The 104576-nt window shown below is 53.9% G+C and overlaps 28 protein-coding genes across 28 annotated transcripts; 10 read left to right on the forward strand and 18 right to left on the reverse strand.

Annotated features, from left to right (window-relative positions):
* Window positions 1-7243: 7243 nt before the first annotated feature.
* KRP23_413 (uncharacterized protein) lies at window positions 7244-7516 on the reverse strand (the record flags this gene model as incomplete). The annotated part of the gene is made up of 1 exon (XM_067896015.1): window positions 7244-7516. The coding sequence occupies one exon, from the start codon at window positions 7514-7516 to the stop codon at window positions 7244-7246; it is 273 nt and encodes a 90-aa protein (XP_067750972.1).
* An 11333-nt stretch (window positions 7517-18849) lies between these two features.
* Window positions 18850-19122, forward strand: KRP23_414 (uncharacterized protein; the record flags this gene model as incomplete). The annotated part of the gene is made up of 1 exon (XM_067896016.1): window positions 18850-19122. One exon carries the CDS (start codon window positions 18850-18852, stop codon window positions 19120-19122), a length of 273 nt encoding a protein of 90 aa, XP_067750973.1.
* Window positions 19123-20157: 1035 nt separating this feature from the next.
* KRP23_415 (uncharacterized protein) lies at window positions 20158-20430 on the forward strand (the record flags this gene model as incomplete). Its single annotated transcript, XM_067896017.1, has 1 exon — window positions 20158-20430. The coding sequence occupies one exon, from the start codon at window positions 20158-20160 to the stop codon at window positions 20428-20430; it is 273 nt and encodes a 90-aa protein (XP_067750974.1).
* Window positions 20431-29313: 8883 nt separating this feature from the next.
* On the reverse strand, window positions 29314-30192 carry KRP23_416 (uncharacterized protein; the record flags this gene model as incomplete). Its single annotated transcript, XM_067888853.1, has 1 exon — window positions 29314-30192. The coding sequence occupies one exon, from the start codon at window positions 30190-30192 to the stop codon at window positions 29314-29316; it is 879 nt and encodes a 292-aa protein (XP_067750975.1).
* Window positions 30193-30580: 388 nt separating this feature from the next.
* On the reverse strand, window positions 30581-31855 carry KRP23_417 (uncharacterized protein; the record flags this gene model as incomplete). The annotated part of the gene is made up of 1 exon (XM_067888864.1): window positions 30581-31855. The coding sequence occupies one exon, from the start codon at window positions 31853-31855 to the stop codon at window positions 30581-30583; it is 1275 nt and encodes a 424-aa protein (XP_067750976.1).
* A 13458-nt stretch (window positions 31856-45313) lies between these two features.
* KRP23_418 (uncharacterized protein) lies at window positions 45314-46235 on the reverse strand (the record flags this gene model as incomplete). Its single annotated transcript, XM_067888875.1, has 2 exons — window positions 45314-45515; window positions 45655-46235. The coding sequence occupies 2 exons, from the start codon at window positions 46233-46235 to the stop codon at window positions 45314-45316; spliced, it is 783 nt and encodes a 260-aa protein (XP_067750977.1).
* A 413-nt stretch (window positions 46236-46648) lies between these two features.
* KRP23_419 (uncharacterized protein) lies at window positions 46649-47896 on the reverse strand (the record flags this gene model as incomplete). The annotated part of the gene is made up of 1 exon (XM_067888886.1): window positions 46649-47896. The coding sequence occupies one exon, from the start codon at window positions 47894-47896 to the stop codon at window positions 46649-46651; it is 1248 nt and encodes a 415-aa protein (XP_067750978.1).
* A 1037-nt stretch (window positions 47897-48933) lies between these two features.
* On the forward strand, window positions 48934-49371 carry KRP23_420 (Ubiquitin-60S ribosomal protein L40; the record flags this gene model as incomplete). The annotated part of the gene is made up of 4 exons (XM_067888898.1): window positions 48934-48951; window positions 49025-49072; window positions 49139-49221; window positions 49287-49371. The coding sequence occupies 4 exons, from the start codon at window positions 48934-48936 to the stop codon at window positions 49369-49371; spliced, it is 234 nt and encodes a 77-aa protein (XP_067750979.1).
* Window positions 49372-49570: 199 nt separating this feature from the next.
* KRP23_421 (Ubiquitin carboxyl-terminal hydrolase 2) lies at window positions 49571-50583 on the reverse strand (the record flags this gene model as incomplete). The annotated part of the gene is made up of 2 exons (XM_067888909.1): window positions 49571-50493; window positions 50553-50583. 2 exons carry the CDS (start codon window positions 50581-50583, stop codon window positions 49571-49573), a joined length of 954 nt encoding a protein of 317 aa, XP_067750980.1.
* A 451-nt stretch (window positions 50584-51034) lies between these two features.
* KRP23_422 (uncharacterized protein) lies at window positions 51035-52399 on the reverse strand (the record flags this gene model as incomplete). The annotated part of the gene is made up of 1 exon (XM_067888920.1): window positions 51035-52399. The coding sequence occupies one exon, from the start codon at window positions 52397-52399 to the stop codon at window positions 51035-51037; it is 1365 nt and encodes a 454-aa protein (XP_067750981.1).
* A 5189-nt stretch (window positions 52400-57588) lies between these two features.
* Window positions 57589-57909, reverse strand: KRP23_423 (uncharacterized protein; the record flags this gene model as incomplete). Its single annotated transcript, XM_067888931.1, has 1 exon — window positions 57589-57909. The coding sequence occupies one exon, from the start codon at window positions 57907-57909 to the stop codon at window positions 57589-57591; it is 321 nt and encodes a 106-aa protein (XP_067750982.1).
* A 1925-nt stretch (window positions 57910-59834) lies between these two features.
* KRP23_424 (uncharacterized protein) lies at window positions 59835-60617 on the forward strand (the record flags this gene model as incomplete). The annotated part of the gene is made up of 1 exon (XM_067888942.1): window positions 59835-60617. The coding sequence occupies one exon, from the start codon at window positions 59835-59837 to the stop codon at window positions 60615-60617; it is 783 nt and encodes a 260-aa protein (XP_067750983.1).
* A 557-nt stretch (window positions 60618-61174) lies between these two features.
* On the forward strand, window positions 61175-61626 carry KRP23_425 (viral Ubiquitin; the record flags this gene model as incomplete). The annotated part of the gene is made up of 2 exons (XM_067888953.1): window positions 61175-61195; window positions 61276-61626. The coding sequence occupies 2 exons, from the start codon at window positions 61175-61177 to the stop codon at window positions 61624-61626; spliced, it is 372 nt and encodes a 123-aa protein (XP_067750984.1).
* A 134-nt stretch (window positions 61627-61760) lies between these two features.
* On the reverse strand, window positions 61761-62111 carry KRP23_426 (Small nuclear ribonucleoprotein Sm D3; the record flags this gene model as incomplete). The annotated part of the gene is made up of 1 exon (XM_067888964.1): window positions 61761-62111. The coding sequence occupies one exon, from the start codon at window positions 62109-62111 to the stop codon at window positions 61761-61763; it is 351 nt and encodes a 116-aa protein (XP_067750985.1).
* A 1568-nt stretch (window positions 62112-63679) lies between these two features.
* KRP23_427 (uncharacterized protein) lies at window positions 63680-65245 on the reverse strand (the record flags this gene model as incomplete). The annotated part of the gene is made up of 1 exon (XM_067888975.1): window positions 63680-65245. The coding sequence occupies one exon, from the start codon at window positions 65243-65245 to the stop codon at window positions 63680-63682; it is 1566 nt and encodes a 521-aa protein (XP_067750986.1).
* Window positions 65246-65899: 654 nt separating this feature from the next.
* KRP23_428 (uncharacterized protein) lies at window positions 65900-67402 on the forward strand (the record flags this gene model as incomplete). Its single annotated transcript, XM_067888986.1, has 1 exon — window positions 65900-67402. The coding sequence occupies one exon, from the start codon at window positions 65900-65902 to the stop codon at window positions 67400-67402; it is 1503 nt and encodes a 500-aa protein (XP_067750987.1).
* A 109-nt stretch (window positions 67403-67511) lies between these two features.
* Window positions 67512-68450, reverse strand: KRP23_429 (Deoxyhypusine hydroxylase; the record flags this gene model as incomplete). The annotated part of the gene is made up of 1 exon (XM_067888996.1): window positions 67512-68450. One exon carries the CDS (start codon window positions 68448-68450, stop codon window positions 67512-67514), a length of 939 nt encoding a protein of 312 aa, XP_067750988.1.
* A 2031-nt stretch (window positions 68451-70481) lies between these two features.
* On the reverse strand, window positions 70482-70835 carry KRP23_430 (uncharacterized protein; the record flags this gene model as incomplete). The annotated part of the gene is made up of 1 exon (XM_067889009.1): window positions 70482-70835. One exon carries the CDS (start codon window positions 70833-70835, stop codon window positions 70482-70484), a length of 354 nt encoding a protein of 117 aa, XP_067750989.1.
* A 346-nt stretch (window positions 70836-71181) lies between these two features.
* On the reverse strand, window positions 71182-72468 carry KRP23_431 (uncharacterized protein; the record flags this gene model as incomplete). The annotated part of the gene is made up of 1 exon (XM_067889020.1): window positions 71182-72468. The coding sequence occupies one exon, from the start codon at window positions 72466-72468 to the stop codon at window positions 71182-71184; it is 1287 nt and encodes a 428-aa protein (XP_067750990.1).
* A 1443-nt stretch (window positions 72469-73911) lies between these two features.
* Window positions 73912-79413, forward strand: KRP23_432 (ABC transporter A family member 5; the record flags this gene model as incomplete). Its single annotated transcript, XM_067889031.1, has 1 exon — window positions 73912-79413. One exon carries the CDS (start codon window positions 73912-73914, stop codon window positions 79411-79413), a length of 5502 nt encoding a protein of 1833 aa, XP_067750991.1.
* Window positions 79414-85088: 5675 nt separating this feature from the next.
* KRP23_433 (Protein BUD31-like protein) lies at window positions 85089-85784 on the forward strand (the record flags this gene model as incomplete). The annotated part of the gene is made up of 1 exon (XM_067889042.1): window positions 85089-85784. The coding sequence occupies one exon, from the start codon at window positions 85089-85091 to the stop codon at window positions 85782-85784; it is 696 nt and encodes a 231-aa protein (XP_067750992.1).
* Window positions 85785-85887: 103 nt separating this feature from the next.
* On the reverse strand, window positions 85888-86833 carry KRP23_434 (Polyprenol reductase 1; the record flags this gene model as incomplete). The annotated part of the gene is made up of 2 exons (XM_067889053.1): window positions 85888-86333; window positions 86398-86833. 2 exons carry the CDS (start codon window positions 86831-86833, stop codon window positions 85888-85890), a joined length of 882 nt encoding a protein of 293 aa, XP_067750993.1.
* A 272-nt stretch (window positions 86834-87105) lies between these two features.
* On the forward strand, window positions 87106-87807 carry KRP23_435 (uncharacterized protein; the record flags this gene model as incomplete). Its single annotated transcript, XM_067889064.1, has 2 exons — window positions 87106-87394; window positions 87491-87807. 2 exons carry the CDS (start codon window positions 87106-87108, stop codon window positions 87805-87807), a joined length of 606 nt encoding a protein of 201 aa, XP_067750994.1.
* Window positions 87808-87960: 153 nt separating this feature from the next.
* Window positions 87961-88568, reverse strand: KRP23_436 (NADH dehydrogenase [ubiquinone] 1 beta subcomplex subunit 9; the record flags this gene model as incomplete). Its single annotated transcript, XM_067889075.1, has 2 exons — window positions 87961-88219; window positions 88339-88568. The coding sequence occupies 2 exons, from the start codon at window positions 88566-88568 to the stop codon at window positions 87961-87963; spliced, it is 489 nt and encodes a 162-aa protein (XP_067750995.1).
* Window positions 88569-88804: 236 nt separating this feature from the next.
* On the forward strand, window positions 88805-89866 carry KRP23_437 (GA-binding protein subunit beta-2; the record flags this gene model as incomplete). Its single annotated transcript, XM_067889086.1, has 2 exons — window positions 88805-89002; window positions 89072-89866. The coding sequence occupies 2 exons, from the start codon at window positions 88805-88807 to the stop codon at window positions 89864-89866; spliced, it is 993 nt and encodes a 330-aa protein (XP_067750996.1).
* Window positions 89867-90707: 841 nt separating this feature from the next.
* On the reverse strand, window positions 90708-91822 carry KRP23_438 (putative arabinan endo-1,5-alpha-L-arabinosidase A; the record flags this gene model as incomplete). The annotated part of the gene is made up of 3 exons (XM_067889097.1): window positions 90708-90793; window positions 90878-91490; window positions 91553-91822. The coding sequence occupies 3 exons, from the start codon at window positions 91820-91822 to the stop codon at window positions 90708-90710; spliced, it is 969 nt and encodes a 322-aa protein (XP_067750997.1).
* A 1051-nt stretch (window positions 91823-92873) lies between these two features.
* Window positions 92874-93994, reverse strand: KRP23_439 (putative arabinan endo-1,5-alpha-L-arabinosidase A; the record flags this gene model as incomplete). The annotated part of the gene is made up of 3 exons (XM_067889108.1): window positions 92874-92959; window positions 93046-93658; window positions 93725-93994. The coding sequence occupies 3 exons, from the start codon at window positions 93992-93994 to the stop codon at window positions 92874-92876; spliced, it is 969 nt and encodes a 322-aa protein (XP_067750998.1).
* An 885-nt stretch (window positions 93995-94879) lies between these two features.
* KRP23_440 (putative arabinan endo-1,5-alpha-L-arabinosidase A) lies at window positions 94880-95978 on the reverse strand (the record flags this gene model as incomplete). Its single annotated transcript, XM_067889120.1, has 3 exons — window positions 94880-94965; window positions 95034-95646; window positions 95712-95978. The coding sequence occupies 3 exons, from the start codon at window positions 95976-95978 to the stop codon at window positions 94880-94882; spliced, it is 966 nt and encodes a 321-aa protein (XP_067750999.1).
* Between the last annotated feature and the right edge of the window lie 8598 nt (window positions 95979-104576).

Here is a 104576-nt window from a genome sequence, read left to right on the forward strand (position 1 = left end):
GGTTACGCTCTTCCGGTGTTCTCTTGAAGGACGTCAAGGGTGTGACCAAGGCGGAACTTGTTGGAGCTGGACTGCTCCTTCCGGGGAATGGGGGGATGACGGCCACGCGGGTATTCTTCACGCGGTCGTCGGTTGTTGGTGATCGGGTCTTGGGGTAAGTCGATCACGTGGGGGGTGTCCTTTGGGTGTGCTGTTATAGCCCTTTCCGTTGCTTGCCGCCTCCTCTGGCGGGGTCTTGAGTTGAGATGAGATTGTACGATTGTAGCGGGGCTACACATTCGGTTCACCTCCTACCTTAGTGCAACATGCACTAAGGGATACATTCAGGTGACCACCACAGGGTGGTTCACATTCACAGCAAAAGGCATATGACTGGTAGAAAGTAACACCTTCCTACCAATGAGAGTCATTCAATAGATAGGGGTTCTGCCAGCCATCCAATGGCAGAACCTCTCATTAGAAATATCAGTTTTAGGAGGAAACCCCATTTACAATCAATACAGTTCTCATTTGGCACCAAAGCTATCGTTCGGTTCCTTTATCTAGGTTTCAGTATACTTGTGGATACAAGTATACTGAACTTAAGTAAACTACTCCTACGCTTCCTCCTACACGTGCGCACACGTGTAAGCTTAAGTAGTGGGTCTAAGCAGACCCATTACACCTGGTAGCACTTCGTAGTCCGTCCAACGACCGACTAACACGTTCGTATGGAATACGAACGCGGGGCTGAGAACCTGCCCTCGGACAGTAACATGTCCGTGGGTAGCCCAAACACGTCTGCAACGCATGTAGCGCGTGCAGACTGCCCCCACCTGTCGGAACCAGAGTGGGAGGCCCTCCAACGACTGTCAACAGTCATTGGGGAAGCGGCGGTAGCAACGATGTTGCGAACGCTATCACCGACGGAGCAACACGGTGTTGCTCTGGGTTTCATCGTGAAGGAACAGCGTGAAACCGCTGCTCGAACTTCGGTGTCGCCATCGGCCACACCGCGCGTGGAGTCATTAAAACTCCACGTAAGCAGCTACGTTGGAAGAGAGGGCGAACCTCTCCTCCGTTGGCTTGTCGAGGTCGACACTGCCATTACGGCTCGACGTATCGTCGACCCGTTGTCGAAGGTTGCGTTCGCCATGTCATGTCTTGGCGGACGAGCGAAGAGTTGGGCGTACGGACGCCGACTCACAGATCCTACGTGCTTTAGCACGTACGAAGAGTTCAAGGAGGAGCTCAAACTAGCGTTTGAGCCCCCGCAAAACGAGTTCCGATCGAGGGCGGAGTTCCTCGATCTGCAACAGGGCAAGCATGACGTGCATGCTTACGCCCAAAGAGCACGGTACTTGGTCTCGAACATCGTGACCAATCCGATCGACGAGGCGACAAAGGTCGTCACGTTCATGAAGAGCCTTAGAGATGGGCCTGTGAAGACCTATCTCTTCCGAGAGTATCCAAATACTCTCGAGGCTGCAATTGCGCTTGCAATGCAAGAAGAGTTTAGTCTGCGGCAGGCTAAACTGCATGTGAGCGTCCCGCGGCTGATGCCACGACCGGTGGTAAGGCCGTCGGGAGGTCCCGAACCAATGGACCTCTCGAGTGCGACCGCTGCTGGGAACCAGCAGCGTCGTGGATCAACGAATGTGCGTTGTTTCCGCTGCGGAAACATCGGTCACTACGCTCGCGAGTGCACAGCACCTGTGCACGCGGCGAGGAGCCGTCGTGGCGATACTGGGTATCGTCACGGGCAATAAAAAAACTAAAGGGACCAGCAGGCGCGGAGCGCCCTGCTGGTGATGCGATCGAGCGTGTCGACATCGGACACGCTGCAATGAAGATCGCTGCCCCCAGTGAGAGTCAATCTCACTGCAAGAAGCAAGATGACAAGCCGAACCTTGTCATCCTGAAGGTAAGCTCGAAGAGAGAGAAGTCTCTTCGTGCTCTAGTGGACTGTGGTGCGTCGAACAACTTTGTTCGACTGCAGAGCCTTCCAAGGCTTGACTTCGAGGAGGTAGAAACACCTCGAAGTCTATTGGAAGTGAGACTAGCAACGGGTGTCGTTGTTAGAACCGAGAAGCGTATCGTACGCGTACGCTTCTCTTATCAAGAGAAGGAGTTCGTCGACGAGCTTATCGTCCTGGAACTGGACGATAAGTTCGATATGGTGTTGGGCATGCCGTGGCTTGCACGGCATGATCCGGTGATCGACTGGATGAAGCGCACGATCGTGCGCTTCGGGAGCAGCAACAGCGCGACAGAGAGCGATGGCCCTGTCGGCGCAGCACATGCACCATGTGGTGCATGCGGCCCTCCATCAGAGACAGCGCGGAATGCGGCTGTCTCCGGTCACCCCAAGCGAACGCCAACGACTGCGAGAGTCGTTGGGAGAAGATGTGGATCGAATCAGCAGGGCCTGGTTCAATCCGATTCGAGAGGGTCTCGAAGCGTCCGGAGCGACGCGGTAGTGTCGACAGGTAATGTCGACACACAATTGGTCGAAAGACACTCCGCCGTTAGGCGTAGAGGTAAAGAAGACGCGTCGGCTCCCAGAGCCGACGCTGCAAGCAGTACGGGCGGTTGCAAACGTCCCGCACCGGAAATGCTTGCGAGCTCGCGTGCAGCCGGGCTGCACGACGAAGCGGTGCGCGATCAAGCCGGGCTTGAACGCGTGCGCCCGCGGGTAGAACCCGCCGGCGAATACAAGGAACAACTGTCCACGGCCGGGCCTGGACAAGAAGAAACTCGCGGAGCCGGGCTCCGCACGAGAAGTGAACGGCGCAAGCGAGAAAAGCTGCGCAAGTCTCGGTCAGGGACTGAGACGCTACAAGCAGTGTCTGCCGAACAGACACAGGAGTTGGAGACAAGCGTCGAGACCCTGAGTGTCTTGACGCGTATGAGTATTGGTCTCCAATACAAGAAGATGAGGCTGGATAATCCTCCGACGTTAGCGTCGGAGTCGATGTCGCTCCCAGCCACAAGCTGGAAGCGTTTCGCTCGCGACCTGCACGATGGACGCATTGAGCAGATCTGCATCTTCTCGGACGTCGAGAGGATGACGTGTGCAGCGGAAGAGCTGAAGCAGCTCATCACTGAGGGCGCGGACGCCCTCAGCGCGAAGTCGAAGAAGGAACGGTTCGACGAGCAAGGCTGGGACTCGCTCAAGGCGAGCCCCTTTTACAAGGTCTTGCGTGAGTACAAGGATGTACTCCCGGACGACATTCCTGCGGAGTTACCGCAGGATAAGGGTGTTCAGCACGAGATTGATCTCGTGCCGGGAACGAAGTACTGCGTCACGCGACAGTGGCCACTGCCGCGTGAGCAAGTCAAGGCAATCGACGACTTCTTTGAAAGTCGTCGCAATGCAGGACAAGTGCGGGAATCGAAGTCCCCGCACAGCGCGCCTACGTTCTGTGTGAAGAAACCACAGGGCGGGTGGCGCATCGTTCATGCGTACAACAAGCTGAACGATACGACGGTACCGGCACAGACGCCGATACCTCGAAAAGATGTGATCATCGATTCGATGACCTCGAGTACTATCTTCAGTACTCTGGATCTGAGAGACGGGTTCTATCAGATCCTCATGCGTGAGAGTGATATCCCTCTCACGGCGGTAAGCACTCCGAGCGGCATGCTCTGGGAGTGGCTCGTGATGCCGCAGGGGCTGAAGAACGCCCCAGCGACGTTCAACAGGTGCGTCACGCACTTGTTGCGCTCGGTGCGCGACTTCGCACCGAGCTATTTCGACGACGTGTTCATTCACAGCCAGGCTGTGAATGGGAAATCGGATGTGGAGATGCATACAGAACATCTCCGCAAGTTGCTTGAGCTCATGCGAAAGCACAAGCTCTACGCGAACCTGAAGAAGTGTATCTTCGGGGCAACCGAGATACCCGTACTTGGGTGTCTCGTGGGGAAGAACGGCGTACGCCCTGACCCAGGAAAGGTCAGAGTGATCAATGAATGGCCTACGCCTTCAAACGTAAAGGAACTGCGGCAGTTCCTTGGACTCGCCACGTACTTGTGCAAGTACGTGAGCAACTACGCGGGCAAGATTCGCCCGCTGTCGCAGCTCTTAAAGAAAGAGGCTGCATGGGAATGGACTGCTGATTGTCAGCAGGCCTTCGAAGCAGTCAAGCAGGGCTTGACTGAGGCGCCGATCTTGGCGGTGGCCGACCAAGATCGCCCATTCCACGTGGTGTGCGATGCATCCGATTTCGCGATCGGATGCGCACTGATGCAACTCGATCACGAAGGTCGTGATCGTGTGGTTTACTACCAATCGCGTCAGCTGAAGCCAGCTGAGCGCAATTACCCGGTACATGACAAGGAACTCCTTGCCATGAAGTATGCACTCGCAAAGTTTCGAGTGTATCTACTTGGGAGTAGACCATTCGTGGTCTACACCGACCACGCATCGTTGCGTACGGCGATCAAGTCGCCGCACATATCACAAAGAATGGCACGGTGGCTGTCATTCTTTGCTGAATACAACTTCCAGGTTGAGTACAAACCTGGAAGGTTGAATGTCGTGGCCGACGCGCTTTCGCGTCGACCAGATTATGCGGTGCACGAGGCCGACGCCAACGCAGTTGGCGTCGTCAGGACGACTACACCCTCGTCGTCCTTGTTGGATGACGTGAAGGCCGCATACGCACATGATGCGGATGCGAAGCAGTTGTTGGAGTACTTCTCCACACCTTCTGACAAGTCTCGTCAGAAACTGGCCAAACACCTTCGTGCCCGTGTACACCGTTATCGTGTACACAATGGTCTGCTGCTTTACAGCGCAGTCGACGACAACGCAGATCGCATTGTCGTGCCGGATGATCATGAGCTGAAGCTCAAGATCACGTACGAGTACCACGATGCCCCGACATCGGGACATCCTGGCCGTGAGAAGACATACTTGCTTCTCACGCGTGACTTCTACTGGAGTCATCAGTACAAATGGGTACGCAAGTACGTTCGTGCTTGCGAGGTATGCCAGCGTGTGAAGCCTGCGCCCAACTCGCAGGCTCCGCTTCAATCACTACCGACTCCGTCGGAGTGCTGGCAGTCCATTTCAATGGACTTTGTTTTTGGTCTTCCGCAAGACAACAAGCGGAGGACTGGTATAGTGGTCTTTGTTGACCGCTTCAGCAAGATGGTGCATCTTGCTGCAGTACCAGCCGAGGTGACAGCCAAACAGACGGCATGTCTGTTTGTCGACATGGTGTTTAGACACCATGGGATGCCACTCGACATCGTGTCGGATCGGGATCCGCGCTTTACAGCGCGATTCTGGCAAGAAGTGTTTACACTTCTTGGGACGCAGTTGTCCATGTCGACTGCGGATCACCCGCAGACCGACGGACAAACAGAGCGTGTGAACCGCGTGTTGGTTGACACCATGAAGAGCTACGCGCACTCGTTCCATCAATGGAGCGACTGCTTGCCGATGGCGGAGTTCGCCATCAACAACTCGGTGCATGTCTCGACAGGACACACACCGTTCTACGTGAATGCCATGAGGCACCCACGCGTACCGAGCGTACTCGGTGCGGTAGCTCCTTCCTTAAGTGGGGGAGGGTATCCGGTTAATTCAAAACAACCGGATAAGCACGCTGATACAAGCAATGTATCAGCTGTGACGACTCGCGCACGTACTGCGCGCAGTCATGGCGTCGACAACGCAGTGTCTACGACGGACGTAGACACTTTAAACCACAACGGACGTCACGCGCAGGCCGGGCCTGCTGCGAACAAGGAGCACGAACTGAACCAGGGGTTCAGCTCGGATGCAATGGACTTTGTCCAGCGTCGACAACCCGTAATTCGGTTTGTCCAAGATGCAATAGCAGCTTCTGTCGATCGACAGAAGCTGAATGCCGATAACATCGGCAGGGGAAACACAAATGAATTCAAAGTTGGTTCATTAGTTCTGTTAGCTACTCAGAACCTAGCTAAACATGCAGTTTCCGATTTCGGAGCAAGCTTGCTTGCTCCGCGCTTCATTGGGCCATTCACCGTGCTGGCGAAGCATGGCAACGCGTACACACTGGACATACCGTCCAGCATGCGCCTGCACCCAACGTTTTACGTTGGGCGACTGAAGCCGTACGTTCAGCACGAGTCACCTACGTCTGGTGACTCGCCAAAGCGCTCTCGAGCGCGGCGACGCGCTTCGAGACGCCAGAGAGTCTCGTCCCGACCTCGACCTTTACGTTCGAGGTCGTCTGCGCAACCTCCGCGAGCTGAGCCTTCAACAAGCTCAGCTCCTGACGCAGAGCAGCGAACTGCGACGCTTGGAGACGCTCAACAGCCTCCAAGCGAGACTCAAGGTTTGGTTGACCAAACCCGGGGCGTCTTCCCGCCCCCCCCCCACCCCCGTTGCGAGACGCACGCGGGGCAACTCGCTGGATCGTCCAGCGAATTGTTGGTCATCGGAACCAGACCCAAGGTCCGGTTCATTTTCGTATTCGTTGGAGAGGATTTCCTCCCCAACACGATACGTGGGAATCACGGAATGTCCTGATGGAGGACATTCCGGAAATGGTGACGGCGTACGAAGGCCGCCACCGCCACCTCCGCCGAAGGGCGTAAAACTTGGGCGAGCGCTGTAGTCGCCTACAGCACTCGGATAAGTGCTGCGATTATCCGCAGCACTAGAAGACGCCTGCGCCTGAAAACTGGCGCGCAGGGCCTTGAGGTCGTCAGGTACACACATGGACGTGTACTCGTTGACGTCCCGCTCGGTGATGCGTACTGCTCCAGGGTAGCAGTACTCACAAGCAGTACTGCGCAAGGAAGTCCAATACCGACTGCACCATGGTGCAGTCGTTCAAGTTTACCACGCTTCGAGAACTTCTCGTAGCGCTCCCGCGCCTGGTAATCCGGTCGCGATAGCCAGCGGGGTTCTTGTTGAAGTTTTCAACAAAGGCACTCCAACTTTGACAAAGTGCCTGCCACTCGGGCACTTTGCTTCTGCGAGAAGTCTTCTTGCTCGCAAACCATCGGAGCTCATGGAAGAGCCCGATGTAGTAGTCGCGCCTTTGATTCGTTAACGGATCAAAGTGTAATCGCTTCGCGACGTCATCGTCAATGATGGCGTTGCACGAGTACAGCGCGTACAGATTCGGTGGCGCGGTCGCACCGAATCGGCTGCCGATCTCAGACTGAGACGGCATCCACGGCTCGCGCACTGGCTCAGTGTGCGAGGCCGCAACAACAGCGGATGGAGCAAAGTCATCTCCATCCCGCGGAGTCGTCAAGGCTCCGGTGGCAGCGAGCGGTGTTCCACTGCCGCTGCGCGAACGCTTCGAGCTCGAAGCGTTCGAGTCGTCCTCACGTGGACGACGTAGACCCACATTGGGGTCAGTGTGGCCCGGAGACAAGATGTCCTTGTCTCCTTCGAGTTCCCCCTCCTCGACTTCACTTCCGTAGTCGAGGGGAACTCCCTCTCCACCCGGAGAGTAGATGCCCACTCCGGTTTCGACAGCAATGATCTTGCCTGTCTTGTTTCGGATGGCATGTTTCTCATGCCATATCGAGTGGTATCCAGCAACAGAGAGGCGACTCTCTGTTGCCGCGCTTGTCGACATCGCCGTCGAGGCGATGCCAGTAGCGGTCGTGGCTGAGGCAGCGGCCGTCGTCGCCTTGGAGGCGACGACAGCACTTGCTCTTGCCGAAGCGGCCGGCGTCTTGGACGAAGACGTCGTTGGCGTGCTCATTGGGAATGAGCACGTGTTCTCCCGAAGAAAATACGGATTGACGTGTCGAGACCGGCACGTCAAATCCTAACGGGGGGATGGTGTAGCGGGGCTACACATTCGGTTCACCTCCTACCTTAGTGCAACATGCACTAAGGCATACATTCAGGTGACCACCACAGGGTGGTCCACATTCATAGCAAAAGGCATATGACTGGTAGAAAGTAACACCTTTCTACCAATGAGAGTCATTCAATAGATAGGGGTTCTGCCAGCCATCCAATGGCAGAACCTCTCATTAGAAATATCAGTTTTAGGAGGAAACCCCATTTACAATCAATACAGTTCTCATTTACCACCAAAGCTTCCGTTTGGTTCATTTATCTAGGTTTAAGTATACTTGTGGATACAAGTATACTGAACTTAAGTAAACTACTCCTACGCTTCCTCCTACACGTGCGCACACGTGTAAGCTTAAGTAGTGGGTCTAAGCAGACCCATTACAACGATCGCCCCCTGGCCAAGCTATCCAGATGTGCGACGTGTCCTTGGTTGACTAGGTGAGCCCTTCTTCGGGTAGGCCAATGTAGTTCCTTCCCCGGGATGTGTGGACGCCACTTGTGTCTTGCAAGGCAAATCAGAATCTATTTAAGCAAAGGTAAAAGTCCTAAAGATCTCTCTCCCTATCCCCATCCCGCTTGCGTGCCCACCGACTGCACATCACACTTGAACTTCCATCTGTATATCTTGACCTCGTATCGGAATGACAGTAACATTGTACCTAGCATCCATCCGATCCAACTGTACCACTGTGGCGGTACCATGTCGATCTGATCAGGTGAGTCCAGATGATCGCGTATGCCCAGATGATCGCAGATGTCTGGTTGATCGCAAGCGTCCGGATGATCGACTGTACCGAAAGGGTGGTACCAGGCAGATAAAATTACCTGTACCATCATTGTGGTACCAAGTCAGGTGCTGGGCTATCCGGACATATCCGGCACCAACCCCAACCCTTCTGGTCCAATCAGTCCAGACGCGATCTCTTCCCATCATCGGCAATTTGACCCAGGTCGCTTCACCTCACTTCCTCAAGCGCAAGGTGCTGTGTGACTCCCGTCACACTTGGTAGCACTTGTAGTCAATCCTCGCCTACGCGGGTAGGATTGGACTACCTGAATCCTCTGTGGTCTCAAGCATTGAGCCACCATGGATCGCAGTGAGTTTCCTCACTTGAACGACTCGCAGTTCGAGTCCGTTCGGAAGATGGCGGGCATCGTCGGGATGGATACCCTCCAGAGCTTGGCGGCAGCAACACCTGCCGAACGGCTCGAGCGCGTAAGCGCTTTCGACACGTACGAGCAAGGGCTAATCGCCCATGTACGTGGGAGCCTACAGGCCCCTGTGGCTGAACGGAAACCAGTTCAGCCTAAGCCTTTGAGGCTGAAGGTTAACCTCTACGAAGGAAAAGAAGGGGGAAATCTTCACTTCTGGGTCCGAGAGATCGAGCTCGCTGTGGACACGGCTCTCGTCTCGGACGAGCGACTCCGCGTCGCTTTTGCTCTCTCCCACCTAAGTGGTCGAGCAAAGTGCTGGGCGTATACGCGCGAAGCGACAACGCCTGGATGCTTTGCATCCTGGGCTCAGCTGTGTGAGCAGCTTCGAGCCGCCTTCCTCCCGGCGAACTATGAGTACCGCCAGCGCTCACACTTCCTTGCGTGCAAGCAAGGGAGACGTGAGCTGTATGAGTACATCCAGAAGATGCGGGAGCTTACCGCATCTCTGGTGGGAAACCCATTCCATAAACACGGTGTTCATGGACGGCCTACGAGTAGGCCCAGCGCGCACGCAGCTGTTTCGGGTGCAAGCAAGCACCCTGGAAGAAGCGATTCAAATTGCTCTTCAGGAGGAGTACAGCCATCGACAGGCTCGCACTCCTGCCACTGCGTGGCTTGGGGGCTCCACTCAGGGCGGGCCCCAAAGTAGGGGCCCCTTCAACGGTCCTGTGCCGATGGACCTGAGCCTTGCCGAACAGCACGACATGCGCTGTTTCGGCTGTGGCAAACTGGAGCACATGAAACGTGCGTGTTCCGCGGGAGGAACAACCCGGCGATTTCCTTCCAAGCCCTTCGGTCCTAGGGGTCGCTGGCAAAAGCCACGACCCCGTGGCCAGGGGAACGCAGGGAACCAGTAGGGGCGGGGAGCCCTACTGGGGAAGATCTAAGTCTTCATGAGTGGTGCGCGGGTGGTGCGCACCATGAGGGCTTAGCCCCTGAGAGTCTCTGTACTCTCGAAGCGGAGAAGGGCAGAGGAGGGCTGCTTGTAGTACATGCAAATGTACGGGGATACGATCATCCCATGAGAATCTTGATCGATTCTGGGGCGTCAAAGAACTTTGCACGCCGCCGGACGGTCGCTCGCAAGAGCGACCAGTTCACCGATGCTTTACGAGAAAGCAAAGGGAACGGGCATGTCCTAGTCAGACTGGCTGACGGGACTGTAGTGGAGGTGCCCAAGGTCTTTATGGACCTGTCCGTCAAGTTTGAGGACTTAATTCCACTGAACGATTCCTCGTTCTTGATATGGACAAGTACGACTTGATCCTGGGCATGCCATGGCTTGAGAAGCATGAGCCCTGGATAGACTGGCGCGGCAAAGCCATCGGGGCTAGCCGGCCTGTTGCTACTGACAGAGCATTGGTGAGTCATGTTCCCACCTCTGTCAGCAGCCGGGCCTACCACCGGAGCCGAGTCAGAAACGACTCCGAAGAATTAGTTGCGGCAGGAGCCGCAACAGGTGTCATGACACCGTCCACGGCGGGCAATGGGCCGCCACAGGCAATGCCGGTGGACAGGACTTCGAGTCCAGCGAGGGGAACTGCAATGCCAGCAGTACCCACCGCTCCTGACTATGGCACCGTACGGCCTTCGGCCTTGTCGACGCCGGGGGAAGTCAACTCCCCAAGGGAAACGAGCCCACGTGAGACCAAGGAGGTCGAGACCGTGGCCAGGGTCGAGGTTGCTGGGAGCACCTCTAGTGTGGGTAACAATGTGCCACACGGAGTCGATGGAACTCCCGACTCCACCCTTGAGTCACCACCGGGTGTGGGTAACAAAGGACCACGCTGTGGTGGGCATTGACGACGTCATCGCCGCCGTAAGCCGGTCTGTTGGGACAGACTGGAGTCGCTACAAGCGACTCGGAGAGAGAGAACTCTCCTCAGGCACGGCCGGACGAAGAATTCTATCACTTCTTCGACGGCGAGACCGGGTGTACGGTCAAGGCGGACTCCACAACATTGGCAGCTCTGAGGTGTCCGAGCTACTGAGCCTCGAGGAAATGTCGATGGACGATTTCCTGGCACAATTGAAAGCCGGGGCAATCGCGGAGATGGTGCTCCTGAAGCCGGAGGCCTCTCCAGAAGAGCTGAGCTCCTCTTCCGTTATGGACAAGGATGTCCTGGGCGAGCTTGGCAAGAAGCGCGCAACGCGTACGGGCTCTGCGATCCTCGAGAACCCCAAGGATCCAGTGTATCCTTTGGTGAAGGAGTTCTCGGACGTGGTGTCCAAGGACCCGCCGTCCCAACTCCCACCTGACTGAGGAGTTAGGCACGAGGTTGATCTCGTGCCAGGCACAAAGTACTGTGTGACCAGGCAATGGCCACTGCCTCGCGAACAGTGCGAGGTCATTGATGCCTTCTTCGCCGCGAAGGCAAAGGCAGGCATGGTGCATGAGTCGAAGTCTCCGCACACGACGCCCACCTTCTGCGTTCGCAAGCCGAACGGGAAGTGGCGTCTGGTTCATGCTTATAACAAGCTGAACAGCGCAACGGTGCCCGCCCAGACACCCATCCCTCGCAAGGATGTGTTGCTGAACAACATGGCGGGCTGTGAGCTTTTTAGCGCGCTGGATCTGGTGGATGGATACTACCAGATCCTGATGCGCGAGCGCGACATCCCGCTCACGGCGATGAGCACCCCGAGCGGCATGCTCTGGGAGTGGCTAGTGATGACACAGGGTCTATCAAATGCCCCAGCGACTTTCAATCGCTTGGTCACACAGTTGTTTAGACCCTTGCGTGCGTTCACGCAGACGTACTTTGACGATAACTTCGTCCATAGCCGTGCCGAGGAAGGCAAGACGGCTATCGAGGTGCATCTCGAGCACCTCCGTCGAGTGTTCATGGTCATGAGAGCAAACAAGCTCTATGCCAACATCGACAAGTGCGTCTTTGCGGCACAAGAGATCAAAGTTATCGGCTGCTTCGTCAGCAGCGTCGACGTTCGAGCCGACCCTGAGAAGGTCAAGGCCATTGCGGCCTGGCCCACACCACGATCCCAAAAGGATTTTCGCAAGTGGTTGGGCCTCGCCAACTACTTGCACAAGTATAGTGCGGGGTATGCCGGGCTGGCACGACCCCTGTCGGATCTCCTTAAGAAGGATGCCGACTGGCGCTGGGAGAACCGTCATCAGGATGCATTCAACAGCATCAAGGCGAGCTTGCAGTGCGCGCCGGTCCTGGCCTTGCCGGACGAGACAAAGCCATTCAGCGTTGTCTGCGACGCCTCCGACTATGCCATCGGTTGCGCGCTGCTGCAACACGACGCGGACGGGCACGAGCGAGTCATCTCGTTCCAGTCCAGGCAGCTTAAAGCTGCCGAGAGGAACTACCCTGTCCATGACAAGGAGCTCCTCGCAATGAAGTATGCCCTTGTCAAGTTCCGGGTACTCCTCCTGGGCTCTGAGCCCTTTGTGATCTATACAGACCACGAGTCCTTGCGGACGGCCACCAACTCTCCGCATCTGTCTCAGAGGATGGCCCGCTGGCTGTCATTCTTCGCGGAATATAACTTCCGCGTCGAATACAAGCCGGGCAAGCTGAACGTGCTTGCCGACGCGTTATCACGTCGACCCGACTATGAGCTCGCGCACATTAGTCGGGTTACGACAGATCTGTACGATCGGATACGCCTGGCATATCGAGATGATGATAATCTCTCTCCCATCGTGCGGTTCCTCACCGCTGGCAAGGAGGTCAAGCCTGCATGGCTAACGCCCCGCCAACGTGCCCGACTCCGTCGCTATGCGTGGGTCGATGGCCTCCTCCACTACCGCGTGGACCCGGCCAATCCTCCGCGGATAGTCGTCCCCAACGAAGAGGATCTGAAGTATGACATCCTTCAGGAGGCGCACGATGTGCCTTCAAGCGGCCACCTTGGCCGCGAAAAGACCTTCTTGTCGGTCTCCCAGGTCTTCTGGTGGGCCCACATGTACAAGTGGGTCGTCACGTATGTGAAGGCCTGCGAGACATGCCAGCGTGTGAAACCTGCTGGTCATGCCTCGGCTCCTTTGCAGAGCCTGCCAGTCCCAGAAGACTGCTGGAAGTCGATGAGTCTCGACTTCGTCTTCGGACTGCCGGCTGATGCCCAGGGCAACACCGGCGTCCTGGTGTTTGTCTGCCGCTTGAGCAAGATGGTACACCTTGCTCCGGTGGCTGACTCCGTCACCGGGGAACAGACTGCAAGGCTGTTCCTGGATGGCGTCTTCCGCTATCATGGCCTCCCTGAGACTATTATCTCTGACCGTGACCCAAGGTTCACGTCTGCGTTTTGGAAAACGCTGTTCCACTTGCTTGGAACACACTGCTCATGTCCACGGCCGCCCGCCCGCAAACGGACGGCCAGACGGAGCGCGTCAATCGCGTCCTCGAAGACACTCTACGCAGTGGCTGTGCCGAATCTCCCGGCACATGGTCGGCCAGTTTGCCGATGGTTGAGTTTGCACTCAACAACGGGGTACACGCGTCCACGGGGTTCTCCCCGTTCTACCTCAACGGGCTCCAGAACTCCCTGGTACCACTCACTCTCCGTGGTGACACCGTGGCTTCGGTCGTAAGTGGGGGAGAGGCTCGGAAAGCTCTATCCTCCCAGGTGTCAGAAGTGACACCGGCTTCCCTAAAGAAGCAGTTGTCGACTTTTGTCGACAACAGGCTTAATGTGATAAGCCGGGTGCGCGACACAATGGCCGCCGCCCAAGATAAACAAAAGGAGTACTCTGACCGACATGGAAGAGGAACTTAAACGTGTTCAAAGTGGACGAGTTAGTACTAGGAACCTACCACTAAACTCGGTCAGTTCCGTGCTCAGCAATAAGCTGAAGCACAGGTTTATCGGACCCTTTGAGGTTCTGAGCAGGCATGGCTCCGCCTACACGATCGACTTGCCTAAGTCGATGACAACCCACCCGACGTTTTATGTGGGTCGTCTGAAGCGCTACCACGACACTCAGGCTTCTGATCCCCCGCAGGAAGCGAAAGAGGATTATGAGGTGGCGAGATCACCACCTCGAACCGAGCGCTCGCCTCCCGCTGTGGCGACCGCCACGCGGAAGCCGGCACAGGGGACTGGTCGTAGGCGTAAGCCTGCGGCCTCGAAGACGCCCCGCCGTACGGGTAGGAGCCGTAGTACGGCTGGGAGTACGCATAGGACTGCGTCTCCCGATAGCCCGGATAGCTCGGCCGGTTCTGGAGCTCAGAACGGAGGTGAGCCAAGACAGTCGACGTCGTACGACGACACACGACGATCGACCCGGGAGTGGAGATCCCCACACTTCTGACTCAGTCGGTCCACGTCCCCACGAAGGAGGGAAAGAGACCCCGGCTTGCCCGACTGAGCGGCAGCCTGCCCACCAGGGCCGAGACCCAACGCGATCTCCAGAGTGTACACTCGATCACGGAGATCGTGGATCTCCTGCTGCTGAAGCAGCACGGACTGATCGGGAGATCGCGCCGACGATCTCGGAGCCTCACGCCGTGGCGGAGCCTCGTACGCATAGTCGAGCAAGGCCTCCACCGGCCCTCCTCGATCGTAATGGGGAAACCCACTACCACGTGGAGCGCGTGCTCCGTGAGCGGCGCCGCCAAAGGAAGCGCCAGCTCTTGGTGAAGTGGCGAGGGTATCCCTCGTCACAGAACTCATGGGAGCCGATCGAGCGGCTCCAGGCTGACTGCCCGAAGGCTGTCGCGATCTGGGAACAGAAGCAGCGACAGCTTCGTAAGTAGTCTGCGGCTTCTTAGCCGACGGACGGGGTACGGTGGCAGACGCATGAACACCGTACCCGCGCTCATTTCGAGCGCCGGACTGAGCTCTACGCTTAAGTCCTTCCATCTTGGAGTACAGCATCCGCTTACTCACGAGGTGGGCAAACCGAATCCGGAGGTCGCGCTGATCGAGGATTCGATGCAGCAAGCGATCCTCCTTGAGCTCATCGAGCTCCTGCGCGGAATGCCCACGCAGGCCAACCCACCGCCAGAACAGGTCCTCTTGGGCCACGGTGTAAGTGTTCTCGGGTTGGACCCAAGGGTAACCCCACACCGGGTGGAGACCACCCCTGTTCTCACCCTTCTTGCGAATGATGGTGAACTTCTTGAGCGGCATCCGATGCGGAGCCAGGAGAACGCACCAAGCGGCCTCAATATCCTCGGTGAACAAGTTCACCTTTTGAATCAAGTCGCGCTCGTACGCGCCTCGGGAGGTGGGGCCTCCAATGAGGCCACGAGGGGCGACGAGCCTCTCAAGGAACAACGGAGAACCCGTGTTCTCATCGGGCGGGAAGTAGCCCTGGTGTGCTTGGGCTCCCTCTCTCCCGAAGCACCCCCGCCAGGAGTTGGCTGCGGCGCAGGAGGCGGGAGGCACTGGCGCGTCCGGGCCTCCTGGAGGCGTTCCTGCTGCTCGTCGAGCGCATTAGCGACCTCCTCCGGGACATGTACCTGTCCCTCTTCATCCTCCGAGTTTGACTCCGAGGAGTCAAACAGGGACTTGATAACATCAAGCCCTCTAGTCCGGCCCTTGGGAGGGGACCGAGAAGCGATTCGCTTCTTCGACCCGGCCTCTTTGACCTTGGCGTCACGGGCTCGCTGGAGACCCTCGCCGAGCGTCAAGCGCTTGGCTGGCGACGCTGCCTTAGCGTCGCTGTCCTTCTGGCCACCCGCGGTGCTGTCATTCGTGGGCACAGTGTCCGCAGGAGACTTGGAAACGTTGTCCCCATCCCCATTCAGGTCCCCATGGACCGAGGACACGTCCTCAGACTCGCCTTTGTGACTTGGCGCGTCACCTTCGTCGTGTGAGACTGCTCCAGGAGAGGAGCAGTGCTCAAGGTCGCTCGGCGACCCAGGACTTCGGTCCCGATGTACAAACCGAGGGTTTGGACGGTCGTCCGGTGGTACATCGGGCGAACCACGGCGTCACGAGCGCGTGTTCGCAGACGCGGATACGGATGCGTCGCCAGGCGAATTAATCGCCTGGGAAGCCGCATCAACGGCTTCCCCCAACGCGGAGGCCTTGCCGCGAGGCTTGGCCGATTTAGACTTCAGGGCTTAGTCCTGGACGCTTTCGCGTCGCGAGGTGTCTTCCTCTGAGGCATCGTGCCAGGCCGACGTGGAGGCCAGGGAGCACGTTTGGGAATGCCCCAGTGCTCCGGGAGAGCGGAGAGCGCGAGCGGAAACGCTCGGCCTCTTGTCGATGGTTATCGACCGAGCGAGGAAGTAAGAGAAACTTCCCGCTCGCCCCGATTGGTCGATAAGTTCGAGTCTAAGTGGGGGAGGATGTTACGGGGTTACCTGAAGAGTGTCCGTCACTCTTCCGAGTTGGGTACATGGTGTACCCAACATCACTGACACGTGGTGGTGGCTCACAGCCACCCATACATAAAACATATAGGATAAACTATAGTTGACTTAGGAATTGTATTGCAAGACGATCGCTAGGTAACTAACTATAAATATATCAGTCTATAAACTACGTTGTCTAAGTCAACCGTTCCCCAAGACCGGGAACTAGTGAACCGCCGTTCACTTGGAGTTTGTATACTCCTAACACTTCCTCAAGCGCAAGGTGCTGTGTGACTCCCGTCACATATAAAGACAACCCCAATATAGAACAACTCGGTCCTGATACAAGATCCGAAATTATAAAGTCGATTTCACGAAAATAATATAACCTCGAGTTTATATATAGGCAATATATTAGCGTACGTACCAGAAAGATTAAAGAGATTGAATATTCAAGCTACCAAGTGGGATAGCAGCTACCGCGTCAAAGTGATGGTAAGATGGTTATATGTTAGTAATATGTCACGCCCAATCAATCAAAGACTGGTTGCGAAGGAGTACAATGTCCATTGATACTCTTAAGAAGTATATGTCGCCAGACTACATTTGCGAAGTAGGAGGACAACCGAAGACGAGGCACTTGCTTGCAAGAGAGTAAAACTCAAAGTGATTCATTCAAAGCTCATGCCTGCAATGCATGCCTTCAATACGTGCCGTGCACAAGGAGGAAAGCATCAGCCTAAAAACCCTTTTGAAGGCTGACCCAAGTACCATTTTTACAATGGTAATCATATGGAATCTCACCTATATGAGGGAATTGAGCCATCTGTTTTCTATGGCAAGCTAGAGAACGTTCTTTCTACTCAAGTGAGTTCGTTCAAGGTAAATATTGCTCTCGGATACGAACTTGAAAGTAATGTCGATGTAGCTATTGTTAAGGTCATTGGATATCCAGTTTTATATGGACGAGTATTGGAGGACCTGCCTATTCCACGACAATTTATATCACAAGCACTGAAACTGTTCATCAGCACGCCAAGTCCTTGTGCGCACACGCCAAGATGACGATGGACACTACAATCGACGCACCGCCACCACCAATCTGCAGGTAATACTGCACAGCAGACAGCCGCACTTTTGCTAAATTCGAGCCAATCACAACACGCATATATCATATTTTCAACCAATCAGAGTTTCATATCAACTACGGTGCCTTGTCAGAATCGAATCAACCAACAATTTCGCATCACATCCTCCCCACCCGCTGCCGTGCTTTCGCCACCATGCCCTGCCTCGTTTGGAAAACGCTCACCAACGCACTCCCCCGCTCCGACGCCGACATTCTCCTCGAGACGCTCAAGAAGTTTACTGTGGCAAAGAGCGACGTCGGCAACTGCTGCATCTGCAGCGATGCCACGCCGCACTCCATGCGCCCGCAGCTCCTGCGCTGTGACTGCACCGCATGCGCGACTGCCTCGCCCGCACTCAGATGCCCCTGGCGCGGTCGTGTTCGAGCATGCCAACTTCTGGATGTTGTGGCTATAGACGAGCTCAACACGCACGTGACGGATGCGCGCGGGACCGTTCCACCCCGCCTGACGTTTCTGATGAAGGATGTTGCTCGCGACTGGGCCAAGCAAGGGCTACGCCCAGCTCGGATTTGGCACTCGCTCATCCAGCGCTTCGGGCTGGACGATTCAACGGCGCCTCCGCTCAGCGTGGTGCAACGCTTCCTGCACCATTATGTTGCCACCCAACTCGGCGGCAGCGACGTCATGGCGGCTATCCGAATGAAAGTTAGCAACTTTGGCTTTACTGGGCATGAAGAGGAGACAACACCCTTCACGTTTACGTGGCGAACCGACTCCGAAGGTAGACCCATTGTAATGGGTCTGCTTAGATCCACTACTTAAGCTTACACGTGTGCGCACGTGTATGAGGAAGCGTAGGAGTAATTTACTTAAGTTTAGTATCCTTGTATCCGCAAGTATACTGAAACCTAGATAAAGGAACCGAACGATAGCTTTGGTGCCAAATGAGAACTGTATTGATTGTAAATGGGGTTTCCTCCTAAAACTGATATTTCTAATGAGAGGTTCTGCCATTGGATGGCTGACAGAACCCCTATCTATTGAATGACTCTCATTGGTAGAAAGGTGTTACTTTCTACCAGTCATATGCCTTTTGCTGTGAATGTGAACCACCCTGTGGTGGTCACCTGAATGTATCCCTTAGTGCATGTTGCACTAAGGTAGGAGGTGAACCGAATGTGTAGCCCCGCTACACCATCCCCCCGTTAGGATTTGACGTGCCGGTCTCGACACGTCAATCCGTATTTTCTTCGGGAGAACACGTGCTCATTCCCAATGAGCACGCCAACGACGTCTTCGTCCAAGACGCCGGCCGCTTCGGCAAGAGCAAGTGCTGTCGTCGCCTCCAAGGCGACGACGGCCGCTGCCTCAGCCACGACCGCTACTGGCATCGCCTCGACGGCGATGTCGACAAGCGTGGCAACAGAGAGTCGCCTCTCTGTTGCTGGATACCACTCGATATGGCATGAGAAACATGCCATCCGAAACAAGACAGGCAAGATCATTGCTGTCGAAACCGGAGTGGGCATCTACTCTCCGGGTGGAGAGGGAGTTCCCCTCGACTACGGAAGTGAAGTCGAGGAGGGGGAACTCGAAGGAGACAAGGACACCTTGTCTCCGGGCCACACTGACCCCAATGTGGGTCTACGTCGTCCACGCGAGGACGACTCGAACGCTTCGGGCTCGAAGCGTTCGCGCAGCGGCAGTGGAACACCGCTCGCTGCCACCGGAGCCTTGACGACTCCGCGGGATGGAGATGACTTTGCTCCATCCGCTGTTGTTGCGGCTTCGCACACTGAGCCAGTGCGCGAGCCGTGGATGCCGTCTCAGTCTGAGATCGGCAGCCGATTCGGTGCGACCGCGCCACCGAATCTGTACGCGCTGTACTCGTGCAACGCCATCATTGACGATGACGTCGCGAAGCGATTACACTTTGATCCGTTAACGAATCAAAGGCGCGACTACTACATCGGGCTCTTCCATGAGCTCCGATGGTTTGCGAGCAAGAAGACTTCTCGCAGAAGCAAAGTGCCCGAGTGGCAGGCACTTTGTCAAAGTTGGAGTGCCTTTGTTGAAAACTTCAACAAGAACCCCGCTGGCTATCGCGACCGGATTACCAGGCGCGGGAGCGCTACGAGAAGTTCTCGAAGCGTGGTAAACTTGAACGACTGCACCATGGTGCAGTCGGTATTGGACTTCCTTGCGCAGTACTGCTTGTGAGTACTGCTACCGAACGATAGCTTTGGTGCCAAATGAGAACTGTATTGATTGTAAATGGGGTTTCCTCCTAAAACTGATATTTCTAATGAGAGGTTCTGCCATTGGATGGCTGACAGAACCCCTATCTATTGAATGACTCTCATTGGTAGAAAGGTGTTACTTTCTACCAGTCATATGCCTTTTGCTGTGAATGTGAACCACCCTGTGGTGGTCACCTGAATGTATCCCTTAGTGCATGTTGCACTAAGGTAGGAGGTGAACCGAATGTGTAGCCCCGCTACACCATCCCCCCGTTAGGATTTGACGTGCCGGTCTCGACACGTCAATCCGTATTTTCTTCGGGAGAACACGTGCTCATTCCCAATGAGCACGCCAACGACGTCTTCGTCCAAGACGCCGGCCGCTTCGGCAAGAGCAAGTGCTGTCGTCGCCTCCAAGGCGACGACGGCCGCTGCCTCAGCCACGACCGCTACTGGCATCGCCTCGACGGCGATGTCGACAAGCGTGGCAACAGAGAGTCGCCTCTCTGTTGCTGGATACCACTCGATATGGCATGAGAAACATGCCATCCGAAACAAGACAGGCAAGATCATTGCTGTCGAAACCGGAGTGGGCATCTACTCTCCGGGTGGAGAGGGAGTTCCCCTCGACTACGGAAGTGAAGTCGAGGAGGGGGAACTCGAAGGAGACAAGGACACCTTGTCTCCGGGCCACACTGACCCCAATGTGGGTCTACGTCGTCCACGCGAGGACGACTCGAACGCTTCGGGCTCGAAGCGTTCGCGCAGCGGCAGTGGAACACCGCTCGCTGCCACCGGAGCCTTGACGACTCCGCGGGATGGAGATGACTTTGCTCCATCCGCTGTTGTTGCGGCCTCGCACACTGAGCCAGTGCGCGAGCCGTGGATGCCGTCTCAGTCTGAGATCGGCAGCCGATTCGGTGCGACCGCGCCACCGAATCTGTACGCGCTGTACTCGTGCAACGCCATCATTGACGATGACGTCGCGAAGCGATTACACTTTGATCCGTTAACGAATCAAAGGCGCGACTACTACATCGGGCTCTTCCATGAGCTCCGATGGTTTGCGAGCAAGAAGACTTCTCGCAGAAGCAAAGTGCCCGAGTGGCAGGCACTTTGTCAAAGTTGGAGTGCCTTTGTTGAAAACTTCAACAAGAACCCCGCTGGCTATCGCGACCGGATTACCAGGCGCGGGAGCGCTACGAGAAGTTCTCGAAGCGTGGTAAACTTGAACGACTGCACCATGGTGCAGTCGGTATTGGACTTCCTTGCGCAGTACTGCTTGTGAGTACTGCTACCCTGGAGCAGTACGCATCACCGAGCGGGACGTCAACGGGTACACGTCCATGTGTGTACCTGACGACCTCAAGACCCTGCGCGCCAGTTTTCAGGCGCAGGCGTCTTCTAGTGCTGCGGATAATCGCAGCACTTATCCGAGTGCTGTAGGCGACTACAGCGCTCGCCCAAGTTTTACGCCCTTCGGCGGAGGTGGCGGTGGCGGCCTTCGTACGCCGTCACCATTTCCGGAATGTCCTCCATCAGGACATTCCGTGATTCCCACGTATCGTGTTGGGGAGGAAATCCTCTCCAACGAATACGAAAATGAACCGGACCTTGGGTCTGGTTCCGATGACCAACAATTCGCTGGACGATCCAGCGAGTTGCCCCGCGTGCGTCTCGCAACGGGGGTGGGGGGGGGCGGGAAGACGCCCCGGGTTTGGTCAACCAAACCTTGAGTCTCGCTTGGAGGCTGTTGAGCGTCTCCAAGCGTCGCAGTTCGCTGCTCTGCGTCAGGAGCTGAGCTTGTTGAAGGCTCAGCTCGCGGAGGTTGCGCAGACGACCTCGAACGTAAAGGTCGAGGTCGGGACGAGACTCTCTGGCGTCTCGAAGCGCGTCGCCGCGCTCGAGAGCGCTTTGGCGAGTCACCAGACGTAGGTGACTCGTGCTGAACGTACGGCTTCAGTCGCCCAACGTAAAACGTTGGGTGCAGGCGCATGCTGGACGGTATGTCCAGTGTGTACGCGTTGCCATGCTTCGCCAGCACGGTGAATGGCCCAATGAAGCGCGGAGCAAGCAAGCTTGCTCCGAAATCGGAAACTGCATGTTTAGCTAGGTTCTGAGTAGCTAACAGAACTAATGAGCCAACTTTGAATTCATTTGTGTTTCCCCTGCCGATGTTATCGGCATTCAGCTTCTGTCGATCGACAGAAGCTGCTATTGCATCTTGGACAAACCGAATTACGGCGTGTCGACGCTGGACAAAGTCCATTGCATCCGAGCTGAACCCCTGGTTCAGTTCGTGCTCCTTGTTCGCAGCAGGCCCGGCCTGCGCGTGACGTCCGTTGTGGTTTAAAGTGTCTACGCCCGTCGTAGACACTGCGTTGTCGTCGCCATGACTGCGCGCAGTACGTGCGCGAGTCGTCACAGCTGATACATTGCTTGTATCAGCGTGCTTATCCGGTTGTTTTGAATTAACCGGATACCCTCCCCCACTTAAGGAAGGAGCTACCGCACCAAGTACGCTCGGTACGCGTGGGTGCCTCATGGCATTCACGTAGAACGGTGTGTGTCCTGTCGAGACATGCACCGAGTTGTTGATGGCGAACTCCGCCATCGGCAAGCAGTCGCTCCATTGATGGAACGAGTGCGCGTAGCTCTTCATGGTGTCAACCAACACGCGGTTCACACGCTCTGTTTGTCCGTCGGTCTGCGGGTGATCCGCAGTCGACATGGACAACTGCGTCCCAAGAAGTGTAAACACTTCTTGCCAGAATCGCGCTGTAAAGCGCGGATCCCGATCCGACACGATGTCGAGTGGCATCCCATGGTGTCTAAACACCATGTCGACAAACAGACATGCCGTCTGTTTGGCTGTCACCTCGGCTGGTACTGCAGCAAGATGCACCATCTTGCTGAAGCGGTCAACAAAGACCACTATACCAGTCCTCCGCTTGTTGTCTTGCGGAAGACCAAAAACAAAGTCCATTGAAATGGACTGCCAGCACTCCGACGGAGTCGGTAGTGATTGAAGCGGAGCCTGCGAGTTGGGCGCAGGCTTCACACGCTGGCATACCTCGCAAGCACGAACGTACTTGCGTACCCATTTGTACTGATGACTCCAGTAGAAGTCACGCGTGAGAAGCAAGTATGTCTTCTCACGGCCAGGATGTCCCGATGTCGGGGCATCGTGGTACTCGTACGTGATCTTGAGCTTCAGCTCATGATCATCCGGCACGACAATGCGATCTGCGTTGTCGTCGACTGCGCTGTAAAGCAGCAGACCATTGTGTACACGATAACGGTGTACACGGGCACGAAGGTGTTTGGCCAGTTTCTGACGAGACTTGTCAGAAGGTGTGGAGAAGTACTCCAACAACTGCTTCGCATCCGCATCATGTGCGTATGCGGCCTTCACGTCATCCAACAAGGACGACGAGGGTGTAGTCGTCCTGACGACGCCAACTGCGTTGGCGTCGGCCTCGTGCACCGCATAATCTGGTCGACGCGAAAGCGCGTCGGCCACGACATTCAACCTTCCAGGTTTGTACTCAACCTGGAAGTTGTATTCAGCAAAGAATGACAGCCACCGTGCCATTCTTTGTGATATGTGCGGCGACTTGATCGCCGTACGCAACGATGCGTGGTCGGTGTAGACCACGAATGGTCTACTCCCAAGTAGATACACTCGAAACTTTGCGAGTGCATACTTCATGGCAAGGAGTTCCTTGTCATGTACCGGGTAATTGCGCTCAGCTGGCTTCAGCTGACGCGATTGGTAGTAAACCACACGATCACGACCTTCGTGATCGAGTTGCATCAGTGCGCATCCGATCGCGAAATCGGATGCATCGCACACCACGTGGAATGGGCGATCTTGGTCGGCCACCGCCAAGATCGGCGCCTCAGTCAAGCCCTGCTTGACTGCTTCGAAGGCCTGCTGACAATCAGCAGTCCATTCCCATGCAGCCTCTTTCTTTAAGAGCTGCGACAGCGGGCGAATCTTGCCCGCGTAGTTGCTCACGTACTTGCACAAGTACGTGGCGAGTCCAAGGAACTGCCGCAGTTCCTTTACGTTTGAAGGCGTAGGCCATTCATTGATCACTCTGACCTTTCCTGGGTCAGGGCGTACGCCGTTCTTCCCCACGAGACACCAAAGTACGGGTATCTCGGTCGCCCCGAAGATACACTTCTTCAGGTTCGCATAGAGCTTGTGCTTTCGCATGAGCTCAAGCAACTTGCGGAGATGCTCTGTATGCATCTCCACATCCGACCTCCCATTCGCAGCCCGGCTGTGAATGAACACGTCATCGAAATAGCTCGGTGCGAAGTCGCGCACCGAGCGCAACAAGTGCGTGACGCACCTGTTGAACGTCGCTGGGGCGTTCTTCAGCCCCTGCGGCATCACGAGCCACTCCCAGAGCATGCCGCTCGGAGTGCTTACCGCCGTGAGAGGGATATCACTCTCACGCATGAGGATCTGATAGAACCCGTCTCTCAGATCCAGAGTACTGAAGATAGTACTCGAGGTCATCGAATCGATGATCACATCTTTTCGAGGTATCGGCGTCTGTGCCGGTACCGTCGCATCGTTCAGCTTGTTGTACGCATGAACGATGCGCCACCCGCCCTGTGGTTTCTTCACACAGAACGTAGGCGCGCTGTGCGGGGACTTCGATTCCCGCACTTGTTCTGCATTGCGACGACTTTCAAAGAAGTCGTCGATTGCCTTGACTTGCTCACGCGGTAGTGGCCACTGTCGCGTGACGCAGTACTTCGTTCCCGGCACGAGATCAATCTCGTGCTGAACACCCTTATCCTGCGGTAACTCCGCAGGAATGTCGTCCGGGAGTACATCCTTGTACTCACGCAAGACCTTGTAAAAGGGGCTCGCCTTGAGCGAGTCCCAGCCTTGCTCGTCGAACCGTTCCTTCTTCGACTTCGCGCTGAGGGCGTCCGCGCCCTCAGTGATGAGCTGCTTCAGCTCTTCCGCTGCACACGTCATCCTCTCGACGTCCGAGAAGATGCAGATCTGCTCAATGCGTCCATCGTGCAGGTCGCGAGCGAAACGCTTCCAGCTTGTGGCTGGGAGCGACATCGACTCCGACGCTAACGTCGGAGGATTATCCAGCCTCATCTTCTTGTATTGGAGACCAATACTCATACGCGTCAAGACACTCAGGGTCTCGACGCTTGTCTCCAACTCCTGTGTCTGTTCGGCAGACACTGCTTGTAGCGTCTCAGTCCCTGACCGAGACTTGCGCAGCTTTTCTCGCTTGCGCCGTTCACTTCTCGTGCGGAGCCCGGCTCCGCGAGTTTCTTCTTGTCCAGGCCCGGCCGTGGACAGTTGTTCCTTGTATTCGCCGGCGGGTTCTACCCGCGGGCGCACGCGTTCAAGCCCGGCTTGATCGCGCACCGCTTCGTCGTGCAGCCCGGCTGCACGCGAGCTCGCAAGCATTTCCGGTGCGGGACGTTTGCAACCGCCCGCACTGCTTGCAGCGTCGGCTCTGGGAGCCGACGCGTCTTCTTTACCTCTACGCCTAACGGCGGAGTGTCTTTCGACCAATTGTGTGTCGACATTACCTGTCGACACTACCGCGTCGCTCCGGACGCTTCGAGACCCTCTCGAATCGGATTGAACCAGGCCCTGCTGATTCGATCCACATCTTCTCCCAACGACTCTCGCAGTCGTTGGCGTTCGCTTGGGGTGACCGGAGACAGCCGCATTCCGCGCTGTCTCTGATGGAGGGCCGCATGCACCACATGGTGCATGTGCTGCGCCGACAGGGCCATCGCTCTCTGTCGCGCTGTTGCTGCTCCCGAAGCGCACGATCGTGCGCTTCGTCCAGTCGATCACCGGATCATGCCGTGCAAGCCACGGCATGCCCATACACCATATCGAACTTATCGTCCAGTTCCAGGACGGTAAGCTCGTCGACGAACTCCTTCTCTTGATACGAGAAGCGTACGCGTACGATACGCTTCTCGGTTCTAACAACGACACCCGTTGATAGCCTCACTTCCAATAGACTTCGAGGTGTTTCCACCTCCTCGAAGTCAAGCCTTGGAAGGCTCTGCAGTCGAACAAAGTTGTTCGACGCTCCACAGTCCACTAGAGCACGAAGAGACTTCTCTCTCTTCGAGCTTACCTTCAGGATGACAAGGTTCGGCTTGTCATCTTGCTTCTTGCAGTGAGATTGACTCTCACTGGGGGCAGCGATCTTCATTGCAGCGTGTCCGATGTCGACACGCTCGATCGCATCACCAGCAGGGCGCCCCGCGCCTGCTGGTCCCTTTAGTTTTTTTATTGCCCGTGACGATACCCAGTATCGCCACGACGGCTCCTCGCCGCGTGCACAGGTGCTGTGCACTCGCGAGCGTAGTGACCGATGTTTCCACAGCGGAAACAACGCACATTCGTTGATCCACGACGCTGCTGGTTCCCAGCAGCGGTCGCACTCGAGAGGTCCATTGGCTCGGGACCTCCCGACGGCCTTACCACCGGTCGTGGCATCAGCCGCGGGACGCTCACATGCAGTTTAGCCTGCCGCAGACTAAACTCTTCTTGCATTGCAAGCGCAATTGCAGCCTCGAGAGTATTTGGATACTCTCGGAAGAGATAGGTCTTCACAGGCCCATCTCTAAGGCTCTTCATGAACGTGACGACCTTTGTCGCCTCGTCGATCGGATTGGTCACGATGTTCGAGACCAAGTACCGTGCTCTTTGGGCGTAAGCATGCACGTCATGCTTGCCCTGTTGCAGATCGAGGAACTCCGCCCTCGATCGGAACTCGTTCTGCGGGGGATCAAACGCTAGTTTAAGCTCCTCCTTGAAATCCTCGTACGTGCTGAAGCACGTAGGGTCCGTGAGTCGGCGTCCGTCCGCCCAACGCCTTGCTCGTCCGCCAAGACATGACATGGCGAACGCAACCTTCGACAACGGGTCGACGATACGTCAAGCCGTAATGGCAGTGTCGATCTCGACAAGCCAACGGAGGAGAGGTTCGCCCTCTCTTCCAACGTAGCTGCTTACGTGGAGTTTCAATGACTCCACGCGCGGTGTGGCCGATGGCGACACCGAAGTTCGAGCAGCGGTTTCACGCTGTTCCTTCACGATGAAACCCAGAGCAACACCGTGTTGCTCCGTCGGTGATAGCGTTCGCAACATCGTTGCTACCGCCGCTTCCCCAATGACTGTTGACAGTCGTTGGAGGGCCTCCCACTCTGGTTCCGACAGGTGGGGGCAGTCTGCACGCGCAACATGCGTTGCAGACGTGTTTGGGCTACCCACGGACATGTTACTGTCCGAGGGCAGGTTCTCAGCCCCGCGTTCGTATTCCATACGAACGTGTTAGTCGGTCGTTGGACGGACTACAAAGTGCTACCAGGTGTAATGGGTCTGCTTAGACCCACTACTTAAGCTTACACGTGTGCGCACGTGTATGAGGAAGCGTAGGAGTAATTTACTTAAGTTTAGTATCCTTGTATCCGCAAGTATACTGAAACCTAGATAAAGGAACCGAACGATAGCTTTGGTGCCAAATGAGAACTGTATTGATTGTAAATGGGGTTTCCTCCTAAAACTGATATTTCTAATGAGAGGTTCTGCCATTGGATGGCTGGCAGAACCCCTATCTATTGAATGACTCTCATTGGTAGGAAGGTGTTACTTTCTACCAGTCATATGCCTTTTGCTGTGAATGTGGACCACCCTGTGGTGGTCACCTGAATGTATCCCTTAGTGCATGTTGCACTAAGGTAGGAGGTGAACCGAATGTGTAGCCCCGCTACACCCGTCGTCGGAAATGGCAGCGAAGCCAAGCCATTCGTCGTGGGCATCAGCACGAAAAAGCTCCTGCGGCAAGCGGACCGCGATCCTAGCAGTTTCGTGCTCCATATTGACGCCACCTACAAGCTGACCCAGGTCGGCTACCCGGTCGTCGTTGTGGGCGTGTCCGATCGCGCGCGCCGCTTCCACCTTCTCGCTATTTTTATAGTGTCGCAACAGAAGGAGCCCCAGTTCACTGAGGTGCTGTCTTTGCTCGCTCAGATCTTCCTCACTGTGACTGGGAAGCCACTGCGCGTGCGGTGGGCAATGGGCGACGCTGATGCTGCGCAATGGAACGCGCTGCAGGACGTTTGTGGTGGGGACGACACGTTCCGCTTCCTGGTGTTTTTTTTTCACGTGGCGAAGAAGATCTACGAGAAGACGCGCGTCCTAGACGCTGGTGTTGCATCAATGGTACTACGTCACCTGCATGAACTGCATTTTGCTCGAAGTGAAGCTGAGTTTCGACAGCAACTCGAAGAGGTTCAGGAGGAGTGGCTCAAATTACCTGAACTAACGAGCTTCGTCAGCTACTTCAACACCGTGTGGCTGAACGAGATGATGTGGAGGTGGCAGTGCTACCACACGCCGAGTGGCTTCGCTGCCACAAACAACCCTGTCGAGACGTACAACGCCTCGATCAAGCGTGACGTCACGCTACGCCGGAAACTGAAGGTTGGCGCTCTTCTTGATCGACTCTTGATGCTAGAGCAGCTCAACGCACCAATGCCGGTAATATTGCTACTCGAATCAAGCACTAGAGCTTTAGAGGGAGCAGCGGTGCCTGACGTAATGCTTAGGACATACGATGGTGAGGCCGATACGGATGATCCATTCACAGTCAGCTCAACGCACCAGTGCCACTAATATCACCGGCAGCTCCTGGAATAAGGGCAACACCGGGTGTCGCTGCCCCTTGGGTAATTCCAGTGATGTATGTGAGTCGATAATCGTTTTTATCGAGATATAGAGTTTGTGCGTAATCGTAGGTGAGGAAACCGCTTGCATCCAGCGTGAGATAGAATGCAGGGTTTAGATCGGTGGGGGATAGCTAAAAATCCGTGTATGTTTGTTTTGTCTCAAGCTATATAGATAAAGCTATTTTCAATCATGAGTACGATTCCAGATTTCGGAGCTTCACTCCCGAAAAAGTTCAAATCAGCATCCATGGGTGATATCCCTGCGCTTGATATCAAATCGCTATTTAGAATGGTTGTGTTGGGTCCATCGTTCATATATATATACTTCCTCAATAGGCTTGTTCTTGTATTTTCCAAAAGTAAGTTCGAACGACATGGTCTGTTAGTGGTATCTATATACATACCCCTTTAATTTTTTTGAGAAAAAAATAATAAATGTAAAACTATCGGCATAATGTTCTACTTCAAGTATTTTTTTATTATTCTTGTGACATCCAAGGTATCAAAAAACGTTGCGTCTACTAACGTGAAAAACTTCACTTGAATTAATGAGGGGGGGGGGTAATGAGGTCCTCTATTCGTGTTTAACTAGAAACTATAGAGCCCTGAAAGTCGCTGGGGGCGTCGAAGCCCAATATCTCTGTGGGATTTTAACCCAATGTTGATGTATCGAGGCCGAGGTGAACGGCAGATGAACTTTACGGAAGCAGGAGGGTCACCAAGGTCTCCCGCCACGGTGGATCACGATAATCGTGCAACACGAAGGCTCCACCAAGTCCTCCGCGTTTTGGTGGGCAGACTTGAACACTTGAGGGTCACCACGTCCTCAGTGGTTTGGTGCTGGATCAGAATCGCTACGGGGCACCAGGTCCGTCGCGATGTGGTGGGAAATCTTGATCACGGGAGGGGTCACCATGCCCTCCGTGCCTTGGTACTTACTTGAATTAATGATTCGCACGGTTTGCTCTACGTCGAGCTCTAGCTCTTTCAGCACGGTGCCATTCGGCATGAGCAACATGTTCACCAGCACTTCGGAGTAGTCTTGTGCACGCTGGATAAGGACACACGAGATCAACTTCTTCTTCCGATGACGATCCGGATTCCTGGTCCAACACAGCGTCCAAATCTTCACAATTAACAGTGAAGCCAGGAAGAACGGTACCACCATCAAGATCTCTCCACGCGCTATTGCCAACGCGTCGAACAAGACAATTTCCTCGGGCGCATCGCTTGTATTCGCACATGATTTTGTTCTTTGGATCAATGAGCCATCCTAATTGCACACCGTGAGGGAAGTACTCGTGCCGCATCTTGTGATCGAGAGCACCAAGCTTGGAATGTGAACCAGTGAGAGTGTCGATTTCCACCACGAACGTCGGAGCAAAAGGTTCTCCACCACGAGTCCATCGTTGAGCTTCGGTCAGCTGCCTTGCATCATCTCGAGGCACATACGCCACATCGGGGACCCGAAGCGTTGTGCCATCCAGCACGTATTCATCTAGCGCATTTGTCACTCTTCCACCATGGCCACTCCACGCAGCCCAATTCAGCAGCGCCTTGCAGATGCATGGTCCGATTACGCTGCGCCCAAACACCACCATCCGAAATGGAATAAATCGGCCTTCGTCGACGAAGAAACCAGGCTGCTCGCCAAGTATTGGATGGACCAACGGACCGAACTTCTTCACGTGCTGGTTTAGCTGCTCGAGGGACACACCAGCGTAGTCCTTGACACGGCACAGAGTCTTCTTCGACTCTAGGTCACGCACCAGTCGCGCAAGCACGTCTTCGTGGTCTTTCTTCTTGCCGTTTGCTGCGGTCATGGTTGCCGATGTTGTTCTTCCTCGCACTGGCAGAAGCAAACAAGAAAGACCTTGCCCAGTGTGGTCCACGCTACGAATGAATTGACTTCAAATTGAATTGGTACTTCCACTAAAAAAATGATCAATTCAAATTTGATTCATCAGTGACGGTTCCGAGAACTAGTTCCATACCCAGGAACCGATAGGTAACCGCGGCATAATCCGACGCATAATCATGTCGGCAGACCTCCGATCCTCCACGTTGCTGTTTAAATGGCCCGGAAAGTCGGAAAGTGGGCAATTCGCGCTCCACTGGAGGCCAAGTTGCCCGACATTTGACTTTCCGAGCCAAACAAACAGCAGCCAAAATAATATTTGGGCAGTGTCACGATGCACTCATCACCTAGCCCTAATGGATATTCGCGCGCTCTTTCTTATCGTGCTCTCGCTTCTCCCCATCCGTGAGACCCGAACTAGCGTATTGTAGTTCCAGCTCCAGGTCCTCATATTCACATCGTAGCTCACGTTTTCCCGATTCGAGCGCGCCATTTAGACGCAGCAGTTCCGATACACGAGCTTGAATTGTCTCCAGCTGGCGCAGTAGGTCTTCATTAAGCGTTTTCGCTTCACGAAGTTCTGTTTGCAGCCGGGTTTCCTTCTCCCTGGGCCCTGACGCCTTTGTCGCCGCCTCAAGCTGACCCATGAGTAAGCGCTCACGAGTTTCCAGCGCGTCTACCCGGCTCTTTAGCCGGCCAACCTCGCTTTGATTGCCACGTTGCTGCTTAAGCTCAAGTAGCGGTAGTTGAGTCTGCTTGTCTTCCAAATCTTTCTCCAGTTGCTTTCGGCGCTGCTGTTCGACCAATATCTCGTCTTCCAATGAATCTAAACGCTTCCGGAAAGCCTCCCACTTCGTGTTTCGCGCGGTCCAGTCACGCTCTTTCACTTGCCCGATCGCATTCTCGAGAATTTGGACTTTATCGCTTGACTTTTCACGAACTGTAGATAGCTCCTGGGCCTTTTTCTCCATCTCTAGCTCAAGTCGCTGATTTTTCAGGAGTATTTGTTGTTGCGTCTCCGTTACTAGGTCGTACTGCACAAGGAATTGCTGGTAGGTCGTCTTGATCTGCATCAATTGATGCTGGAGCTCGCCTACAATTGCGTGATCTTCTGAGGAAGCCATCAAATCACGAAGTCGTTCCTCCTGCTGCTCTAGCTGCCCCACCTCGTTAATTCTCTCGTACAACAGCGCGTTCTCATTTCGAAGCTCATTGTCATCTCCAGAACGTCCTCTGAGCGGTGGCAACTGCACTAACTCGTCAGAATCGACTACAGCCTTTCGATCAGCTACTTCAAGCGTCTTCACGCGCTCCGTTTGCGCCTGTAGCTCGTTCTCAAGTTGATCTATCCGGTCGTGGGGGATATCTGAATCGCAACCGGTTTCCCCACTTGTATTTCCTGCACCACTTCTTGCACTCTTTTCGGCTTGAAGAACCATGAGACTATGCTGTGTCTTGGTTAATCGTGCTGGTAGTTCATACATCGCTAAGTACTTGGCATGCATTTCTGCGTAACTTTCACCCAGTGCGTTGTACTTCTTCAGCACGCCAGTCATTGCACGTTGTTGCTGATCAGCAAATTCACGAAGCACGCTCTTCTCCAGAGTTTTTTCCATGCGGTCAATCATCTCGTCGGCACCCTGCTTCCACGTCTCTAGGTACAAGACTCGATACTTATGAATCTGTTCCGAGTCGTGCAACTCGCCCAGACTGGATATTGGCTGGGTTCCAGCTCGTGGGTGGGGTTTCCTTACGCAGTGAGTGATCGCTCCCTAACAGCCATTCATAGCCAAAGAATGATGCACGATTTTATCATTGCTGTTCCAGCATTCCACCGCCGTCTCAACATTGTACATTCATTTAATGAATGCATTTGTGTTGGAGAATGCAATCCAACAAGGACCAATGCAATTGTTGCACCATGCATAATTAATTATGCGCTGTGAGGACGCTGAAACCACAGGCTCGAATGGCTATACCTGCTCTAAGAGTTCACACTGACCCAAGTTCCGCAATTGAAATGCCCCGCTTCGACGACAGGTTACCATTCGTTCCCGGGGGTGGACTGGTAGTCTGTCGACCGCTACATAGTGATTCGCACTCGCTATTGTAATGAAACACGATCATTTACATACCCTAGATTCGCGTTCGAGAAGACTGCAAGGCGGAGAAAGAAGATGTTTTGAAGCAGACAGCGATCACCAGTACTTTCAGCGGATTTTAGTGTCAAATTCACCAATGCCCGAGGGTACGACAAGTCTGAAATCCAGAGGCGATACGTGAATGTCGGCTATTGTTTGATGAACTTTCGTGTTCACAAAGTGTAGGAAAGTGTAATGCACTTGCGAGGGGGTGCTGCTCAGTCCATACATTGGTAAGGTCTGTCCGTGCAGCTCTCTCAAGTCTAACTGCACGCGTTGTCCTGCAGCCTGCACGCACTTCAACATTGTTCTCATGAACGCAGCATCCGCAGAGGTGACAAGATGCCCTTCGGGGAATAATGGGTTAAGTGTCAAATTTTACTATCAGATGAAATATAAGTGGGCCAATTATCACCAATTGTTTTTACTTTCACGAATTTCCCAATTCGAATTTCCGCGAAGAACTTTGCGGAACCACAGCCACTTTTGCCTCGAAACACTCAGCCGCCAAGTTAGAAGCCAAGATGCAGATCCAGATCAAGGTACCCACGCCCCCACGCCGCGATCACAGGGGCTGGAAGGGTACTAATAAGTGTGTTTATTGCGCTGGTGTAGACGCTCACTGGCCGGAAGCAGACGTTCAACTTTGAGCCGGACAACACGGTACGATGCGATATTCTGGCGCTTCGGACGGTGTGATACTGACGTTGTTTCTCCTTCCGTGAACAGATCCTGCATGTGAAGCAGGCCCTGCAGGAGAAAGAAGGTATCCAGGTGGACCAGATTCGTCTCATCTACAGTGGCAAGCAGCTGTACGTGGAGTTAGTCTTGAAACGATGAGCTAGACACGGATGTTGATGGCCTTGCTGCTCTACAGAGCCGATGACAAAAATAAAAATACTAAGTATATATAACAATTACTACTAGTAATAGGAATGTGCAACTACGTTTTGGATAGTGGATTAAAGTGTAAGGCAAAGCCATCGCAAGAGCGTTGTGGTAAGCATCCATTTTCAAAGTTTCCTTCCATTGAAATTTTCTCGCCAGAGGTCAGTGAAGATATGATGAAAAAGATAATTTCAGCTCCGATGGATGAAAGAATCACTTGCTTGTGTGGATCATCGATGGAGAGATGGAATTTCGCAAAGCACTGCAATAAAGAAAAACATTCGAAGTGGATTAAATCAATGCCATATCCGCAAGATCTTGGGTGGTGGGGCCCAGACTATAGCAAATGGTAAGCCAGCTATCCAAGTATTATATTTTTATTTTTGATAAATATAAAGTTAGTAATATAGTAAGATGGCGTACTCGTCCGAGCAATACGAACTTAATAAAGAGCGCATCAAGGCGCTACTATCTAAAGACAAGGGAAACGCGACTGGCGAAGCAGCGAGAATATGATGAGAAGCATCGAACGGAAATTCGTGCTCGTAAGAAAAAAATATTCAAGCAAGTCGGAACTTAAGCAAATTAACGAAAGCGAACTTAGCTAATTAATTAAAAAAAAATCTCGGATATAATGTAACGGGGTTACCTGAAGAGTGCCCGTCACTCTTCCGAGTTGGGTACATGGTGTACCCAACATCACTGACACGTTGTGGTGGCTCACAGCCACCCATACATAAAACATATAGGATAAACTATAGTTGAATTAGGAATTGTATTGCAAGACAATCTCTAGGTAACTAACTATAAATATATCAGTCTATAAACTACGTTGTCTAAGTCAACCGTTCCCCAAGACCGGGAACTAGTGAACCGCCGTTCACTTGGAGTTTGTATACTCCTAACACTTCCTCAAGCGCAAGGTGCTGTGTGATTCCCGTCACACTTGGTAGCACTTGTAGTCAATCCTCGCCTACGCGGGTAGGATTGGACTACCTGAATCCTCTGTGGTCTCAAGCATTGAGCCACCATGGATCGCAGTGAGTTTCCTCACTTGAACGACTCGCAGTTCGAGTCCGTTCGGAAGATGGCGGGCATCTTCGGGATGGATACCCTCCAGAGCTTGGCGGCAGCAACACCTGCCGAGCGGCTCGAGCGCGTAAGCGCTTTCGACACGTACGAGCAAGGGTTAATCGCCCATGTACGTGGGAGCCTACAGGCCCCTGTGGCTGAACGGAAACCAGTTCAGCCCAAGTCTTTGAGGCTGAAGGTTAACCTCTACGAAGGAAAAGAAGGGGGAAACCTTCACTTCTGGGTTCGAGAGGTCGAGCTCGCTATGGACACGGCTCTCGTCTCGGACGAGCGACTCCGCGTCGCTTTTGCTCTCTCCCACCTAAGTGGTCGAGCAAAGTGCTGGGCGTAAGACAATCTCTAGGTAACTAACTATAAATATATCAGTCTATAAACTACGTTGTCTAAGTCAACCGTTCCCCAAGACCGGGAACTAGTGAACCGCCGTTCACTTGGAGTTTGTATACTCCTAACACTTCCTCAAGCGCAAGGTGCTGTGTGATTCCCGTCACACTTGGTAGCACTTGTAGTCAATCCTCGCCTACGCGGGTAGGATTGGACTACCTGAATCCTCTGTGGTCTCAAGCATTGAGCCACCATGGATCGCAGTGAGTTTCCTCACTTGAACGACTCGCAGTTCGAGTCCGTTCGGAAGATGGCGGGCATCTTCGGGATGGATACCCTCCAGAGCTTGGCGGCAGCAACACCTGCCGAGCGGCTCGAGCGCGTAAGCGCTTTCGACACGTACGAGCAAGGGTTAATCGCCCATGTACGTGGGAGCCTACAGGCCCCTGTGGCTGAACGGAAACCAGTTCAGCCCAAGTCTTTGAGGCTGAAGGTTAACCTCTACGAAGGAAAAGAAGGGGGAAACCTTCACTTCTGGGTTCGAGAGGTCGAGCTCGCTATGGACACGGCTCTCGTCTCGGACGAGCGACTCCGCGTCGCTTTTGCTCTCTCCCACCTAAGTGGTCGAGCAAAGTGCTGGGCGTATACGCGCGAAGCGACAACGCCTGGATGCTTTGCATCCTGGGCTCAGCTGTGTGAGCAGCTTCGAGCCGCCTTCCTCCCGGCGAACTATGAGTACCGCCAGCGCTCACGCTTCCTTGCGTGCAAGCAAGGGAGACGTGAGCTGTATGAGTACATCCAGAAGATGCGGGAGCTTACCGCATCTCTGGTGGGAAACCCACTCCATAAACACGGTGTTCATGGACGGCCTACGAGTAGGCCCAGCGCGCACGCAGCTGTTTCGGGTGCAAGCAAGCACCCTGGAAGAAGCGATTCAAATTGCTCTTCAGGAGGAGTACAGCCATCGACAGGCTCGCACTCCTGCCACTGCGTGGCTTGGGGGCTCCACTCAGGGCGGGCCCCAAAGTAGGGGCCCCTTCAACGGTCCTGTGCCGATGGACCTGAGCCTTGCCGAACAGCACGACATGCGCTGTTTCGGCTGTGGCAAACTGGAGCACATGAAACGTGCGTGTTCCGCGGGAGGAACAACCCGGCGGTTTCCTTCCAAGCCCTTCGGTCCTAGGGGTCGCTGGCAAAAGCCACGACCCCGTGGCCAGGGGAACGCAGGGAACCAGTAGGGGCGGGGAGCCCTACTGGGAAAGATCTAAGTCTTCATGAGTGGTGCGCACCATGAAGGCTTAGCCCCTGAGAGTCTCTGTACTCTCGAAGCGGAGAAGGGCAGAGGAGGGCTGCTTGTAGTACATGCAAATGTACGGGGATACGATCATCCCATGAGAATCTTGATCGATTCTGGGGCGTCAAAGAACTTTGCACGCCGCCGGACGGTCGCTCGCAAGAGCGACCAGTTCACCGATGCTTTACGAGAAAGCAAAGGGAACGGGCATGTCCTAGTCAGACTGGCTGACGGGACTGTAGTGGAGGTGCCCAAGGTCTTTATGAACCTGTCCGTCAAGTTTGAGGACTTAATTCCACTGAACGATTCCTCGTTCTTGATATGGACAAGTACGACTTGATCCTGGGCATGCCATGGCTTGAGAAGCATGAGCCCTGGATAGACTGGCGCGGCAAAGCCATCGGGGCTAGCCGGCCTGTTGCTACTGACAGAGCATTGGTGAGTCATGTTCCCACCTCTGTCAGCAGCCGGGCCTACCACCGGAGCCGAGTCAGAAACGACTCCGAAGAATTAGTTGCGGCAGGAGCCGCAACAGGTGTCATGACACCGTCCACGGCGGGCAATGGGCCGCCACAGGCAATGCCGGTGGACAGGACTTCGAGTCCAGCGAGGGGAACTGCAATGCCAGCAGTACCCACCGCTCCTGACTATGGCACCGTACGGCCTTCGGCCTTGTCGACGCCGGGGGAAGTCAACTCCCCAAGGGAAACGAGCCCACGTGAGACCAAGGAGGTCGAGATCGTGGCCAGGGTCGAGGTTGCTGGGAGCACCTCTAGTGTGGGTAACAATGTACCACACGGAGTCGATGGAACTCCCGACTCCACCCTTGAGTCACCACCGGCTGTGGGTAACAAAGGACCACGCCGTGGTGGGCATCGACGACGTCATCGCCGCCGTAAGCCGAGTCTGTTGAGACAGACTGGAGTCGCTACACGCGACTCGGAGAGAGAGAACTCTCCTCAGGCACGGCCGGACGAAGAATTCTATCACTTCTTCGACGGCGAGACCGGGTGTACGGTCAAGGCGGACTCCACAACATTGGCAGCTCTGCCTGAGGTGTCCGAGCTACTGAACCTCGAGGAAATGTCGATGGACGATTTCCTGGCACAATTGAAAGCCGGGGCAATCGCGGAGATGGTGCTCCTGAAGCCGGAGGCCTCTCCAGAAGAGCTGAGCTCCTCTTCCGTTATGGACAAGGATGTCCTGGGCGAGCTTGGCAAGAAGCGCGCAACGCGTACGGGCTCTGCGATCCTCGAGAACCCCAAGGATCCAGTGTATCCTTTGGTGAAGGAGTTCTCGGACGTGGTGTCCAAGGACCCGCCATCCCAACTCCCACCTGACTGAGGAGTTAGGCACGAGGTTGATCTCGTGCCAGGCACAAAGTACTGTGTGACCAGGCAATGGCCACTGCCTCGCGAACAGTGCGAGGTCATTGATGCCTTCTTCGCCGCGAAGGCAAAGGCAGGCATGGTGCATGAGTCGAAGTCTCCGCACACGACGCCCACCTTCTGCGTTCGCAAGCCGAACGGGAAGTGGCGTCTGGTTCATGCTTATAACAAGCTGAACAGCGCAACGGTGCCCGCCCAGACACCCATCCCTCGCAAGGATGTGTTGCTGAACAACATGGCGGGCTGTGAGCTTTTAAGCGCGCTGGATCTGGTGGATGGATACTACCAGATCCTGATGCGCGAGCGCGACATCCCGCTCACGGCGGTGAGCACCCCGAACGGCATGCTCTGGGAGTGGCTAGTGATGACACAGGGTCTATCAAATGCCCCAGCGACTTTCAATCGCTTGGTCACACAGTTGTTTAGACCCTTGCGTGCGTTCACGCAGACGTACTTTGACGATAACTTCGTCCATAGCCGTGCCGAGGAAGGCAAGACGGCTATCGAGGTGCATCTCGAGCACCTCCGTCGAGTGTTCATGGTCATGAGAGCAAACAAGCTCTATGCCAACATCGACAAGTGCGTCTTTGCGGCACAAGAGATCAAAGTTATCGGCTGCTTCGTCAGCAGCGTCGACGTTCGAGCCGACCCTGAGAAGGTCAAGGCCATTGCGGCCTGGCCCACACCACGATCCCAAAAGGATCTTCGCAAGTGGTTGGGCCTCGCCAACTACTTGCACAAGTATAGTGCGGGGTATGCCGGGCTGGCACGACCCCTGTCGGATCTCCTTAAGAAGGATGCCGACTGGCGCTGGGAGAACCGTCATCAGGATGCATTCAACAGCATCAAGGCGAGCTTGCAGTGCGCGCCGGTCCTGGCCTTGCCGGACGAGACAAAGCCATTCAGCGTTGTCTGCGACGCCTCCGACTATGCCATCGGTTGCGCGCTGCTGCAACACGACGCGGACGGGCACGAGCGAGTCATCTCGTTCCAGTCCAGGCAGCTTAAAGCTGCCGAGAGGAACTACCCTGTCCATGACAAGGAGCTCCTCGCAATGAAGTATGCCCTTGTCAAGTTCCGGGTACTCCTCCTGGGCTCTGAGCCCTTTGTGATCTATACAGACCACGAGTCCTTGCGGACGGCCACCAACTCTCCGCATCTGTCTCAGAGGATGGCCCGCTGGCTGTCATTCTTCGCGGAATATAACTTCCGCGTCGAATACAAGCCGGGCAAGCTGAACGTGCTTGCCGACGCGTTATCACGTCGACCCGACTATGAGCTCGCGCACATTAGTCGGGTTACGACAGATCTGTACGATCGGATACGCCTGGCATATCGAGATGATGATAATCTCTCTCCCATCGTGCGGTTCCTCACCGCTGGCAAGGAGGTCAAGCCTGCATGGCTAACGCCCCGCCAACGTGCCCGACTTCGTCGCTATGCGTGGGTCGATGGCCTCCTCCACTACCGCGTGGACCCGGCCAATCCTCCGCGGATAGTCGTCCCCAACGAAGAGGATCTGAAGTATGACATCCTTCAGGAGGCGCACGATGTGCCTTCAAGCGGCCACCTTGGCCGCGAAAAGACCTTCTTGTCGGTCTCCCAGGTCTTCTGGTGGGCCCACATGTACAAGTGGGTCGTCACGTATGTGAAGGCCTGCGAGACATGCCAGCGTGTGAAACCTGCTGGTCATGCCTCGGCTCCTTTGCAGAGCCTGCCAGTCCCAGAAGACTGCTGGAAGTCGATGAGTCTCGACTTCGTCTTCGGACTGCCGGCTGATGCCCAGGGCAACACCGGCGTCCTGGTGTTTGTCTGCCGCTTGAGCAAGATGGTACACCTTGCTCCGGTGGCTGACTCCGTCACCGGGGAACAGACTGCAAGGCTGTTCCTGGATGGCGTCTTCCGCTATCATGGCCTCCCTGAGACTATTATCTCTGACCGTGACCCAAGGTTCACGTCTGCGTTTTGGAAAACGCTGTTCCACTTGCTTGGAACACACTGCTCATGTCCACGGCCGCCCGCCCGCAAACGGACGGCCAGACGGAGCGCGTCAATCGCGTCCTCGAAGACACTCTACGCAGTGGCTGTGCCGAATCTCCCGGCACATGGTCGGCCAGTTTGCCGATGGTTGAGTTTGCACTCAACAACGCGGTACACGCGTCCACGGGGTTCTCCCCGTTCTACCTCAACGGGCTCTGGAACCCCCTGGTGCCACTCACTCTCCGTGGTGACACCGTGGCTTCGGTCGTAAGTGGGGGAGAGGCGCGGAAAGCTCTTTCCTCCCAGGTGTCAGAAGTGACACCGGCTTCCCTAAAGAAGCAGTTGTCGACTTTTGTCGACAACAGGCTTAATGTGATAAGCCGGGTGCGCGACACAATGGCCGCCGCCCAAGATAAACAAAAGGAGTACTCTGACCGACATGGAAGAGGAAACTTAAACGTGTTCAAAGTGGGCGAGTTAGTCCTACTCGACACTAGGAACCTACCACTAAACTCGGTCAGTTCCGTGCTCAGCAATAAGCTGAAGCACAGGTTTATCGGACCCTTTGAGGTCCTGTGCAGGCATGGCTCCGCCTACACGATCGACTTGCCTAAGTCGATGACAACCCACCCGACGTTTTATGTGGGTCGCCTGAAGCGCTACCACGACACTCAGGCTTCTGATCCCCCGCAGGAAGCGAAAGGGGATTATGAGGTGGCGAGATCACCACCTCGAACCGAGCGCTCGCCTCCCGCTGTGGCGACCGCCACGCGGAAGCCGGCACAGGGGACTGGTCGTAGGCGTAAGCCTGCGGCCTCGAAGACGCCCCGCCGTACGGGTAGGAGCCGTAGTACGGCTGGGAGTACGCATAGGACTGCGTCTCCCGATAGCCCGGATAGCTCGGCCGGTTCTGGAGCTCAGAACGGAGGTGAGCCACCTCGTCGCGAAGACAGTCGACGTCGTACGACGACACACGACGATCGACCCGGGAGTGGAGATCCCCACACTCCTGACTCAGTCGGTCCACGTCCCCACGAAGGAGGGAAAGAGACCCCGGCTTGCCCGACTGAGCGGCAGCCTGCCCACCAGGGCCGAGACCCAACGCGATCTCCAGAGTGTACACTTGATCACGGAGATCGTGGATCTCCTGCTGCTGAAGCAGCACGGACTGATCGGGAGATCGCGCCGACGATCTCGGAGCCTCACGCCGTGGCGGAGCCTCGTACGCATAGTCGAGCAAGGCCTCCACCGGCCCTCCTCGATCGTAATGGGGAAACCCACTACCACGTGGAGCGCGTGCTCCGTGAGCGGCGCCGCCAAAGGAAGCGCCAGCTCTTGGTGAAGTGGCGAGGGTATCCCTCGTCACAGAACTCATGGGAGCCGATCGAGCGGCTCCAGGCTGACTGCCCGAAGGCTGTCGCGATCTGGGAACAGAAGCAGCGACAGCTTCGTAAGTAGTCTGCGGCTTCTTAGCCGACGGACGGGGTACGGTGGCAGACGCATGAACACCGTACCCGCGCTCATTTCGAGCGCCGGACTGAGCTCTACGCTTAAGTCCTTCCATCTTGGAGTACAGCATCCGCTTACTCACGAGGTGGGCAAACCGAATCCGGAGGTCGCGCTGATCGAGGATTCGATGCAGCAAGCGATCCTCCTTGAGCTCATCGAGCTCCTGCGCGGAATGCCCACGCAGGCCAACCCACCGCCAGAACAGGTCCTCTTGGGCCACGGTGTAAGTGTTCTCGGGTTGGACCCAAGGGTAACCCCACACCGGGTGGAGACCACCCCTGTTCTCACCCTTCTTGCGAATGATGGTGAACTTCTTGAGCGGCATCCGATGCGGAGCCAGGAGAACGCACCAAGCGGCCTCAATATCCTCGGTGAACAAGTTCACCTTTTGAATCAAGTCGCGCTCGTACGCGCCTCGGGAGGTGGGGCCTCCAATGAGGCCACGAGGGGCGACGAGCCTCTCAAGGAACAACGGAGAACCCGTGTTCTCATCGGGCGGGAAGTAGCCCTGGTGTGCTTGGGCTCCCTCTCTCCCGAAGCACCCCCGCCAGGAGTTGGCTGCGGCGCAGGAGGCGGGAGGCACTGGCGCGTTCGGTCCTCCTGGAGGCGTTCCTGCTGCTCGTCGAGCGCATTAGCGACCTCCTCCGGGACATGTACCTGTCCCTCTTCATCCTCCGAGTTTGACTCCGAGGAGTCAAACAGGGACTTGATAACATCAAGCCCTCTAGTCCGGCCCTTGGGAGGGGACCGAGAAGCGATTCGCTTCTTCGACCCGGCCTCTTTGGCCTTGGCGTCACGGGCTCGCTGGAGACCCTCGCCGAGCGTCAAGCGCTTGGCTGGCGACGCTGCCTTAGCGTCGCCGTCCTTCTGGCCACCCGCGGTGCTGTCATTCGTGGACACAGTGTCCGCAGGAGACTTGGAAACGTTGTCCCCATCTCCATTCAGGTCCCCATGGACCGAGGACACGTCCTCAGACTCGCCTTTGTGACTTGGCGCGTCACCTTCGTCGTGTGAGACTGCTCCAGGAGAGGAGCAGTGCTCAAGGTCGCTCGGCGACCCAGGACTGCGGTCCCGATGTACAAACCGAGGGTTTGGACGGTCGTCCGGTGGTACATCGGGCGAACCACGGCGTCACGAGCGCGTGTTCGCAGACGCGGATACGGACGCGTCGCCAGGCGAATTAATCGCCTGGGAAGCCGCATCAACGGCTTCCCCCAACGCGGAGGCCTTGCCGCGAGGCTTGGCCGATTTAGACTTCAGGGCTTAGTCCTGGACGCTTTCGCGTCGCGAGGTGTCTTCCTCTGAGGCATCGTGCCAGGCCGACGTGGAGGCCAGGGAGCACGTTTGGGAATGCCCCAGTGCTCCGGGAGAGCGGAGAGCGCGAGCGGAAACGCTCGGCCTCTTGTCGATGGTTATCGACCGAGCGAGGAAGTAAGAGAAACTTCCCGCTCGCCCCGATTGGTCGATAAGTTCGAGTCTAAGTGGGGGAGGATGTTACGGGGTTACCTGAAGAGTGTCCGTCACTCTTCCGAGTTGGGTACATGGTGTACCCAACATCACTGACACGTGGTGGTGGCTCACAGCCACCCATACATAAAACATATAGGATAAACTATAGTTGACTTAGGAATTGTATTGCAAGACGATCTCTAGGTAACTAACTATAAATATATCAGTCTATAAACTACGTTGTCTAAGTCAACCGTTCCCCAAGACCGGGAACTAGTGAACCGCCGTTCACTTGGAGTTTGTATACTCCTAACACTTCCTCAAGCGCAAGGTGCTGTGTGACTCCCGTCACATATAAAGACAACCCCAATATAGAACAACTCGGTCCTGATACAAGATCCGAAATTATAAAGTCGATTTCACGAAAATAATATAACCTCGAGTTTATATATAGGCAATATATTAGCGTACGTACCAGAAAGATTAAAGAGATTGAATATTCAAGCTACCAAGTGGGGTAGCAGCTACCGCGTCAAAGTGATGGTAAGATGGTTATATGTTAGTAATATGTCACGCCCAATCAATCAAAGACTGGTTGCGAAGGAGTACAATGTCCATTGATACTCTTAAGAAGTATATGTCGCCAGACTACATTTGCGAAGTAGGAGGACAACCGAAGACGAGGCACTTGCTTGCAAGAGAGTAAAACTCAAAGTGATTCATTCAAAGCTCATGCCTGCAATGCATGCCTTCAATACGTGCCGTGCACAAGGAGGAAAGCATCAGCCTAAAAACCCTTTTGAAGGCTGACCCAAGTACCGTTTTTACAATGGTAATCATATGGAATCTCACCTATATGAGGGAGTTGGGCCATCTGTTTTCTATGGCAAGCTAGAGAACGTTCTTTCTACTCAAGTGAGTTCGTTCAAGGTAAATATTGCTCTCGGATACGAACTTGAAAGTAATGTCGATGTAGCTATTGTTAAGGTCATTGGATATCCAGTTTTATATGGACGAGTATTGCTGAAATCGAGCATATGTTTAACAGTTTGCGAGTTCCACACTGATACCGAGGATTGTTTCCAATCGATTTGAAAGAGAGCTTGTGATAATGACGATGCACTATTTAGAGAAATGCTCTGGGCATTTTCCGAATATACGAGACTGAGCAATGGATAACAGATATTGGAACTGATTGTACTGCAAGTACTTGCTAATACTAAACCAGCACTATCTGACTATCTGAGGCTCTGTAACTGCGTGTTCAGGGTCGATCCCCACCACTGGACGTTGCTGCTCGTTGATGACTGACTTCCTGGCGAGCCAAGTCCCATCGTGAGCCCATTAGCGACTAGATTTGAATTAATCTTAGATGAAGCTCCAAAGTAAGCGCCTCCCAAACATTGAATCGCCCCAGTACTTGAACTAGTTGATGCAGCTGTACCCAAATGGAGAGAGTACCGGAGATATTTACACTACCACTTACATCCAATTCACTCGCTGGTGTGGTTGTTTTCACACCAACGAAGCCATTACCGCCGACTACAAGCCTATTCAAGCCGTTCGTGCCAAGTGATAGATAGCTATTATTAGAGTTAGATGAATCCCACATATAGTTGATGCGGCCATTAGTTGCAGTTGAACGCCCAAGCAGCAAATGACATATGCTGCCAGTTGATAGTGAAGGCATTGCGAGTAGTGCTATCCGTCCATTGGTTCCACTAGCTGAAACATTTAATGACGTCATAGATAGAATATTAATACCACTGAGATTGGATAACCTATCAAGCACTAGAGCTTTAGAGGCGGCTGCTATGCCTGCTGCAATCCCTGAGAGAGACTGAACTAGACTGATATCGTACGTGGTTCCTGATTGGCGGTATTGGGTAGCATCGACATATGCAGAGGCACCCGTGATGCTCAATACTGATGATGCACCGCTCAATGACAGTGAGCCAGCGAACCGGCCTCCGCCATTTACATCTAATTTTGTCTCCGGGGCGTTAGTGCCGATCCCAATATTGCTATTATTGCAAATGACTAGCTGATAATCATTCAAATTTGTGGCAATGCAGAGATACTGGCTAGACGGCGTGGCGCTATTGTTATACGCGATATATGATCCATCATGAATAGATGCAGATCGACCGATTCTAATAACGATATTACCATTCGATGCCAAGTTTGGCTGGACTACATTGAGGAGATTGACGGAAGCGGTTCCGGAATTAGAGATATTCAGCGATTGAAGAGTACCTATGCTTGTTATATTCGGCTGAGCTGCTGTCTGTAGAGTACCTGTAAGGCTGGTTGCTGACAGAGAGCCGATACCAGAGATATTGCTCGAGCTATCAAGCACTAGAGCTTTAGAGGGAGCAGCGGTGCCTGGCGTAATGCTTAGGACATACGATGGTGAGGCCGATACGGATGATCCATTCACAGTCAGCTCAACGCACCAATGCCACTAATATCACCGGCAGCTCCTGGAATAAGGGCAACACCAGGTGTCGCTGCCCCTTGGATAATTCCAGTGATGTATGTGAGTCGATAATCGTTTTTATCGAGATATAGAGTTTGTGCGTAATCGTAGGTGAGGAAACCGCTTGCATCCAGCGTGAGATAGAATGCAGGGTTTAGATCGGTGGGGGATAGCTAAAAATCCGTGTATGTTTGTTTTGTCTCAAGCTATATAGATAAAGCTATTTTCAATCTTTTGAGTACGATTCCAGATTTCGGAGCTTCACTCCCGAAAAAGTTCAAATCAGCATCCATGGGTGATATCCCTGCGCTTGATATCAAATCGCTATTTAGAATGGTTGTGTTGGGTCCATCGTTCATATATATACTTCCTCAATAGGCTTGTTCTTGTATTTTCCAAAAGTAAGTTCGAACGACATGGTCTGTTAGTGGTATCTATATACATACCCCTTTAATTTTTTTGAGAAAAAAATAATAAATGTAAAACTATCGGCATAATGTTCTACTTCAAGTATTTTTTTTATTCTTATGACATCCAAGGTATCAAAAAGCGTTGCGTCTACTAACGTGAAAAACTTCACTTGAATTATTGGTTCGCACGGTTTGCTCTACGTCGAGCTCTAGCTCTTTCAGCACGGTGCCATTCGGCATGAGCAGCATGTTCACCATACGTTCGCAATCGTACACCACAAGCTGGAACACAACACACGAGATCAACTTCTTCTTCCGATGACGATCCGGATTCCTGGTCCAACACAGCGTCCAAATCTTCACAATTAACAGTGAAGCCAGGAAGAATGGTACCACCATCAAGATCTCTCCACGCGCTATTGCCAACGCGTCGAACAAGACAATTTCCTCGGGCGCATCGCTTGTATTCGCACATGATTTTGTTCTTTGGATCAATGAGCCATCCTAATTGCACACCGTGAGGGAAGTACTCGTGCCGCATCTTGTGATCGAGAGCACCAAGCTTGGAATGTGAACCAGTGAGAGTGTCGATTTCCACCACGAACGTCGGAGCAAAAGGTTCTCCACCACGAGTCCATCGTTGAGCTTCGGTCAGCTGCCTTGCATCATCTCGAGGCACATACGCCACATCGGGGACCCGAAGCGTTGTGCCATCCAGCACGTATTCATCTAGCGCATTTGTCACTCTTCCACCATGGCCACTCCACGCAGCCCAATTCAGCAGCGCCTTGCAGAGGTATGGTCCGATTACGCTGCGCCCAAACACCACCATCCGAAATGGAATAAATCGGCCTTCATCGACGAAGAAACCAGGCTGCTCGCCAAGTATTGGATGGACCAACGGACCGAACTTCTTCACGTGCTGGTTTAACTGCTCGAGGGACACACCAGCGTAGTCCTTGACACGGCACAGAGTCTTCTTCGACTCTAGGTCACGCACCAGTCGCGCAAGCACGTCTTCGTGGTCTTTCTTCTTGCCGTTTGCTGCGGTCATGGTTGCCGATGCTGTTCTTTCTCGCACTGGCAGAAGCAAACAAGAAAGACCTTGCCCAGTGTGGTCCACGCTACGAATGAATTGACTTCAAATTGAATTGGTACTTCCACTAAAAAAATGATCAATTCAAATTTGATTCATCAGTGACGGTTCCGAGAACTAGTTCCATACCCAGGAACCGATAGGTAACCGCGGCATAATCCGACGCATAATCATGTCGGCAGACCTCCGATCCTCCACGTTGCTGTTTAAATGGCCCGGAAAGTCGGAAAGTGGGCAATTCGCGCTCCACTGGAGGCCAAGTTGCCCGACATTTGACTTTCCGAGCCAAACAAACAGCAGCCAAAATAATATTTGGGCAGTACCACGATGCACTCATCACCTAGCCCTAATGGATATTCGCGCGCTCTTTCTTATCGTGCTCTCGCCTCTCCATCCGTGAGACCCGAACGAACGTATTGTAGTTCCAGCTCCAGGTCCTCATATTCACATCGTAGCTCACGTTTTCCCGATTCGAGCGCGCCATTTAGACGCAGCAGTTCCGATACACGAGCTTGAATTGTCTCCAGCTGGCGCAGTAGGTCTTCATTAAGCGTTTTCGCTTCACGAAGTTCTGTTTGCAGCCGGGTTTCCTTCTCCCTGGGCCCTGACGCCTTTGTCGCCGCCTCAAGCTGACCCATGAGTAAGCGCTCACGAGTTTCCAGCGCGTCTACCCGGCTCTTTAGCCGGCCAACCTCGCTTTGATTGCCACGTTGCTGCTTAAGCTCAAGTAGCGGTAGTTGAGTCTGCTTGTCTTCCAAATCTTTCTCCAGTTGCTTTCGGCGCTGCTGTTCGACCAATATCTCGTCTTCCAATGAATCTAAACGCTTCCGGAAAGCCTCCCACTTCGTGTTTCGCGCGGTCCAGTCACGCTCTTTCACTTGCCCGATCGCATTCTCGAGAATTTGGACTTTATCGCTTGACTTTTCACGAACTGTAGATAGCTCCTGGGCCTTTTTCTCCATCTCCAGCTCAAGTCGCTGATTTTTCAGGAGTGTTTGTTGTTGCGTCTCCGTTACTAGGTCGTACTGCACAAGGAATTGCTGGTAGGTCGTCTTGATCTGCATCAACTGATGCTGGAGCTCGCCTACAATTGCGTGATCTTCTGAGGAAGCCATCAAATCACGAAGTCGTTCCTCCTGCTGCTCTAGCTGCCCCACCTCGTTAATTCTCTCGTACAACAGCGCGTTCTCATTTCGAAGCTCATTGTCATCTCCAGAACGTCCTCTGAGCGGTGGCAACTGCACTAACTCGTCAGAATCGACTACAGCCTTTCGATCAGCTACTTCAAGCGTCTTCACGCGCTCCGTTTGCGCCTGTAGCTCGTTCTCAAGTTGATCTATCCGGTCGTGGGGGATATCTGAATCGCAACCGGTTTCCCCACTTGTATTTCCTGCACCACTTCTTGCACTCTTTTCGGCTTGAAGAACCATGAGACTATGCTGTGTCTTGGTTAATCGTGCTGGTAGTTCATACATCGCTAAGTACTTGGCATGCATTTCTGCGTAACTTTCACCCAGTGCGTTGTACTTCTTCAGCACGCCAGTCATTGCACGTTGTTGCTGATCAGCAAATTCACGAAGCACGCTCTTCTCCAGAGTTTTTTCCATGCGGTCAATCATCTCGTCGGCACCCTGCTTCCACGTCTCTAGGTACAAGACTCGATACTTATGAATCTGTTCCGAGTCGTGCAACTCGCCCAGACTGGATATTGGCTGGGTTCCAGCTCGTGGGTGGGGTTTCCTTACGCAGTGAGTGATCGCTCCCTAACAGCCATTCATAGCCAAAGAATGATGCACGATTTTATCATTGCTGTTCCAGCATTCCACCGCCGTCTCAACATTGTACATTCATTTAATGAATGCATTTGTGTTGGAGAATGCAATCCAACAAGGACCAATGCAATTGTTGCACCATGCATAATTAATTATGCGCTGTGAGGACGCTGAAACCACAGGCTCGAATGGCTATACCTGCTCTAAGAGTTCACACTGACCCAAGTTCCGCAATTGAAATGCCCCGCTTCGACGACAGGTTACCATTCGTTCCCGGGGGTGGACTGGTAGTCTGTCGACCGCTACATAGTGATTCGCACTCGCTATTGTAATGAAACACGATCATTTACATACCCTAGATTCGCGTTCGAGAAGACTGCAAGGCGGAGAAAGAAGATGTTTTGAAGCAGACAGCGATCACCAGTACTTTCAGCGGATTTTAGTGTCAAATTCACCAATGCCCGAGAGTACGACAAGTCTGAAATCCAGAGGCGATACGTGAATGTCGGCTATTGTTTGATGAACTTTCGTGTTCACAAAGTGTAGGAAAGTGTAATGCACTTGCGAGGGGGTGCTGCTCAGTCCATACATTGGTAAGGTCTGTCCGTGCAGCTCTCTCAAGTCTAACTGCACGCGTTGTCCTGCAGCCTGCACGCACTTCAACATTGTTCTCATGAACGCAGCATCCGCAGAGGTGACAAGATGCCCTTCGGGGAATAATGGGTTAAGTGTCAAATTTTACTATCAGATGAAATATAAGTGGGCCAATTATCACCAATTGTTTTTACTTTCACGAATTTCCCAATTCGAATTTCCGCGAAGAACTTTGCGGAACCACAGCCACTTTTGCCTCGAAACACTCAGCCGCCAAGTTAGAAGCCAAGATGCAGATCCAGATCAAGGTACCCACGCCCCCACGCCGCGATCACAGGGGCTGGAAGGGTACTAATAAGTGTGTTTATTGCGCTGGTGTAGACGCTCACTGGCCGGAAGCAGACGTTCAACTTTGAGCCGGACAACACGGTACGATGCGATATTCTGGCGCTTCGGACGGTGTGATACTGACGTTGTTTCTCCTTCCGTGAACAGATCCTGCATGTGAAGCAGGCCCTGCAGGAGAAAGAAGGTATCCAGGTGGACCAGATTCGTCTCATCTACAGTGGCAAGCAGCTGTACGTGGAGTTAGTCTTGAAACGATGAGCTAGACACGGATGTTGATGGCCTTGCTGCTCTACAGAGCCGATGACAAAACGTTGCAGGACTACAACGTGGCTGCGGGCGGCACCATCCATATGGTGCTGCAGCTGCGTGGCGGGTGCTAGACGAGATCGAGCGGTTTGAGGAGTCGGCAGGAGGAGGTCAAGATGCAGTTAGAGTAACACGCCCAAGATCTCTCCCGGTCGCGCTGATTCGGGTAATAGGCAGCATTATAAGCTGCTGATAAACACGCCAAACTCCCATGCATCTCCATCGATGGATGTCTGTCCGTTGATTTTGTCTGTCTTGTCTCTTTTCTCTTCCTTACTGCGCGTTCGTAGGCTTCTTGGTATTCGCAGCAGCGGCTTTGCGGGCGTCGAGCTGCTGCTTGGTCAGCGGTTCCAACTGCTTCTTCTCCGCCAGCGTCTTGAGCAGCTGAACAATGAACGGGATGTAGTTGTGCTTGCGACGCCTGTTCTCCAGCGCCCAGTCATTTCGCTTCTGCTGCTCTGCGGCCAGGTCCGCCTGGATCTGCGCGGCCAGCTCTTCACTACCACCAGCTTCAATGAGTGCTCCAAGCTGCTCTTCGAACGCTTGTATCCGGTTGCGTACGAGCGCCAGAAGATTGAAGCGGATCTCCGAGGCCGCGTACTTCTCGATCCTCTTCTGGATAACGGGGCACGCCACCTGCAGCCACGCTTCACGGTTGTCTCCTTCTGGAACGCCCCCCAGACAGATCGGTCCATCTCGCAGGCCATCCAGCTCGTAGACCTTGCCGTTCACAGGCACGTAGGCCACGAAATGGTACACGTCATCGTCTTCCGTGGCTGCTTTTCTCTCCTCCACGACGAACGGCTCGGCCCTGGCGAAAGAATTGTGGGCGAGGCGGATTTTGTCGCTGTTGGAGATAGCGAGGCCCTTGAACTCGGACGGGAAGTCGCTCGTGAAGGCCTTGAACTCGGTCAGCGTCTCGCCCAGCTCGAGGCCCTGGCAGTTAAGCAGGATGGACAGGATGGCCTGCGTAGCGCAGGCGTTGCTGATCACCTGCTTGGCAAAGAACAGTCCGTCCTCCTCTGAGGCGAAGACCGGGGGATCGGCCTCCTCCCCGTGTTTGGCCTCGTACTTGAAGAGAAACACGAGGCCGTAGACTGGCGACAGGGCGGCGAACTGCTGCTCGTCCAGCGAGTAGAGCTCCTCCACCTGGACGCCCTGGACGCCGATGTCCTCGATGAGAGCGGTGAACACACCTACAGTGGAGGATGGGGTTAGCGTGGCCGGTGGATTGGGGGGGCAACAAGAGACGCACCGGGGTCGGACTCGATGGTACACCACGACATTTTTGTGTTTCCGGTCAAAAAGATCACTGAAGCAGGTTCGTAACGGTGGATTCGAACAATAACTGAAATATTGACGTTGAAGTCATGATATTCTTTGTGGTGCAGTTTTCCCGACCAACACCGTTGTTATTGAGTCTGGGGTTTGACGTTTAACGCTGTTGCGTCTCATTTGCGCCATTCAGATTGAGATTGCGGCTGTGCTGCCTATTCTCGAGATATGGCCCTGGTCACGAAAAACGTCACTCAATCTATCCAGGGATAACGAATGTAGCCTTCGACCGACAAACGTTTCGCTAAACCGCATGTTGAAAACACAGGACAAATGCTTGCTGAATAGAAATCGATTATAATGTTTTTCCTCAAGTCAGTCTAGACTGCGAAGTTCAGATGCATTGGACTGCTGAAGCTTGTTCGAATCCTAATTACCGTTCGATGGCGAGACTGCGGGTCTCTATTCCTCGACGAGCTCGGTCACCTTTTCACACTTCATTGATGCCTTCATCTGCGCTTCCTTGTTTTCGAGGTGTGCGTCCCGGCCGAATCTGTCGTCAACCACGTTCATTATCGAGCCTCCCAAACCATTCCCGTCGGTGCCAGTACCTCCGCTGCCTGTCGGCAGTCCATTTTCGAGAATGTCCAAGGCATCCATTGGAGATTCAGCGAGTTCAGTCACCGTGCCGACAATGAGGTCGATCACATCGCCAATTTCATCGAATTCGAATCTAAGGACCACTTTGGCCAGCCGGAAGGCGACAAGCACCAACAAAACTGTCCAGCTCCAGCAAATACGTGCTACTCGCCTGGCGTACGATTCGGTGACAATTGCCTGCGCAATGTACTGCTTGATGTAAGGTGCTGCAGTGTGAATTTCGTCGAACAACTTGTTGTCATGTTTTTTGTTGTCGACCACAAACTCGTTCCAATCCGGTGGGTTATCGGATCGATTCACAGTCCGCTCCAGGTCACTCATTTTCGCGTCGTTCGAGGAGAAACGACCTTCGTTCGCAATCGTGTTGATGCAGCGCAAGATTGCGTTGACTCGCAAGTTGACTTTGGAGGCAACCCGTTGTTGCCAGTCTGCTTTTTTGCGAGCGTCTTCACCTCGACTGCACATTCGCCCGTTCTTGGCAATCGCGTCGCCTAGTCTGTAAGCGTCTTCGGCCCCCCAGCTGAAGATCGCGCCTGTGTACCGTTTCCGGAGTTCCTGAAACTTGCTTTCATGTGCCTTGTCAATTGCCTCCTTGGACTGTTGAAGTATGCCGACCACCAACTTTTGCTTTTCGATCGACTGCAACTTGAATAGCTTCTCCACATCCCGCACATCAGTCAGTGTGCGTGCAAGTGTGTGCATCGTCATGCCGTTGGTCGCTTCCTTCACCTTCTTCATCTCCTCATTGGTAAACCCTTTCCGACCCAGCCAGTAATGAAATTCATCGAGGGTGAGTACTGGCGGCGCTTTGCCGTACCGCCACGCATTCTTGACAGCAGTGACTGGCATCCAGAGCACCGACAAAATACCGGCAACGATCGCGAAAATGCCCATGACGATGTATTTGGCAAGCTGCAACACGAGGGCAATTGGTAAGCAGATAATGCCCATTATCGTGGTGAACAGCGTCGGGTCCGGCGGGGGTGGGCACACACGACGATCATCCGTCCAATATGGAGCCCAGTCGTTGTTAAAGGTAACTGAAATCTCTGTGGCGAGTTTGCCGTCGCGCCCCTTTACGTTGTAGAACGTGTACGTCTTCAGTGGCGACCCTGGGTCGTTTTCACCAACAGCAACCGCAACATCGACAGGAGTCACGATACTCATCTCTCGATCGCTGCGGGTGTTGTAGGCGAGTTTCGCGTGGCGTCTGCTCAGTAAACCACGAAATGAAAACTGAAGGTTGAAGCGTGACATGAAATGAGTGGGGCCAAGCGCACTTGTATCGGAGTATGCGTCCAGACTTAATAACACTTGGCTGAGCTGAGTTTCCTGGAACGTTTCCAAACTCACCTGAGGTGAAGTTGATTCTACATGAACAGTATTTTGGGGGCGGACGCTGAAACATCGAGCTCTGTCGCAGGAAACTACTGCGAAGTAACCAAGTACTTGGTGCGTTTCATTGCTACAATTACACTTACTTCTTTCCTACAAAGACCCCAACACTAGATCCACCAAAAATCAAACCGCGAAAGGTTTCAAGAAAATATAATATGGGATCGCAGACCTGCGTAATTTACCAATTTCTTTGAGTCGCAATGTGTTTAGTTCAGGAAGTGGGGATTTACCGTACAGCGGGTGGATTAATCAAACGCCACCCAAAAATTACTAATGAGTTTGGATGAGTAGATCGCAAAATGGAAGCAAAGGTAATTGGAGCTACGAAAACGCATCAAGTTTTTTTTTTTTTTTTTTTGGGGGGGGGGGGTTAATGAGGTCCTCTGTTCGTGTTTACCTAGAGACTATAGAGCCCCCAAAAAGCGCATCAAGTTCTTGGTGCTTGCGAGGTGAGTTTCTTGCGAAAGAGCGCGATATAAAAGGAGGTATACCCTCTTTGAGCTCGCTCCCAAAATACAGTTCACACATCGTTGGAGCGCACCGCTCGAATTAACCATTAAGATGAACGTTCAAATTTTGCGAAAGATCTGGGAGCTTGATGCACAATAATACTGCGCCTTTATCATACCTATTATTATTTTCTTTGCGTCTATGATGCTAGGGGCTGCTGCCGTGACGTCGTCGCTCGTAGTGAAGTCTCTGAGGTAAGTTTTAATTAACGGAAATCGATCCAGCACTTGAAACCCCAAATTCACCATTAATATTAAAACGTGTCTCGGCACTCTCTCCTATTTCTTCGTACGTAAAGTACAACGGAAAATACCGCATCACCGTCGAGACAGTTTTGTCCACGGGGTACGCCAACTATGGTAACAACGAAGCGTCTCTGAGCTTGCGTTCTTGCCGGCGATAATCGTCCACCATTGGTAAATAAAACTGTCTCGCCACTCACTCCCTCCTTTCAAGAAAATGCTTTACAATTGTGAGGGCTTTGACTACATGAAGTACAACGGACTATACTGCATCCCCGTCGAGACAATTGTGTTCACGGGGTACCTCCTCGACTATGGTAACAACAGCAACGAAGCGTCTTCTGTGCTCACTCATTCAACAGTTTAATCTTGCGATGGCATTTGGAAGCATGAAGATAAAAAGGTAGCTCGTGCAATCCACGCCATCCAAATAACTGAACACGATAGCGCAACAATAAACCATTTGGTCAGCTTGAGGCTTGAATTTACTCGCTTCCAAGTTATCAAATACTACAAGGGTTCATTGTTCACTTTAGAAAAATAGAACGCCATCGTAGACAGCGTTGGAGCTGAATGCGGTACATGAAGAGACCCCGTCTCCAACATATCATATCAGTTTGTTTGCACTATCGACATAAAATATGAGAAGCGTCTAGAGTTTGCTAAAATAATACTATTTCTTATGAAAATACCAATAGTCTTTTTTTAATATTCTGCGTTCAAACCGCACTGCTCCAATATTTCTTCTGGAATGCCTGCCAGACAGGTATTGTCTTGCATTTAGTACATAGCAAGTATCATATAATACATGTAGAAAGAGTAGACGGCTTCGTTCTGGGTCCCAAATGGAAATTGTAGATCAAAATGAGATCAAACTAGAATGCATCACCTTGTGTATGCCTTCACGACGTACTTCTCGTACATTAAAGTCGTAGGCAAGAAAGAAAGTGGGTGTTGCTTATTTCATGGGCTTAGCAAAACGTGAAGCGAAGCGATAAACCGCACTCTTAAAGAATGATCCCATCAGTTGTTCAATGTCGACTGGCTGACAGCAGCCTTCTCTCCAAAACTTAGCAGTAGTAGAGACCGCCGAATGGGATGCCCAGACCGCAGCCGCCGCCGTACAGACCAGCACCATACATGTTCCAGTAGCCCATCGGGTACGCCCAGCCAGGGTAGCCGCCGCACATGAAGCCGAAGCGGTAGGGTCCGTAGCCTCCCCAGCCACCCCACCCTCCCCAACCACCAAGCCCCCAGCCACCACCAAGACCGAGACCGAGACCGAGACCACCGACGCCCCAGCCGAATTGCTCCTTTTTGTCATCCTTGTCGGATTCCTTCATAGCGACAGCTGAAGCGGAAGCAGGTGGGTCTATCTTCTCGGTCGTCCCCGTGAGCGTGACACCAGCAGGCAAGTCAGAGGCCTGAATCTTCTCCAGCGCTTCCGCGGGAGTCTTGACGGCACCTTGGTCGACAGTAGCAGCGGTGATCATACCGAGCATGGCGATGACGGCGAGGAGGAAGACGTTGAACTTCATGGTTGCGTCGGTAGGTTTGGTACTCAACTTGCTTGGTCGGAGGCAAATCGCGTTGTGAAGGCAGCAAGGTTCATCTCAAAGTGGCGTGACTTGATCCGAGATTTCCAAGTTCTCGCTGACGTAGCGCTGCACTTCAATCTATCACCACGATTGAAGCGTGGCTGTGTTTTCCCAGCAAGTTATGTTTGTTTCTGTGGTTGGTCATTGGTATCTGCATCACGAGTTTGCATGCAGAAGAGAGACTTCTGTCGTTTTGAGCCGTAGCATCCCTGGTCGTGTTAAAATTGAAATAAATGATGAAATTGCTCAAATCGATCGAGCAGAGTCAAAACTATGGACTCAGCTGAGGCTTGTGATGTCGCTGGTAGAAAACACTTTTGAGTCCCAGGGTGCACAAGGTCGTACCGTGAAGGAAAAAACGTTTTAAGAGAATCGATCCAGCAACACAACCCTGAAAGGTTCGCCACCCCGTTCTTGCCGGCGATAGTCATCCACCATTGGTAAATAAAACTGTCTCGCCACTCACTCCCTCCTTTCAAGAAAATGCTTTACAATTGTGAGGGCTTTGACTACATGAAGTACAACGGACTATACTGCATCCCCGTCGAGACAATTGTGTTCACGGGGTACCTCCTCGACTATGGTAACAACAGCAACGAAGCGTCTTCTGTGCTCACTCATTCAACAGTTTAATCTTGCGATGGCATTTGGAAGCATGAAGATAAAAAGGTAGCTCGTGCAATCCACGCCATCCAAATAACTGAACACGATAGCGCAACAATAAACCATTTGGTCAGCTTGAGGCTTGAATTTACTCGCTTCCAAGTTATCAAATACTACAAGGGTTCATTGTTCACTTTAGAAAAATAGAACGCCATCGTAGACAGCGTTGGAGCTGAATGCGGTACATGAAGAGACCCCGTCTCCAACATATCATATCAGTTTGTTTGCACTATCGACATAAAATATGAGAAGCGTCTAGAGTTTGCTAAAATAATACTATTTCTTATGAAAATACCAATAGTCTTTTTTTAATATTCTGCGTTCAAACCGCACTGCTCCAATATTTCTTCTGGAATGCCTGCCAGACAGGTATTGTCTTGCATTTAGTACATAGCAAGTATCATATAATACATGTAGAAAGAGTAGACGGCTTCGTTCTGGGTCCCAAATGGAAATTGTAGATCAAAATGAGATCAAACTAGAATGCATCACCTTGTGTATGCCTTCACGACGTACTTCTCGTACATTAAAGTCGTAGGCAAGAAAGAAAGTGGGTGTTGCTTATTTCATGGGCTTAGCAAAACGTGAAGCGAAGCGATAAACCGCACTCTTAAAGAATGATCCCATCAGTTGTTCAATGTCGACTGGCTGACAGCAGCCTTCTCTCCAAAACTTAGCAGTAGTAGAGACCGCCGAATGGGATGCCCAGACCGCAGCCGCCGCCGTACAGACCAGCACCATACATGTTCCAGTAGCCCATCGGGTACGCCCAGCCAGGGTAGCCGCCGCACATGAAGCCGAAGCGGTAGGGTCCGTAGCCTCCCCAGCCACCCCACCCTCCCCAACCACCAAGCCCCCAGCCACCACCAAGACCGAGACCGAGACCGAGACCACCGACGCCCCAGCCGAATTGCTCCTTTTTGTCATCCTTGTCGGATTCCTTCATAGCGACAGCTGAAGCGGAAGCAGGTGGGTCTATCTTCTCGGTCGTCCCCGTGAGCGTGACACCAGCAGGCAAGTCAGAGGCCTGAATCTTCTCCAGCGCTTCCGCGGGAGTCTTGACGGCACCTTGGTCGACAGTAGCAGCGGTGATCATACCGAGCATGGCGATGACGGCGAGGAGGAAGACGTTGAACTTCATGGTTGCGTCGGTAGGTTTGGTACTCAACTTGCTTGGTCGGAGGCAAATCGCGTTGTGAAGGCAGCAAGGTTCATCTCAAAGTGGCGTGACTTGATCCGAGATTTCCAAGTTCTCGCTGACGTAGCGCTGCACTTCAATCTATCACCACGATTGAAGCGTGGCTGTGTTTTCCCAGCAAGTTATGTTTGTTTCTGTGGTTGGTCATTGGTATCTGCATCACGAGTTTGCATGCAGAAGAGAGACTTCTGTCGTTTTGAGCCGTAGCATCCCTGGTCGTGTTAAAATTGAAATAAATGATGAAATTGCTCAAATCGATCGAGCAGAGTCAAAACTATGGACTCAGCTGAGGCTTGTGATGTCGCTGGTAGAAAACACTTTTGAGTCCCAGGGTGCACAAGGTCGTACCGTGAAGGAAAAAACGTTTTAAGAGAATCGATCCAGCAACACAACCCTGAAAGGTTCGCCACCCCGTTCTTGCCGGCGATAGTCGTCCACCATTGGTAAATAAAACTATCTCGGCACTCTTTCACTGGACTTTCATCGGATGAGTACAAGTTATCGATCCCACTTCCCCATTCATGATGGCGAGCCTCTCTTCTTCCTTCTTTTGCCGCCGATCCACGTTGTCGTACTTGGAATAGTCTATGCGAATCGTTCGTTGGCGACGCACTAGAGTATGGAAGTAACCTTCTAACGCGATACCCTCTCAGTATGGCAACAGACAGAGCCTCACAGATAAGGCAGCCTCATTCGTCACTTCAAAGCGCCTTGGGGTTGCCAAGAGTCTGAAGCTATTGAACCACATCAATTCTTGAGTTCACGCCGATTCAAACCGTCGATGCAGGGCCAGAAGACACCCTTGTTGTCAATCCACTCGTAGTACTCGCCTTCGTAGAATAAGCGCGTGACTGGTTCGCTAAGCTCACCGTCAAACTTACGGAACCACACGACCTCTTGCCTGTCCCTAGACTCCAGCTGGTCCTCCAACTTGCCACAGTCGATCTTCTCTTTGAAACGTTTGATATTCTCCAGCACGTAGAACTTGGGACCAGTGAAGCTCACGATGTCATTGATCGCTTGGATGTCCTTCACTTGGCCACAATCCCCATCTGTCCATTCAAACATGTGCAGGAAATCTCCTTCCTCTGGCAATATGCCACGATTCACACAATGTTTTAACAGGCCTGCAAGGCTTCAGTTTGGTTCTGGGGTCGCGTCGGTGGCAGCAGCTCTCGGTCATTTTGTGGTCGTTGAAACCTCCACCAGCACGTGAATCTGCTCCGACTCGGGGCGCAGCAAGCTTCTTTTTCAGCATCAAAGTCTCCATCGTACGACTTACCTTCAACGGCTTTTCCTGGAGTAAAGCCTCGATATCGTGGTGTGTGTTTTCCCGTTCCAGTTCCGTTGTGGCTTTATCGTCATCCGGTAGCTACTTGGCGCCTTTCGTGGCGAACCACAACTTCAGTTCATCTGGTTCGCACGTGATTGTTTGGGGCTTCTTCCTCATATTGAAGAGACCCACCAAATCTGTCAGCTTGCTTTCACGATGAAAGGGCTGCCCTTATTTTCCAGCTGCGAGCAGACAAACGCTTCTTTCTTGTCTTCTCTTTCACTCCCAACACCGTTTGGAACTGAGCACAACAATATTTCTATCACTTTGCCCCAGTCACTTCGGATGCCCAAGTTAGCCGAAGTCTCCAAATAGGGTGACCAGCTTGGTCATTCATGACCTTCTCCATCATTTTCCCACCTCGTTCTCAGTGACAATGGCATCTACGTTCGCTATGAGTCCGATCCAGCACCCACGGGCCAGATTCTCGGGAACGGGGCCCATTGATCCACTCGCTATCGGTGCAGCCCGGAGACGACGAAAAGAGACTGTGAACGAGCGGGTGGAGCATATTCTGAGAGGGGCGTTGCAAGACGCTGAGGAAGAAGCGCTGCAAGACCGAGAAGGAGGTCCTGAAACACGTGGGCGAGCATTGCAGCGGTCCCGTCAATTGGCCTCTCTGTACACAACGTCGACGGATAGCAAGTTCCTTCGCTCTCGATCAAAACGAGATGCCTCCATTCAGCGGTGCAACGAGGTGAAGGCTCAACGAGACTCCGAGTCGTCTGTACGACGTGCCAGGTCAAGAGTGGGGTCAGATTATACACCAAGTGTGATCGGAGAGGGTAACGAGAGCGAAGAAAGTGACGACGACTCAGTATCGCAGTGTCGGTTAGAGCTGGCATCGCCCATCAAGCAGGGTGTGAGCTGGGGTGGAGCGTCTTCTCCATCCCCAGTCTCTCCAATCTCAATGGTAAAGCCAGCAAAACCATGGTACGGCTGTACTGCAGCAACGTTGAAGGAGCAGGTACCCCTGGGCGTCACACTTGACGCTAAACTGCGTCGATATGGAGCCCGAGGTACAGCGAAGCTTTTGCACGGGTGGCGATCTCAAGAAGCGTTGGGACCGCTATCTCCCATTCCGCTGGTTGCATCTGTCGATACATTTGTGTCAGGGTTGAGCGGCTCACCTTCGTTATGGCCACCTGAAGCCTTCCACCCGACCGGGTCCAACCTACGCGTTACGATGACTCGTTGTCCTTCGTCTCCAATCGCAGTCTCTGTGGAAGTTCCTACCTCCGTTGATGATCAGAGCTCCAATCGAGTGGACTGTCAAACGCACACGGAGACGCAAAAAGGTTTACAGCAAAAGGCAAGACAAAAGCTTCGAAGCACCTACAACCGAGAAGTGCAGGTCGAACGGGAGGAACGCTTGGAAAACCAGCGAGATCTCGCTCAGTGGCAAAGCCGCACTCTTCATTTTGTCCCATCCTCTGAGCTCGCTGCGCATCGAGAACAGCAAAAAGGGGACCCGCATCTTCGCCATCGACGTACCCAAGCCTCGGCCATAGTGCAGACACCAGGGTATTCACCTGAGAAGCAGCGCAGCAAAGAGTCCAGAGACTTGAAGGGCAAGCGGTTCAAGCTGCGTTGGCGCTCATTTTCAAAGTTGCTTGACGTAATGCGACGAACGCCTTGTCGAAGGCCTGTGCTACAAGATATGGAGAAATTATTCGCCTTGTCCAGGGAGCTGTGCGCGCTCAATGCGCTCGGAACGTGCATGCTCTCGCGAGCTCAATTCATGCTGCTCATCACGAGGGAGTTCCCTTTGTGTGATGCCAAGCACGTGAATCGCTTGTATTCGTCGTACGACTGGCAAATCTGTGACTCAGTAGATGCTCGATTCGTTCTTGGGACGATGAGAGCAATGCGTGTGCAACAAGGTGAGCCGATAGAGCTCATCTGCAACACGCTCCGTGATTTTGACGACACCACCGCCGCCAACACAAAACTTTCAGATGACAAAGCTGTGGTCTCGAACGGTGTTTGTTTAGCGAAGGCTCTGTCGCTTTGTTGTACCAGTGATGAGGAAGAGCGCGAAATGGAGAGCAGAGCCGACCTCATTTGGACCAAAACACTTGCCTGGCAACGACAAATTCTGTCGCGACGTCTGCGCGGCGGTGTCCGACTCAATGTTTGGAAAGCATCAGGGATGTCGCTTTCGCGGGTCTCAAGCTCTGATAATTGCAGCCAAGATGCCGGCGTAGCGAGCAAAGTAAGAGACTGTGAGACCAAGGAAGACGATGGCGAGGAGGACGTAGAGGACAGCAAGGAAGAACTTCCTGAGCTCAGCCAACTAGTAGATGAATCTCGCGTACCTGTGCGGCGTATCCGTGAGGCTCTCAAGCGAGAGCGAGAGACGCTGACAATCTTCACTCAACAACTTCTCCAACGCAGGCACGAGTGTCTTGTTGGTGCCAGCACGAGTTCTCCGAGGCAGTAATCTCACGTGTTTTGGTTTCACGAATCAACATCCTTTGCATCTTTTTATTCACGTCTCGACGATTGATCTTTGCAAAGAGAAGGAGGCTATGATCGATAACTGCGTTGATTATTAGCATCGACGACATTGTCCGTGCAGTTTTCATGCGCATTTATCACTTAGATTTACCTGCCGACGTCCTGAGCCTCGAACACGAAATACGGCGCCGACACCATAATCTGCATGCGTAGTACGGAGTTGCCGAGTGTGCGAGGCGAACACAACCGGTGTCTACATTGAACACACCTGCGAAATCTCCCAACGTAGGAGAAAGCAGCACACAACCATGCTCGTTGCCGCAACATAGCAACTTCAATCACTTCGAGCGCAACATAAGTTACAGCAAACACTAGCTGTTACGGTTCCTAATGGCACTAATCACAAAGAGTGACGACACGTCAAGAAAAAATCTGCTTGAAACTGGCAGGAAGCGTGCGGGTGGTCGCCATTTCAAGGTCAAAGTCTCACTTGGCGTCGGCAAGACTTACCGAACGAGAAGTTCCATATCCACACACAAGATGCAGCTCTTTATCCGCTCGGTGCGTGGGCAGCAGCGACTTGTTGTGCCCGACGCGAATCCCCTGACAAAATGAAAAACGTCCGTCTGTGACGTTTGCAGGATGCAGGACGAACGCTCACCGTAGCGGTGGCCGACCCGCGGGCCAAAGTTTGTGAGCTGCTGTCGCTCGTGGAGGCCAAGCAGCAGCAAAGCAGTCGCTCCGACCAGTACCTGAACTACGGGGGCGTGCCGCTGCGCGCGTCGCGATCGCTCACTGACTACGGCATCCAGAACCACGCGACGCTGGACCTGTCGCGACGACTGCGCGGCGGCTGCTTCGGCTTCTCCATCATGTTGTGGATCCTCATCTTCATCTGCTGCTTGGTCAGCGTCTGCACATGCGGCCTGTCACTACCAGTGGCGCTTTGTCTGCTGCCTCCTGCACTGCTACTGCCGCTCTGCTGTCTTTAAGCAGACTGTCAATTAGGATCAACACACAGAGGAACCCGATTTTGAGGCAGAAACTAGCAACAGCAATAAAAAGTCACGTCGTCTTCAAGTGTAAAGGGCTCTGCATTGCTCTGTGTAAACAGAGACTGGCGGCTCTACTTGCGGGGGCCGGGGCGTCGACCGCCCTTGGCCTTGCTGCTCTTCTTCTTCTTCTGGTCCTCGCTCTTCTTGCTCAGCGCCTGCACTTTGCCCAGCAGTGGCGAGTTCTTGAGGATGTCCGGGAGGATCACGAGCTTGATCTGCGACCCACGCACGTACACGAGCTCGAGCTTGGCTTTCTGGCCGTCGCGCTGCGTGAGCACCACATCGCTGAGCTGGCAGTTCATGCTGTCCTCGCTCTCCGCCAGGTGGCCGCGGTACACCTCGCCATTTTTGAGCTCCACGGTCACGGTGCGGCCCTCGCCCTCGTGCAGCAGCGAGATGGGCACCCCCACGGTCTTGGACATGGCTATATCGGCGGCTGGTGCTGGAGCTGCGGGATTTTTGACACTGTCAAAAATAGTCACACAAGTGAAATGGGACATTTTAATGACTTACTAACAATACCTGTTACTGTTTGATAGGAAACTTATGTTGCGTTAGATTTATTGAAGCTGCTATGTTGCGGCAAAGGGAAACTCACTCCAAAGAAAGGAAGCTGGGCCATCCCTCGATCCGTGGCATCATAGCAGAGTCAACGTCCACCTTGGAAGACTGTTTATTCACGTTGGACTGAGTCTTGCGGACCACGCACGAGAGCCTGCTGGCTGGCGAAAGGCGTGCGCTTGGGCGCGGAGTTGTTGCAAGCATCACCGAGAGCGTAGATATTCGAGTACTCTGTACTCTCCAGCTGCAGCTTGCTGTTAGCCTTGATGAGACCTTGGGGCACCACGAGGGAGTGGTCAAGGCTCTTGATGAGCTCAGTCTTGGGGTTGAAGCCATCGTTGAATATCCGACCAGCTCCCTGCCAGTGTTGGTGCGCAGCATGCGACGCTCAAAGTTGTTGTCCGACAGCCTGTCCGTCAGAAGCTCGTCCAGGGTCGCATTCACGTCCTTGCGCTTCAATAACGGGTGTGGGACTTCTCACACATGTTGTCGGTACTGAAAAACGTGTCCTTGCCTTCGACGATCATTACAACCTTGTTCGGGAACTTGACTTGATCTCGCCAGCCACTCCAGCGCCGGTAGCGCCACCGCCATCAATGAGGATACTGCCAGCACTCTCGATCTACTGACGTAGCTCCGCCTTCAGTTTCTCAGTCGTCGAACGCCTGAAGTTGTTATTCGGCTGCTTCATCGGAGCCTACCAGGGAGTCGTAGTCCATGTGCTTGACAGGTGTCGTCGTCGTCACCGATCTCCACTCGTTTCTGGGCACAAAAGCATGATTCTTAGACAGTGTATGAACGTGTAAACCCCCACGACGGGTCTTCGAGTTGGAGCACGTTGTCGTCTGGCAGCAATGACAACTACTTGTGTATCGTCGCGGTTGACTTGGACACCTCGAAACTCAAGAGATGGAGAACTCTTCGCCATGTCATCCACTGAAAACACACACCGCTCACTCTGCAACCGAACGAACGCAGACACCCTCAGCCCACGGCCGGCGAATTCTCGCGTACATATATTTCCATCGGAAGCCCCGCTGTCTGCCATCCTACGCTCGTTACTACTGCCTACATCCAAAGAATAGGAAGAGATGGCACTTCGTCCGTGCGGCTCCATTTGCTGTTGTTGGCTCTGATGAACCTTACTGCTCTAGAGGAGACTGACATGAGCCGGAGCAACTGGACTGCAACGTGCGGCCCGATAGTGTACACATTCGCGGGTTGGGCCCTTGTTCTTGAATTCTTCAGGCCGCTCGTGAGCTTCCTCACTATTTTTTTTATCGGGCTCTGGTGCCGCTTGTACGTGGACTTCTCCGCCGTGCGTGGTCCATTCGACTAAGTCGAGGCTGGAGGGTTGTGTCATTTTGCTGAGTGTTGTCTTGGTCGCTTACTTGATGTGCGTCTGTTGGTAGTTGTACGTTCTATCCGTCTATTCCACCCGCGTCTCCGGGATCCGCTCGAAGCGCCGGTTGTTGGAGGCGCCACAGCTCATATTCTTGGGAGGTCCGATGTGGATGGATCCGCGGTAGCTTCCTCCGGCGAAGTTGTTCTGCGGCATGCCAACTTGCGCCCGTCGCTCGCGCGCGCAGATGTAGTGGCCGGCAAGGCCGTCGGCCGGGATCAAGTAGCCCAGTGTGACTGTGCGTCGCGGACCCTCACGCACCGACGGCAGGCCCTGTACCGGCAGCACGGGGTCGATCTGGAAGCTCTCGTCGTTGGAGATGAGCACCAACTCGATGTTGAACATGCTGGCCACCGCGTACAGCTCCGCAGTGGTCGCCTGCTCGTCGGGCGTGTCCCTAAACGTCTCGTACCGTTCGCGCACGTCCTCTTCGTCCTGCATGAGGAAACCTGAGAGCTCCTTAATGTGATCCAACGCATAGTCCATGAGCTTGACGCGCAAAAACTGCGCGGCTGCAACCCGCCGGGGCGCCATCCCGTCCGCCGCGCCTACATTGACCACCGTCATCCCCGCCGGGTAGTCACGCAGACACTGCAGCGGGTACATCTCGTACACGATGCAGTGCAGCAGACACGAGCCGTCGGGGGGCATCCCCACGCCCACGAGCCCCAGCTGCACGAGCTGATCCTCCATCTTGGCTCGCTGCATGTCCAGCTCCGGAGTGATGATATCCGGCGCCGTCATGGCCATCATGGACCCTCTCGAGACGGATGCCATGGACGCTCGCCCCGTGGTATCTGAGACCGTGGACGACGCCGGGAACCAGCTGCCTCTGGACGATCCGGGGCCCATGGAGCCCCCAAAGGAGCTGCCGGCAAAGGATCCTCTGCTACTGCTGGCGAAACTCGTACGAGGCCCCATCTGAGGCACTGTGTGTCTCGCAAAGCTCTGGCTACCGACAAAACCCGTGCCGGACCATCGATAGTCGCTGGAGTTCGAAGCAAAGGACGAGACTGTGGAGCTACTGGAAACCGAACGGAAATCATCATCGTCATCCCCCATGACACTGGCTGTAGCTTGTACCACCGCGGGGGACGCCAAAATGGACGACGAAGGTCGCAAGTTGATGTCCTGTTGGTCGTAGTCGGCGTTGGCGCCGAAGCCCGAGTTGAAGCCCACGAAGCTCTTGAGCGTTTGGCTACTCACAGCCGCCAGGTGGAAGGCCACGAGCTGGGGCTTGTGCGTGACGACGTTGACGTAGTTGTCGAGCTCTCGGGCGCGCGCTCCAAGGAACTCGGGGCTCTTGTCGACGCGGAACAGCGCCTTGCGCCGGTACAGCGGCGGGAACTTGACGCCCTTCATGAGCGCGGCGCTGCGCTTACGCAGCTGCTCGTCCAGCTTACGGAAGGCTGAGAAGCTTCTCCAGATGTGCCAGCTCGTGCGCCCCGTAGCGTGCGCGCGCGACGAGTAGAAGGAGAGCTGCACGACCACCTTGTACTCGGCCTTCTTGCTCGAGAGGCGGTAGTCGTCCACCGAGACGGCGCACACGTAGTCGCCCTGGATGTCGTCGGGCGTCATGGTCAGGTACGCCATGCGGAGGCCTGGAGGGAGGAGGGGGAGTGACGGACTGGTACTCGGACTCTGGCTTGACGACGATCGCAAGTCGGAGTTTCGAGACGACGCCACAAAACCAGCCAGGCGTTGTTCCTACCTGCGACTTGGTACAGTGTACCGGTCCGTACCACGTCAAGGCGAGACTAGGGGATTCCTATACAATAAAACAAGAGCGGAAAATTTTGTGCTTGATAGCGGCGACCTTGCTATCAAGTTGTAGTGGCAAGATGCATCTAGCGTAGGTAGGTGCTGGTTGATGGAGTCATTTACGGCCGATGGATTCTTCTTTGGGCGCGGTTACGCGGCTCAATAGGAGAGGCGCAGTGACGTGCGCACAGATACTTGACACTTGGCGCGGTTGGGGATGGCTACGCTTTACCCCAGCAGCGCCAACGCAATGCAGCTGCTTTCGTTACGGGTGGCAAGATCGCTCGTGACTCACTTGGATACGCGGAGCCGATTGTGTGCCTGTGGGGCAATGGAGACCTTGCCTCGATGTCTTGCTTCCTCGAGCTGCAACCACCGATGCAAATCAGTCCTGCGTGTAGTCAGCGCCCGCGCAACGGCCAACAGCTCACTACTTCCTGGTAGTCATGACTGGCTTGCCTAAAACTGTAGCCATCTCCGAATCCAATGGAGACCGTCGAGGCCCAGAAGCTGCTGGCGGAGCTCCACGCGGCGGAGGAGGAGCACGCGCGCGCTCTCGCAGCCGCCAACCAAGTGCGCGACACATTGGATCGTACCCGGAAGGAGTACGAGGATGCGCGCACCGCGGAGAAGGCTGGCGAGGACGAGCTGGCCAAGGCAGCGGAGGCGCTGGCGCTTGGACTGCAGAGTCTCGACGTGGCTGCCAAGGAGGACGCGCCGTACCCGATAATCGCAGACTCGTTGGTGGAATACCACGCCAACATCGGCTGCTACCAGTGTTATTTGTTCCTAGACAGCCACAAAGACGGCGAGAAGCTGGAGGATGCGACGTCGGAGCTGGACGTCAAGAAGCTCAGCGTTCGAGTGGAATTCCCACGTGTAGAACTCACATACAGAGTCAGTGATAGTGCAAAGGACGCTACAATTGTCTGGTGCACGGAGATCGAGCGGAACGTGGACGTCTCGCAGTGTGTGGTGGAAGAGAAGGGAGATCACTGGTACCTGCGACTGCCGATCTGGCCTAGTGACAAGCAGCCGCTGGGCGGGTTCTCGTCATTTACGCAGGTGTCTCCTGTCGAGCTCCGACCGGAGAGTTACGTGTCTGTCAGTTGTCGAGGATGCAATGAATTGCTGCTTGGTGGAGAGGAGATCGCGGGTATTGAGAAGGTTTTGCCGCTGCCATCCGCCAACTGGATGGACATGTTTGACTTCTGGGGAGCTGGTATTGGCGCCTTTGAGCATATTCCGAGGGATGATATCCATGCCCAGCGACGGCGTGTGCTTGTTGGCGAGTCGTATGTGCTTCTACACGCTAGTGATTTAATAGCTGGCGCGACGGTGTCCGATCATGGGGACAAGGCGGCGGTCGCACCCGGAGATAATGCGAAGGAGGAGCGCGAGTGGGTGCCATTGGTATGTACTGCGTGCTCAGAGCGGGTCGGCTTGTGCAGTGTGGAGCAGCCGGATACTGTCCGTCTGCACAAACATTTGATCAGTGCCCATTCGTGCTTTACAGCGAAGACTGATGCTGAAGGAAACTGCAGCAAGCAAGAGCTAGAGGAGGATGTGTTCGGCAAGTATACCATCGACAGCATTCTAAGCGCCAAGCTACTGGAGATGGCGGATTCAGACGGCATTTTCCGGTTCATCTTGACGTCGTCGGGAGGCAAGCACGACCACGATCTGCATTGTGGTGCTGCTCCAGCTTCACCCGCTGACGCGCCTTCCACAGAGCTGCAGCTGCAGCTATTGAGCTGGGAAACGATGATCAAGCGAAAAGACTCCAACAAGTTTAGTCGCGTGCTGAAGGTGCTGTATGCACCTCGTCAACCGATGCCAGCGATTCCGGGTCTATTACCTTCGCAGGAAGTAACACTGCCGCCAGCAATGTGCCTGGCCATCGCCCAGCGACTTGAATCCAGCTCTACGTTGCTGCCATCGTCGCTGCGCGCGTTCAACCGGATGCACGTTGGCTACCTCTTCGCTTGAGGAAGCTCGACCCACCGTACAAGACGTCAGATCCAATGTCAAATGCAAAAACTAACTGTATTATTCCTACACGCCAGCAAGACGCGATCCGCTGCCTTCCAGCAAGAGATTATTTGCTGGGCGCCCAGTAGTCCATGATGTCGAGTGCCACCTCGCAGCTCTCCCGCACGACCTGGACGTCATCCTTGAGGTACTGCTTGAGGATGTCCTCGCACTCGGTCGTGCCAATGGCCCCCAGCGCCTCGGCCGCCTCGTGCCGCACCATGCGGTGCTCACTGTCATCCAGCAGCACCTTCTTGAGCGCCGGCACGAGCACGGGGTTCTCCATCTGACCCATGACGTACGCCACCTCGTGCTTGAAGAGTGCGTTCGGGTCGCTGAAGGCCTCGGCCAGCGCCAGCGCCGCCTCCTCCGTGTTGCGGTTCCGCAGCGAGAACATGGCGCGGTACTTGGCGAACATGTCGCCGTCGTGGTCCAGCAGCACTTTGCGCAGCTCAGCGGTGGTCACGTCCTTCTCGGCGGCAGGAGCCGGGTCCTCGGACAGGTACGGGTTGCGGTCTACCTCTCCCTCGGCGACCTTTCCCTGGGCCTTAGCCAACTTGTACTTGACCAGGTCTACTGCCAGCTTGCAAGTGTCCGAGACCTCGGGCGCCGAGTCAGTGCTGAACTGCTCGAGGATGGGCAGCGACTGGGCCGCGCCGATGGCGCCCAGCGCCTCCGCCGCCTCATGACGCACCATTCCGTCGTCGAGCTCGTCCGACAGCACGCGGTGCAGCGTGTCGCAGGCTTCCTCCCGCTGAAACTGGCCGATCACGTAGGCCAGTTCGTGGCGCATGAGCTCCGAATCCTCGCGGTTCAACAGCGCTTGTAACAGCACCTGCAGGTCCTCGAGGCCGCCACGCGAGCGCAGGTAGAAGATGGCGCGCGTGCGCTTGCCGACGGGCTCCGACAGGTCCAGCAGCGCATCACGCAGCCTCTCGAAGCTTGGCGTCGTGTCGGGTACGGGCTGGGACGCGATTGTCTCGGTCACGGACGAGTGCGATGGCATTGCGAGCAAATGGGTCTTGGGGAGCACTGCAAGTTTGGAAGTTTGGAAGTTTGGAAATGGCTACGTCGGGACTGGTTGATGCGCACTTTGGCCAGTCAAAGTTAAAGAAATGCGGAAAGAAAATGTAAGGAGCGACCTTTAGTTAATGTATCGTGCCCTCAGCCAATGAGAGCGCTGCAACATAATAGTGTGTGGCTACCAGCCCGCACTAAATACGGTCAAGTTGAAGCAGTCGCGCTTCTCCACTGTAGGCACCGCCGATTTCGGCTAGATCCTGCTGTGTTCCCTGAAATACTCTTTATGGGAATTGCCAGTCTCTACCGACTTGGCAACACTGACATGAAGCTGGTGTTGGGTATTCTGCTATTTTGCGGTGGCTTCAACCCTACGACGTAGCCGATCAAAAACCTTGCACGCCAGAGTTTCATGAAGGTCAACAGCGAGCTGCAGTTGGAGAGTGCACAGTACTCGAACACCTACGCCCTCAGCGGTGCTTGCAGCAACCCCGCGCCGAAGCACATGCCTTTCGCCAGCCAGCAGGCTCTCGCGCGTGGTCCGCAAGACTCAGTCCAACGTATGAGGACTAGATCCTCTCTTCAGTCCACATTACCATGGCATCTTCGTGAAAAAAAAACTCCAACGCAGGTACCAGCCACAGGTTGAGGTCAACTAGTGGTCTCCAGACCAGTAACGCTGGACTTACAAATAAGATCGGGTCGCGGTGGCCGCATTGCTTGTCACGCCAATGCCGCCCTCCTTCGCATCGGTTCATTCCTCATTTTTCTTCGGGCCCCAGCAAACTTTACCACAGTAAGCCCACTTCTACTCCCCACCGGCATGGCGCCGTCTAAGATTGCGACCATGTGCAGAGCGCTCTGCGCCGTCACCCCTACCTATCTACTAGCGAGGTCGCGTGCTTCACAGTAAGATTCACCCTTTCTCGACCTGAATTCTGTAACTTGTCTTACTCAATCGTTCGTGGACAGATTCCCCACTTCCGCCACCTCCGAGCTTGATGAAGAAGATTCCGCAGACGACGATGAGTGGGGCATCTTGCACGCCCCGACCCAGACGTGCCGTGTGAAATTCGTCACCGAGTCTCACGGTCTTCAAGTATCGCTTGTTCTGGCAGTCACATCTTGCTACCATGCACCCCGACTGCAACACACTCAGGCGGTGTGGACGTTTTCCTCTGTGGATAACCACTCAACTCGCCATGTTCGTTTTGTCCAAGCACCGATGTTCGCTGTTAGCGAATTGGTGTCGTCCCATTTCGGCGCATACGTGAGTGATCGATTGGAGTTTGCTGCTCACAGACACCATCAGTGGGCAGAGGGTAATCAGCTGTGCTGGTCCCCACGCCTTACGACCCTTACACCCACGGCAACAGGCATAGTTGTGACAACGTCCCAAGTACTGCATAGTGCCAGCACGAGCAACCAAGGTGCCGAAGCGTATCAAGTGAGTATTTCGTACCAGAACGCCAAAGTGGAAACCCAGCAACTAACAGAAGACCACCACCACGCTGACGTGGAGAAGTCGGCAAGGAAGATATCGAGCTTGCCTCGTATGCAACCGCTCAACGTCAATCCTCGCTATATGGACTATGAATGTTCAGCATCCTATTGCAGGAGACGCCGAACAAACGCAGAGCGTCGGTGTGCCTTCGAGTCTTCTTCTCCCGCTTGCAAGAAAGGCAGTGGCCTGATATCGACTGCTAGTCCCATCGGCAGCTGGGAGCAGATGCGATCCCGTATCAAGCTGGCGAGCTCGCGTTTATTCGCGTTCGAAATGGACCCAGCCTGGCAAGACCGATGCAAGCACAGCAAAGCTCGTCGTGCCAAGTTACAGTCAGCATCGTAACGTCACTACCAGACCAAACCTCCACTGAGACGCTTGAGTTATCGGTGAGAGCTATGCAAGCGTATTTATTTGTCGAGCTAGTTGTCAGAAGAACCATAGCTTTTATCAAGTGATCAGAACGAAGCAACTGTTTTCCCAGTCAAGCTGAATGACCAAAAACTTTGTCGATCACTCGCAAATGTTGCTCGACTCGTGCTGCATCGTCGTTGACGTCTCCAGCACCGCGAATGACGCGGTAGCGTTGTCCATCCCGAACTTTGCAAAATTGTCGACTTGTCCGACGTTCGTGTTCACGGCGACGACTTTACCCGTGCAGTTGCTGCCCGCGTAGAAGGCGATTTTGATCTGCCCATCCGCGAACGTTGCTCCAGTCGTCGGTAGTCCCGACCATCTTGCAGACGAAATGATCGTGTTGAGATACGCGCACGGCATGTCGTAGCAGAGGTTGCTAGTCGAAACACGCATGAGACGTCGTAGTCGTCTGAATTCTGGCTCCTTGTAGAGCCGGAGCTCGCCTTCCATCGCGACTGCATACTGTACGCTGCAAGCGATCATGACAACCATAGAGAAGAACGCGAATACAGCCAGGCGAGGACTCATCTGTAGAGCGCTGAGGTGATCTTGTTACTGCAATTTGGAGAGTGGCAAGTGGTCATGAGTTGTTCACGAACACAGACGCTTGAACTCTTGGCCGGGAAACTTGCGAGATCACAGTACGTGGAGTTTCCCTCCACGAGTTCGAGATCACATTCTTCTGGTTGGCCAACGCTATCGGATGATGCCAGGTATTGTAGATTAGCACCATCAGCTATTGTCACGCCGGCTCATATATTCTTTTTGAAAGTCTATTGTACAGGTGTGACCTCCATCAGCATGACACGAATTCACCTCTGAAGTAAAAATTCCGTAGACCTCGAAGCACCCCCCAAGTACGAGAGAAGAGGAACATATAAGTCGACCCGAACTCGCCGTCATGAGACAGGTCGTGCTCCTTGCCCAGTTCGCGAATGCACTGCTGATAGTGCTCGACGTTCGCTCCTCCCGGGTGCTCCGACGGTGCGTACGATAGTCCACCATGAGAGAACGATTCCGTCAGCGCCTCGATGTTCCAGCAGCTATCGGACACGATCCGTCGACGGACGCCGTTCCTGCTCAGCAAATGGGACAGATAATAGTCGTCACCCAGGAAACACGCCTTGGACATGTTGGTGACCTCAAATGCCGGCATGATCTCTTCTCCAAGCCCGAAAAACTTCCTCTTGACGGCAACTCCCCCAGCTCCCCCCACAAACGAAACACTGTTGACTCCTACTGCCAGACTACGCCCGCAGTACAGTCCGTCCTCCGCCGAAATCCACCCACCGAGAACCGCGATTGCGTCGCTCGGGAACTTGTGCGTGTAGTGCAGTGCACGTTCGCACAGCTGCGCTGGGTAGACGCGGTCGTCGTCACCATACACGATAATGGTCTCCGGGTCCTGCTCCACCAAAAGGGTTCCCAGCACTTTGCTGGCTGGACCAAAGTCCGTGTCCAGCACAATGAGCCTCAACTTGTCGTGGTACGGACTCGCCCCGGTAGCAAACGCGATGCCGCGGAACTCGGTGCGGTTCAATGTGGACGCATCGTCCACCAGCCACGTCGGGATGGCCACCTCCTTGTCTCGATACGTCCTCGGGACGATCACGTAAACCGCGTCGAATCCGTCCCCCTCCTGTTGCACTAGAGCGTCCAGCGTCGGCTTCATCTCGTCGATTCCTCGCGGAGTTGTCGTAAAGCTGAATACAATGCGGGGTCGTCCCTGCGCCCCACTTGCGGATGTGGTCGTCATCGCCGTGGACGCGTGGAAACTCCATAGAAAAATGGTGATCCACGCCACGGTCGTGGCCAAGAAGCACGCGAACCAGCGCTTGCGGGTGGTAAGCTCGTCCTCGGGAGCTGTCGACGTCTCAACGACGACTTTGCCGGGCAGCAGCTTTGCCAATTGGCGAGTGCGTCGGCGTCGACGGTGACGAACTAGCAGCGTCGTGAGCACCGAGAGCCCCACGAGTAGCGACAAGAGCGAGATCCGAGGGATCATGACCTTCTCGGCGTACAGGTCGATGCATGAGTCCCCGAGCGTGTGCGCATTGCTGCCGAGCGACGTTCGCAATGCCATTTCTGAATCAATCAAAGGTTGTCACTTGGGCCGGAATTCCACGAATGCCGAGGCGATCGGTGTGGAGCCAATTGGAACGGCCATGCAGTGTAGGAATCCTAATTGGCTGTCGCACGCCCATAATCTGCAACGCTTCATTGCCGGCATGATCGGGTTGGCGGTGAAGCTTTGGCAATTGAAGCATGCGACAGACTCGACCAGCTGCTGAGGATTGCTGCATGAAAGATCAAGTTTTCTGAAGCACTGAGATAAGGAATTTGGGATCGTTATATAGAGAGCAGTTATAGTTGTTCAATAAGTAGATATATCCGAGAAAATGTGAACATATATCTCAATAAACAGGTGAATCAATAGAGGCCAGTACACATGTTGAAGTTTTTCCGACCTAGAGTAATCATAGGATGCTGCCGGGCGGCGGCAACCTGCACATTGTCTTCAAGACACCACCTTGCCATCGCACCAAGGGCTCCGTTCCCATTAGCTTACCATTTGGCGAGCTGGTCTCCACCCGATCCGATCGAAGAGCATGGCACAGCACAGCAGGCGCCAGGCAATCGGCAATGGATGTGCGATTACGCGGTACAGACTGTATCCCGTACTGTACACGATTCTACTTTCTCGCCGATGTGCAACGGATACATCTGTGGGCACTGCTCCAAGCAGTGCTCGGCTGCAGCAGCAGTGCAGGAGTTCGGCCGGGGCTGCACGGCGCTGCCTTTGCCCTCGCCATCAACAATGCTAAGCTTATCTAGACTTGGGCACTTGCAGTTGGCGACATCTGCAAGTCGCTGCAATGTAAGCGTGACGAAGATTATGGCAGCTGTATTGCCAACGGCGAAACGCGTGACGAAATTCTACAGTGGTCCCGTTCAGTTGGCTTGATAGCCCACGCTACGGTTCATTTTGTAGTGCATGCATTTGACGATGCTAGCCAGCCATTGATTCAGGTGACCGCTTTGACTCCGACTTGAGGTGAGCATCGCCATCGACTCACACCAGAAGCTCCTCCTACGGTCGTAAGTGCTCGGACTATTAGCGAATTCGACAATGAGCTTTTTCAATGTCATACATGTAGCGAGCGACCCGAGGCGTTATCGGCACAGTGTAGTCCCAATGAGCTCTCAATTCGAGTCGGCAATAACGCCGTTAGACGGCAGTCAGTCCAACGCATCAAGTAAACGGGGCGGCAGAAGTGGACAGGGGCGACGCGGTGTCCGTAAAAAGCCTACTTAGTCATATTGGTACCTCATAACGGGTACCTACAATTCCATCTAACGATATTACTACTTGTAAAAGGCTACTAATTATTCCAACAACCTCTTTCGTTTTCCCCCCACCTCCCAACAACACTGCCATCACCTTGATTACGTAATGTACTCGCATTTTAATCAATCTCAGCAGCTGAACCTGTCAGCTCACTCTGGAATTCGATTTGCAGCGGCCATGGCAGACGCTGGAGGATCGTCGGACGACGCCGAGAGCGCCACCCTCACGGCGCTCTCCGACTGCGTGGCCACCGTCCTGGAGAACGACATCTCCTACGGACTGTGCGTCACCAACTCGGGGCTCTTCGACCTGGTGCCGTCGCAGCTCCAGGGCAACAATACCAATGCCTCCTCCTCCTCCTCCTCTTCTTCCTCCTCCAATGAATTCAACGGGGACTCAGTGTGCCGCATCCTGTGTTCCAAACTCTCGACGTCCGCTTCCTCCTCGTGCTGTGACGCGGCCGCCTCGCTCCAGTCCTGCAACACGACGTCGTCGGCCGTCACGTCCTGCAAAGAGCTCTTTGACAGCGTCTTCACGTACCAGAACGAGTGCGACGGAGGCCTCTCCTCCGCTAATACAATATTAATTGCCGTCGTGGTCGTGGTGGTCGCCGTTGCGGCATCCTTCACGCTGCTCTCGAGATGCTACGGTCGCAGCCAGGGACTTGCAGCCAAAGTGGCGGCCACCTGCAGACAAATCGCCAATTTGGTGTGGAAGAACTTGGTGCTGCGACGTCGACGTCCCGTGTCATTGGCCTTGGAGATCTTACTGCCCGTGCTGTTGGCCTCAGCGCTCTTGGTGCTGGCCAATCTCGACAACTTCGCGGGAGGGTGGAGGGCCTCGTGGTTCACGTCGGAAGCTGCGGTGCTCGACGCGAACGAGACGCTCATTTGCAGCGACGTGGTGGTGTGGGGGCTCGAGACGATTGGAGGACCGTCGTCCACCATGACATCCTTCTTCTCAGGGGGGCAGTCGGTGCTGGGGCTCTTCTTCTTGGTGAGTTACATCAAGTTTGTGTCCACGACCACGACCACGATGGTCATTGAGAAGGAGAACAGGCTGCGGGAGGTCATGAAGATCATGGGACTGTCGGATGCCACGCTGCTCTGCTCCTGGTGTGTCACGACGGCACTGCTGTCGACGCCTTTGGCGTTCGCGATCGCTGCGGAGCTCAAATACGGCAACGTGTTCCCCACGACCGAGTACGCGACGCTCGTGTTCCTCTTCTGGACGCTCAGTGTGGCGATCACGGCCTTCTCGTACTTCGTCGCGCCCTTCTTCAACAAGTCTCGGACGGCGGCTATTGCGTCCGTGTTGCTCTGGCTTATTCTGTTCTTCCCCTACTTCGCAGTGCAGTCCGCTGATACAAATGGACCGAGATACTGGGCTGCCTTGGCGCCGCCGACTGCGTTCGCGCTGGCGATAGACGAGATCCTGCGTCGTGCTCAACTCGGGACGGGATTTGCCTATTCTGTCGGCCTTCGAGAGGAGCCCGTGACAGTGCCAAGCGCCTTCAGAATGAGCCTGTTCCTCATTCTCGACTCCGTCATTCTTGTGGCGCTTGGATGGTACTTGGAGCAGGTCCTGCCGCAGCAATACGGCATAAGGAAGCCGTGGTACTTCTTGTTCACGAAAAGCTACTGGTTTAATAAGATTGATCACGAACCAGCAAGCGCTGAGGAGCAAACAACTCCGTCGCTGTCTCCTCAAGCAGGTGGAGTCTACACACAGCTTACTGACGGAAAGATCACGGTCCAGACGCTGGAAGTTGAGCCTGGAAATGCATACGTGGAGCCCGTCAATGCAACGTTGGCAGTGCAAGAACGCAATGGCACCTGCCTACAGATTCGCGGACTGCGAAAAGTGTTCCCGCTCGAAGAAGACGGCGAGGAGCACGTGGCTGTTGCTGGATTGGATCTGGCCATGTACAGCGGTCAGATCACTGCTTTGCTCGGACACAATGGAGCTGGCAAGACGACGATCATCTCGATGCTGACGGGTCTGATCCCGCCGACGGCAGGAGATGCGACCTTGTACGGGTGCTCCATCAAGCGAGACTTCCACGAGCTGCGGCGCGTGATTGGTATTTGTCCTCAGCACGACGTGCTGTTTCAGGATCTGACTGTAGAGGAACACATGCTGCTCTTCGGCACGATGAAGCAGGTGCCACGCCACAAACTCCAGAGCAGCGTGGACAAAATGATTGAGGACGTTGGACTGACGGAGATTCGGAACGCGCTCGCGAAGACGCTCTCAGGCGGTCAAAAGCGCAAGCTCAGTGTTGCCCTCGCGTTCCTTGGGGGCAGCAAACTGGTGTTTTTGGACGAGCCCACGTCAGGCATGGACCCATACTCTCGGCGTTTCACGTGGAACTTACTCCAGCAGAGCCGAGAGGACCGCGTCATTGTCTTGACGACGCACTTCATGGACGAGGCTGACATCCTCGGCGACCGTATCGCAATCCTGGCTGACGGTCAACTGCGGTGTGCCGGATCATCGCTGTTCCTCAAGAACCGCTTCGGTGCCGGATACAACCTGACAATGATCAAGACTTCGAATGGCTCGTGTGACGTACACTTGGTGCAAAGCTTTCTCAAGAAGTACGTTCCTGGCGTCAAGTGTCTAAGTAGTTCTGGGTCGGAGCTTGTGTTCCAGTTGCCGACGGCATCGTCAGAGGCGTTTCCTGCTATGCTCGAGCACCTGGATACTGAAATGCACGAGCTTGGTGTGCAGCAGTACGGCATTTCGGTGACAACTCTGGAGGAAGTCTTCCTGCGTATTTCCCAGGACCATGACCAGCAGCAAGAGCAGCACGAAGCAGATGGAGAGGTCGTGTCCTCCCTATTGGAGCGAAAACCCTCGGCTTCGGTGGTGGGTCGTACATCCCTGAAGCTGGTATCGGCAACAGGTGTGGTGAATTTGCCATCGACTGCTCCACCGATCACCGAGCCTACGATGTGGATGCAGTACGTGGCACTGATGAAGAAGCGTTTCCAGATTGCCAAGCGTGACAAGAAGACGTTGGCGTACTCGGTGGGTATTCCGCTCATCTTCCTGATCATCCTCGCAATTCTCCCAGAGATCCAAGTGGCGGACTTCATTCCCAACTACACGTCGAATCTCCCCACGGATGCGCAACAAAGCCAATGCGCTGCGTCAACCAACTTCAGCAGTCTGGTGGACGCAGATTACAACGTTTCGTCATGCATGAGCTTCCGTGGCTTCGACTACTGCACGCTCGGCGTCATCGACTGCGACGTCAACGTGTGTTGCGATGCGGCCAACATCGCCTCGCCATGGTATCCGTGCAACACGTGTGGGTCGTCGCCATGCTACAACAACAACTGCCTCGCGAAGAACAACGCGAAGCTGCAAGTGACACTCAACGGCTTCTTGATAGCGCTCGTTGTGATGTTGGCATTCGCCTTCATCCCTGCAGCTATCGTGGCGTTTGTCGTCCGTGAGAAAGACCCCATCCAGAACGCCAAGAGCTTGCAGCTGATCAGTGGCGCCAATGTGTCTGCGTACTGGATGGCGAACTGGACACATGATCTCCTGCTCACGATCATCCCGATTGTGGCTGCTGCGATTATTATCCCGTTGTCGATGGTACCAAGTGGAGCGGCGAATGCTAGCTCCGCCGATGTGTTTGCCGTCATTGTGCTTGTGATCGCGCACGTCTGGGCGATTATTCCACTAGCGTATCTGTTTTCGAGGCGGTATGTGAAGCACGCTGTTGCCCAGACGGCGCTGCTCGTGTTCGCCTTGGGCACGGGCGGCTTGCTGAGTATCTTCTCGTTCATGTGCCGCATCGTCAACTTCACCATCTCGGGCTCTTTGACGCTTTCGTCACTCGACCAGAACTACTTTCGATGGATCTTCATGATTTTCCCGGGCTACACGCTGAACAACGGCATCTTCGAGCTGGCCACGCGCAAAGTGAGTCGTCGGGCGATGTTCGGCTCGGCTCGCTGGCTTCAGGCGTCTCCGTCCTTCTTCGGTCTGTTCGAAGGTTTGGGCAAAGAAGAGTGCATGGAGTGCTGGGACCGAAACGATCCCTCTTGCTGTGTGCGGCAGCCGTTCGATTTGGAGATTGTTGGCGCGCCGCTGATGTACACGGTGGTCGAGGCTGTTGTGTTGTCTGTGCTTGTGTTCGTGCTGGAGAACCGATCGGTTCGGTGGAACCAGACTGGAGCGAGCCAAGACGAGAAAGCGGTTCATAGCGCGGTTGGTGTGGATGCTGCCGACACAGCGGACGAAGAAGAGGACGACGACGTGCAGCGTGAGCGACAACGCGTGGAGCATGAGGCTCCGCAGACGAACGATCTTGTGTTCATTCGTAACTTAAGACAGCAGTACGCTGGCAAGCCGCGAGCCAAGGTCGCACTGAAGGACTTGTGCCTATCCATCCAGAGCGGCGAATGCTTCGGCTACCTTGGTATCAACGGTGCCGGTAAGTCAACTACGATGGCTGTGCTGACAGGTCAGCTAGCACCCACACAAGGCTTCGTCACTTTGAGCGGGTTCGATCTGTCAACCAGTTCGGCGGCTGCACGGAAGACCATGGGCTACTGCCCTCAGTTTGACGCACTGCACGACCTGCTGACCGTGAAAGAGCAGCTGGAGTTGTACGCTCGGATCAAGGGCATTCCCGAGGCTTTCGTGAATACCGCAGTGGACGAACAGATCCAGGAGCTGGGTCTCTCGAAGTACCGCGACAAGCTCACACAGGGTCTCAGCGGCGGCAACAAACGGAAGGTATCGACGGCCATCGCATTGCTTGGTCGTCCACGTGTCGTCTTCCTGGATGAGCCGTCGACAGGCGTGGATCCGAGCTCTCGTCGAAAGATGTGGGACGTCATCGCCCGCGTGTGCTCGACTGACAAGGATGACAACCGTGATGGCGGCGCCTGTGTCGTCCTTACCACCCACAGCATGGAGGAATGCGAGGCACTTTGCTCTCGAGTGGGCATCCTCGTGAGCGGGCGACTCAAATGTCTTGGTAGCGTCGAGCACCTCAAACAGAAGTTTGGTCGGGGTTACACTGTGGAAATCACCCTTCGCGCGTTGACAAGCTCAGTGAATGCCGATAACACGGAGCTGAAGAGTGTGACGGATCAAGTGCTGGCGTTCCTCTCTGCCGAACGGAGTCTGTCAGCACGTCGCAGTGAGAGAAGCAGTCAACGACAGAGCTCAATCAACACCGCCACCAACGGCGGGGCGAAGGTCACGTCCGCCAACATCCAAGAGCTGTGCATAGTCCTCGGTGCTCCAGAACGTGGTAGTAGCATTTTGGACCACACCGGCACAGGTTGGTTGCTTGGCAGTCAGCTGGAAGCGCAGGGTGCGATCTCCGTCGACAGCTTCTGTTCGTGGTGGGTCTCCGAAACCCACGGCGAGAAGCTGCAGAAGTTTTTCCACGATAAGTTCCCGGGTAGTGTCCTCGCAGAGCAGCAAGGTGAGCACTTCCGTTTCCAGGTGCCCAAGCTCCGACCGGATAGCTCCGACGGCAGTGCAGCGTTGCGTCCGGCCGAGATTTTCCGCGCGCTCGAGCACACGCGCTCAGACCTCAACGTGGACGAGTACAGCGTGAGTGAAACTGCACTGGAGCACATTTTTAACAACATGGCGGCGCAGCAGGACGAGGAGAAGGGCGTCGCACACGGCATGTATCAGTGATGAGCAATTGAACCTAAGTAATATTCTCGTTGATTCTTCTCGTCGGATGAACTTGTACTTCATTTTAATGAGTACTGTTGTGAATTACTGGTCCTCACCGGTTGCTACTGTTGCAGTTTAGCTTTTGTCTTACAGCAAGTTGAAGTGTAGATACACAAAATGCTCAGGAGCTGGGAAAGGAGAGAGAAAAGCAAAGAGGGGGAAAACCACACAACAGAAAATACAACGGGAGCAGCACGTCGCTTTACTCCCTCGCCCCGTGTTCGTCTTCTCTTTCTTGTTCGTTGTGCGGTGTGAGTTGCTGACGCACGCAAAAGCAGCCAAGTTACAAGTGGTTATGAGCCCAAGGCTGGGTTGGTAACTCCCCGACGGTGAAGATCATGAGTACAAGTGCAGACACGAAGAAAGAGACGAAGGAAGAGAAAAAGGCCGCTCACCCACCGTTCGATGGCAAGGACTTCGAGGTGTGGTTCGAGCGCATGAAGTTGAAGCTGGAACGCAAGGGAATGTGGAAGTACTGCGTGAAGGAGATCGAGGAGCCGGAGGAGTCGAAGCAGAACGAGCACGACGCGTGGATGAAGGACTCTGCGCGCGCTAAGGAGCTACTCTATGACGGAATGACGGACAAGATAATGAAAACGGTGAAGTTTGAGCCGACTGCGTTCCGTGTAGTGGAGAGACTGAAGCAGAGATTCGTCGGGAAAACGTATTTCAAGTATGCAGCGGAGATGACACAGCTGAGGAAGCTCCGACTCCAGGAGAACGGGAATATGCCCGATCATTTGGGTGAAGTGCGAAGATTAATTGATCGAATTGCTCTATTGGGTAAACCTCTTGATGAGTATGAGAAGCCTGCGATTTTGATCGGCACACTGCCTGACGATTACGATAACGTGGTGGAAACATTTCTGGCAAGTCACGTGCCTCGAGATGTAAATGACCCTCCCAACTATGATCAATTGGAGCATGCATTGGAGCTCGCGTATGATCGGCGCCAAGGACGAAAGCTAAATGAAGGCAACGAAGATCAAGCCTTGTTTGGAGGATCTGGTAGAGGTCGGGGCCGAGGTCGTGGTCGCGGTCGTGGCTCTGATCGTGGCCGCGGTGGCCGCAGTGGAGAACGTGGCCGAGGCAGAGGTTTTGGTCGTGGTGGTGGTCGAGGAGGTAGCCAAGGAGCTGGACGCGGACGTGAAGGTCAAGTCACCAGTAAAGGAAGATGTTTTCATTGCGGAGAGCAATCGCACCAAGTGCGAGACTGCCCGCACTTACCGCCAAGTGGTGCCCGCGGATCCGAGCCACCTCAAAAGCAAGCCAAGGTAGAAGGAGCGCAGGGGAAGCGAGCTGCAAAGAACCAGTATACTCAGGATGAGAGTGATGAATCGGCATATGTGGTTAGTGCTCTCATTAAGCAGCCTCCCAACGTGCAGAAGTTTGCAAGCAAGCGCTGGTACTTGGACTCGGGAGCCACAAGCCATTTGACTAACCAGAAAATTGATTTTATTTCGTTCACGGCCATGAGTGCATTGGTGAGAGTTGGTGGTGAGAACTGGTTGAGTGTAGCTGGAATTGGCACCGTGAAAAAGGAGATCCAGACTACGAGTGGGTGGCGGACGTTAGTACTGCGTGGAGTACGCTATGTACCAGAACTGCAATGCAGTTTGTTCTCAGTGCGGCGACAAACCGCACAAACCCTGCCCGCAGATGAGAAGGTTCGAGTTCACTTTGATGACGATGAATTCGCAAAGGTGAAATTTGAACAAGGAAGTGCGAAGGCACATGTCGACAGAACCAATCTTTATTGCTTAGAGCTGGAAAGTCCTGTGGACTCCGCATTGGTCGTCGCCATGGATGGAGACTACAAGGTGCAGCTGTGGCACACGCGCCTTGGTCACCCAGGACGGACAATATTCAACGCACTATTTCGACATGCAGATTGGCCATTGTTAGCTGTGGATCTCAGGATCAGACAAGATTTCAGCTGTGAAGCATGTGTGAGAGGCAAGATGACGAGAAAGAGTTTTCACTCGGTGCAGAGTTCGAATCGTGACTGGTTAATTGGAGAACGAGCACACGTGGATGTTTGGGGGCCGTATCCAGTGGCGTCATACTCGGGCATGCGCTACTTTGCTCTCTTCGTCGATGAGGCGTCTCGCTTCTCGACTTTGTTTCTGATGAAAGAGCGCACCAACGTCTACGCAAAGTTCCAGTTCTACTATGAGCGAGTAAAAACACAATTGAAAATCCGAATGAAAGAGCTTCGTTGTGATAATGCTCGCGAACTACTAGCGCTCGGTGAAAAGTGCAAACGCACGTACGGAATGGAGTGCTCGCTGACGGTGAAGCATACCCCAGAGCAAAACGGAGTTGCTGAACGAATGATTCGCACGGTGACTGAGAGGATGAGGTGCTTGCTGGAGCATTTTGGACTGCCCAAGCAGATGTGGGCGGAGGCCGCTGCCACCGCAGCGTATTGTGTAAACATAGTGCCGAACAAGAGAAAAGGAATGCAAGTCCCGTATGCAGTGTGGTTCAGAGAGACACCTGCGTATTCGAGACTTCGGACATTCGGTTGTGCTGTGTTAGCTTACGTTGACAAAGTTGAGCGCAAGAAAATGGATTCACGAGCAAAAGAAGCTGTATTTGTTGGTTATTCTCGTGAGCGAAGAGGCTATCGGTTGCTGGACAGCAAGACGAACAAGGCGTTCTACAGCCACACAGCGGTCTTCTATGAAGATAAACCTGGACGAATCCTGTTGAAGGATGGTACAGAGGCACCAACTGTCCCCACGTCGGAGTATTTGGACATTAATGCTACGACGATGCAGAATATCCCAGCTTTGCTGGAGGAAGCTCAAGCTGAGGAGATGCCTGACTCAGAGTGCAGAACTGGTGGGGCTAGTGGAGGTGCAGTGCCAGCTGAGGTTGCAGATGAAAGTCGTGCACAGCAGATTAGTGGTGCTTCTCGTGAGACTACTATATCACGAAAAAGAGCGCGAGCGAGTGGCATCTCGGCTCCGCGCAAAAGAGTCCGCATAGACGAAAAGGTGGCACCAGGTGCAGAAGCAGCACCGGTGAAGGAAAATGCTCATCGTCAGAAGAAAAGAAAAAGAGGGAAAAGAAAGAAACCAAGTTGTGAACGGTGCGATACACCAAATGAAGAGTCTGATGGTCCGGGCAGTAGGCGGTGTGCGACACCGGCTGTAGAGCAAGATGATAAGGAGACTGAAGGGCAGCAATCTTCCACTCGTTTGCCTGGTGTGATAGCGACCACCAGCAACGAGACGCTGGATGCTGATGGTGACTCGCCGATGGGGGACCTTACCGTCTCTGAGCAGCGAGATGCACCTCGCAGTAAGGCATCGAAGACTGGCTGCAGAGAATACCGGACGAAGAGTGGCCGAGTGTCGAAGCCACCACGGTGGCTAAGCGACACCATTCATCTTGCATACGGAGACTCAATTGAGAAGAAGAGGTCAGCTGGTTCATCAAGCTGGGAGGTGAAACGTGATGAAATGCAGTTTGAAATCGCAAAAGAGAAAGCAATGGATTGGTGGCAAGATTTATGTTGTCTTTCGGCCAGTATAATTAATGAACCAGAGACCCTTGACGACGCAATGAATAGTGAATACTCAGAGGAGTGGCGATCAGCAGCAGACATCGAGTACCATGCATTGAAGAAAAATGGCACATGGAAGCTGGTCCCTCGACGGAAAGGGATGAAGGTGCTCGGAAATCGGTGGATATTTCGTGTAAAGTATCTTCCTAATGGCAAAATTGAGAGGTTCAAAGCCCGACTGGTGGTCAAGGGCTTTATGCAGGTCTATGGCGTGGACTACCTTGAAGTATACTCACCTGTGGTCCGCTTGGAGACTCTGCGGATGTTGCTGACGCTGGCTGCAATCTGGGACTACGAAGTCGACCAGATGGACGTGACGACCGCATTCTTGAATGGCCCTATCGATAGAGAGGTGTACATGGAGCAACCAAAGGGGTACGAGGAAACAGGAAAAGAGGACTGGGTTTGCATGCTGGATAAAAGCCTGTATGGCTTAAAGCAAGCCCCTCGTGTTTGGTTTCGCCTACTGAAAGACCACCTAGAAAAACAAGGTTTTACAATAATGAATTGTGAGGCTTGTGTTGCTGTGAAAGAGATTGATGGTGAGCTGGTGTTTATCTCCATCTATGTGGATGATTTGATTCTCTTCGCCCCCAACAAGAAGTTGATGAAGGAGCTGAAGCAGATGCTTCACGTGCGTTTCGAGATGAAGGACTTGGGGCCGATTCACTACATCTTGGGCTGGGAGATAATGCGGAACAGAATGGAGCGGACAATTTTCATCAACCAGCACAAGTATGCTGACAAAGTATTGCATCGATTTGGAATGGAAAGATGCAATGGCTGCAAAGTGCCAAGCACTCCTGACTTGAAGCTATCGAAGGTCATGTGTCCGACCACGAAAGAGGAGAAGGGCTTGATGAGTGGAAAGCCGTACCGGGCTGTAATTGGCAGTCTAATGTACTTGATGTTGGGCACACGCCCTGATTTGGCTTACCTGGTCCGTGAGTGCAGTCAATTTCTCGAGAACCCTGGAATTTTGCACTGGCGCGCTGCAAAGCGTGGGCTACGTTACTTAAAGGAGACGCAGGACTGGGGCCTACAATTAGGAGGAGTGCAATGGAGTCAGCAGGAATTGAATGATCATCTCAAAGCTTTTGCAGATGCAGACTTTGCGAACCGAGTGGACGATCGGAAGTCTATTGCTGGGTATCTCACCCAGTTCTGTGGCAGCACCATTTCTTGGGCAAGCCAGACAGAACGAACGGTCGCTTTGCACACGACAGAAGCAGAGTACATGGCGCTCAGCCTTCTTGTCCAAGAAGTCATACACCTGCGGCAGATGTTGAAAGAGCTGAAGGTAAAGCAGGACAACCCCTCAGATGTATTTGTGGATAACGAAAGCGCTCGAAAGTTGGCGAACAACCCTGAATTTCACAGTCGGACAAAACACATTGATGTGCGACATCATTTTGTCCGAGAACGTGTTGAGCTGAACGAGATTACTGTGAAACGAGTCGCTGGGACTGACAATGTGGCTGATGCATTCACGAAGCCACTACCTCGTGTGAAACTTGAGCAACACCGAGCAAGCATGGGTTTGATTTCCCAAGGGCAATACGAGACTACCAAAAAACTTGTGCAACGTTGACAACCAGTAGGTGGGGCTGTTGTGAATTACTGGTCCTCACCGGTTGCTACTGTTGCAGTTTAGCTTTTGTCTTACAGCAAGTTGAAGTGTAGATACACAAAATGCTCAGGAGCTGGGAAAGGAGAGAGAAAAGCAAAGAGGGGGAAAACCACACAACAGAAAATACAACGGGAGCAGCACGTCGCTTTACTCCCTCGCCCCGTGTTCGTCTTCTCTTTCTTGTTCGTTGTGCGGTGTGAGTTGCTGACGCACGCAAAAGCAGCCAAGTTACAAGTAGTACAAAGACCGTCTCAAAGAGGGGGAGACAGTAGAGTACGCCCGTGCTTCCGGCGTTGGTTCCGTCATTGCGATTCCTGAAGTGTGACACATAACGGATACGACTGAGCACAAGTATAACAGGTTGCTATTTTTCGACATACAAAAAACGAGTCACGCGACGACCCTGTTGCATTTCCGATAGTGTGGGCCATGTCCAAGTGGAGCAAGAAGAACCGCGCGCCCGCGGGCTACGCGTACATCGAGCCGGTGATGGACGCGCTGGAGCGCGAGCTGCGCGAGAAGATGAACGAGCCGCACGAGGGCAAGCGCCAGTGCGAGGCGCTGTGGCCCGTGCACCAAATCAACTGGCAGCGCAGTCGCTACGTGTTCGACATGTTCCACAAGTACCACAAGATCCCGCGCGAGGTCTACGACTACTGCGTCAAGCGCAAACTCGTGGACGCCAACCTCATCGCCAAGTGGAAAAAGCCGGGCTACGAGCGATTGTGCAGCACCTTTGCTATTAACCCAAAGAACTACAACTACGGCACCGTCAGCATCTGCCGCGTGCCGAGGCAGCAGCTCTCGGAGGGGCAGGCGGTGCAGGAGAAGCACAGCGGCTGCAGAGGGTGCGCGTCTGGACCCGGAGGGTACCACAACATCTTTGGCAACAAGTACGGGCAGTACCTGGCCCGGATTCAGATCGCCAGGGAAGACGCAGCCAAGGATGTGAAGCAGATCTGGGCCACGGAGGAGGACGAAGACGGGAGTGGAGAGGAAGATAAGAAGAGGAAGAGGCAAGAACCGACCCAGGAGAGCGAGAGTGAGGAGAGTGAGGACAGCGAGAGTGAAGAGGAAGAGACCAAGGAGTCTGAACCCCCATCCAAGATGCAGAAGGCGGAGTGAAGGTGGGTGCTCATTTTCAGGTTGGAGGGGGAAATGCTGCTGCTTTTCAAATAGATTTCAATGATTCTTGCTCTTGGACAACTGACAGACGTTTATTGACGGATCACCACACGTGTGGAAAGAGTTTCCACTTTGGGAGCTCGTGGAGTCGATCGCGGAACTTGTCCTCGATCCATTGCGAGTTGATATGTGCGAGGAGAAGCTGGTTGGCGACTACCCAGGCGGAGATGAGGTAGATCATGGAGACTGTGCCACCAGTGACGAGGATAAATCCACCATACAGCATGATCTCGGTCGTGTAGAGCGGACTTCGCACGGTCTCGAACCAGTCACCACGGGGAATCACGTGCTTCATATTGTTAGCGCGCTTCTGCTTCGCGAGCAAGTAGTTGCAGCGCGTTTGATGGTAGGTCGCAACGAGGTAGATTACAACTCCAGCCACAGCCATCACTTGGCGCGACGTTGAGTTCTCATGCAACGTAATTGCGTCCGGGTCGAAGAGGACGGAGAGCACAGTTGCAACGTAGTGGTAGGTGCCTACAAACAAAACTGTCACCACCACCATCAAACTGTTAGTGCATCGTCAAGCGAGACGAGAACTACAGCAACATACTGCACGCATGCATCTTGGCATCACCGAACTCCGTCATCAGGAGAGATTCCAAGAAGCGCCGTGTCGTGTGCACCGCAAAGAGTCCCAGAAACGTAATGGTATGCGGCTGGACCACCACCAAAGTGTCTTGGTCCGCTCTCGGGTGCGCAAGGTGCAGAGCGAATTGCGCCACTCGCGTGTCGTGCCAAAAGACTGCAACAACCAGCACCAACATGCTGTGTAGTGCTCCGATGAGGTAGAACCACGTCCAGTAACTCTTTGGCACCTCCACGCGCAGCAATGATAGTCCGGGGAGTTGCGCGACGGCCACGGGGGTGCGCATCTTGCCCTGCAGAACGAAGCCCCGACATGCTCCACTGCGAAACGACAGCAGAGCACCAGCCACTGCGATAACCCACGTGAGCTGCCACAGCTCCAGCATCCCAATGAACATCATGGTCTCCAATACAAAAAGTTGGTTTTGGTCCAATCATGCAATGTGAATGACGTACCCTGTTGCAAGTCGAATGTCTAACATTAAGTTTACCACCGTAAAAGGAACCCATGAGCTCGTGCAGATAAGGTCGTGCACTGGTAATGGTGCCGCTAAAAATGCAAGCAGAGCTCAAAGCGTGACTAGCAATGGATATTTCTGTCGAGGTGAAGAGGGCATTTGAGATCTGAACGAGTTCCGCACAAGCGAATAGCTTTGTCCGCAACAGTGAAAGCATGGTATCACGAGGCTCGTCAATCCACCACACGCGGCGCACCAACAACCCGTTCATGACCACGAGCTCTGGGATCGTGGGCATTGACCTTAATGAAAAGGTGACCTTCGACGCCCCTCGGCTCCGCACCAGTTCTAGCAACAACCAGATTGGCACTGGCCAGCCACGCTCTGCGAACGCTTTGACCGAGTTCATGTACCAAACGACGTCGGGGGCTCTTGGTGAAGGCACCCGCGCGCAGGAACGCCTGAGACTGAGCCAGCGGATGGATAAACTCACCGTACACAAAGGTGCGTGCTGCAGCGGCTTCACACTCGATCCAACCTGGAACTGCTAGGGATACTAACGTGATACCTGCTACCTGCTCGTTTTGTGATGTTGAATAGAGGTGGAAGCGTCTGGCCTCGTCACCATCCGACAGGTAGACGTAGCAGCACCAGAAGACTTTGCAGTCCGCCCAGAGGATATCATGCCCAAGGCCGTCGACATCAAGTTGATCACTGAAGCTCGAGGTGAGCATCCTTTGTACGCCACCAGCAATCGAGAAATCGGCGCCGACAAGGCACAGCTGAAGGTCGAGATCGAGCGGCTCGGCCGACCAAACACTTTCACCACGTCGTTCAACGGCTTCCGATACCGCGACTTCGGGCTCAACACTGCCGTGACCAAGTCCCGCATCTGCGACCAGCTCGACTACTCTTGAGCTGCAATCTCTCCTTCCAAAAACAAACAAACAAAAGCACCCCACACTCCACTCAAAACACCACCTTTTACCCGTTCTTTCTTGAATTGGTTCTCGTTGAAATTGCAGCAACGATCTCATCTCTGCACCTGCCGTCAATGCAACCGGGACAGTTTAGTCGTAGCCCTTCTTGGAGAAGTCCACGAAGACCGTCTCCTTGGCGGGCAGCGGCGTCATGTCAATGTTGATGGCCTCGAGCGGCGACACCTCGACGTCATCGGGGATCACTCCGTCCGGGAAGCAAACGTCCAGCGGAATGGGCGCGTTACGCATGTAGAGCGAGCCGCCAGGCATGTAGTTGAATATATAGCGGTCCGGGTGCGTGTAGTGGTCCACCTTGTCTTGTGCCTCGCGCACGAGACGCTTGGCGAGACTGCATACGGATCAACATCCGTCATAAACAACATCAACAATACCCTGTCAGACCACCGGAATCGCAGCAAACTAACCATAGCGCCCTGCAAAAATGTCAAAACTTGAAGTTCAACGTACCCGGACTCCGCGTCCAGCGTGCGGTTGGCGTCGAACTCGGCGCGGATCTTGGTAGCCTCCTCGTTCCAGAGGCGGCGGTCGATGATCCACGAGTCCAGCGTCTTGAGCGACTGCTTGTACAGGCGCTGCACCGTCTGCTTGTGCGAGAGCTGCGGCTTGGCGCCCACGAAGCGGCCCACCACCTCCCGCAGGGTCTTGTTCATGTTGGCGTTCACCACGGGCTTCACCATCGTCGCTGCCTGCCCGGGAGAGTCCTGCGTACGGTCGATTCGGTCTCGAAAGGGGAACCGCACGATCAGCGGTACACTGTACCTCTCGAGGCGACTTAACCGGTTACACTGAACCGGATCGGCTATGAACAGACACCCGAACCGGTTAAGCTTCAACTTGCTTGTTGCCTTTTTTGCCTGTTGCTATATTTGAGCTATTTGCTATATCGCTTTATTGCTGGGGGAGTCATAGCGAGATGACGCCGACTAGGAGGAAGGAGAAAAAGACCCAGCGCAGAGAGAAGGAAGACGCCGCTCGACAGTTGACAAGTTTGCTGTCTACAGAGAGCGACAAGTTGAGCGAGCAGCTGCTGATTGCGAGCGAGAAGGGCAGGCAGCGCGCTGTGTTCCTGCTGCTGCATCAAGGAGTGGACAAGGACCGATGCAGAGGCCTCGTACGTGGCTGCCAATTGAGAAGAAGGACGAAGGTTGTGAGCTGACTAATTCGTGTTTGCATGTTGCAGCTCGGCTGCTCTCCGGTGCATCATGCCGCGGCACGAGGTCATTTGGACGTGCTGCAGCTGTTGCTCGACTTTGGGTGGGGTGTGGACGTTCGCAACGACGCGCTAGAGACGCCTCTGCATCTCGCGTGCTTCGACGGCCACGTGCACGTTGCAGAGCTCTTGCTAGACCGGGGAGCGGATGTCAACGCGAGAACGAGCGATCGAGAGACCCCGTTGTTTTACGCGACTAGGAAGGGCCAATACAGAACGGTTCGACTGCTTGTCAGACGGGAGTGCGATCTTGCAGCGGAAAACTGCTACGGCGACGTGGCGGAAGAAGAAGCTCGAGATGCAAAAACTCAAGCTGAATTTGCGTCTGGAATCGAAGACTTGCAGCGAACGTCAGCAGTAGAGGGCCAGCGTGGAAACAGCGGAGAGTATACGCTACCACAAAAACTTCGAGAGCGAGTACTGTCATTTTTAGATCTGAAAAGTCTCGGGTTTGCTTCACAAGTGTCGTATCGATGGCATCGAGCTTCGGATAATTCCTCGTTGTGGAAGAAACTCGGCGTATCACGGTGGGGATTGCTGCTTAATGCGGCGATGGGAATGGGCACGGTTCCTCAGATGTCGATGCTACGTACTGCTACGAGCAATCTCTTACGCTTGAATCTCTCGACAACGGTGTCTCGGCGTCCATCGAGCTGTGATCAAGTTTTTCCCGGCCGATTCATGCCGTTGAGTGCCAAGGAAAAAGATCGGCCGCGATATCAAGAAGAAAAGCGACCTCAAACAGCTAACCTTGCAGGAATTTAGACAAGATTTTCCATCAATGCTGCATCAATCGTGATTTCTCTCAACCTGAAGAACTTCTACGGTCATAATCTGTTAGTCAAAGGCATTTATCTTCCAGATGCTTGCAACAGTGAGGATGCTACTCCTGTTGTTGTCGATGTGCGTAAATTGGAAGTGGCGATAAGCATCCAGCAAAAAAGACAACGACCGCGATGGGGTTACCTTCGCTGCACCCCTAGCATTCATGTAGTTGCCCTTGCTCAGCTTTGTCGGGGGTATACAGTGTGAGCTTTCATCCTCGCTCTGATCATTGCAAGGGTTTTTGCGTCTGCCAACCTGGGCATCGCTATTTCACCAGGCTGCGGGCTGGGCTGATCGTTGCCGGATGCTGTTTTTTCGTACCATCAGCCACGAAAGCGTGTTTCGTACGGAGTTGGACAAGTTCTTCTGCAACCAACGCATCAACGAGGTCAGCACTCAAGAAGGTAACCTCGACAAGCTTCAGGAAATATTTGGTACGACTTCACCAAACGCGCCGCCGAGGTTCGACCCGATAGAACGTGTGGGAATATATGCCCCTTTATTAAAGAGGTGACCTCGATCTCATTTTCCGAACACGTTTCTTGGACTCCTGCAATACCACGGATAAAGTAGACAAGTGGTGCGGACACCGGACTATGGGACTTCCTACAAACACATCTTCGCTGCTGACTCCATTCTCAGTGAACCCGGGAAAGTATCGCTCATTTCAGAGACAAGAGCGTGAAAGTGAATTCGATTGGTTGGGATTGGTCGTAGCATGGCTACTACCTCCAGCAAAATCGCCGCAGTAGCATGCGTGAAGCTGTACAAGTCGAGCCATTTAGACAGTGGGCCAGCCGCTTGAGAAGTCGAGTTGGTTCCAGCCGAAGCGCTTGTCACCGTCCGCGTAGCCGATGCGAGTGTCCACTGCAAGATCATAGTGTTAAACATTCAAAACCGTTAGCCAACAAAAGATAATCATAATCAAAAGCACTGAAGAAGTTTGCTTACCGTAGTGGTAGTACAACACGGGGCCGTGCTTCGGGTCATTGAACACTCCTTGGCCTCCTGGGCCGTAAACCCAGTCGTGCGACTCAAGAACGATCGATCCGCCGTTGTTTCGGCAGTCAACTCCATTCTTGTCGACGAAACCCGATGTAGGGCTCTTGGAGCGGCACACAAGAATTCGGTACTCCTTGCCCTTGGCTGGGCGAGTCTGATCGTACTTGCAGCACGAACCCTTGGAGAAAAAGAGGTAGTAGTAGCCGCTGTGGGCGAACTCGAAAGCTGCCTCAACAACTTCAAAGTTCGAGGTGAAGGCGATTTGGTTTGCGGTTTCGCCAGAGCTCTTTGCCGGTAGCGACGCCATCTTCGTCTGGTGAAGACCCTGCCAATAGCTGCCAAAGTTGAGATAGTACTGGCTTCCTACTTTAATGAGGTTGGGGTCGATGGCATTGTACGGCTTGGACGAATCACTCGTAACACCCACGCTACCGGCATCCACCCACGACCCCGCCTCCATTGTCTTGGATTGGGTGAGACCGATAGCAGAGCTCTGGGTGCCAAACGAACTAACTGAGTAGTACAGGTAGTACGTGTCTCCGATTTTGTTCACTTCGGGGGCCTAGCGGAACAACTTTGTCAGTACTGCATAAATATTATTGAAAACAAGTCTCATGAACTTACCCATAGGTCGTCGTTGCCCTTGAGATTGATCTTCGAGCCATCCGGAACAGCGGCACCCAGATACTTCCACGGGCCCGTGAGTGCTGGGGCAGAGTGAATAGCAATTTTGTTGCCGGTGGAGAAACGGAAGTACGTGCCGTCATCGCGGCGGATAATGGATGGATCGTGGGCGTTGGTGCAAACGCCTGTGCACGTTTGGGGGTTGGCGTATCCGTTGACGAGCCCAGCTACAAGAAGCGGGAGTCCGACGAGCATCAAGAGAAGCTTCATGATTGCTCAGGTGGTGCTTACGGTCAAATGCGAAAATGCAAGGCACAATGGACTCGCTGCAGAATTATACGGCTCAAACAGCTCTACAAGGCTATCCCAGCTGGAGTCTGCGATTGCGACGCAAGTGATCTTATTGACTCATACCTTGGCCCATCAGAATGCAGTGATCCACAATCGATGGACAACAGGATTCTATACAGAGCTACACTTCGTACAATATACTATTATAGTGCATGTGTACCGGTTCCAGGCAGCAAAGTGCGGATTTGCTTCAACTCGGACACATCAAAATGTAGGCTTATAAAATACTTCCGAGATGTACAGTACTGTTAAGTCCGCAACTCGACTGACACGCGAGGCACGCTGCAGCGAAGCAGGCTGGAACGGATTCTTGCCACCAGATTTCGTAGCATGATTCAGACTACGCAGTGCATCACAACTACCAGCGCACCTTTGGTAGCCATTGATTAGTCTGGATTGCTCTTAGGAGCTGTTTCGTGCAATCGCCATGAGCACTGCCGCAAGTCATTTTGATTTTGTGTTGCATCGCTAAATGAGTCAACCTCGAAAACATATCCGCTGATTATTCTGGATTGCTCTTAGGAGCTGCTTCGTGCAATCGCCATGGGCACTGCCGCAAGTCATTTTGATTTTGTGTTGCATCGCAAGTGTTCGAGCACGTTTTCGCGCGTCGATTGTTGCGAGCAGCAACCGCCGCTGTGGCCTCGCTATATTCAACCTGTCGTCGTAAACTTGCAGCTAAACAATCACAAGCGAGCCCTCGGTGCACGACAAGCACAGAGGTCTTGGGCACGAGCACTAGGTGGCGCTAGGATTGACTAAATGACATCCTCACTTCAAAATAAATTAAGCACAGAGCCATGAATACTTTGAAGTGTGTGCTCCAAACTTCGGATACTAGTTTATCGTCTTCATCCACATATATTTGTAAGAACGCACTGGATCACACGCCGTTCCAAGCAGGAATCTGGGTTTGGCGTAACACAGACATCTCCTCCTTCTATCACTCTTGCACATTGGCACGGAGAGTTTACACCTTAGGCCAGCCACTCGAGAAGTCGAGTTTGTTCCAGCCAAAGCGCTTGTCGCCATCGCCGTATCCAACTCGAGTGTCCACTGCGTGCGCGTCAAGGTTACAATGAACATGGTGTTAGATAATGGTGACAGCGTACATACAGACGAACAAAGTGAGAGCAGCTTACCGTAGTGGTAGTACAGCACGGGCCCGTACTTGGGGTCATTGTACACCCCCTGGCCTCCTGGTCCGTAGACCCAGTCGTGAGACTCGAGCACAACGGTACCGCCGTTGTTACGACAATCGTTTCCGTTCTTGTCGACAAAACCTGACGTCGCACTCTTCGAGCGGCACGCGAGAATGCGGTACTCTTTACCCTTGGCCGGGCGGGTCTTGTCGTACCCACAGCACGACCCCTGCGAGAAGAAGAGATAGTAGTAGCCGTTGTACGAGAACTCGTACGCGGCCTCCATAACCTCGTAGTTGGAGGTGAAGGCCAACTGGGTCGCGGTTTCACCCGAGTTCTTCGTAGGAGTCGACTTCATCTTGGCTTGGAAAAGGTCCTGCCAGTAGCTACCGAAATTGAGGTAGTACTGACTGCCAACCTTGAACAGGTTTGGGTCAATAGCGTTGTACTTCTTGGACGAGTCACTCGTGATACCCACACTGCCTGCGTCAGTCCACGTGCCCGCTTCCATGGTCTTGGACCTGGTGAGGCCGATGGCAGAATTTTGAGTTCCGAAAGAGCTAACTGAGTAGTACAGGTAGTACATGTCGCCCACCTTGGTGACATCAGGAGCCTAGTCGACGAACGAGACCGTTAACAAATAGCACCATTGGGAGTGACAAGGCGATTAAATACTCACCCAGAGGTCATCCTTGCCGGCCAAATTGATCTTGGAGCCATCCGGGACTGCTGCTCCAAGGTACTTCCAAGGACCCGTCAGGTCTGGAGCAGAGTGGATAGCAATCTTGTTACCCGTGGAGAAGCGGAAGTACGTGCCATCATCGCGACGGATAATGGACGGATCGTGGGCATTGGTACAGGTGCCGGTGCACGTTAGAGGATTGGTGTATCCGTTGACGAGGCCAGCAACGAGGAGAGGAAGTCCGACGAGAATGGAGAGCACCTTCATGCTTTTAAGTAGGCACGGCTTCGTTATTGGTGCTGTCAAAATTGAAAGTGAAGAGCTCTTCTTGTTGGGCCGTTGACACGCCACACCGTTCGAACAGCACAGTCCACCATCAGGCTGTGCCTTTACCGTTGTGTTGACTTTTCACCGACGTTTCGTATGTTCTGACTGTGGCGTGGCGTACCCGCCAGATGAATCTAGGGTCCCGGCTGGGATTAGCATTGTATGGATTTGCTGGAAGTGCTCAAGCCTTGAGTCAAGGACCCAAACGTATCAAGTGTATGGTAAACATTATCGGCTCCATCCGAGAATCGAGACGCATTGGCAACCTGGACCACGAGCTCTGAGGCGCATAGCTTTCAGTGTAGGTGTAGTATTGAGCGAATTCTATTCACAAGTTGCAGGCAATACGACTTTATAACGGTTCTAAATCCTTTCTAATAGTAGTAAAGCGCTAATGCAAATATCGGCAGCGTTTGCTTGGACCCCACTGAAATGCCTATCTTGACAAGAATCCATTTCTTCCTGAATCCCGGTTGGCACACACAAAGTCTCCGCCTGACGGCACGACAATGCACCCGTAGGGAATGCCACGGCACAGGAGCGATCAAGTATTTGTCGCGACGACTTGTCAACGCGTTCTCGTTGTTCGCATGTCAGTCAGGATGACACAAATTTGGCGTAAGCTTATGGTGCATGTAGATTCTTCATACATGCAGTGAATCGTAGGCGTAGCAACTGCCTGGTACATGCATGTGCTAGTTAACCCCAAGAGCGTTCTCCCAAAACAGGGGCCTTCCGAAGAAAATTACCATCAACATAGGAATGGTTTCTACCCTATTCATGACACACTGCATCGACGACCCCTCCTCGCTCCTCTGAGAGTGCTTAGACGGTGGGCCAGCCGCTGGAGAAGTCGAGCTGGTTCCAACCGAATTTCTTGTCTCCATCCGCATACCTAATCCGGGTGTCCACTGCACCAAACAGTCAGGAAAGCCGTCAGTGATAATAGGACAACAAAGGTAAATGAAGCGCGGCTTGCCGTAGTGGTAGTACAGCACGGGGCCGTACTTGGGGTCATTGTACACCCCCTGGCCTCCTGGTCCGTAGACGTAGCTATGAGACTCGAGCACAACCGTGCCGCCGTTGTTCGTACAGTCGTTGCCGTTCTTGTCAACAAACCCGGACGTAGCATGCTTTGAGCGGCACACGAGGATACGGTACTCCTTCCCCGTGGCAGGTCGTGACGTGTCGTAGCCACAGCAAGTGCCCTTCGAGAAGAAGAGATAGTAGTAGCCGTTGTACGAGAACATGTATGCAGCCTCGACCACCTCGTAGTTGGATGTGAACGCCATTTGATACGCCGCTGCCCCACCGGTTTTCGTCGGAGTTGACTTCATCTTCACCTGGTAGATGTCCTGCCAGTAGCTGCTGAAATTGAGGAAGTACTGGCTGCCAACCTGGAACAGGTTCGGATCGATGGCGTTGTACTTCTTAGACGAGTCGCTCGTGACGCCAATGCTGCCAAGATCGGTCCACGAGCCTGCCTCCATTGTCGTGGACCGGGTGAGGCCGACGGCAGAATTTTGAGTTCCGAAGGAGCTCACCGAGTAGTACAAGTAGTACAGGTCGCCAACCTTGTGCACGTCTGGGGCCTACAAAACAGAACGAGTGGGTCACTATCAGTAGGATAACATCCAGGGACAACGAACACACTCACCCAGAGATCATCCTTGCCCGTCAAATTAATCTTCGAGCCAGTGGGCACTGCAGCTCCGAGATACGTCCATGGGCCCGTCAACGCCGGGGCCGAGTGGATGGCGATCTTGTTGCCCGTGGAGAAGCGGAAATAGGTGCCATCATCGCGCCGAATAATGGACGGGTCGTGGGCGTTGGTGCAGGTTCCGGTGCACAGCTTGGGGTTGGCATACCCGTTGACGAGACCAGCGCCGAGCAGTAGGAGAACGAGGATCGAGAACAGCTTCATGGCAAAAGAGTCGAGACGATCAGAATCGAAAGTGCTATTATAACTACTGCACACCTAGGCGGCCGGTAGAGGACTCCGAGTTTGTACGCCGTGTGTGCCTCCATAGCAAAGAGAGGTTTTGCATGAGCTGTTACCAGCTGCATTGTTGGCGATCACGTCGTATGAAGGTGCCAAAAGCGTAGGATGTTTTGACCGGCATCCATGACGACGACACGCGCGAAGATTCATTGGGAGACCTGGGTCACCAGCAAGTTGCTGCTGGCAGCAACGGAGCAACTATCAAACTGCACTTCAACAAGCTTGAAGCATTTTTCTGTACGAATCCATTTGCTTTGATGTGTGTTTCAAAAGGAAGACCACGATGTAGAGGTCAGGTCCAACACAAGGATGCTACAGTCTATTGCATCAAAAACGAACCGCACAAAGACACAAAGGTGAGCCACGGTCATCACGACGAAGTTATCGCGATGTACGTCTTGAACGATGAGGCTGTTGGTATTGACTTAGTTGTTGAAACTGTACGACAGCGACTTTTGCACGGCTACGGTGCCTACAGAAAACAAAATACATGTACATCTACTGGTAGTGTGTATGCGATGCTTCTTCACTCTAGCGCATCGCCACCTTAGTTGAGCACGCCGATGCCGAAGTTGTTGGTGGTCTTGCTGTGCTTCTTCGCCGCGCTCGGACTGTAGCTGGAGATGGCCGAGTACGACTTTGCCGTGGATAGAGCCGTCGCACCGTTGCGGGACTGAAACGCTCCGCTGTTGTCTACCACGTTGGCGGCGCAGGAGCGACCGAGGTAGCTGTTGCACTCGGTGGTGGCGGTGGCGGCGTAGAGGGCGCCATCCGAGCCGGTCAGCAGCGGCAGCGTCGTGTCCTGGAAGTAGTTGCCCTCGGCGAGCACCCATGCGTTGACGCCGATCTCGAACGAGTGGCCCGAGTTGTCCGCCCAGTAGTTGTTGGCGATGTGCGCGACGACGTTGGCGCTGCTGTCGCCACCGATCTTGGGCGAGCGTCCCGATGTTGAATGAACGTAGTTGTTGAGCATGCTGAAGCGGGTGTTCTTGCCGTAGAAGATGAAGGACCAGTAGTGGCGACCGTCACACGTAGCCGAGTAGTCCGTGCGGCCGTCGAAGTCCGAGTTGCTGATGGTCATCGTGGACACACTGGCGGCGTTCGTCGTCAAGAACTGACGGCCGACGTGGGAGACCTTGATGTGGTCCAGCCAGATCTTGTTCATGGCCGTCGAGCCGCCGTTGCTGCCCTGCATGTAGAAGGCGTCGCCACCCCACACCAAGTGGCGGTTGAGCTCCGTGATGTGGATGTTTTGCACGATGATATTGTCGCCGTTCAGCCACAGACCCTTGCCCATGATGACACCGCTCGTGCCAATGCCGCGGATGGTCTTGCTGCCAGTCACCGTGAGTGGGGTGATGGCTGCGTTGTCGTACGTGACCGTCACGCTGGTGCCGTCCGAGCAGCCACCCGTGTTGGACATGCCACCGCTCTGCAGGATGACATCCTGGCTCTTGTAGCCATTGTTCTTGGCGATACACTCCCGGGTGTAGTCTGGGCGGCAACCAGCTTCGGTCGTCGTGCCCTCCGTGCCGCGGAAGTCGAACGTCTTGTTGAGCACGATGACACGGGGCACGGCGTCCTTTAGGTACGCGACGAGCTGCGCCGTCGTGGTGGGGTACACGGGGGTGGCGCTGCCTCCGCCTGTGGTTCCGGCAGCGAGACCGGTGGCCGATCCGACCGTGAAGGCGTCCGTGGCCTGGACCACGATAGCCACCACCACAATGAGAATGGGACGGAAGAACTGCATTATCGCGAGTGTTTGGAGGTTCGTGAGCGGCGTGAAGCAAATTGGGGAATGACATGCTGGTGGCGGTGGCAGACTGCGGAGCTTGTTGTAGTGTCCCGCTGTTAGAGAGGGTGCGGCTGCCCGAAGCGATCGTATCGGCACGGGCGAGGACGCCCTGATCGGGTTGCACACGCGCTGGGTGCATCTATTGAGCTCGGATGATCCATCTGCTTTATCGTGGATGTCATGCGACTAGCAAGACGGTATCCTGTTCGATTTCGCCATCTGCCACTCCGACATGGCGAAATGGAGAGACCAGGCGGCGGCGTGCTGATGCACCGCTCGATTGAAGTGAGCGTAAAACTTGACGCCCCTAGGTGACCCCAACAAAAACACTATGGTTACAGCGGAGGGATATGCGGTTGGACCAGACAGTTGTGGCGTCGAGTTGCTTACCGGTACGTGTATGCAGGTGACATCGATGGTTTACACACATCCTAGGGTACCGATGTTTTATACAAGTTTTGAATGCTGCGAGGATGTGGCACTCGAAATGCCCAAAGCTACGAAGGCATCCAGACTGGCGCAGGATGCAATCCACTGGGGGCAATCAACGTGCTTGGTTCGTTGCATTCATCTTTGCAGCCCTTGTTCCAAATACACTGTATACACACAGTAGGGACTTCCCATGAAAACGAGTTGGGGTGCAGTGTGAACTGGCCATAAAACGGGTGTGGAGTTCTGCGTAGACCTCGGTGGCTTACGAGACGCTGCTCGGCTGCTTGCTTCCCAGAGCGTTGAGTAAATTCTACAATTTTCAGCACAAAAGTGCAACGTTTACAAACTTCTACTCGACAACGAAACTACATGGCATGCAGTACATCTGTCTACAATGCCACCAGGTTACCTCTACTGGTAGCCAAAACGTTTCGTTGTCCGTCGCGGCACGACTGTGAAGACCACCAACTACATCAATGTCTGTTGGCGGAACAGGTAGTAGTGTGACGGTCGGTAGTACCTACGACCTGCCTCTATGGAAACCTTAGCTAGACGCAGCAGCATCCAGTGTGTGGTGGCTCAAGTCGAGCACCATCATCAAGTTGAGTGGCGTGCTTGAACTTGGACGATCAGCAATGGTAGGTAGGGGCGTGAAACATTCATTGATTTAGTTCAGTTCACAATAAGCAACCCAGCGAGCAATACACTCATTGACCGTTATTTACCTAAAAAAACGTTAAATTGGTGTTCCTATCGCCATGTTGGGAATAGTACCAAAACCTTAATTCGTAAGTCCTCGGTGACCCCATTCAGCCTTCAAAAATAGCATTCTCGTCTTCGTGACCTTGTCTGCGTCGTCCCTGCCCACCTATGTAGCCTATCTGCGTTGTTGATGCCCTGCTAAAGTGTTTCATGCCTCACCAATCAACACCGTATTCTCAAATAGTCTCCCCAGTCACTACAAGCCCCGCAACCCTCCGCTTAACCTCTCAAGCCTCCGCTCCTCGCTTCTCGTGCTGCTACACATATTGAAGCCGCAACGAACAATGAAGTTCCCAGGCTCCCGATACTACTACAAGAACAAGAGCACCAACGGAACTCGCTACTACGTGTGCAGCAAGAACAGGATCTGTGGATGCAAGGCGCGGCTAATTGTGCGGCCGAGTACATCGGACAGCGAGACCGATGATATCGTCTCTACGGGCGAGCACACATGTACTCGTGTGACAGCTCGAGAGATTGACGTGCGAGAGGAAATGCGTGAGATGATCGAAGTGCATGCACTGGAGGAGCACCGACTCCCACCTTCTCGTATTTGGGCCAACGCCCGTGACAAGATGGTGCGCAAGTATGGTGAGTTGGTCGGAGTACAGTTTTTCGCCAAGACGGAGTGTAGCGGGGCTACACATTCGGTTCACCTCCTACCTTAGTGCAACATGCACTAAGGCATACATTCAGGTGACCACCACAGGGTGGTCCACATTCATAGCAAAGAGATATGACTGGTAGAAAGCAACATCTTTCTACCAATGAGAGTCATTCATTAGATAGGGTTCTGCCATCCATCCAATGGCAGAACCTCTCATTAGAAATATCAGTTTTAGGAGGAAACCCCATTTACAATCAATACAGTTCTCATTTGGCACCAAAGCTATCGTTCGGTTCCTTTATCTAGATTTAAGTATACTTGTGGATACAAGTAGACTGGATCTAAGGTAAATACTCCTACGCTTCCTCATACACGTGCGCACACGTGTAAGCTAAAGTAGTGGGTCTAAGCAGACCCATTACACCTGGTAGCACTTTGTAGCCCGTCCAACGACCGACTAAGAACACGTTCGTATGGAATACGAACGCGGGGTTGAGAACGCACCCTCGGACAGTAACATGTTCGTGGGTAGCCCAAACACGTCTGAAACGCATGTTGCGCGTGCAGACTGCCCCCACCTATCGGAACCAGAGTGGGAGGCCCTCCAACGACTGTCGACGGTCATTGGGGAAGCGGCGGTAGCAACGATGTTGCGAACGCTATCACCGACGGAGCAACACGGTGTTGCTCTGGGTTTCATCGTGAAGGAACAGCGTGAAACCGCTGCTCGAACTTCGGTGTCGCCATCGGCCACACCGCGCGTGGAGTCATTGAAACTCCACGTAAGCAGCTATGTTGGAAGAGAGGGGGAACCTCTCTTCCGTTGGCTTGTCGAGGCCGACACTGTCATTACTGCTCGACGTATCGTCGACCTGTTGTCGAGGGTTGCGTTCGCCATGTCATGTCTTGACGGACGAGCAAGGAGTTGGGCGTACGAACGCCGACTCACAGACCCTACGTGCTTCAGCGCGTACGAGGTGTTCAAGGAGGAGCTCAAACAAGCGTTTGAGCCCCCGCAGAACGAGTTCCGATCGAGGGCAGAGTTCCTCGATCTGCAACAGGGCAAGCATGACGTGCATGCTTACGGACAAAGAGCACGATACTTGGTCTCGAACATCGTGACCAACCCGATCGACGAGGCGACAAAGGTCGTCACGTTCATGAAAGGCCTTAGAGATGGGCCTATGAAGACCTATCTCTTCCGAGAGTATCCAAATACTCTCGAGGCTGCAATTGGGCTCGCAATGCAAGAAGAGTTTAGCCTGCGGCAGGCTAAACTGCATGTGAACGCCCCACGGCTAATGCCACGACCGGTGGCAAGGCCGTCGGGAGGTCCCGAACCAATGGACCTCTCGAGTGCGACAGCTGCTGGTTCCCAGCAGCGTCGTGGATCAACGAATGTGCGTTGTTTCCGCTGCGGAAACATCGGTCACTATGCCCGCGAGTGCACAGCACCTGTGCACGCGGCGAGGAGCCGTCGTGGCGATACTGGGTATCGCCACGGGCAATCAAAAAACTAAAGGGACCAGCAGGCGCGGGGCGCCCTGCTGGTGATGCGATGGAGCGTGTCGACATCGGACACGCTGCAATGAAGATCGCTGCCCCCAGTGAGAGTCAATCTCACTGCAAGAAGCAAGATGACAAGCCGAACCTTGTCATCCTGAAGGTAAGCTCGAAGAGAGAGAAGTCTCTTCGTGCTCTAGTGGACTGTGGTGCGTCGAACAACTTTGTTCGACTGCAGAGTCTTCCAAGGCTTGACTTCGAGGAGGTGGAAACACCTCGAAGTCTATTGGAAGTGAGGCTAGCAACGGGTGTCGTTGTTAGAACCGAGAAGCGTATCGTACGCGTACGCTTCTCTTACCAAGAGAAGGAGTTCGTCGACGAGCTTATCGTCCTCGAACTGGACGATAAGTTCGATATGGTGTTGGGCATGCCGTGGCTTGCACGGCATGATCCGGTGATCGACTGGACGAAGCGCACGATCATGCACTTCGGGAGCAGCAGCAGCGCGACAGAGAGCGATGGCCCTGTCGGCGCAGCACATGCACCACGTGGTGCATGCGGCCCTCCACTAGAGACAGCGCGGAATGCGGCTGTCTCCGGTCACCCCAAGCGAACGCCAACGACTGCGAGAGTCGTTGGGAGAAGATGTGAACCGAATCAGCAGGGCCTGGTTCAATCCGATTCGAGAGGGTCTCGAAGCGTCCGGGGCGACGCGGTAGTGTCGACAGGTAATGTCGACACACAATTGGTCGAAAGACACTCCGCCGTTAGGCGTCGAGGTAAAGAAGGCGCGTCGGCTCTGGGAGCCGACGCTGCAAGCAGTGCGGACGGTTGCAAACGTCCCGCACCGGAAATGCTTGCGAGCTCGCGTGCAGCCGGGCTGCACGACGAAGCGGTGCGCGATCAAGCCGGGCTTGAACGCGTGCGCCCGCGGGTAAAACCCGCCGGCGAATACAAGGAACAACTGTCCACGGCCGGGCCTGGACAAGAAGAAACTCGCGGAGCCGGGCTCCGCACGAGAAGTGAACGACGCAAGCGAGAAAAGCTGCGCAAGTCTCGGTCAGGGACCTAGACGCTACAAGCAGTGTCTGCCGGGCAGACACAGGAGTTGGAGACGACCGTCGAGACATTGAGTGTCTTGACGCGTACAAGTATTGGTCTCCAATACAAGAAGATGAGGCTGGATAATCCTCCGACGTTAGCGTCGGAGTTGATGTCGCTCCCAGTCACAAGCTGGAAGCGTTTCGCTCGCGACCTGCACGATGGACGCATCGAGCAGATCTGCATCCTCTCGGACGTCGAGAGGATGACGTGTGAAGCAGAAGAGCTGAATCAGCTCATCACTGAGGGCGCGGAGACCCTCAGCGCGAAGTCGAAGAAGGAACGGTTCGACGAGCAAGGCTGGGACTCGCTCAAATCGAGTCCCTTTTACAATGTCTTGCGTGAGTACAAGGATGTACTCCCGGGCGACATTCCTGCGGAGTTACCGCAGGACAAGGGTGTTCAGCACGAGATTGATCTCGTGCCGGGAGCAAAGTATTGCGTTACGCGACAGTGACCACTGCCGCGTGAGCAAGTCAAGGCAATCGACGACTTCTTTGAAAGTCGTCGCAATGCAGGACAAGTGCGGGAATCGAAGTCCCCGCACAGCGCGCCCACGTTATGTGTGAAGAAACCACAGGGCGGGTGGCGCATCGTTCATGCTTACAATAAGCTAAACGATGCGACGGTACCGGTGCAGACGCCGATACCTCGAAAAGATGTGATCATCGATTCGATGACCTCGAGTATTATCTTCAGTACTCTTGATCTGAGAGACGGGTTCTATCAGATCCTCATGCGTGAGAGTGATATCCCTCTCACGGCGGTAAGCACTCCGAGCGGCATGCTCTGGGAGTGGCTCGTGATGCCGCAGGGGCTGAAGAACGCCCCAGCGACGTTCAACAGGTGCGTCACGCACTTGTTGCGCTCGGTGCGCGACTTCGCACCGAGCTATTTCGACGACGTGTTCATTCACAGCCGGGCTGTGAATGGGAAATCGGATGTGGAGATGCATACAGAGCATCTCCGCAAGCTGCTTGAGCTCATGCGAAAGCACAAGCTCTACGCGAACCTGAAGAAGTGTATCTTCGGGGCGACCGAGATACCCGTACTTGGGTGTCTCGTGGGGAAGAACGGCGTACGCCCTGACCCAGCAAAGGTCAGAGTGATCAATGAATGGCCTACGCCTTCAAATGTAAAGGAACTGCGGCAATTCCTTGGACTCGCCACGTACTTGTGCAAGTACGTGAGCAACTACGCGGGCAAGATTCGCCCGCTGTCGCAGCTCTTAAAGAAAGAGGCTGCATGGGAATGGACTGCTGATTGTCAGCAGGCCTTCGAAACAGTCAAGCAGGGCTTGACTGAGGCGCCGATCTTGGCGGTGGCCGACCAAGATCGCCCATTCCACGTTGTGTGCGATGCATCCGATTTCGCGATCGGATGCGCACTGATGCAACTCGATCACGAAGGTCGTGATCGTGTGGTTTACTACCAATCGCGTCAGCTGAAGCCAGCTGAGCGCAATTACCCGGTACATGACAAGGAACTCCTTGCCATGAAGTATGCACTCGCAAAGTTTCGAGTGTATCTACTTGGGAGTAGACCATTCGTGGTCTACACCGACCACGCATCGTTGCGTACGGCGATCAAGTCGCCGCACATATCACAAAGAATGGCACGGTGGCTGTCATTCTTTGCTGAATACAACTTCCAGGTTGAGTACAAACCTGGAAGGTTGAATGTCGTGGCCGACGCGCTTTCGCGTCGACCAGATTATGCGGTGCAAGAGGCCGACGCCAACGCAGTTGGCGTCGTCAGGACGACTACACCCTCGTCGTCCTTGCTGGACGAAGTGAAGGCCGCATACGCACATGATGCGGATGCGAAACAATTGTTGGAGTACTTCTCCACACCTTCTGACAAGTCCCGTCAGAAGCTGGCCAAACACCTTCGTGCCCGTGTACACCGTTATCGTGTACACAATGGTCTGCTGCTTTACAGCGCAGTCGACGACAACGCAGATCGCATTGTCGTGCCGGATGATCATGAGCTGAAGCTCAAGATCACGTATGAGTACCACGATGCCCCGACATCGGGACATCCTGGCCGTGAGAAGACATATTTGCTTCTCACGCGTGACTTCTATTGGAGTCACCAGTACAAGTGGGTACGCAAGTACGTTCGTGCTTGCGAGGTATGCCAGCGTGTGAAGCCTGCGCCGAACTCGCAGGCTCCGCTTCAATCACTACCGACTCCGTCGGAGTGCTGGCAGTCCATTTCAATGGACTTTGTTTTTGGTCTTCCGCAAGACAACAAGCGGAGGACTGGTATTGTGGTCTTTGTTGACCGCTTCAGCAAGATGGTGCATCTTGCTGCAGTA

The sequence above is a fragment of the Phytophthora ramorum genome (genome assembly GCF_020800215.1).
Source record: "Phytophthora ramorum isolate Pr-102 chromosome Unknown Phyram_PR-102_s0001, whole genome shotgun sequence".
In the NCBI taxonomy this organism is placed as follows: domain Eukaryota; phylum Oomycota; class Peronosporomycetes; order Peronosporales; family Peronosporaceae; genus Phytophthora; species Phytophthora ramorum.